General features: G+C 36.9%; 3 protein-coding genes across 5 annotated transcripts in view; 2 read left to right on the top strand and 1 right to left on the bottom strand.

Moving 5' to 3' along the window:
* Positions 1-17657, bottom strand: part of lhfpl4a (LHFPL tetraspan subfamily member 4a) — a 27045-nt gene extending 9388 nt beyond the window's left edge. Inside the window, exon 1 of the mRNA XM_017411193.3 lies at positions 16394-17657. Coding sequence (XP_017266682.1) covers positions 16394-16805 — 412 coding nt within the window. The 5' untranslated portion in view covers positions 16806-17657. The remainder of the gene's footprint in view (positions 1-16393) is intronic.
* Positions 17658-28692: 11035 nt separating this feature from the next.
* Positions 28693-112185, top strand: cpne9 (copine family member IX). Its single transcript, XM_017411417.3, has 21 exons — positions 28693-28772; positions 31261-31301; positions 50301-50347; positions 58379-58482; positions 58642-58681; positions 58899-58901; positions 60869-60945; positions 78694-78757; positions 79839-79942; positions 81707-81811; positions 84872-84913; positions 85224-85299; positions 89007-89060; positions 89270-89331; positions 89749-89795; positions 91862-92043; positions 93975-94102; positions 99636-99738; positions 101156-101213; positions 102829-102902; positions 108366-112185. The coding sequence occupies exons 1-21, from the start codon at positions 28693-28695 to the stop codon at positions 108546-108548; spliced, it is 1674 nt and encodes a 557-aa protein (XP_017266906.1). The 3' UTR covers positions 108549-112185.
* Positions 112186-127214: 15029 nt separating this feature from the next.
* Positions 127215-139375, top strand: klf15 (Kruppel-like factor 15). Of its 3 annotated transcripts, none has more exons than XM_017411395.3 (3): positions 127215-127339; positions 128954-130548; positions 136849-137026. In XM_017411395.3, exons 2-3 carry the CDS (start codon positions 129029-129031, stop codon positions 137024-137026), a joined length of 1698 nt encoding a protein of 565 aa, XP_017266884.1. In that variant the 5' UTR covers positions 127215-127339; positions 128954-129028. The 3 variants fall into 3 exon arrangements, with proteins under 3 accessions (XP_017266884.1, XP_024860649.1, XP_037832946.1); XM_025004881.2 differs by lacking the exon at positions 127215-127339 and having other exon boundaries at positions 128954-129050; positions 129137-130548; positions 136849-139375; XM_037977018.1 differs by lacking the exon at positions 127215-127339 and having other exon boundaries at positions 129029-130548; positions 136849-139375.
* Positions 139376-144179: the final 4804 nt, after the last annotated feature.

Raw genomic sequence — 144179 nt, 5'->3', positions numbered from 1 at the left:
TCACCACCTCTCTGTGTAAACATGCAAACACAAGTCCTATTTTAGCTCGCGATGTGCACACTTTGAAAATGTGGCTGCTGCTCTGACAATATGATTGCTGGTATAATGAGAGAATGTAATGAGAGAATACAATGACGATAATGCGGTAAGTAATGAGAGAATCGGAGAGCAAAAGGAAGTAATCATCATGGGAAATCATCACGTTATTAGCTTCTTTTATGACCTTTATGCGAGATATTAGCCGTGATGAGAGATGATAAAATCATCACCTGAGTAATGAGCGTCAGGTAACGTGTTTTATGGGTTTTTGATGAATGTTTCCCCACTTGGCATCAAACTCATTCAAAGTTTATTGTGTGGGCTTTTGGAAAACATGGCAGCAGAACCACACAGAGAGTCCTAATGGGTGTAATATTTCAGCCTGATGGCAGCTCATCTACCAGTCATTTTCCTCTGTAGTAAATGTTATTTATGGCATTCAATTGGTCTCAAAAGCTGCACATATTAAAATTACGCTCCTACATGTGATTTCAGCAAACAGAACACTGTCTCTCCATCCCAACTTCAAGTCCAAACTAACCCAGTTAATGTTTAATCACACCCACTTTGGAAATTCAGACCAATCAAGTTACAATAAAAATGCTTTGAAATAAACTGTTTTGCAGATATCAGTCAAATTAGGTTTAGTTTCATTGCCATGTTCATTTAGAAGATGGTGTAAATGTAATTTTTGAGCTGATTTAGGTTTTAATTCAGTTACTTTGTTGTAGCTGTAAAATTACATTTCTCCTCGTCAGATGAAGCGCAAGAAGAACACAAAGACAGTCTGAGGTCTTAAAAGTACTGATTGTAAACTATGAAATCAAACATAAACACGATTATCCAGAACTACATTAAATGGTGCAGTTTGAATGAGTTGACTTCAGAAGTTTTCCAGCTATATTGATATGCAATTCTGAAACACAGGCACTCACACAATGTAAACAAAGCATTTTCTGCATACTTAACTCAATATATCTATGTAAAAATACATCAAAATAGTTGGACGTCTCAGTCCCAAACAGCTCTTCAGAAGATGTCTCTAATTTTCTTAGTCACTTTGGGTTTCTGTAGATAAAAAAAATGCACGTGGAAGCTGACAGCCATTCACAAATTTTGCTTACAATTTTTAAATTTTAGGACAAATTAACCATTGATAAGAGAAAAAAATAGAGAAGGATGAACATCTGCAACCCATTAATTTTTTGAGTTAGCCTAAGTCAAAATGGCCGCCACAGTTAATTGACATTAGCCAACTTAAAAATGTCTCTACCTCTGTCAGTTTTACAGATATTTTGCTAAAAATTGAATTTGATAGTAGCTGAGAGTGACTCAGAACACACACTCTGAATGTGACATTTTGACTAATTGTTTTTTTTACAACGTAAGCCAAAACATCTGAAACTCTGTCATTTCTCAAAATACGATGGTCTTTGACTAAAACGCTTGCATGAACAGCACTGGGCAATATGTGTTCCTTTTAGGGATGCTAGGCCTTTAATTGATTAATTTATGTCTGTTTGTTCAGAGGGATCTCTGCCTCTGACAGAATAAATGATGCATGAAGGTATTAACTTATAGTGTTCACCTAATTAAAACAAACAGTTAGTTTTATGCCTTAATTTACCAAATTATATTTTTGTCTGTATAAAATGATCTATTAAACATTATATTAATTCCTGAAATATAAATAATTTAACGTGGGAGTCGGAGGGGGGTGTCTTTATTTGCTGCGTGACAGAGTAACAGTCGTGACCATGTGATGTGGCCTGCTCCTGTTCCGTTCTCTTTTTCTATTCTCCATCTTCATCTCAAGCATTCAAGTGGGCACCGCCAGGCTAAAAATAACCTCCACCTTCCCACAACCCGAGAAAAGCCCCTTTGAAGCTTCCGGAGGGGGGTTTGAAGGGGGTTTTCCTCCCCCCTTTCAAGACACTGCAGTTTGAATTTAAAGGGGAGGAACTTAAACGACGGTTAGCAGAGAAGCTGAACAGAAACGGAAACGGATGAAATAATTGTTTTTTTTTCTTCTTCATCTTCATGTGATTTTTGTTTTTTAGCGCAGTCTTCAAGCTCATCTATCAGGTGTCAGAGAAGACAAAATCAATGAAAACATTTTGGTATTCTGGGTTTGATCTCAAGTTAAAATAACTGAGTTTATTTATTTATAGCAGCTCATTGATATTTATAGCCTTGTTACATAAAAGTTTTTGCCAGTCTGTTTCATCGACGTGTCTTCACACATCCCTCTTTTCATTAGACAAAAAAAACGCCACAAATATTATGTAATGGTTCTAAAAATACCATCAGTGTTCTATATGTGTGTGTGTGAAGAGCAGCATGATCCTGTGTAGGCTCCTTACGCGGCCATGACGCCATCCGGCAGCGTCTTGTGGTCTGACTAAGTTATGCCAGCTTTAGCCTATATTAGATGTTTTTTTTCTGAGATGGTCACTGTGTCAGATAAAGTGAGAAATGAATCCAGATTTGACTGCATCGGTTGCAGCCGTACGATTCCATCTGTCACAGTCTAAACAGCGTCCTCAGGAACGAGGCGCGAAGTAGCATCCATCAAGGAGCAGAATATAAATGAGCACCGATGTTCCAAATGTGTAAACTGGCTGTTGTGTTGTGGGGAAACTTTACACAAACTCACCTGAACAAAGATGACAATGAGTTCTCTAATGTCAATTTAAAAGTCAAATTTATTTCCATAACATATTAAAAACAGCAAAAGCTGACTAAAGTGTTATACTTTTCAGTCAAACCTAAAACAATGACGTGTCTTTACTGTTTTATTATTCAGCTAGCTTGGCCTTAACTCTGCTCGTTATACTTTAGCTGAATTTAGATAAGTAAATAGTTTATTTGTGATGTTTTCTGAGTACAGCACACACAAAGAAATGCACAAAGTATAAATAATTGCACTTTTTATTCTCAAATGCTTCTAATTAGTGTTCGAGTTATCTGGCAAAATGTAATGCTTCCCTTAAAAGCCAGAATAAGCAGATCACTAATCAGTTCACTACTTCTGAAACATGTAAATTAACTTATTTATGATGCTGACAATATTTTAAATAGAGATTGTAGCAGGTTTTTGTGACACAATTTGTGACCAGCTTGTCTTAAAATTTAGCAATTTTCTCTCCACTGAACCTGTTGCAGTTATTGTGTATATATATATATATATATATATATATATATATATATATATATATATAAAATACTACTGCCATTCTGAAGCAAACCCAGAAAGGAATAAATTAAGAAGCATTTAAGAAGAAAAAGAAGGCCATGACATGCACATTGCAGTTTTGCTTTTCTTTTAACTTTAGTAGCTGTCATTTCCCGCACTTTCCTGTATTCTTGGCAGTCACTGTAGATAAATGCAGCCTTTCAAACTCAGCTCTTACTTCCACTTTAATGCCAGTAACGCTGGATTTTTTTGTATCTCGGAAGTGAGATGTTGGAACTGCTAATTATCTCATCACCTTGAACTTCACTTTACAAAATGCTGAGTTTACCTTTCTCAGACAGACTTTTTTGAGAATTACTGACTAGAAAAATCAAACTTTTTGTGACATTTTCCTATAATTTCTTTTTTCTCCTAGCTGAAGACTGAAATTTACGGCTGACACCGAATGCAGCTGAGGTTTGGGTGGTGATGTGAATCCAGGGGTGCAGGCAAGAAGGCAACAGGTAGATATAAATCAGTTTAAAGCCAAAAAATAAAAAAATAAAAAGACAAGCAGCCACGTGACAGAAATTACAACCATGATAAAATAAACACATGAGGATCTGACTGCAAATCAGCAAGACAGATGGGCTTATATACACTGGGATGGACTGGTGAGTGAGAACAGGTGAATTCATGAGCAGACGAACAACAGGTGCACTGGGGAACTTTGGTAACAATGATGTGGAACGTGAAAATACAAAAACTCGAATGAACTGGTAACAGAAAACACACTAAAAAACAAGGGAATCCAAACAGACCAAACTACAATAAACCACAGCAACATGTGACAAAAGGTCAGTCATACAAAGATATAAAATAAACTGAGAAACCCACTTAAAAACCAGTTAAAACATATCTGTAAACATCACAGTAAAAACAGTCTTCTGGTGAAGTTTAGGCAAGTCTTTGAACCCATATAAACCTAAAAAGTCATGTTTTTGCCAAATGCTAATCTTAAAGAAAAGCGATGTTCTTTTTTAACATGCCTGCATGATTTTCTGAGCTCTAAATGAAATGATTGTTCCCTGCTTTGCTGAAATTGCAACAAGATTACAGTAAAACTCCTTTTTTACTCTGCCCTTTTTCTTGCAGATGGTTTCGAGGTGGGGAGACTTAGAAACTTGACATCACTCCTTCCTTATCCTCTACAAGATGAGCATTTTTTGAGACGGTAAACACAAGCTTTATTTAATAACCTTTAAAGCCTAAAATACCAAATGTGACAAGAATGCACGTAGCAACCCATACACAGACTAACACTGAGCAAACTGATAAAAAAACTGGAAGTTTTATTTTTAGGCACCTAAGTTTCTCTTGTTAGCAGCTTGATATTATACGGAAGGGAAGGATTCACAATTTAAACACAATCTTATTGCTAGCTTAGTTCTACTGATACACATTTTTAAAGCATTAACTTTGCTTATGGCTGGTTTGAGCGAGTTGGACAAAAATAGACTGTTGCCATTTTAAAACAAGCCTCAAAAATGTCCCAGCAGTTTATGTTGAAGCTGTTTAACAAACATGTGCATGCCATCAATATTGTATAAACGCTTACTTACATGGAATTAATTAAGAATAATTAGCAAAATTAATGACAGTATAGTAATAGCCCACTTATAACCAACAAATCTGTGATTTTTTACAACATTTTTTTAGATGTTATTATTTTTTTTAAAGGAAATGACTTTTTAAAATCAGGATGCTGGATTTCTTCAGCTTTGAGCTGGTTGTGTGACACGTTTCTGCATGTTTGAATGCAATGTCTTCAGTATTTCAACAATAACGTTTAGAAAATGGAGTTTTATCCTTGTTTGTGTTCCAGGAGTAACACTTAATTTTGTGTTCAACAAATTTTTTTTTTTTTTAAATCATGCTAGAATTCACAGATAAATAATGCCTTGTGAATATTACCATTAGATCAAAAGCATGTTCTACAGAGTAAATTTTTATTGATGTCTTTTCTGACTTAAGCCAAAGAGTGCATCCTAAATATTTTAACTGAACAGGTAATTGGGTTCATGTTTATATGGCCTGTGTTGCTTTGAGGAATGGGTTGTGTGTTGTTGATAGATTAAAGGCTCTGGATCATCAAAAGGTCTGCTTGCTTGCCATTCTCAGCTAATTTGTGCTGCTCCTGGTAGACTGGCTTGGTCATTATTTGAGTGAGCTTGTTGTTCTCATAGACCAGGGGAAATTCTGGAATCTCACTCACTGAACATGCTCCTTTTTGTTGTTGTTTTATTTGCAATCACATTTTCCAAGTAAAGTCAAGCTACAGGTCTACCAGTAACATACAACATGGTTGGAAAGCTTTCTGGCACCCGTATTTCCTTGGAGGTAATCTAAGTCATGGGTTCTCAATTTTTTTAGTCCAACATGCAAATCTGATGTTGTTGTCAGATGGAGTAACTGACTTGTTACTCCATCTGTGATAAAACACATTGTTCTTTGTTTCTGATAATGACACCAACAAAAACCAAAACTGCAAACTGCCTTAGCTGCCAAAGTGGGTACAGAACATGGTGGGTACAATATTTTGGCAACAAAATAATGTGCATGACCAAGAATATTTTTTGCAAGCCTGGCACACAAAATTATTCAAATAAATGGCCGCACTGAAAAGGCTCAACGATCACTTGGTTGCAAACACTTAAAATTTAGTGAGACTGCAATGAAGAATGTACCTAATTTCTTACAATTCTGAGTTGCTACCTTGTCTCTAACAGTCACAGCTCAGTGAGCTACTACCTATACAGACACAGGCTCGCTCCCTTCTTCGCTTTCCCTGTCCACTCTCTCTCTCTCTCTCTGCGCACTCTTAAAGGAGACGCACCACTCTTTGTTGTATTGTATGAATGCATTGAAGTGCAATGTAATATAACATGCAGGCTGGGTTCAGATCTAGACCACAATCTTAATCTTGACTTTGAGAGTCACTGATCTAGACGATAGTTGTGTCCTTCAGACACACTGTGGCACATGCCAGAAAGTTTCAGAGGCTCCTTGGTTCTCATTCTACTAAAAATACACACTTGGTCAAGTTTTGATGGGAGTCACAACAGTAAATACCAGCCATAAAGTTGGAAACAAAAACAAACAGGGAAGTGCTATAAAAAATTTGATCAGTCTTTGAAATAATGCAACCAGTGTAAGCTCTTGATTACAGAAATGCAAGGATGTGAGTTGTGGCATGAGACCATAAATCAAGAAGTTGATTGAATTAACTATGAATAGAAAGATCTGCATTTAAAAAAACTGAGCTGTGACACTATTTTTAAAATGTACAACGGCATGAATGCGTTTAATGATCAGATTCGTCAATGAGTGTAAAATACTGTAACTGCAGGGGACTAAGTGATTAGATGCAACAATACGTGGTTTTTGCCCAACGGAGATCCTGGAAGAATAAAAGCTAACAAAAATGTTGAACCTTGCTAATTACTAGTTCAAACCCTCACCCTCCTTGTGGAATCACTCTCCTGCAGTTTGAAATCCAACACAGAGCTTGCTCTCGAGTACAAAGGTGTGAACATGACTGCATTAAGAAAAGTCATGTCCTGTCCATAATGCAATAAAGCTGTCTGAGGTCTGCCCTTCTCTCTGCCTCCATGTTGAACCTTGGCCTGATGCCCATCTATCTAATGGTCGTCCTCCTTGCTGATATATAGAGCTTTTATTGTGGTTAAGATCAAGCTCAGTGTGTGTGTGGGTGAGTGTGTGTGTGAGAGACAAATTGTGGATTGCTGATGGGGCACTTTACAAGATGATTTTGCTGCCAGGGTTCACTGGCCCACTTGGCATTCAGCTTTCTGTCTCTCATTCTGTCTTTACACTCTTTCACTCCTACTCATTGTTTGTATATTCTTCCTCTCTTTACTGTTAACCTATTTATTATTTGTCAGATATATTTGGGGATTGTCAGTGAAACATTACACTTCACTAGACTCAGAAATTAGTATTTGCTTAAAAGTGTGCATTGGTTTATGACGTCCTACCATCCCTAGGAACAATGTTTACAATAGTTTTCCTTTTTCATTTTTCTAAACAATTGTTTTGCAATATAACTACTTTTGCATACTTTGTGCTCTTTTAGCTGTTCATATATCAAAACTTTCAACTCATTGAGGATATTGATACTAGGATTTTTGGGTTTTATAACTTTATTTGCTAAAAACTTCCCCATTAAATGCATCAAGATCTCTTAAAGTACTTAAAAATGTTGTTCTCTTTGAATTCAGTTTTAACATTCTACTTTTGTCTTCTTTTGGTCCTTTTAGATTTGAGCAACAATTTTGCTAATTTTAGCTTTTAGTTATGGTTTTGCTGTTTACCAATTCATTCATCATTTCTCACTTAGAATTTAGACTACATTTTCAGAGAAAATGCTAATATTTGTAGTTCGACAGCATATTTTAATATCAAATTCTGGAAATAAAATCATAATATAATGTACCCATGGCTTATGTCAAACAATACCACAGGACAAAGCTTTTTTCTAATCTTTTTATTGCTCATGTTTTGAAACTGTAGTTTCATCCCTCTTCCTGCCTTCTTACCCCTTTAGATTATGTAGTCTTAAAAGAAAATCTATCATTTGTCTTTGTGTGAACAATTTCTGCGTCACTTCAAAAAAAAAAGATGGTGCAACAAAGCACAAGTTAAAAAATAGTAAAAGCCCCCTGTGACCGGTTTGATCCCAACAGAAGTAAATGTGCCTATCAACCTCCAGCTGTCCTTTCATTGTGTCCCAGATCAGCTCCACACGTGCTGAAAGTCATTGCATGCTAATTTGAATGTACTTAAAAGTGCATATTTAGAGAGTGAATTAGGTCTCAATTGGTCAAAAGGCACCAAAATTGAGCAAAAATACACTTTATAGCTAAAAATGAAATGAAACTAGCATTCCTGGGATAAAATCACATCACCTTCCTAATTGGATGCCAAAGTTTAAAGTTTTGTTATCTGTTTTTCCTCAAAGTATGGGTTGAGGATGACTACCACACCATATTTTAACCTAAAATCTTTAAATTTGACTTAATTTTAACCATTCATGTTCTTGCTAAGATTAATTAATTAATAACTAAGTTGACACCAAAGGTTAATCAATTGTAGATATTGTAGATGTAGCCAGTGCTTGCTTTCTGAGAGTTTCATTAAAATCTGTCCACTGGTTCTTGAGTTTTTGCAAACACACAAAGCAAACACACAACAATGACATTATCGCACATGTTTGGTGGCAGCGGGAGATAATAAAGGAGTGAACAACAGAAGAAGACTGCAAACCATGTTCACAAAGAACCTCCTGACACACTGAGGGAGAATGGAAGTCTAATTTAGATGCTATTTATTAAAGACCATTTTTAAATGATAAACACTGATAATCAACAAGTTTCTTTTTTATCTTAATATCCACGCAGAGACAAGCACATTCAGACAAAGTGACAATAAAGAGACGGGTCAGAGAAATCTATTATTTAGCTGTCAGGATATTTTTAGAAACACCCCAGTGACTTTGGAATTATTTATTAACTGTCTGATGATTAAAACATGTACGTTTGGTTGAGAAGAGCCGACAGAAATCTCAGAGAGCGCAAGCAGGAGGCAGGGATGTGGGGGAGCCCCCCGAGGGAAACTCTTCTCTCTGCATCTTTCTGTATTTCTACTTGACCACTGCAGCATTGATTTAACTGAATAACTGAAACTGCTCAAAGCCCATATCAAAGATAAGCACATTTATCTACCATATGAAAACACAAACACATGCACAATCCTAGTATATTTACAGGACCAGAAAAAAATTATATTTGCTCTAAAGAACAAAAACAACAACAACAAACAAAAAAATCACCTTGTTTATAATTCCACTCTCATCATGTATGTGTTCACCCTCTGACTCACATGAGTGCACAGATTCACGCACACATTTGGTTTTATGTTATAATTGTGTGAATGTTGATTCAGCATTCACGTTATTGTTTCCGTTTTTTGTTTTTGCACATTTTTTTGCAATCTAATTATTTCTGCATACTTTATTCAAGCCATTGAAATATCAAAATGTTCAGCTCATCCAGCAGAAAAGTGCTTTGACTTCTATACTTTTCAAAAGAGTTGACTTCTTTTAGAAAGTTTAACTCCCTAGAATTACACCAAAATGTCTTTATTTCTTTAAAACCACTGTTCTTTCTGAAAATTGCTTTAGTATACTTGCTATGTTTTTGTTTTCTTAAGCTACTTTTATCTATCAACTTTTAGTTAGTGTTTTGCTTCTTTTAACTTTTTAATTGTGTTGTCCTCCCAAAACCATTGTTTTCTTTTAAATCTGCTTCACTATACTTGCTCTATTTTTGTCTTAGGCTACGTTTAACTTCTAACTAGCCTTTCGGTACATTTAGCTAGCCTTTTGCTATATTTAGCTTATAGATAGTCTTTTGATACTTTCAGATAGCAAAATCATAGAAAGAAAGGTTGATGAACTCCAATCTTCAGGGCGCTAATCAGGATAGGAGAGAAAATCTGGGTTTGCCCAAATCTTGTGTGAGAGAATCCTGGTTTAACTGTTCTTCACAAACAAACTGAGAAGGCACAAAGAAGTCAGTCGTCTTTACTTCTGCAGTGTTACAAGCTAAGCCTATTATCTATAAACCTACCAAGCATTTCTATGAGCCACACTGTTTAAATAACTACATTAGCTGTCACTGTAACTATAGCAATAATTTTAATTATAGCACTGAAGATGATCACACTTAAAGTACAAAAGAAATTTCAGTTTTTGGCTCCTGTTATAGTATTTTGATGCTAGGTAATAAACATATCATATACTAAATTAAACATGGATTTGGTAGTTTAGATAATTGTGGAAACACATTTTGAATTAGGGTTAATCTTGAATGAGCAATGAAAAATCAAAATGTCAGCTGGAATGTGAGTTAACCTTTGGACTGACTAGATGTGGACATACTCGTACCGACACCAGCCTACCGGGACAGTGATCCCTTTCCGGCTTCAACTTCTGGGATCTCATATATGGTCCAGTATTATAATATATGCTGAATGCTTATACTAGTGCCTAAGCTAATGCTAATGGCTCTTCCTGTTATTTTTTTTTTTACCTTAATTTTGTCTCAGATCTGCTTTTGCCTTCATAACCTGATCCATTTGACAAATTTTAAATCTTGAGAATTTTCAAATTCCTAAGTTGGGTTTACCTCATTCTGCTCCCTGAGCTAACCAAAACAGCCACAAGGACAATGCTAACTTACCCACAAAATAAATCCCTCCTAAATCCACAACCATGCACTAAACACTAGTTTTTTCACTCTCAGTCTTTCCTTCCAGCTTCTAAGTTTTTTTTTTCCATATTTTGCCTTTCCCTCTAAGACAAGGAGGCAAAAAAGTGAACAGTCGCTGACAGGTCGTTTCTCCCAAGACAGCTACTCTCCTGCGTCGTAGCTCATGTTCTGCTTAGTTCTGCTTAATATTGCAGCAGACAGGGTCAAACATGAAGGATGGAAGCATGAACTGATGGAAAGGATGAGAAAGAAAGAAGCAATGAAGCTGAAATGCTTAGGAGGTTACTGAGCTTTCCTGTACTGTTTCAGTTATGTTGGAAAGACTGAAGGAAAGAATTTGAAGAGGACAGAAGAAGATGGAGCATGAGACCTCTTCAGTTCTGAAGGGATTACAAAAACCAGGCCTTGCTTAGGTTTTCTCAAAAATCTTTGCATGAAATTCATCTTTGTACAAAACCAAGGTGAGTTTAAACTAAACCAGTGCTTTCCCCAGGAGGATCTGCCTCTGAATTAATCAAAATCCAAACAAAGGTGAGAGCAGTGAGGTTCTTCACAGGCCTAAAGGGCTTTTGGGAAATCCAGCCCCCCTCTTGCTTCTTTTGGGCGAGTAAAAAAACATGCAGCTTAGTCCAGTTTCTAAGTGTAAAATGACCCCATTATTCACTTTCCCATTGAGGCATGACTTAACTGGGAAAAGACTAGAAGAGAGCCACCCATTTTCAGGGAGCTGTTAACTCTTTAATGGCTCCAAGTGAATCCACTTTTAGTTTTTAAGCATTTTAGGTTTTCTGACCTTCTAAATATCTTTGATTTACTAGTTAAGCTTGTATTTGTCCACTCAGCATCCACAAAATGCAAATTTCTCTAGTTCACATTTCTGTTCTTGTTGAACTACAGCGTTCACAGCAGAGTTTCAATAAACAGTAAACAGTTTTCCAGATCAGTACTGGTATATATATTCACAACATATAGCCAGAGTTGTGCATGCCATCCTTAAGTCATTTTCAAGTGCTTTAACCTCATTCACATTTGGTCAGTTCATTTCACATAGAGCTTGAATTTGGCCTGTTCCCAGCTAATAGATGCCAAGAAACACTGTGTCAATCTGCCCTGGCAACAGTCCTGCACCCCGGTGTTTTGGCCCAGGTTCCAGTTTGTCCTCATCTTTTATTCAACCTTTACTAGACCAATAAGTCTCATTAATCTCTTCAGTATGATGTACAACTCAGCCAGAATCTTGAAGGAAGGGGCGCCAAGAAACCACGGTTCTGCACTGATGCTGCACCTTCTTTTACAGTCACCACTGACATGAAGATGAGTTAGTGGAAGCTAAAGTTTCAGCCGTAAACAGTTAACATTTCACTTGGACATTTGATCTTTTCCTTCCTGCACCATACACAACACAACCAGTGCAGTTAAGATCCTAATGATTCCCTAACTGATGCTCTCAATCCATTTAGCCTCGACTTAGGCCACTGAGAGTTCAGGCTGGCCCGTGCGGTATTTGCTGCGTTACTTTGTCACTCTGCTGTGCCAGAAGACTGACTGCTTCACCCAGCGGGGTGAAGTGGATGATTAAACGTTCATCTTCAAAGTGTTAAACGGCATCAGGCTGTCTGGCAAACCTGTTTGACCGCTCACCTTCACCACACATCATATGGAGGAAAGACACCAAAACCCTCTGCAGTTTGAAAAACTTTACAATGTTCTTGCAAATTGGAAGCTATGGAAGTGCATTTTTTATTCTGAGAAAAAAATACTTCCTTAATTAATTGCCTAGCATTCCTTGAAAGAATCCATATCGCCCTTCTCCTTTCATTCCAGTTTTAGACTAAGATCATCTTATGTTGAGAAGAGACCAGTTGTAAGTTACAATATGTAAATGCATGATCTCATGTACCACTGCAAAACCTCGAGTGATCTGTTCACCCTTGAATTATAGTCGTTTACATATGTGTTGGTTAAGGTGGTGAATGATGGTGGGAATGTGAGGTTGTTCACATGTTTAGACTTAGATTATCTACAGGGACGTCTGTTGAGCTTTGCAACTTTCCTCAACACATACTGAATGCTTCATCTTCACCAGCATTTATATTTTTGTATCTGTATTTGTTTGAGAAAGAAAGCATAGTTGAGCGGGTATAAAACTGTGGGCTTTCCCAGAGTTACATTCCTTTTCATTAGGGGTTGTCAACAAATATGACCTGATTCGATGTTTTACTTCAGGGGCAGCTGGATTTCAGGATGAGATGTCAGCTGCAAATCAGTGGTTTGATTTTCAGTCCTACTGGGTACAAAACTGAACACCAGTTTTTCTACACATTTATTGATATGTGTGAATGTTAAAGCATTAATCACCCTGTAGGAAGCGCTGTCCAAATGAGAGAATGTAGCAAAAAAGTGCTTTGACTGTTCAACAAGCACCAAATAAATCAATTTTTGCCACTGCCGTGCTATTTCTCAAACTTTTGTTTGAGAAATAGTTCATTGACCCAGCAAGTTGTTTAAAATTTCTGACATTAATTATTTGAAGTGAACTCTGACTGTCCAACTGTCTGTTGGCAAAATATCTCATGAACAACTCAACAGATTTTAATGGAACTTTCAGGAAATATTCAGTACATATGCGTCTGCAACTGAATAACTTTTAAAATCAATCCAATTTAAGACGGCTGCAACACCCATTTCACCTTAAAAAGCACAGAAATGTATGTTTTCAGTGTTTTTTTCCTGATATTGAGCTAAGAATTTATGTATTTGTAGATGACAGTCATTTGGAACAAATACAACAAATAGTGTTACTCATTATAAAAGATCTTTGTTCAAAACTTTACACAATAACTGTTAGAGTCCACAGTGTTTGTCTATTAGCAAAAGATCTCATAAATCAGTGGTTGGTTTTTAATGAAACTTTCAGAAACAAATCATGAGGTTTTATCTGATTAACATTTGGAGTCAACCCAGTTCAAAATGTCCTCCTCAGCTAATCAACAGAAGCCATCACAAAAATGGCTACAGTCTCAGACGATGTAAGCCTTAAAGGAATGCTTGGCCTTTAATTGAATTAAAAACCATAAATAAGTCCATCCATCCATTTTCTTTACCCACTTTTCCATTCCGGGTCGCAGGGAGCTGGTGCCTATCCCCAGCAGTCACTGTGCGAGAGGCGGGGGACACCCTGGACAGGTCGCAAGTCCATCACAGGGCCACATATAGACAAACGAGACAAACAACCATTCACACTCTCACTCAAACCTGGGGACAATTTTAGAGTCATCAATTAACCTAACATGCATGTTTTGGGTCTGTGGGAGGAAACCGGAGTCCATAAATAAGTCACCAAACATATCTTTAACTTTAGATGATTGCTCTACATAATTTAAGGGTTTTTAATAAGTGCTTCAGTAAGTGCCATCTTGTCTATTTCCCATTGTTTTTGTCCTCAAATAACAGTTAGTAAAGACACAGAAGTTTACTTCCCGTAAAGTCATGAACTAAAGAGAGCATAGAGTACACCTCTGCTGTTCTGTCTGATTTGTGCTGATCGCAGATCAACAAAGCCTTTCACCACACTCGGCAGAACAGAGGACAGAGTGGGCAGAGTAGGATGAGGAAAAGAACAATACAGAAGGAAAATAAAAAGTGCTGATCTCTCTCCCTCCCTCTCATTCAGGATGCTGACTGTTTCTGTACAGAAAACTGACTCCCACGCTTTTCTGCCTGCATGGCCTATTTATCACTCTGATCAGCTCAGGAAGATACACACAGGAGGCTTGCTGGAGACGAGCAGCTCAGAAGGTTCAGGATTTATTATCGCCCGCCGCTGAAGGCAAAGGCGGAGCAACATTGTTTCTGTGTGTGTTTATTTTCTGTACCATTAGTAAAATATTGCATAGACCGTTAAATGGATTTTAATGAAACGTTTAAAGAAATCATTGGATGAACATCTACAACTGATTAACATTTGAATTCAATCCCATTTGAATGAATGCCACAGTTAAGCAAGATCTATTTCTAAAACACTGGCATATAAAGTGGTGGGCGATGTGCATTTTTTCAAGAAATTATGCTTTATTTAAATCAAAATGTGTCAGAATAAATCAGTTGTCTGTAGGTTTGATTTGACAGTTTATGACTTTTCACAAAGCCATCATTCAGATTGTAAAAACTTGCCTGCACATAGTTTTTATTTGTTTGGGAAATTCAGTATACTAGATTTAGGGCTCACAACAGCATCCTACATTTCCAAAAGCTTTCAAAAGGATCAAAAGGATTCCTTTCATGGTCACAATTTCAAAAGGATCTTCCTGTGGATTCTGTGGACACAGAAACATCCAAATGTTTACATATAGATGTAACATTAACCTTTTCCCCCTCACATTCATTGAAAGCAGTGCTGTTCAGCATGTCCTGCATGTGTTCAGGAAGCCACACTTTGTCCTCAATAATCTCTACACACTGTAATCTTTACCCACAGGAGCGTGAGACAAAACCTCACCTCCCTGAAAACAGTAATCCAATCGACCTGGAATCATCCTCAAAACAGCAGCCGCGATCGCAGGAATCACATCTCCCCGAAGCGTTCACATCACATCTCCCTGCATTGCATGCTGTACAAATGGACTGATGAATGAATGAATTTGCATTTCATCAGCACAGAGCAACGATCCCACTGCTGCTGCTGCTGCTTTGGAGATGCAGTGGTGAATCCTCAGAATATCAATGTTAAAAAGGGAGGAAGCTCCAGCTCTGTTATTGTCATCAGCGTGTTTCAGTAAAATGCCTCAGTCCTGATTCATAATGAATCAGTGCAACACTCCTGAGTGAAACAGGGCATAAGTATGATCAAGGCTACAGCGCATTAATCCAAAGACAATAAAACTGCTGCACAAAGACTATTCATCTTGTTTTCTACCCATGCAGATAAGATATCCCATGATGTTTGAGTGAATCAGACATACAGATCTTAAATGATTAATATTGGTTTATGGTAAGATTTGTCTATATATTCAGAGGCAATGAAAAACATCACTTTTGATGTTTAACCTGGAAAATCAGAACTTGGTTGCTCACTGGACACAGATGCATGCTATGAGTGGAGTTTGGTGGATTGCTTTTAGTTTAATTCTGTGGTTATTGTGTGGATGCTGAGTCAGCAACACACTATTGTTTTCCTGATTATATTTTCTTCCAAATGTTGTTTTGCAATCAAACTACTTTGGCGTACTGTAGTTTTTTTTAACCATTCATATTTTTAATTGTTCAACTCAGTCAGAAATAGTTTGCAATGACTTTTGTCTTTTGTAACTTTTATACTTTTCAAAATATTTACTTTGATTTAAGATACATTTTCCCACAAACATACATTGAAATTTCTTCTCTTTAAGATCTGGTTCTACTCTATTTTGTTTTTTTATGCTACTTTTAGCTTAAAGCTACTGTTTTGTCATTTTTAGCTACTGTTGTGTTCTTTTTTAGCCGTTAGCTTTTAGTTTTGCTCATTACAGAGGTTTGTCAAATTTTACCTTCAGCTGCTGTTTTACAGTTCTGCACATTTTAACTTGTCAATGTGTTGCTGGTTTTAGTATGTGTTCTGCTCTTTTTAAATTCTGCTTTGCTTGTTTTAACTTTAACAGTTTTTCACCAATTCATCTTCTTCAACAAATCACCAAATTTAAGTCATTCAGCGCTTAGTATCCCCACAGCATTTTTGCAGGAAAATGCAAATTTCTCTCATTGAATTCAATATTTATTGTGTCTGAGATCTGAAATATATCAGTCACACTCTTTAAGCTCCTGGAGATAAACATATAAGACAACAACTTACCGCACAGCAGCTGCATCCAGGCACAGGTCTTGTAAACGGTGGAGGTGTTGCAGAAGAAGAAGAGCGCCATGCAGGCGATGCAGCTGAGGATCAGCACCATGGACAGCAACACGAAGACCGAGGCCGCCTTGAAGGCTCCGGACGGGATGGAGCTGAAGTCGGAGAAGCTGCCGGCGCAGTACAGCTCCCGGCTGCCGGTCCCCGGCTCCTTGCTCACGCAGTAGTGGAAGAGGCCGAAGTAGCCGGTCTGCGTCGTCTTGACGCTGTCGCCGATCCAGTAGGGCTGGATGAAGACCACCACGTTGACGATGGCGAAGCAGATGGTGAAGATGGCCCACAGCACCCCGATGGCTCGGGAGTTGCGCATATAATTGTCATGGTAGATCTTGGAGGCTTCTTGGGAAGGCAACATGTTTGGTCTATTTTTTATCTATTCTTATAGCTATATTTTACACCCCTGTTCCAACCCTCTGTACTCCAATAGGATAAATAATATTTAAAAAAATCTCACACAGCTTGACACACCTCAATATCCAGATATGTCCCCCTGCGCTAAGATCCCCCCGCTTTGGATGTGTCTTCTGTTAAAGGCTATTAAATGGGCCTAAAAACATCAAACGATAAACCTGAAAATGTGTATGTGACCTCAAAAGACGAAACATTATAAAAATGAATTAGTAGGGAATGCTACATTAAAGCAATATAAAATCATAGCCTACTTCTACCTCTGATGAATAATTTACCAACACCAGTGATTCAACATTGCTGTCTTAGGCTGCTTTCCTTGGGGCTACACCATAAATGATGAAGAAAAATCCATCAAAACCAGGATTTCTTTCTTCCTTTCACAGTCGTCAGGTGGAGGGGGGCTAAAGCTTTTTTTCGTCCTCATCCATCAGCTCAAAGTTTGATGTCCTTTATTCCCATCCGTGAAATGAAATGTTGCCAGTAGCGCCAGCGGTAGACCCCGTTTTTACCTTCCGAGGCATCCGTGGGGTGCTCCTCTTCCTCTGCTCGCCTTTAATGTCCACGCAGCACGAGACGCAGCGAGGTGAGGGGTGGGAGGGAAAGAAAATGGAGAGCGGCTTTCCAAACACGAGTCCTTGTGTCAGATTTCAACAGTCCTTCCCCGCGAATCCGACATCCTCCTCCGCCTGGACTCCATCATCATCATCATGGTTTTATGGTCGTAAAGCCTTTATCCAGTATGTCTCCTCTTCCTCTTAGTCCTCCTCCTCCCGTTTCTCTGCGCGCGCCCCCCGGAAGATGCTGATGTTGTACTGATGACAGCGATGGAAGCGCGCTCACGGCCGCGCGGGAACAGCGGCAGCAGCATCAGTGCGCGTGTACGCCTTTGTTCACCTTGAATATGAAGTTAGAAAACTCCCATTTCCTGATTTTTGACGACCAGGCAGCTTTTTCGTGATACGGATCATGAGTTATAATTTATATCTTTAAAATCTTCCTTATATTTAAAGGCCTAGCACTACAGGAAGGAATGCATATCGCTCGCCCCCCTTCATGTCAGAGATTTAAACTAAAATCAAATTATGATGAGAAGGATCTATGCATGATATCAGGAGCTATTGGAAGATGTTAGCACTCAAAGAACATCATAAGGAATGACTCTCAGGTACTACCACATCAATTGTTTGCCTTGTTAATTAGCTGTGGAGGCGATCTTAATATGGCTGACTCTAAAAGTTGTAAATTAAATGATTACTTTCTGAGAGTTTCATTGTGATCCGGCCAGAGTGTCATCAAACACAAGGTTGATGTCAAGTTATTACCAAAAAATATTGCACAGTGTGTAGTTCTTGGAGTACGTGTCAGGACGATGCTCCGCTCAATATCTGCAAAACTAGCCTAGTTGTAGCCATTTTTGTGTTTCCTAATATCTCTTGGCTGAGGCGACCATTTTTAATTGAGTTGACTTCAAAGTTATCAGTATTTTCACCCATGATTACTTTCTGAGATTTCCATTAAAACCAATTCAATGGTTCACAAGATATTTTCCAAACAGACAAACCCAGTTGATTCCAGTGATCAGTGGGAAAGTTTTAAAAACAAATCTTGTGTGAGAAGTTAGTGCTTGGATTGCATGAGGGGAATCTTAGCTAGCTTTGGCAGCCATCTTGAATGTGGTTGACTGCAAACGTGAATGAGTTGTAGATGTACATCCAGTAATTGTGTTTTAAGAGATTCATTAAAATCTGTCCACTGGTTATGAGATATTTTGCTAACGCTAAAGACAGACAGTAGTATATCATGGGTTAACAATACCCAACATGTCAGAATGAGAAGTATGAAATTACTTCTCTGCAGCAGAGAGTGTTAGCATTCCCTTCCTGTATCTTTTATTCAACAGTGTTGTTTTCTGATGTTGCCTTAACTACTGAGGCTTCATTCTCTGTCCATTAAAAGCTGTGTTACTCACTCAGGGGAGAGAGACATCTGCCCTCAGGCTAACATATTCATGCAGAACTAGGCCAATACTAGTCTGGGAGAGGGTGGACTGTGGCGAAGACTGCTAATTACAAATTTGGTCTTCCTGGAAATCATAACATGAAATAATCCTACTTATATAAAACCTGGGGAAACAGAACTCCACACAGAAGCAATCTGATTAACAGAGAACTCCCTTTATTGTGTGAATATTGATTCAGGATTCACACTATAGTGATCCTATTTCTTTTATTCTTTGTTCCCCTAAAAATTTATAAAATAAAAAACCTAAAATTCTATTGTTTAGTTGAAGACATTTTGCTTCCCATCCAGGGAGCTTTCTAAATTCAAAAATGTATTTTTTATCTTTAGTAACTTTTTATTTTATTTATTTATTTTTTACTTGTAGTCAGTTCTGTATGTCAGGTTTGGAGGTAAGTCAGACCCAAAATGCAGGTGCTTCAAGAAAATAAATACTTTCAATAAATAAAAAACAAAGGCTGACGTGTCAGCAAACTTACAAAACTCAGGACAAAAAACTTGAGATAATTACAAGGAGCCACAAGAACAACCGGCCAGCACATACAGTGGTGTGAAAAATTGTTTGCCCCCTTCCTTATTTCCTGATTTTTTGGATGTTTGTCACACTTAAATGTTTCGGTATGTCAAACCAATTTAAATATTAGTCAAAGACAGCACAGGTAAACACAAAATGCTATTTTAAATGGAGGTGTTTATTATTAAGGGAGGAAAAAAATCCAAACCTACATGGCCTTGTGTGAAAAAGTGATTGCCCCCTAAACCTAATAGCTGGTCGGGCCACCCTTAGCAGCAAGAACTGCAACCAAGCGTTTGCGATAACTTGCAATTAGTCTTTTACAGCGTTGTGGAGGAATTTTGGCCCACTCATCTTTGCAGAATTGTTGTAATTCAGCCACATTGGAAGGTTTTAGAGCATGAACGGCCTTTTTAAGGTCATGCCACAGCATCTTAGTAGGATTCAGGTCTGGACTTTGACTAGGCCACTCCAAAGTCTTCACTTTGTTTTACTTCAGCCATTCAGAGGTGGACTTGCTTGTGTGTTTTGGATCATTGTCCTGCTGCGGAACCCAAGTTCGTTTCAGCTTGAAGTCACGAACAGATGGTCGGACATTGTCCTTCAGGATCTTTTGGTAGACAGCAGAATTCATAGTTCCATTTATCACAGCAAGTCTTCCAGGTCCTGACGCAGCAAAACAGCCACAGACCATCACACTACCACCACCATATTTTACTGTTGGTATAATGTTCTTTTTCTGGAATGCAGTGTTTCTTTTACGCCAGATGTACTGGGACACACACCTTCCAAAGTGTTCAACTTTTGTCTTATCGGTCCATAGCAGGTTTTCCCAAAAGTCTTGGGGATCATCAAGATGTGTTCTGGCAAAATTGAGACGGGCTTTAATGTTCCTTTTGCTCAGCAGTGCTTTTCGTCTGGGAACTCTGCCATGCAGGCCATTTTTGCCCAGTCTCTTTCTGATGGTGGAGGCATGAACACTGACCTTAACTGAGGCAAGTGAGGCCTGCAGTTCTTTGGATGTTGTTCTGGGGTCTTTCACAACCTCTTGGATGAGTTGTTGCTGTGCTCTTGCAGTAATTTTGGTCGGCCGGCCACTCCTGGCAAGGTTCACCACTGTTCCATGTCTTCACCATTTGTGGATAATGGCTCTCACTGTGGTTCACTAGATTCCCAAAGCTTTGGAAATGGCTTTATAACCCTTTCCAGACTGATAGATCTCAATTACCTTCTTTCTCATTTGTTCCTAAATTTCTTTGGATTTCGGCATGATGTGTAGCTTTTAAGGATCTTTTGGTGGACTACACTTTGCCAGGCAGGTCCTATTTAAGTGATGTCTTGATTGAGAACAGGTGTGGCAATAATCAGGCCTGGGTGTGTCTAGAGACAGTGTACTCAGTTGTGGCAAACCACAATTAAGTTATGTTTTAACAAGGGGGGAATCACTTTTTCACACAGGGCCATGTAAGTTTGGATTTTTTCCTCCCTTAATAATAAACACCTTCATTTAAAAATAGCATTTTGTGTTTACCTGTGTTGTCTTTGACTAATATTTAAATTGGTTTGATGTTCCGAAACATTTAAGTGTGACAAACATGCACAAATCAGGAAATCAGGAAGGGGGCAAGCAATTTTTCACACCACTGTAACTACAACAATAATTCATTGATGGGAAAATGACCACAGACTGAAAATAAAGGCTGAGCTGATGAGGAAGTGGGAACAGGTGAGTGATTACAAACTGGAGACAGGTGTAGATGGGAGCAGCAGGCTGACATGGAAAATCACTGAGGAACAAACTGAGGGCAACATGGAAATGACACAGAGGGCTAAAGATCTAAACTGATGATAAAACGCAAGTAACAGAAGAGATCTCAAAAGAAAACATAACAATCAAGAAAAAAAAACAGATCCAAAACCTAAACTCAAAGAGCCACCAAAACACAATCAAGATGGTTGAAAAAAAAAAAAACCCAAAACAAATCCAACCAGAAAAAAACATGAAAACAATAAACAATAGTACCCCAATCCTCATATTGCATACTATTCAACTGTCAAAACTTTCAGCTCCTTCAGGACATTCCAGACTTTTGCTACCTTTATCCACAAATGTTTGTTTTTTCCATATAAATACATGGAGATATCTGCTTGAGCAGACTGGCTTTGTTTTGGTTTTGTTATGCTACTTTTAGCTTTTAGCTAGTGTTTTGGTATGGGAAGCTAGCCTTTTGGTACTTCGGCATTCAATGTGTTTTGGTACTTTTAGCTTTAATTGAGAGTTCTGCTACTCTCAACATTTAGCTGAGGTTACTCTCTTTTTAGTCTTGCATCAGAATCATTCAGTGCTCTTCTTTCACAATAATTGTCACAGAAAATTCAATTCCTCTGGTTCTCTCTGGCTCTTTTTCTGCTTCCTCAGAACACACATGGCACATCTGGATGCTGTCTAAACAAACATGTATTTTTGCCTTCTGCTTCCAAAGCGCTCTGACTTTCTTCCTTGATCCTCAGGCCTCCTGTCATCTGTTAGCAGCAGCAGGGGAGTTGACAAGCTGTGTGTGTGTGTTTTGTGTGTGTGCTCCATGTGAGAACATGTATCCCCTGTGTGCGTATTTGTGCTAAATTTGGCAGAGTGAGAGCAAAAGGTGCTGTGTAGCTGCTGAAGTGAGAACATGTCAGTGGAAGAAAACAGACCTGTGCACAGCTCGGGAATGCCTCTTGAGGAACAGAAGGTTTTGTCATTAAGGGGAACAGAAGGGTTTGTGAAGGTTTTTGTGAAAACATCTGCATAGAGACATCTGTCTGTTTTAAAAAATAATTCAGGACAAAGGAGCTGGCTGGTTTGCAGCCAGCGTGATGTCAGTTGTGTGTTGCTTTTAAAGCACAATTTTCTTCTAGGAGTTTTTTTTTTCCTCCTAATGTCATAAAAATGACTAATACATTTACAGTCTATAGCACATTTAGGACCTTATTGAGCAGAAAGCTTTTCCAAGCATCTTTCTATTTTACTGCACAGCACATGATGGTTATTCACATGTGCTTGTGTTAGGCTGCCATCTGTTGCATTGAGAACAAAACTGCAGCAGTGACAGACAATGTGTACTGAAGATGGACATGCTTTTGTTTAAATCAGCAGCAACTTCTATCAATAATCTAGAGGAATTCTATTGCATAAAAGGTTTACATATACAGTATGCCATTCATTTTTTTTCTAAGTACAGTAATTTTCTAAAACACTAGGCGACTGTAGTATTTAGTCTAAGTAAGGGCTATTTTCAGCTTGGATTGGTATACATCGGTGAGCCTTTCCATCAACAGGACAGTGTTTTCTCATCCACAGTTTAAATAAATGAAGAGTCTTTAAAAGTGCAGTTTCAGTTTTTCATTTTAAACACTCCAAATATTTAAATGTCTGAACAGCAAGACTTAAACAGATCTGAATTTTTCATTGACTTAAGCAAGCTGCAAAAGTTTTGGCCACCTGTGGGTAAAGTTAGTTGGTTTCAGCACTTAATGTGAGCTCAGATGCGTTCAAGGCAAATCACCCCCTTTCAATCTGTTTTATGGTTTAAATTTGTTTAATTTAATTTTACTTCATATTTGGTCAGGTTTAAAATATATTCTTCTCACTGTCGTAATCGTAGGGTGATGGTATTTGAGTGGTGAACATGCTTTATTCTGTCCATTGTGTTTTATTTGCCCACCTGTAAACATGAATGTAGGGCAAGCCTAGCTAAACCATCTGCTGCTTGAGCTCATCATGCAAGTTCTTTTCTCAGCAGCCTCAAGATTTTAAACCCCAGTTAAAAAGTTCCATGTCTAACCCACTTGGTTGCCGCCTATGAGTCAAGTCATTACAACATTTAGCCCATGTGTTAAAAATGGATGCAAAAGAGTATCATGCATTAATGTTTGATGACCAGTTGCCACTGATGAGTGTATGTGGGAACGGGAAGGTTTCATCTGCTCACTGAGCCCTTTAAAACACGTTTTCACTTAAATAACCTTCCCAGTCCTGCAGGAAGAATTTCAGACCAGATTTGACTGATTGTTGTTCATCATTAAGGTATTTTGTTTGCAACATACTGCTTTAATTTGAGTATATTTTATACTTGTGCAGATTTTATTTCCTGCACGTACACCCCCACCCCCCACATATGCACTCACTTCTGGAGTCAACCCCACTCAAGATGGCTGCCAAAGCTAAGCTGCCTTAGCTAACACAAATATGGCTATAACTCACTTTTACAGATACTGAGGTAAACTTTGATTTGAAGGTAGCTGAGAGTCATTACTATCACCTACTCTGAGTGTCAATTCAGACATCTTGATTAATTTTGGATTAACACATTTTATGCATAACATCATTTAAAAGGTTTGAACAAAATTCTTATAATGTCATCATTTCCCATCATAAGATGATCTTAGTTCTAAATTCTGACATGAAATTTTTTAATGGTTTTACGACCATCCAGTGTGGTGAGCTGCTGTTCCACTTGTCTCGTCTGCATTAGAGGGGTCCAGTGATCACAGGCTGCATGTTGGCAGTGACTTTACAGACTGAGAGACATCCAGGCACAAGACTTTCAAATCAAACATGCTGTCACATCATCAAAGGCACTTCAAAACTCTGCTTTCAGCTTGAAATGAGAGAACTTCATAAAATACATACAAAAACACAAACCAAGTTTCATTCATCTAACCAATTTAAAAGTCTTGAATAACAACACTGACATATTGCTTGAATATAGACATTTTTAGTTTCATTTTTTAAATCAAGCCGCATCATTTCAGTTCAGAATAAGTGACAGAGGCTTTTATTACGAGCAGCGACTTGTCTTGTTTTAATCAGCATCCTTGTCTGAATGTGTAGGTAGGTACTGTATGTTTGTTGCAATTATGAAACATCTCATTTGGCATCTTCTGACGCACTTATGTCTCGATTTGAAAGAATTTAGTCTTAAGAAGACAGCTTGTGATTTACAAGATTTCTAAGTGGTGCTCTGAAAAGCACTTCAGAGGATCAAATAAAAACTATTTAATCTGCTTTAAAAATAGACACCTCTTGTAACATTAAGCATTTCAAATATCTCTTGCATGATGCACAAAAATAAGAATCTGTTAAGATAAAAATGAAAGGCCAAGCATTCCTTGAAAAAATGCCTATCACCTGCCACCTTTTATGCTAGAGTTTTAAACTGAAATCATCCTCTGTTAATGAGGGGCAGATTTTAGTCAGTTTGGTCAAATCTCATAAATGACCTGATCTCATCCCTTATTGTGAAATCTCATGAGACGTGTTGGTGCTCAGAATATATCATGGGGATAACTCTCAGTTACTACCAGACCAAAATGTAGCTCAGTATTTGCAAAACTGACTGAGGTGTAGCCATTTTTTGTTGGCCAATGTCAATTAGCTGTGGTGACCATCTTGATTTGGGTTGTCTCCCAAAATATTAAGATGCACATTGAATTTCTATGAGTTTTTCTAAAATATATCCAGTGATTCAAGAGACAGTTTGCTAACAGACATTGTTGACACTAACAAAATGTTGCACAATGGGTGGTCCTTGAAGTAGACAGACTGTCAGCTGTAGCCATTTTTATGTTTTCTAAAGTCACGTGGCTGTCTTAATATGGGTTGACTCCAAAAGTTAATCAGTTGTAGGTATACATGTAATGATTACTTTCTAAGAGTTTTATTAAAATCTGTCCACTGATTCATAATATATTTTGTTAACAGTCCAAACAAATGAACACACACATCGCTCTGCTTTTATCTTTGACTGTGGCGATAATAATAAATAGGTTCCAGTGCCTATTTTCTTAGGATTCGGGGAATATCAGCCTAATCTTCATCCTGTTCCTCTCAGGAATAAAGCGTTCCAAAACATTTCAGAGCAGCATGACCTCAGACTAAATTTGAGATGAAATGATGAATCTTGACTAAGCAGGTAAAAATAGAGCATTGAAAATGAGAAACTAAAATTGAGTTGATATTAGTGCAGGAGAATTTTAGCATTTGTCAGACGTCTGCTTCCTGCTGAAATTGGACGTACTGTAAACAGGAAATCCCCGTCCTTGGATAATTAGCTGCCACTCCACACACTCCTACACACACCGTCTCTTTTATCATGGGATTACACATCCCGTTATGAATGATCCATAGACTGAAGAGGGGAAATTGGGTAAATAACAAGACTTGTGTGTGTGTGTCCTTCAGCTTTTCTCTTCATCCCTCTCCATTTTCCCTCTCTACCTCCCTTTCTCTCCAGCTCTCATGCCCCACTTTCCATTTTCTCTCCCTGCTGCTTCCCTCTGCCCATGAAAATTTTCAATTTCTGCCTGAACAGTTGCAAAATTGAATGGATGTGCAGTCACATAAGCAGACAGATAGAGACACATATGGATGTAGTGCTGATAGTAGCATCTATTTGTCATTATTGGTGAGCAACAAGGCCAGGCGGCTACATTTACTCTCCAATCCCTCTGAACCATCTTTCTACACATGAGTAGAGTAGATCAGGCTTCCCTTGACTCTTTACCGTTTTCCTTCACATCTCTTCAGTTTGGACTCTTATGGTACATGTCTTTTGGGAATAAATGTGAACTGCTTCTCTGTTTGCACTTTTTCATCCTTGTGTTTGTTTCTGTTCATTTGAGCAGATTTGCCAGGACTTTTGGCGAGCAACACCACAGTGGCTTTCAAAACATAAAATATTTCATAGCACAGCTTTGTTTTGCAGACGACGGGATGATGAGGCTGTCGTGGGAGGCGTTAAAGATGTTTCATGCTGCTTACAGGAGACCTGATTAATAGAAGATTACCACATAAAGTAGCCCGTCCAGATTTAGACGCGCAGACGTGTCATTAGAGGATGGCAGCTTGTTTTTTCACTGGAGCTAATTGACAGTGGGCATGGAGACCCAACTGTTTGATTACCTGCTCCAGGGGAAAGATAGCTACAGATGATATAACTGCCCCCCTTAATGGTAAAGGTGAGTAACATTGTGGTTTAAATTTCAGAGGCGAGAGAGGAAGGGAGAAGAGGGAACATAAATTAGAAAAGGATGTTTCCTGTTCAGGGTTGCATATGTCTCTAATAGTCTTTTTTTAAAGGTGAATGTGGACAATAATGTTTTTTCCAGTGCCTGCAAGTCTGTCGGTTAGCAAAATATCTCATTTACCACTGAACCAACTGTAATGAAACGTGCAAAACGTAATCACTGGATAGAAATCTACAACTGATTACCTTTTGACATCGACACAATTCAAGATGGCTGCCACAGCCAGCTGATATTAGAAAAAACAAAATGACAGTTTCACAGATATTGAACAAACGTTTAATGTGATGGTAGCTGAGAGTCATCTTCAACACGTCCCCTGAGTACTATTATATTTTGTGAGCTCTCACAGTATCTCATGAGATTGTGCAGAATGTCATTTACAAGGTTTGACCAAAAAGGCCGACCTGCATTCCTTCAAGGAATGCTACCTCTCAAATTAATTTCTATTCTTGACAAATCTGGTTACACTAGTTTCTGTCTTTATGGTGGTGAGTCTGCATTCGGCTCTGATTTCTCCGCATCTCATTAGCTGAACTTTACCAGCAGAGAATGATGAATAAAGTGTTGATTTGAGTTTTCAGATTTTTGTCCAAGTACTGCAGGCAGCACAGACTGTCCTGGTTTGTAAAGGTATGAGATGTTTACATGTCGAGCACAGAAACAGGAAACCGATGAGCATGTAAACAAAGAAGTGCAGTCTGAGTGAAACACTGTCAGCTTTAGTTATAATGTGAAAAACAGCAGACAGCACATTTTATATTGAGCAAGAAGAGTCAGTTATAATTACACAGCACTAGATTCCTCGACACAACTGCAGATGTTGTCTCTTTGTAGCCAAAAAATAAAAAAAGTCACTCAATCAAGTAAGAAGAAAACCTTGCAGGAGTGCAGAGGATGAATTAAAAGTCTGATGAAAGAAGCTGCTGTGAAATCTGCTGTTTGTTGTTTCTATTTTCTTCCAGATGGAAGCAGGAAGAACAGGCTGCTCGCTAACTCTGATGTTCTGGGCAGAATGTTACTGTTTTGGGAAATGCTCATCCTATGTGATGTTTCCAGTTAGGGCTGTATTTATCACAGCTCTGTATCACACAGGTTTTCATTAAAATTTCTGTTTGGGTGTTTATGAATTTCCTGTATCTGAGAGTATATGTAATGAAAAGAGGCCAAAGTGAAAAAACAAAATCATCAAATTAAAGGCCTATCATCCCTTGATGGAATGCATATCCCCCACTGCCTTTCACAACAGACTTTTAGACTAAGATCATCTGTGTTGAGAAATGATGTAGTCTTAGCTGTTTTGTTCAAACCTTGAAAATAACTCAGGCAGAAGCACACATCATAGGTAAAGGACTCTTAGCCACAACTACATCAAATTTGAGCTTAATAGCTGTAAAACTGTTTGAGTTACAGCCATTATTGTGCTGATTCAGGTTGATTAGCTGTAGTGTCATTTTGAATTGGATTGACTCCAAAAGTTAATGAGTAGTAGATGTATATTCAGTGATTACTTTTTGAAAGTTTCATCAAAATCTTTCCATTGGATCATGAAATATTTTGCTGACAGACAAGCAGGAATGACAAAGATCTTGCACAATGAGGAGTAATTGGAGTTGGTGTTGAGAATGACTGTCAGCTACAAATGTACCAAATTTTAGCTCGATGTCTGTAAAAAAAGACTGATAAATATCCATTTTTTGTATTAAAAGTTAATTAATGACAACTTTCTGCAAGTTTCATTAACATGTCTCGTGTAGTTCATTGTGCTAACAGACGGACGGTCACAAAAACGCACAAAAAAGGCGATATTTAAGAAAAGTGGTCCAAAGTAAGAAGCTGTTAACTATGTGAACAAATGAGGAGGACGCTCGGCGGCAGCCTGCTGTTTCCGGTGCCTCCGGCGGGGGGCGCTTTCCTCCTTCCTCCCCAGGACCGGACAGACACCGGGAGTGCACCGTGAGGCGCGTGAGAGACGCATGAACTTTAAATCTGCCTCCCAACTTTCACCGTCTCTCTCTCTCTCTCTCTCTCTCTCTCTCTCTCTCTCTCTCTCTCTCTCTCCGCCTGCCAGCCTCTTCCTCTCCCTCTCCGCCGGCAGAAACAAAAGCCCAGAATAAGATCCCTGCCATGGATTTACTGCCATCACGAGCCGGCTGTGACTGATCACATCTTTTCCATCTCCCTTCTTTCTGTTTTCTTTCCTCGCGGATGCTCGTTAGCGTCGTGAGGCGAGATGATGGCATCAATAGGGGAATTCGACCCTCTGAACACCAGAGTCCCTGCAACTAAAATAGAAGTTACAGTTTCCTGCAGGTAAGAGCACGAGCTACATGTTGATGGTTTTAACATCATTTTAAAAGTCTGTTTCTGCCACCTAATTGGCTTAAATTAGGACTGTGAAATTATTAGTGACAAACTTGATCATCTATCTATCTATCTATCTATCTATCTATCTATCTATCTATCTATCTATCTATCTATCTATCTATCTATCTATCTATCTATCTATCTATCTATCTATCTATCTATCTATCTATCTATCTATCTATCTATCTATCTATCTATCTATCTATCTATCTATCTATCTCATGATAAACAGGAATTAAAGTGATTAAAAATTCTTTAGATTCTTGATTTTTGCATGAAGACTGGCCACTTGCCAAACAGATTTCCACAGTCTGAATATCTTCTCACTGACAATATTAACAAATACGTCATCCGAATTTGACACATTTATGCACCTCGATTTGCATTTTACCTTAGTTGAACGATCTGCTCACTTAGTGAGTGACCGATCAGTAAAAACTCAGCTTCTCCCCTGCCTGCCTGCCTGCCCGGCGGTGAGCTGACTGTCTTTCCATTTTGCTCCTGAATTATGAATAGCTGTTGCTCCTGTGGAGATCCTCCAGAGATCACCTGGATTTTGAAGTTGACAGACCCCTGAGTTAGACAGCCCAAACCCGGGAATGAGTGCAAGCTGAGCTCAGATGAAGACATACAGATGTTTACATTTTGCTGTGTTCAACACTGGGGTTTCTCTGAAGTGTCACTGTCACACATGATATAGAAAAATGTGTCACACACCGACATAACGCTCACTCATAGAGGAACTACTGGAATGACAGAATGGCCTAACGAGGAGAAAGAAGCCACTGATATGACAAGACAGCTCCTCAACAATGAACAAAAGATTTCATCCCAAGTCCAGCACCCTGGGACCAATGGGAAGGAGTCCGGGGACTAGTTAAGTGTCAGAGTCACTGTACAGAACAAGACAACAAAGATACATCTGAGAGAAAGCTTTCAGTGATGACAAGAAGAACTAAATATGGGGGAGGAGGAACAGGAAGAAAAAAAAAAGCCACTCATCATGGCAGCACAAGAAGAATCGAGGCCCGGGTCTGTCACACCAAACAGGACGCAGGATGTGTGACGGTCAGCCATGTCCCTCAGACCGTCCAACACATGACCGGGTACACTGACTGTGGGCTGGAGGTCCCATAGAGCTGTTCATGCTTTCTGTGTCTGCTCTGCTGTGTCGCAGATTTCCTCATCTTTACCTGTCTAATAAGGACCGCCGTTCCCCTCAGGTACTGTAGTACATGCCCCTTCCGTCCAAACTGGACTATGAATCAAACCCTGTGCAGAAAAAGAAAACCAGCACGGATGCTTGTTTTGAGGAAATAAAAGGGAAAACTGTAGACTCCTGAGTGGAATGTTGTGGTGTAGCTGTACTGTGAAGAAGAGCACAGGTACACACAAACGGTTGCCTACACAGACACCGAAAAGCACAAACATCTATGTTTCCACCCTTCCAAGGGCTGAAAGAGGAAATTATGAAGTTATAGAAAATCAAGCCTTCAGTTGTGTTCATGGGCATTGGAGTACTAACAAATTGCATGAGATCTGTGTTTAAAATTTTGACATTACCTATTTGGAAACTATCTATTAGCAAAATATCTCACCAACCACTGAACAGATAATACTGAAACTTTTCTGGACATAATCATTGGATGTACATCTACAACTGAGTAACCTTTGGAGTCCGTCCAATTCAAGATGGCTGCCACAGTTGACCCGCATTTCTCAACATGAGATAAGCTTAGGCTTTAATTTAGACATGAAAAATGGCGGACGATATACATTCTTTCGAGGAATGCTGGGCCTTTAAGTAAATACTGTATATAAAAGATCAGTTTCTAGTCAGAGAGCTTTTTTAAAGGATAAACAGCCTTAATAAAATATAAGGATTAAAAAGTCCTTGTGTACAGCGTTTTTTAGCTTAGTAAACATTGTTTCATTGTGATGTATGTATTGCAAATACCATAATCGCCCTTTAGTTTTCTTAATAAAAAAACAAGTCTGCATGTTCAAATGCTTCCAAATTATGACATTTTGTTGGGTTAAAATGATATAAAAGTATTTTAAAACAGGCTGTGTACACTGAACGGACTACTTCCATCCACAGCACTGAAGGAACAAAGACAATTCATCTTCTTCTTCTGAATGTTGGTGGAATGTATTTTTATTCGAATCACCGTGGCTTTCATTTCATGGAAACGGTTTGCACAACATTTTCCGACGGTCCGCTTCACAGAATACATTGTGGAGGCATTTAAATCTGCCCATGACCCAACTTTGAGAGCTTAGCTGAGTCTCTTTGGAAACACCCAGGAAGGGGAAGGACAAAAGAAATGAAATGGAAATTTGAAAATGTGAATGAATGAACATTGTCTCGACACAATAAAAAGATTGCTAGGATCCTTTGTTACCTGTGATTTTGCTCTCTGTCTCTCTGCAGGAGCCTTCTGGATGTGGACACATTCTCCAAGTCCGATCCTGGTATGTATGAACCTTTTGAAAGGCTTGTTTTTTTTGTCTATGTTTGCAACTCTCATTTAAAACTACACACAGATGCATTAATTACATTTTCCTTTTGTAGAATATACATATTTTTTCCCTTATGGTAAAAAATAAGTTGGACATAATGAGCACTGCTTCTCTGCTCTTTGCTACTTGTAAACAACCTCGAAGGTCAGAGCTTTCAGAAAGTCACAAATGGCTGATCCAAAGTATGAGTGAAGAGGGTTAACAGAGAGCGTGGAGGAAAGTAAAGAAGGCTTGAAATTAGGTCAGGACTGAAAAAGGTCAGGATGTGAAGCTGGCTGCATGGCAGGCAGTACATTTATGACACGAACGGAAGGACAGAATGAGAGAAGTATCTTTTCACGCTGGGCTCTGGATCTGAAGATGTTAAACTCATATCAGGGATTTGAACCAATAATTAAACTGACTTTGCTGAATCTATCACCTGAAGCTAAAAACACAACCAGAAACAATTCTTAATAAGAACGAAAACTAATTAAAACAGCAGCAGACTTAGTGCTGCTGGAGTGCATCAGAATGACAATTTGCCCATTGTTTTATTCACCACATTAGAAAACAGAATATTCACTGTTTCATTATTCAAGTACCGAGCATTGGAGGATACAGTCATCACTGTGCAAGAAAGCTACTTTAAAGAAATTAAACGGTCATGGTTGATATTCGAGTTCAGCTTTCATGCAATAAAACAGCCCACCTTAAATGTCATTGGTAACTGCTGGTTGCCTTCAAGGTGGAAAAGTGATTTAAATCTTTTTATTCACTGAGCTGAATGTTAATGTAGAAAGTGTGACTTTTTTTTTCTTGCTTCTGGACTACTGCTAGAGTTGTGGGTTATCTGATGTATCGTGATGGACGGGGAGACAGGAATTTGTTGTCTTGCTAATGAGGATGGCTAAGGCTTTACTAGAAGCAGCCAAAAATGTCAAGCACTGAGGTTGTGTTATGTTAGATCGTGACCTAAAACTGTATGTTTCTAAATATGTAAATCATTGATGTAGACTCATAAAAATGCAGGAACCAAATTCTAGTTTTCTTTGATCCTGCATTTTTGAAATATACAAAAGTAGCATGGAAGTCTCTCTTTTTTAAAATGTTCCTGTTTGTTATTTTGTTTCTGTTGCCACATTGAGGATGACGAGACCATATTTAAACCATTTTTTTGCCATTGCTGCTTACAGTAAAGTGAGTTCTAGACATGTATTTGTTCTTGGGTGCTCTATTCAGTACAAAGTCAGAGACACTCAGAATCCATTCATTTGTAATTTTCTGTCCAAATTAATTTCTACCAAATAGGATAGAATTTTTTTTTGAGAAGATGCATTTGTGTTAAACCACTTCTTTTTACACAATTCCTAAAATTATGTTCTGAGAAGCATTGGTGGAGAATATGTGTTAAGGAATGAATCTTTACAATGATTCCTCAAATTGCCATCAATGTTGGAAGCTGTACATTTTTAGGCTGGTGTTCTAGTTTTGCAAGAATTAAAAAATTAAATCGGTTGTAACCTTGACAAGAGGGCAGCTTGGCCAGTTCTGCTTCAAATTCTCAAAGACCAAGCCGTGCCGGTATTTGTGGTCTCCACGTCATGGGTATACTGCTACCATTGTGCTTCCTTCTTCATCAAGACCCTCCAAAGACCATTCATGTTCTGCATGTCTTAGTGGCGTCCAATGTGAAGGGCGGGTTTAAAGATAGAGACATAAGTGGAAACGAGCAACAAGCCAGAGAAAGTGAGCCTAAAGGTATGGGCGTTCTCTGCACCTGTCAATCTAAAGTGCTCTATTACAAGTTTTATGTGTTTATCCGTTTTGCCCTCTTGACATCAAAGCTTTCTGCCAACTAAATCAACCCCTGCAGCTTCTCAACTGATAAGTAGTTTGGTGCATTTCAGAGCCCAAAGGCTAGAAAGTTTCTCAGAGAAATGATGCGCAGGAATTAGACAGTCAGGCTTTAAACAGGTTCCACAAATCGCAGCTGGAGAGCACAGCTGTCAAACCTCTGGTTTTGAGGCTTCAGTGATATTATGTGTGACTGATTGTAGACATTAGGGCGGCTGAAGGAGCTATGCATGCCAACCAGTACCGACAGGAAGAAGTGGTGCATGATCTTCGCCATCAGTGTAACTTCAGCAGACGTGAAGACAACGCTCTGCCTGCTGCCATATGTGCTGCAGCTCAAGTTGTTCAGATGGACACTTTTGCAAATTTTTACTTACACAGGCTTTACAAGCAGAAAGAAATGTTAAAATTCAAGATTTTATCCTTTTGTGTCCAGAAAATGTCTGGAAATTTTGAGTTGTCCTTAACAGAAAAAAGGGACTGAGAAAGTATTGAAAGCCTTTTATAAATATAAATTTCATTTTATACCTTTATTGTGCTGCAATAATGAATTTAAAGTCTAAGGTGAAAAGTGTTTGCATATATCTTGTGTGATGTTGCGGTGCATTGTCTAAATCACACTGTTAGATATATAAAAAAGGTTTATTTGCGTGCCTGGTGTTTGCTTGGAGTTTTAAAGTTTATCAGTAAAACTCTCAACTTAAATGTAGGCACATTTTCTTTTTGCTTCTTCACTCAAGCAATAGCAGTTTAATTACACATTTCATGAATGTGAACACAATCTGCCTTTGAATAAAACTAGAGAAACTTCATCCTCTGTAAAAAAAAAAACAGTGTGAATGCTGAGTGCTGAATGACTTTGGTGAAACTTGTGGAAGAAAAAATGATTATAATTTAAACAAGCAAAATAAAAAAAAGTGTAAGCAAACAGGGGCTAAACACTAAATGTAACAAAAAATTAGCTGAAATGAGCAAAATATTGTAAATATGGACTGAACAAAATGAAGATAAAGATGAATAATAGCAGAAATTAGGTGCAGATTTATTAAATAACATATTAACAAAGATGCAGATGACAACAATATAAACAAACAGCAACATGCATATCAGATTGCATTACACATTTCATTGCAGATGCACTCACAGTTCAGTAAAAAAATCCTTGGCCTGTGATGATGATGAGGGTCTGAGTTTAGCTGTAAAATACTCCTGGGTCAGCAGGCACTTTTTTCCAAAGACGAAGAACTGCAGTAACTGAAATCACCCTCGGCAGACTTGGATTTAATTTTGGGAACAGCCACAAGACCTGTAGTCCATTTGTTTGATTGGGTTATAAAAGAAAGAGCAATTCTGAAATGTACCAAGGGGGCTAAACTGTTAAAGGCTTTCTGGATTATTAGGAAGATTTTCAAGGTTGCCCTTTCTTAGACTGGGAGCAAGTGAATGGGAATTTTCACCTGAGATTAACTCAGAAACCAATTTCTAATGGTTTGGTTAAGTTAAATGTTTGCATTTCATGATTTATTTTGCTTCTGTTCTGACCAGTAAATGGTTAATAAACCTATCCTGTTTGAGATTAGTAATGCAGTTTTTAAAACAGAATTCAGAAATGCCATGATATTTTTGTCTCTAATGATCAGATTTATGAGTTTGTAATCGGAAATGAGTTTGCCAGAAAAAAGTGGAAAACAATGTATGATGGGTTTTTTTAATGGTAAATTATATTATATTTCCTGATGATAAAAAACAAGCAAAGTTTTTGAAAGTTATTGATATTTTTTTTATTATAGAAAAATGTGTTTTTCATCTATTTGTTGTCGTGTAATCAACAAACCACTGATGTCTGAGTTGAAGTCATCTTACATTGGCATGCACGTAGATTACTTTTTGTCCAAACTGTACAGCTTGTTTTTTTTTTTAAAGTGACTCACAACTTATTATCTACTTGGATGGAATATTTCTTAGCAATTATTTTTGCAGAACATCTAAAATTATCACTTTTAAATGGAGCAATACAGCAGTTAAAGAGATAAGTCTTTTATAAACATCTTTATTTGTCTGTACAGCTCTATGATCTCTAATGAAAGGACAGCAACTTTTAAAACACTATCTATATTACACACCAACAGAGCTCCCACCACACAGTTTATTAAGCGTGACGTTTTGGGCCACTGTCCATCTTCAGACTAGCAAACTGAACACAGAGTCGCCATCTTTAAATAGCCATAAATCGATCCAGTTCATGTTCAGAAATATATTAATAAATAATATGATACAGGACAATACAATACAATACAATATGATATGATATGATACAATACAGTTCAAAATTATCCAATATGCTTCAATATAAGACAATACAATACACTATGATACAATACGAGACAATACAATACAAAACTAAAAGAGACAGTATAAAATGAGACTATTTTACACACTGTGATGAAATACAACACACTACAATATGATACTATATGATATGATACGATACAATGTGACACCATAGGATAAGATACATAACAAGACAATCTGAGATAATATGAGACAATACAAGACAATATAATACAATACACAGTGATATTATATATGTTGATACTATATATTCTAATATTTACTTGATTAAATTAATTTTGGACTCTGTGCTCTTCCACCAATAAAGCATTAAAGCAATTTTACACAACACAAACATAATCCACTAGTAAGACACACTTGTAACATACTGAAAGCTATTTTTGAATGTGTTTTTAACAACACTTGTCCACAGGTGACTTCCTAAGTCAAACCGATTAACTGATTTGGTTCCCATTCACAGCAGCATCCCCACTGAGTGTGTGTGTGTGTGTGTGTGTGCTGAGCTTTTACAACTGCCAAGTCTCAGCCTGTTTGATATTTGGCAGCAAACGTACACAGGAGCAAATTCCATGGCAGTAATAACACAGCAGTGTCAGAGAGAAAGGAGGTAGATGAGAGGGGAGACAGCCCTCAACGCTCAGTTAGTTTTTTTTTTTTTCCCCTCCTCTCACATGAATGTTTTAATCAAAGTAGACACAGGTAATCAGAGGTACATCTGTGGCAGTGCTGCTGATTGAGGAAAAGCTATATATAGCAACTTTAATGGCTAGGGAGCAAAAATAACATTATGTAATCAGGTCAAAGAGACTGTCTTGCCATCACAAACCTGCAGATGATTTAATCACACTTAAGTTTATTCAGAGCTAATAGGTGGCCCTGAATAAATGGGTTAGCTGCTCCACAGAGGCATCCGAGGAGTCAGGAAGATATTTTTGATGTTATTTATGCGGTGCTATTTTCATGGCATGTCCTGAAATATAACAAATATTTTGATTAAGACAGGAGGTGGGACTAGTAATAGTTTGGCATAAGATGAAAGACAAACCTTGACGTGTCTGCCAAATCCAAAACCTGTCAAAATGCCACAATGGTAGAATACAAGTGTATAATAATTTGAGTTAGACAGGGGAATATGAAGGATTTCATATTTTTCTTTTCTGGCTTGTTTTTAATTTGTTCAAAGGTGCTTTTGTGTATTTCTTAACATTCTCTTAACTCAGTTAATGTCATGACTGTTTTATGGGGCATTAAAGCTGTATTGACTCGTTGTGGCTTGTTTGTATGAGAAAAGATGAGAGTTTAAAGAGACAGATGTTGCTACATAATTTATGCTTGTGAAGATTTTTCCACATTGTGTCATTTTACCACCAACTTTAAAGTAGTTTACTGCGATTTCATGCGATAGACCAATACAAAGTAATGCATAATTGTGAAGTGGAAGGAGAATGATACAGAGTTTTCAAATTAAAAAAAATACAAATTTGAAAAGTGTGGTGTGCTTTTGCATTTAGTCCCCCTTAGTCACTGCTTTTTAGAACCAACTTTTGCTGCAATTAGAGCTGCAAGCCTTTTGAGCTATGTCTCTACCAGCTTTGCACATCTAAAGACTGATTTTTTTTTGCCTATTCTTCTTTGTAAAATAGCTCAAGCTCAGTCAGATTGGATGGAGAATGCCTGTGAGCAGTCTTGCCACACGTTTTAGTTGTATTTAATTTTGGACTTTAACTGGTATCATTCTAACAGATGCTTATGGTTGAATCTAAATTGTTCCATTGTTGCTCTGGCTGGATATTTGGGTCGTCTTCCTGCTGGATGGTGAACCTCCACCCCAGTCTCAAGTTTTTTGCAGGCTTAAGCAGGTTTTCTTCCAGTATTGTCCTGTATTTAGCTCCATTAACTCTGACCAGCTTCCCTGTCCCTGCTGAAGAAAAGCATCCTCATAGCATGATGCTTCCACCACCATGTTTTACAGTGGGGATGGTGTGTTCAGTGTGGTGTGCAGTGTTATTTTTCTGCCACATATAGTGTTTTACATTTAAGCCAAATCTTCAGTTTTGGTCTCATCTGAGCAGAGCATTTTCTTCCACGTTTACTGTGTTAAACACATGGCTTTTGGCTGCAAACAGGACTTTTAATGGCTTTCTTCTCACCATTCTTTCATAAAGGCTAGATTTGTGAAGTGCACAGTGGTGCAGTGGTTAGTGCTGTTGCCTTACAGCAAGAAGGTTGCAGGTTGCCTCCCAGCTGGGGCCTTTCTGTGTGGAGTTTGCATGTTCTCCCTGTGCATTCATGGGTTTTGTCCAGGTACTCCGGTTTCCTCCCACAGACCAAAAACATTCCTGTTAGGTTAATTGGTAACTCTAACTTGTCTCTAGGTGTGAGTGAGAGTGTGATGGGTTGTCTAACTTCTTTGTCTCTATGTGTGGCCCTGTGTTGGACCTGTGGCTTGTGTAGGGTGTATACCGTTTCTCACACAATGACTGCTGGAGATAGGCACAAGCCACCCACTGCAACCAGAAAAAGAATAGCGGGTGAAGAAGATGGGTGGCTGGATGAACAACTGATAGTTGTTCTGTGGATAGATTCTCCCACCTGAACTGTGGATCACCTCAGCTACTCCAGAGTTATCATAGGCTTCTTGGCTGCTTCTTGAATAAATGCTCTTTTTGCCTGGTGTGACTTTGGAGGGTTTTGGGTTTTAGAGTAAAGGGGCTAAATACAAACGCATGTCAGACTTTTCAGATTTTTATTTTTTAATTTTCTGAAGCACATGTATCCCTTTTTTTTTACACTTCACAATTATTCACTATTTTGTGCTGGTCAATCACATAAAATCCCCCCCCCCAAAATATATGCCACATTTACACTATACAGAATAGTTTCAAGAACAGAGACTTTCTGCTGGACAGATTTTTTTAATACTGGAGATACATTAGAAAAACTGAACTCCAAAGATGTCTGCTAAATATTAATATGTACTGTAACGAGATCGCTGACACTGTACAGGAACCAAACAAAAGTTAACAGCTGAGAGATACCAAACACAAATTAGAGAACAAAGCCCAAACATTTTTAAAGCACTTCATGTTAAATTAAATGGGACTCTTGTCAGTCCATTAATATTGGCTCTTATTTCAGTGCTCACTCATATATTTACATTTTAGTTGACCATCATTGGATGTTTGTACAAATGCACTTCTTTTAATGTGTTTGCCATGTCAGAGTTCTATGTATCCTTGACAGCATGTTTGAAGCTGAAAGTGTGTGTGGGCTTGCTGTTTCACGAGCTTTGTATAAGAATGTGCCATGATGCCAAAGCAGGACTCATCTCTTAAAGCATCTCTCTTTATCAAATTTATTAATTTAGAGTTTGTCCTTGGGACTGTTGTGTCACGTTGCCTGGTCATTGTATGAATTAACTTTGAGTTTCTCTTACGCCATCATCAAATTCCCTCATGCTTCTGTTTATCTGCCCACGCATGGTGGAGGACGTACAGCTCAGCAGCGATAGATGAGTTCTTCTTTGTGAGGTGAAGAACTGATGAGATGACTGTCAAAAACCTTTTATTTCCTTTTAGCCTTGGATAAATAAAAGCACTCTGTCAGTCGCAGCATATTTAAAGACTTTTTTTCCAAATGATTATAAAAAAAATATAAAAAAAAGTTTTTTTTTTCAGTTTCTTTTACTTTCAGGCCTTTTTTACCTTTTAATGTTGTAAATCACATTTTTTTTTTCTTGTTGATCACAATTTCACAGATATTAGGTTACAATTTGGTTTGATAGTAGCTGAGACTTATTCACAATTGCACAATATTTTTTTACTTAGAACTTTAGCATTAACTGTTGGATTTTTACCCCATTTGTCTGTTAGCAAAATATTTCATGAACCACTGGATGGGAGTCAATCCTATTTAAGATGGCCATCACAGCTAACTGACAATAACAAACACAAAAACAGCTATAACTCAGTCAGTTTTACAGAAATTGAGCTCAGATTTGATGTTATTTGATGAGATTCACTCATAATACATTTTCTGAGCATACATTTTTTCCATATTACATCAGATTGCACATATTATTTTTTAAAGGTCTGATCAAAACGTTACGACTCTGTCCTTTCTCATGAAATGATCTTAGTCTTAAACCTTAGCATGAGTCAAGAAACACTAGGCCTTTGATTTTATATTTTCCCTGCATCGCTTGCCTGTGCTGTTTTTACGCTGCTTCCATTAAACACAATAAGAAACACTCACTTTGATGGGGCAGAAACTAAAAATAGTAATATGTCAAGAAAAAGAAGAAAATTAACTTCATATTGTGGCCATTAGGGATTATGCTCCTCCTGCTTTACTACACTGTTTTAATTTCAGTTTTTTCAGCTTTATTGCTGCCAACTAATAATTGACTACGAGGATGACCGTATTATAGGTCTAAGTGCTCCTTGATGAGATGACTGTGAACATTTTCACAAAGTGAAGGCAAGGTTAAGAGCAAAATCACAGAACAGAAACATAGAAAGCAACATCTGAGAGAGTAAAATGTAAAGAAGTAAAAAAGCATAAAGTTCAAATGAGTCAAGTTTTTTTTGTTTTTGTTTTTAAACAATAATGGTTGGCAGCAACATTTTAATCAACTCAGTCCTTGTGACTTAATCCCAGAAAGAGTTTTAAAACTGAACAAGTTTTATATTTAAATCTTCAAAATCAGTAATTCAGTTAAAGTTTACTAACTTCTATGCATATTTACTTTATTTTTGTTTCATTTTAAAGTGTGCAAAACATGTGACTTACACTTGAATGGAGCATGGGACCATCAGCACTATTGAAACTGTACATCTAAACAGATAAAACAGGACATTCCTCAGCAGTGACTCGGTTTCTGTTCAGACGGTTATGAACTGTATTTTGTAGTTATCATCATTTAATCACCAGCTTGTAACAGAACTCAGGTTTTTTTTAAACTTCTCTCTAACAAGGATTGTATCGAGTGACTGAAGTAAAATCTCTGGTAATTTCTTTATATGAACAATCATAAGACCCACTACAGAAATTTCATTTCTTGTGAAAATGCAGTGAGAATGTTGAGTGCTGAATGACTTTGCTGTAATTTACTGAAGAGGCTGAAACAGAAGTCAGCCATCCATTTCCTTAACCACTTTTCTGTTCGGGATCGCTGAGAGCCGGTGCCCCTCTCCAGCTGTCATTGAGTGAGAGGAAGGGTACACTCTGAACAGATCATCAGTCCGTCAAAAACTGAACTGTTAAAGCTAAAAAAATAAATAAACTGAACACTAACTACAAGCTAAAAGAAGCAGAACTCTGACTAATAGCCGAAAGCAGCACAGCACTAGTTAAAAGTTGCAAAACATTAGGTAAAAGTAGCAAAATGTTAGTTAAAAATAGCAAAAGGCAGCTAAAAGTAGCAGTTAATACAGTAAAGGGTAGCTAAAAGCTAAAAGTAGCATAAAAAGACATCAGAGCAGGAAGCAGATTTCAAAGAGAACAATGTTTTCAAAGGAACAAAAGAGATTTTATGTATTTATTTGGGGGAAATGCTTGCTAATAAAGTTAAATGTTTAAAAAAGTATAATAGTTTCAAAAACCAAAAGTCATAGCACCCGTCTCCTTAATAAGCTGAATGTTTTGCTTTGTGAATGGTTAAAATAACACAAAGTACACAGAAGCAAAAACAATACACAATAAATAGAAAACAAAAACAACAACAAACAGGACAGTAATGTGATCGCTGACTCAGTATTTACACAATTACTGTAAGAAAAATATCTTTCATTCGTTTTAATGAAGTCATAAAAACCAGTTTGATTTAGAACAAATAACATAATAATCCCATCAATATCAATAAAACTGGAGTCATAAACATCATTTTTGAAAGCATCCATGCATGCGGTTTGCCAATTTACACCCCCAATCAACGCTTCAGAGGATGTCTTTCTGAAATAATGATGGATGTTTCATTGTGAAACAAAACTCCTTTATTTATGATGCTCTGCCTTGCTGTTATTAAGTTCGAGACACATGTTGACCCTCAGAACATTCTTATCCAGTCCAGCCCTGATTGGATTTTTAACATATTCCAGGCATGTGTGACCTCAGCCTCATCGACACCGTCCTTGGAGAGATGCAAACAGCTTCCATGCATTTTTTTTTTTTTTTTTTTTCTGAGCAAGTAAAATCCTCCTGCTTTGTTCAACAGAGGCTGAGTGGAACTGAAATCTCTGAGGAGATTGTGGGCTTGAAGAAATAATAGAAAGTTCTATCATTTGGTCAGAGAGACAAATATAGCCAGTGTGATACATTCTTTTGGAGAGAGATAGAAGAAAAAAAAGAAGTAGTGAATTTCATGAGATATCTTGTACTTCTTACCTCCTTAAATTTAGCACAGCTTTTCTATGACAGAAGTGACCTTTTAACTCGTCAAAGGAACAGTTTTATTATTGCCTGCTATATAAGGCAAAGGTGGAGTGGTCGTGTTTTTGCCTGTTTTTGTCTTTGTCTGTATTGTTAGTAAAATATCTTGTGAATTAATGAACAAATTTTAAAGAAACCTTGAGACCTTTTCAAACACCAACATGTCCATAACTCAGCCAGTTAAACAGATATAGAGCTAAAATGTAGTGTGGTGATTGCTGACACACAGCACATATTCCAAGAGCTAACAAATCTTGTAAGATATTGTATGATATTACACAGTCTTCATTTAAAACAGCTACAACGTCGCCGTTTGTCAATGTAAGATAATCTTTGTCTAAAACTGTCAAGAAAGGGGACACGCGATGTGCAGTCCTTCAAGGAAAACTGTGACTTTAATTCTCTTTTCTTAGAAAATTGTTTCAGTTTCTATGCACGTTATTACATTTTTGAAAGTAAAATAATGGATTTAAAAAGAGGGCATTTTAAAAAAGAACAAAAGATTCTGTACTCTGATTGTGCTGCTCTTGGAGCTAAGATTCTGCCTGCTCTTTTATTTCTATACATAAACTGCTTTCAAACATCCCACTTATCTTATGTAACATAATTTTCTGGGGGAATACTGGAAGTTTGCATCCTCATGCATGGGTGTTTAAAATCTATAAGCGAGATGAGCTCTCTGCCCCCAGCGGTCCAGGAGCAGTGAAAGATAAAATCAATGATGATGAAGCAGTGAACTACAGTTTGAGTGCTCGTCGTGGTCTCTCTCTGCCCATTAGTGACTCACGTTTATTATATACAATGTGATATTTCCTGCATATTCATCTTGTTGTAACTGCTAAAGAACCGTGACTCATCAACAGGTAGGAGTTATTGTTTTGTTAGAGCTCAGCAGATGAGCCAAGCAGACTAGGTCCTGTTCTCAGGATCTACATGCTGAATAATAAAGGATATAAATAATATGATGAGAAGACAAGTTTTTTTTTATTCATTTCTAATTTTTTTTTTTCTTTTTATTGACTGCAATCATAAGGTGAAAAATAATGTTTTTGACCGTGTGTGTGTGTATATATGTGTATCTTGTGAACTACTGGATGTTTTTCAATTAAACTTGCAGGAAATAATTGATGGATGTATATCTACAAGTGATTAACTTTTGGAGTCAACCTAAGTCAAGATGGCTGCCACAGCCAACTCACCTTAAAGAACACAGAAATGGCTGAAACTGAATCAGCTTTAAATACATTAAGCTAAGGTTTCTGTGGTAGCTGAGAGTCATTTACTGAGCAAAATATTTGCCTAAAACTTGTGTTTGTTTTTTGGAATCAATCCTGTTTATCTGTTAGCAAAATATCTCATGGACCACTGGACGAATTGTATTAAATTTTCAAGAAATTATTATTGGATGTACACCCCCAGTTTATTGGGTGGTATGCATTCCTTCAAGGAAATTCAGGCCTTTAACTTTTTATATTATGTGTTACTGCTGTGAATTGTGTGACTTTACTTTTTGCAAATGAAGAAATAATGTTTTATTTTCCTAATCGACTGTACAAACATTTTATTAATAACTTCCACTTCCAGCTGGTCAAACATAATTTAATAAAAGCAGGACCTGAGTCATACCTTCTAAATAAAGGTCACTGGTCTCTAATTACCTTTGAGGTCGCCTAATGAGACCTGATCAAAGCGTGAGCATCCTCTGGTTGATTCAGAGACTCGTGGTCCTTCATCCTACGCCCACATCTGGTAATAACCATGGCAACTCAAAAAAAAAGAAGATTTTTTTTCTTTTAAAAGGAATGTGTAGATCAGTGGATGAAGTGATGGCAGGAATATGTGGCTGTTATATGTTTAGCTTCTTGCTCCTCTGTGAGCTGGACTACTGTTTATGAATAGTTAAAATAAAGCCCAAAATACATCTGTCCATCACTTTTCTACACCTGCTTTATCCCGTTCAGGAATGCCGGGAGCTGTTGGCTGTCCATCACAGGGCCACACAGAGATGAACGAGTGCTTACATTGACACCTAGGACAATTAGGAGTGGCCAATTAATCTATGATGCAGGTTTTTGGACTGAAGAAGGCTCTGTAGCCATGTAGCAGCAGTTCGAACCAACTGTTTCACCTCCAAAGTAAAAAAGAAAAAAAAAGCTAACATTGACAAAAATGGTTCAAGCCTGTCTCTGTTGTTGTTGCAGATACATTCATTTGTTTCTACAAATATAGAGAATAAATTGTTTTCCAAGGGTAAAGCCATAAGTGCTAACTAATGGCTGTGCAGAGTGTCCTTAAAAATCTCTGGAGGATCATTTATTATTATTAAGTTGAAGTTACAAATTGATTTAGTATTTTATTTTCTGCTGTCTGGATTTTAAGAACATCTGCCGACATTGCAGGATTGTCTCTTCTATCTACAGCACTATTGTCAGAAAAGCAAAAGTATGTTTAGCAATTAAAGTTTTCATTTTTTATTTGTGCTTTGTGTTTTGGCATGTTAATTAATAAACTTTGTAAGTGAAATTGCATGCATATTTTCTAAAGCCAGCAAGAACCAAAGCATTTTATCTGTCTTTTTGGTCATTATGTGAAGCTCAGCTAATCACCTCACAGCCAAACTTTGGTGCTAAACTTAATTCTCACATAAATACACTTCTCTGTTACTCATATTAAGAAAACAACACCAATTTAGTTGTTCAAATTAGACATCAGAATGATAACTCTTTCTAATTTTCACACAGATATTTGAAGCAAAAATACCCCATTACTTTATATGCCTATTAGCTATTTAACATCACATTTAAAGATGTTTGTGTCTATGTGATTGTAAAGAAAAAAATAATTAGAGGGACAATAATTAGGTACATACAATGTTCCTTTGATTTAACTCATGATCCTCCTGCAAAATATAAACAGCTGAAGATGTACACCCAATGATTACCATCTGCAAGTTCTATTAAACTCTCAGTGGTTCAGGAGATAGTTCGCTAACAGAAGTTGATTCCAACGATAGTTTCAAACATAGATCCTGCAATCAGAGTACAAGTTTGGGATTAGTCTTGGGTTCTACTACACCAAATTTTAGTTTAATATCTGTAAAATTGTTTTAGACATTTTTGTGTTTGCTAAGAGTTCTGCAGTGGCCATCTCGAATTGCTTGATTCCAAAAGGTAACCAGATGTAAATGTCAACCTAGTCATTATTTTTTGAAGTTTCTTTAAAATGTGTTCAGTGATTATGGAGGTCTTTTGCTAACAGTACAGATAAACCAACACACGCACACACACAGACATGGAAAAGCAATATCACTCTGGCTTCCCCTGACTTTAAAGCTCCCTCTGTTACAGCACAACTTTACAATTTAATCTTTAAAACTTGATTAGATTTACAGGTAAATTCTCCTGTTTGGAGCGCAATATCTCCCTTGATTTGATATGCCAGCCTTGTCCTAGCCTTTCCGCTGAGGTTCAAAAAGTAGGTTTCTGCTCTCTCTGTTGCCCTATTTCTGTTTTGACAGCTGCTCTCTATATTAGGTGAAATATGTGACCAGCCTCCCTAATGTAATTTCTGCCTGAGAGGTGTGTTTGCGAAGGATTCCTGACAGTCAGTGCCCTAAAGCTACAATCCTCAGCTGAAATATTCAACCATGTGACAATTTAAAATTCCACTATGCTTCTTTTTGCATAAGACTCATCTAGTTATTTCTTCTGAGCACCTTCATTGCCTGCTTTCTTTGACCGCTTTATTTCACACTCGAGCTCTGTATTATTCTCTTTCCACCGTCTCTCCCTGTTCACTCTTTTTCACATTCCTATTATCTTGCATCAGTTGTCCCCCCCCTCCGGTCACCACTCTGTTTCACCTCCAGCGAGCAGATTGTGCCCTCGGCCTGTAGGAACACGTGTGGCATTTTGTTCGTGGCGGAATGCCTTCTGATTGGGTTTCCCTGCAGCATGACTTCTGGAGGCAGAGAGCACGAAATATCCGTCAAAATGTTATTGGAATAAATAACAAAATTTAAAACAAAAATAAAATTTTAAGTCCAAGTGTTCTTTGAAGGAATGCATATCACCCGTCACTTACCAGAGGTTAAACTAAGATCATCTTATGACAAATGGAGTTGAAGCTGTTTTGCTCAAACCTTGAAAAAAGATTACGTGCGATCTCATACAATTTCACCAGCTGTCACACAGAGAATGTGTTGTGAATGACTGACAGCTACTATCACACCAAACTTTTGCTCAGTATCTGTAAAACGGACAGAGTTTGACACATTTTTGTTTTCGCAGCGATTGCTTAGTCTTATCAGCCCTCGCCTGTGGCAGCAGGTGATAAAATGGAGCGGTATACTGTAGGTATCCAGATGAGTCCAAATGTTTACTCCAATACTTTTTATTAAGGCTAACTAAATATTTTTAACAGGCTAACACATGAAGCATTGACCCCAAGTTGAGTTAGATGTGAAAAATGTCCACTGAAGTAAGACAAGTTAGATGCTTTTACATAATTCATATTGTTTGTCTATTTAGACCATTCAATATCCACATCCTAATTATTACAGTATATAGGAAACGTGGCACATGTAATAATAGTCTACTGGCAAATGTGACCTATTTTCTGACCTTTTCTGTTCAGGAGTCTTAACACACATCTACACCACTGCTGACATTTTTTCTCCCTTGATGTTAAAGTTGGTTAAGTAAAAAAAAAATAAAAAAAATCTCTTTTATTGCTTTCTGAAAATCACACTCTAACTGTTATTAGTTCTTCTCTGGTAGTTTTTGAAAAATGTTGACTACAAGATTTAAAAATCCATGTGTTTTTCTTGCCATGACGGTATAAAGACAGTCGACTACAACTTCTCTTCAGTTAATTCCTCACTGAAGTAACTACTGCTGATTATTCTCCAGCCAATTATAGATAATTCACCAGTAGCAATAATGTCCGGTGACTCAGTGTCCACACAGTAAAACTACTTTAAAAACCTTGTATCGCCTTGTGACAGACAAGCTGAAGTATTCAGTTAATTGGCTGCACATTTTAGTGCCACTTAAAGCCAAAAATGAGACGTTCATGTCACAGTGAAGGAAATTTGAGTTGAAGTGACAGAAGTAGCACATGGAGCGCAACACTATTAACAAAGATTAAAGATAACCTGATTTTAATAACTTGTGAAATTAGCATGACCACTGAAACTGTGCATGATGCTGACCTGTAATGGGGTTTTTCTTTATAAGAATCTACTTGCAAAGATAATTAGTAGCTTTAGTGGGGTAAAAATGTATTGCTCAGCTGTACCAAAGACAGCTAAAACCCATGCATTAGATTCAAGAGGAGATGGTTCTGAAGTGGCACCAAAGCAGCGACTGTCCTCAGAGCAACTTTTACTTTCATTTTCAGTCCATTTTTGGCTGTTTGAGGCAAGTTTTGACTTTAGCTTTAGTTAGGACTGGACTAGTTTTAGATCAAAAACAAACAAATAGACAAATGAATGAACAACAACAATAAAAAAAGACTAAAGATAAGAAAAAATAGTTCTGTTGGTAGATGATTCATGTAACATCTTTTTGATGTTGTTCCCTTTAAGGCTAATCATCTGCCCTTTCATCACCTAGTAGTAAGATGTAATTTGATCCAAACAGTACTTCAGTTTTTTCAAAAACATTGTTTTGTCTGAAATCTGCTTCAGCATATATGTTCTATATTTTCTTCTTATGCTTCTTTTAACTTTAGGCGACCATTCTGCAACCTTTGGTAGCTTTTGACCACTTTTAGCTTTTAGATAGAATTCTGCTACTTTTGCTTTCTATTTAGCATTTTGTTACTTTATCTTTGAGCCAGCCACTTGCTTCGTTTAGCTTGTGTTTTGGAAACAGCAAATGAAAGTATTTCTCAATTCTCAAGCTGCACACATTCTTTTTTATTTTAATTTTAGAATAAAGTATAAACTTGAATTCATAGGATTTTATGAGATAAAAGTGTTGCATTTTAATCAAGTTCAATTTATTCTGTGTATATAGCACAGCAATGTTCAATGCACAATCAATGTTCACTGAAGTTTTCTGCTTTGACTAATGGCTTCTGTAAGTCTGCAGAAAGCATTGGATCTTTATAACGAATATGCAGTTTATTTTAAAAAAATCAAGCCCCTTAAAATATGCCTGCATGCCCCAGTTTTGTGTTTCATTCTCCTACTGAAGAACTCCTTTACTGCTAAGCTGTGGATGTCCATTACAGCTTAATATGATTTGTGCTCCATTCCAAATCATTCATGTTCCCTCCGAGCCCGCGCTGCAGCCAGACTATTTTCAGATGCTATAGCTGGGACTCGGTTTCAGAGGGACGCAGGATTGCTTTGTCATTTAGCTGCTACGTGGCTGACCAGATGTGCTCCTTCCTTTTTATGTCACTTTCCATAAAATAGGCAATCTGTCAGGTTCTTTGGACTCTGCTGATGCTCATGTAACTTAAACGCAGATTAGTCCGAGTCCTCTGTCGGCCTCTGCTGCCCAGACTCTGAAAACCTGACGCTCTTGTGCATCGATATCTTTCTTGAAAATACTTCTTCAATTGGACAGTATGAGTTAAACCTAACAGACCTTGTCTTCATTCAACTTCACTTTTTTTCTTCTCTAGTCAAATAAAGGCTAACATGCAAGTCACGAACTGATTAGCTTGTTCTAATCAGATTTACAAAACCAATTTAGGCAGCACTGTATTCTGTTTTCTGCATGGTTAACGATGTGACAAAGAAAAGATTGTTTTCTTCTAAACACAGTGCCCAAAAGATTCGCTGCCTGCTGCGCTTTCTCTCTTATCTCCCCTCTATTAATTGCTCATTAGGAGGGAAAATTTGGTTTTAATCATTTGCCAGTTTAGACAATCTGAAGTTCATTTGGAGCATTAGGGCTGGGGCTGTCGTAACACAGATAGCATTACCTGAGCAGAAAATACAGTATGAGCTTGGTGAGTTTTCTTTGTTTTCTTAAGCACAAACACGTTTTTTTTACTCAGAAATACACGTTTGGGTTATAAATATGCTTAATTGGAGCTATTTATAACCTTGTGCTACTGTACTCAAAGTAACATTTGCTAATATGAGAATTTTGAAAACTCAAACTTTCTAACTAATACCCTTTGAGCAGTCATAGGACACACATAAATCGTTTTTAAAATGTGAATATGGACACTGGGTAGGGGTAGACATTTAAAAAATCTTCTGTCTTGAATAGACCTCCACTATCTGTGCTGTTGATTCTTTGGAAATTGATATGTCAAAACAATATTTGGTCTCAAAAAGGAGGATATTTTGTTTTGTTGGAATGTCAGAATTGTTGACCTTGCCTTTTCCTAAAGACAAGGTGGTAGTAATGTTTTAGCCAATGTTTGAGTGTGCGTGTGCTTGTGTGTGACCTTATTAGACACAGAAATGCTCATTACTGTTATAATGATATTGGGATCAAATATGGTGTGGATAGAAGCTGAGACTCATTCCCAACACATACGCTGAGACTGACTGAGCGAGATACGGATGTCAACTATGTTTGTCTGCTTTCAAAATATCTCATCAGCCATTTGATGGATTTCATTGAAACTCTCTGAAAGTAATCATTTTGCACACATCTACACCTAATTCACTTTTGGAGTCAACCCAATCTAAGATGGCCACCACAGCTAATCAACATTAACTAACTTAAAATGACTATAGCTCAACCAGTTTTACAGATATTGAGATAATATTTGATGCGGTAGTAGCTGACATCACATACTCTGAGTGCACATCTCCCAAGATGTTTTAATACTCGGACGGCTGTGGTGGCCATCTTGAATTTAAATTCTGTCATTAAAGTTAGTGGACGGTTTGCATGCTTTCAAAGAATGCTGGGCTTTTGGTTAATCACAGTTTACGTTACAGTCATACACACTGACACTCATAAGCCAACTGTACTTTATTGGAAAAAATCAAAAAATCAAAAGTCACTTCTAATGCAGAAGAGTGTCTCAAAGGCTTAATTTTTTGTCATCATCTTTCAGTTTATTTATTCCACTTTATTTAGAGTGAATGTATTTGTTATTAACTGTAAAAAACAAAAAATAATTGTATTAATTTATCTTTTTCTTAAGGGGTCCATAAAAAATTTCAATAAGAAATTGTTTACTTGCCTCTAGCAGCACTAGATGTAATAAAATTGGACGTGGATCCGAGTGTTTTAATATCTGTCATGTCCTGCAGGTGCCAGCATGTAGAAAACCATACAGGCAATACAAAGAAGTAAAAAGTATTTTCTTTGTTCCCCTTTTTTCACACTTTTCTCCTTTTTCTTCCCTTACCAGTGGTTGTGTTATATGTGCAAGCTGTCGGAACCAAAGAGTGGAGAGAGGTAAGTTGAGCAAAACTTCTTTTTTTTGTGCAGTATTATTAATATTCTAACAATTTCTAAAACAATTTTCAACATATTACTTATTTTAAAAGTGCTAAGAAGGATGAAATCCCAGTAGAAACTTATAGTCAGACTCCTTGCTTGCTGTTTAAACATGGCCTTGGCTTTAAATAAATAAAAAAAAGGTCAAAATTCTTGACTGAAACTGATGAAATAAAAGCATGGGGTAAAGCATAAATGATTGAAATTGACCTTATAATTTGATAGTCTTGGATGAAATGACTTAGGGCAGCTTTTTGACAACCTTCTCAAAACTGCTTTCTTTGACTGTTTCTGTCCTCTTACGCTCTTTTTAAATTGAGGTCATGTTTGGGTTTTCTTTTCACGGCTCATGGTGTGTGTTCTGACACACAGACTTATTTTTATGTCTCATGTCTTAGCTTTAATTTTACCCTGTTCACAGTGATGGCATGCTGAAGTTACTCACCTTGTTCCGAGTTAAAATTCAAAGTCAACCCTGATTTGTCATTATGAGCTTTGTTACTGCTGATCTGCTCCCTTCAAGACGCAGCACACCTTTCTGTTCCATGTAGGAAAGTCCTAATCAAAAACACGACATGATCTGAGCTTCAATTAGTGGAGTAAACAACTTACCGCCCACCAAACATTTTGACACCTGAGCATATAATTGTGCTGGTATGGAAACATGGAAAATGATTTATTCGCCATTGACTTTTTGTTTTACGCAATGTGAATATTTACAGTGTGTTAGTACACATGGGGAGAGATTGTGCCAAAATCAGTGAAAAAAATCATAACAATGATGAAGCCTGCACTCACTGGCAGTTATAGGATGAATGTCACACTTGCACACACACTCACAAACACACTCTACCTGTCAGCTGCAATGGACACACTTCAACTGCAAATACCAGACCCTGAACATGAATAGGAAGAAAAGACATCATTTGTCCTTGGAGAACATTTCTGATTTGTGAAACACTGACTGTGGAAGGGAAGTCTGTCATTCTGGATATCAGAAATGTTCATTTTGACATGGAAGAATTAAATTATAAATTCAATGGAAACATGTTTAGTCTGACTATTAAATCATAAAAATTCTATTCAAACTTTTTAAGGCTTCTTAGGTAAATTTAAATTTAGTTTTTTACCAGTACATTTAGAATAGTAGATAACTTATTTTTTATATATTAGCCTACAAATGTGATTGCAGACATTTTTAATTTAATTATTGGTATTGTGGCCAGAAGAAAAACAGTTATTGATACTTAAAGTATTAATTAGAGAGAGGGGAGTGATTTGATTATATGGTAAAGTGGTCTGCCGTACAAATGTTCCTGCAACTGACTTTCTTTTAGAGTCAGCTTGATTTAAAATGCCTACCACAGCCAACTGACCTTAAAAAAACCCACAATAATGGCATTACCTCAGGCAGTTTTGCAGATATTAGCTGAAGGTGTCGTAGCAGCTGAGACTGATCCGCAACACGTTCTGAGCTCTAACAGATTTTGCAAGATCTTTGTTTGAAATTGTACCAATAACTGTTTGGAGTCAACTCTAATTTTACTGAAACTTTCAAGAGATAATTATTGGATATATCTCTACCGCTGATTATCTTTTGAAGATGACTTAGAAAACACTAACATATAATACTGACAGAACTGGACACCTTTGAGATGAGTTGTCAGCATGTCAGATAAACAGAAATGTTTTACTTTTGCATCTTTAGACAAACTTTGAATATAATGTATTCATTGTTTTTCTTTAAATAAGAATAGTTTCATAAACAAGTACTTTTAGTGCCTAAACTTAACCAATAAAAACTGAGACCATAAGTAAAAGGCAACAAAAACATTGAAAGAACTAATATATTTGTATCAGTCTGGTTCCTTCTCTCTTTTCTGTCCAGAAACAATGTGGCTTGTTTGTTAGTTAACAATCAAGAATGGTGTTTTCTGCATTTCTGCTTGTGCATCAACAAACTGACACCGAAACTTCTGTCTCAGAGATGCAATTGACTTTAACCAAAGAGAAGTGTTTGACATGCATGGAATGAGAATTGGTCATTTATTTTTCCAGCCTTCACTGAGCTCATTTTAAAATATGTTGTTAGTTTTTGCTCACTTGCAGAGGTGGAAGCCATACAGCCTTATTTCCCTCCTAACTAAAAGGTTTCCACTCTGCTGCAGCCGTTTCTGTCCTTGTGGCCAACAGTTCAAAATGCTACAGCTAAAGATCACCATGATCTTCCTCCAGACTAACTTCTTCTGCAAGGAATCCTGCAGGAATTAAGTCCCTCCACCCCTGAAATGCTGCTTTATGCTGCTTCGCCGTACTTTTCTCACCGGCACTGAGAAGTTCCCAACAGGCAGGTGACTGTCTGTCCTATCTATGCGCCTCAATTTCATCAGTTTTTCTTTCTTTTTTCTGTAATTTTCTAAAAATATTTAAGGAATGGAGTTACACTCAGAGCTGGGGGTGATGTGATGTTTTTTACCTGATTCAAATCTGATGCAACATTTGCCTCCCTTAATCTTTCAAGCTTGATTTGATGTGAAATCTTGTGGAAAGTGTTGAATGTCACATTAACAATTTACAACACATTGTTTATTTTTTTTAAATAAAATGCTCTTTAAAACATGGATAACCATTGGCAGAATGCCCTTTAAGCTGATGGTTTCACCTCTTAAATATGTCTTTTTTATGCTAGTTTTTCTGCGTTTTTAGAGCTTTAAAAGGTCAGGTGAACAGTTATAAAAATCTTTTTATCTGAAGCCCTACATATGTGGGCTTCATGTTACATAAGTATTTGTAGCTTACATGATTTATCACCTTAGGATATGATTCACAACAAATAATTGTTTGCTCAAACACATATTGAACTAATTGACCAGCAGTTGTTCCGTTCACAAGCAAATAACTTTAGTAACTTGTGTCAGTTAGGAAGACGGCCAATTCAGAAAAGGTAATAATTTGTATTCAATAAAACCATTTACAATTCTTAAACCGATATTCAGTAACAGGGTAAACAAGTACAGGCCTGTTGTAGCCACTCCTTTTATTGTCTTTATCTCCTTCTCGTTAACAGACGCTGTTTAGACCTGGTTTTTCAAATCGTCTTTATTGGATTGCAATTGGATAGTACTAAATACAGATCTGAACAGCCTCAGTGAGAAATGAAAAGGTTTTCCCTCAGGCCACAATCAGAGGTGGTCTGAACCATTTTTATCCGCATACATTTGGTAGTCTGAACAGAATTCATCCTGATCTTTGATGTAAGACTTCCTGCTGAACTGCTGCGACCCCACACAAGCAGTAAAGCTATTACCTGGACTTTTAGAAAAAATAAAAGGTCTGCTCTGCCGCCGGCTGATTAAAGATGACTAAACAGCCATCCTTGTGAATATTCTGAAGATATGGCTTTTTTGTTATTTTGTTTTGTTTATCAGAACCCTTCTCAATAACAATGTTTGTTTTGTCAGGATTTTTTTTATTATTTAGAGTGGATTTCAGGACTTTGCATGTGTAAAGTTCTTTTTGTTTTGATTGTTTTCAGACCTGATTGGACCCGCTGTGGTCACTACATGCTATAATGTGCTGAGTCAATCATAAGACTGAGCAGCATTACGTCTCATTATATTCGCCCATTTAAACCAAGCACAGATGTCACTTTCTCAGTGGAGCCGTATAAAACAACAGCTGATGGCCGACAGCTGTCAACGCGCTGTGGAGTTTTATGGGTTAAAATTTTCCATCTTTTGCTCTGACACAGGTAATTAGGCTTAAGGGATAACGCAACAAAAATGCAACTTAAACGGCTCTGAACCTTGTTAATGTCAAAATACCGTCATTCAGATGTCTGAAAGTATGTATTTGTTACAGAAACATCAGCGGACCTGCTGTCACACCGAGCTGCCAGCTCACTGTGTGATGCAGCTGCATATGTCTCCATACAGAGCTAGTAGCTGACCATCTCAAAAACGTTTGGGGGTACACATTTACCTGGCAGGTGTGAACGCTCTCAATCAGAGCTGACCACTCTCAGTCGAATCATCCACGGTGGATATTTATCATCAGGTCTGAACAGCATCAGAGATCATAAAGTGGCTCCTGTAAAACATTACCAAATGGTACCCAGTCACACAATGTGCACAATCACTATTACTGTCAATTAATGTAATAGTAGATAAAAACAACAACAACAACAAAAACAAACTTATTTCTATCCCGTTCATAGGAACAAGGAAGCTGATCATTTTTACTGTGTGTTTTCCATCAAATAGACTAAAAAGGATTATAATGTTTGTGTTTATTTTAGATAAAATCCCCAAACTGTGCTGAACATTCAGTTATCTTAGGTCAAAAATCTTTTTCTGCACATCTACAACTCAACAACTCTCATGCTTTAATGTTTTTTTTCAGTTTTTGCAGATACAGCCACAGTGAAACAAGCAAACGGAAAATACAGACACACCCAAAGGGCTAAATAGAGCTTTATGGGTTACTGTGACTAAAAAGTGACTTAATCATCATGACCCAGCTTGTTAGCAGAGTTAGTCCACGTCAGCAATAAGTTATGAGAATGTTTATTCCCAAACTTTTTTTGTTTCTTTGTTTGTTTTTCCCCAAAATCATCTACCTGTCACGATTCACCCCCCTCCCCTCCCCACAAAAAACAAACTTCCGATTTTGTAATTACATTACATTTTGACAAATGTCGCCAGGGCATTCTCAGCTCGGCTTGCTTGTTTGGTTGTTTGTAAGAAAAGACACGGAAATGTGATTTTTCAATCACCCTCTTTCCATGCAGCCCAGGCTGCTAAATAAACATGATTTTTTTTTTCCCCATGTAAGACTGTTTTAATTTATTTTATTGAACAATTTGGGATGCTTGTTAATTACTTTTCTCTCTAAGACAGGTGGTGAGTCAGTTCTCCCACAAAACAGGATTTAGCAATTAAAAAAAAAATAAAATTGAAACATTATTTATTAGATTGCTGAGGCCACTGTTCATCAAATGTGATCGATTCCCTCAAACTCCTGAAGTTTACTCACTCTACAACAACATGAACTGTAAACAAGCACATCCATTTGATGTAATGAGATCATCTTTATTTACATATATAAATATATTAGTTAGTGTTAACAAAAGGCAACAGAAAAATCCTTATCATATTAAGCAGCTAAAATGATAATGTATTATTTATTACTCAAATTAAAAGACTCAACAGAACAAACTTCCTCCAAAACACATTTTACTGTAAAATGTTTACTTAATTTATATTTTCTATACACAACTATATATGTTCAAATGTACACATACAGTTTATGCTTTACAAGTTCATTGTTTTTGTTGTACTTATTAAAAAATATAGTACTGGTCTAAATAATACTTTATTTTAATGTTTTAAAGTGGTTTTATCAATATTTACACAGGTTTTCTGCTTTTTCAAAGATTTATTTAGACATTGACTTCTTTTTCACTGACGATTTCCAGAAAATTGTTTTTGCTTATTATGTCACTTAATTATCACTTAATTATGACATTTTTCAGGTATAAAAAGGCTCCTAATGGAGGAACGAGTGTTTTTGTTACACAAGAGAAAACTTTGCAAACAACCAAACTCAGATTAAATCTTCAGGTACTTTGGTACCAGCAGCTGGCCACGAAGAGACAGTTTGCTCCCATTTCTTTAGTTGAATCTAAAAAATACCAACAATAACACAGTTTGACAGGCAGTAAATAGTATTTTAGCTCCAACAAGATGATTTCCAAAGAGCTGTTAGCTGAAACTTGGCATAAGGTAAAGAATCACCTGAAGGATGACACATCGCTCAGGTCCTGTGTTGAGTTTTTGCTGTTTTTTTCCCCCTATTTTTTAAAAGCAGGATTTTCAGATACTGTTTGTTTTGTGAAGATTTTATTTTATTTTGTTTGACACTTCTTTCATCCTCCACTTGTCCAGTTTCTCTGAATCTTCGAAGCACAAACTGCACAATAAGCTGTCATGTTCAGGTAAAAGGACTGCACAGAAAATAACAAAAGTCACAAGAAAAACTTTTAAAATGTTTTTAGATGCCTGGCAAACATTTCAAGACCACTTTTAGAGATTGCAAGTTTGGCTTCTTGAACGCAAAGTACAAATAAAAAAACAAAAAATCATTCAAAAATAATTCATTCTTTAGTCCTATGTTCGTATTTCATGATAAAAACTAAATAAAAATGTTTTTCCAATTGATCTACATCCCCTACAGCAGGGGTCCCCATATGACGGACTGAGGTCCAGATCTGGACCCAAATAAAGTCTTGTTTGGACACAAACCAGTTGTTAAATTTCAGAAGAATTAAATTGTTGTTATAGTTTGTTTAAAATATACACACATATATTTTTACTTGCACATGCTTTCCCATATTTATGCAAATTATTTTAGGGTAGTGCAGCTTCTCCCACGTTCACAATAATTTATTTCAGGACGCCAAGCTTTTCTAGCAGTTATGATAATTCATTTTACCCGTTTGCAGCTTTTCAACAATTTATGGTAATTTACCATTGGTAATTCATTTTAGACAGCACAGCCTTTTGAGAATTTACAGTAATTCCTTTTAGGTGGTGCAACTTTTTTACTTATAATTTATTTTAGGAAGTTCAGGGGTTTTGCACTTTTACTGTAATTCATTTTAGGCAGCACAGTTTTTACTAGCATTTACAGTAATTCTTACATCTGGCCAGCGGTTTCATTCTGAAGAGAGAAACTATATATATACTCTCTATCCTCTCCATTATAATTGAAGACCATGACCAGCAGTAATAAAGCTATTCCCTGATCTACACACCCTACTGCCTGTTAAACCATCATGTCTTTAAAATAACTAAACAAAGACCTTAAATGCCAAAAATAAGGAAAAAAAACAAAACAAAACTGGGATGTTTCTGTCGGGTCGATACAGCAGGTAGTTCTGGAGCCCAGTACGCTAGGCCTTGGTAATGGATAGGCTGGGGATGCAGTTGATAGCATGGATTATGTGCGCTGGCCTCTGAAGACACGAGTCACGGTATTGAGGTGGCAGTGAGGCAGTGCCAAAATCAATAGCTCATTACATGGTACTGTCAGGGCGCACCACCAAGGCGAGGCCAGCAGTTCACTGGGGGGATTACTGGTGTGATTGTCAGGGTGATAGAGAAGCGCTCTGACTCTGGAGAGGAGATCGGTCCGGGCAATGCTGGGGACACACGGGAGGAAGATGATGGCTCTAATGTACCAATCTAATTTCTCTCAGGACCCAGGATTTAACGCATAAACTTCAATATAATGAAGTGGGATCACATTTTAAAAAAAAAAAAAAAAAAATCATATTCATGGATTTTATAATTTGAGTATAATATTGTAAGGGTTTTTTTTTTTTAACCATTTTTCTTTCTTTTACTCTTTTATGAGTTTATTACCATCCAATAATTGAAAGCCTAGCATTCCTTGAAGGAATGGATGTTTCCCACTCCTTTCCATGTCAGAGTTTTAGCCCAAAATCATCTTATGATGAGAAATGACAGAGCTGTTTTGGTAAACCTTGAAAATAATGTTATGCACAACCTAATGCAAAGATCTTACAAGGTTGTTGTTGTTGCAGACGACTTTCAGCGACCACTACACCAAATTTAGCTTAATATTTGTAAAACTGACTGAGTTATAGCCATTTTTGTGTTGGCACATTTTGATTAGCTATGGCAGCCATTTTGAATTAGCTTGACTCCAAAAGCTAAGAAATAGCCATTGGGTGAAGGTGCACATCCAATTATTATTTTATGAAAGTTTCATTAAAATCCATTCAGTGGTTCATGAGGTATTTTGTTAACAGACAGACAGAGTTGACTACAAATAGTTATTGGCTCATTGACACACATAAACACGTGCAAAAACTTTATCGTTAATCTTTGCCTTTCAGACAATAACTATGCATTATGTGTGATTTTAACTAACATAAATATTTTTTTGTTTTTCCTGTTTTTATAGTTTGGCCGGACAGAGGTCATCGATAACACTCGAAATCCAGACTTTGTCAGGAAATTTGTGCTGGACTTCTTCTTTGAAGAGAAACAAAATTTAAGGTTTGACGTGTGAGTAGTCTGGCTTCACTTTTTCTAAGTCTGTGTTTCAATTGTTCAGTTTAAATTGACTATAGTTCATGTTTATTACAGTATAATGAGAATAAAATAACAATAATAAAAAAACAGATTCATAAATGTTTTTCCTTTTGACTGATTTTATTGCCACAGATACAATGTGGACTCTCGAAGCTGTAACATATCCAAACACGTAAGTATAGTTTGAAATGACAACTTTTATCAATGCCAAATGTATCATTTTATGGTGATAAAATGATCAAATAGAATAGAATAGAACACCTTAATGTCAAGGCTTATTTATAGTAAATAAGTAAAAGAACTAATATTAATTCACTAAAAAGAAATCTTTCCAGTAATGGTGTTTCTTTCTTTGTTTCCTGCCAAAAAAAAAATACTTTGGAGAGCAGAAGGTGAGTGTTTTTACTAGCAGATATATTATTATCTGTCATGAGTCATAGTGTTATTTTTTGTTTGTTTCACTGTTCATTTAGTAGCATCCCTAGATGAAACTTGTAATTTTGTGATGTGATTCATTCACTGTTTTCATTGTATTTTCTCCCATTCTTTCATCTTATTTATCCAATCACGGACAAGCACCAACACCTGGAAAGCTTCCCCACTCTGTGTTGTACCACATTTTGTCTGTCTGCATTTTCTCATTGCCTCAGGTAAAAATAATAATAAAAAAAAAAACTTTCAGAATTCCACTTCAAAGCAGAGGCAGCTTTTGTTGTTTTGAGACAATATTCTGCATGTCAGGTCACTTACAGAGGCCACACACACACACACATATTCAGTTTACGGGACACACACCTACAGCCGACCTGCAGCCCACACACCAGAAGCATCATCATTTATTGATGTGCTTTCTGTTTTATCATTCTACGTCAAGTCTGCTTTTTATGTTGCCACATGCTTTTCTTTGTGATGTTTGGTGAGGTTATCTAATGATATTTGTTTTTATATCAGCTCGGTCTGTTTAAAAATGATAAATCACCTAATGAGCAGTTAAATCATACAGCTCTTTATAAAACTTGACCTCGTTGGGTTAATATATGCGTATACATCTAAAATGTGGAATTAAATCGTAAAGTTAATGTTCGGTTTAAAATTGCCATTCAGTGAGATGAGATTGAACTTTAATGACTTTAATATCTCCGACACAATTCCCATCAATCTTTACACTTGTTCATAATTGCCATCTGGCATATTATCTCCAGTATTACCACAGGGGTGGTACTGGGTGGATTCTATTTGTTGCTTACTCATCAGCTCTTAAGGCGGGCTCACGCTGTGCAATTTTAAAAATTGTAAAGGACTTGTACTTGTCACACTGCGTGATCTTGATATTATAAACTCTTGATGTTAGGTTTAATAGATGCCATATTGTAGGATTTGTTTTTTTGCTGCAGCAGAATCACATATGTCATAAAAAAAACCTCTCAGCTACACAGCTGCAGTTACACCACAAGATTTTCCCAGAAGGTTTCTGACACAGCTTGATATTTGTCATAGGTTGTTTTTTGGTCACGAAAAAGCTAAACCAGCTGCCGTGAATCCTGTGACACTAACCGACCAGAGATCAGCAGTTCAAGCACAGGACAAAATATTTTCTTACAATTCTTTAACAATAATAAAAAAATCTATCTATAACAGCCAGAAATCACAGGGCGAGCTGACTTTATACTGTAAAACCTTTCAGGTGAGTTTACTGATAGCTTTTAAATTGACATAAAAGTGAAGTGGTTCATAGATGGTGTTGAAAAGACTCTTAACATGAACAGAAATGCTACACCACTGAGTCAGTGACTTTGTTGTCTGTGTCCCGGTTGCATAAAACAGGCATTGTTATATCACCAAAATGCAATATTGCCCATTGCCACCAAATGCAAAGAGCTACATTGTTGGTGATCATGTCTCTGACTGTGAATGTTCCTTTTTCTTTGTCTATTAGCAACATATTTCATGAACCAGTGGATGTATTTTGATAAAACTCTCAGAAAGTAATCATTGATCAAAGTAATCATCTACAGTTACAACGGTTCAATCTGGGAATCATCATATCTAATTGATCCTAGCAAACACAAAATGGCTGTAACTCATTCCGTTTTACAAATATTGAGCTTAAATTTGGTGTGGTAGTAGCAACGAGTCATTCTCAACACGTACTCTGAGAGCTAACAGATCGTGCAAGATTTTACAATTCTGCATGTAACAGTGTTTTCCAGGTTTTTCAACAGAGGTTTCAAACTCTGTCATGAAAAGCAGGAGGCGATGCGCATTACTATAAGGAATGCTAGGCCTTAAATTACAGTATGTTTCTGTTCATCGCTCAGCCTTATCACACAAATAATTCTTCTGCCTTCATACCTGCTAGGACTTTCTGGGCCAGACCTTCTGTACACTTGGAGAGATAATTGGCTCAACAGGAGGACGGCTAGAGAGGACCTTATCGTAAGTCCCTAACATCCTTTGTATTGTCCCAGTGTGAAAATTCTGTCTCTCTCCTTTTTTGTTTCATCGTTTTGGCCTTTTTTTTATTTTATTTTATTTTTTTATTTTTGTTGTTGTTCATTTATCTAAATAGAAATTATGCACATAAATAATTTCTCCAGCCAAGCAGAATGAAATGAATCCTCCTTCTGTCTTTTGTTCTATATTTATTGTAGGCTGCTGTGGAAAACAACATTATAAAAACCATTTAACTAAAGCCGCAAGTGTAGACTCACCAAGTTTAAATAGCCCCATCTATTATATTGTTAGATCAGAGTAAGGGAGCCCATACGGGCTGGCTGCATCACAACAAACTGAACTGGTTTCTCTCACACACTGTGGAGCAAAATGTGAAAAGACATTTCTATTATTGTAGACGGGTAGGTTCAGTGTACCTGTATATTATGTTTTTGGGGATAAGTTATTAGTAGCAACCAAAGGACCTTTGTTTTTCAGATATGAAAACGAAGAAAAAGTATGCATTCTTCGTGAGACCAAACCTGTTCTGTCAACATATTTTTGCAGTGTTTGATATCATCCTCTAATTTCAGTAAATAAATACTGGGACATCGAGTCAGGAAGATCACAAGGTGCATTTGAAAATATTTCTTTATCAGAAAAGGCTTTCAGGCTTTGTTTGTTTGTACACTGGAGTACTGAAGCAGCATCTTTATTAAAAGTTGAAAACTATTGGCTTAACAAGTGTAGCTGTCTCAGTTTTGCCTGAATGGCAAAATCCTTTTTTAAAAATAATTCATTAAGTGATGTATGTATCTATATTGGTGTAGCAAATAAAACTTTATCTATACTGGAGAAATTTTTTTTTTGCAAGAATGCTGAGTGCTGAATGGCTGCTGAAATTTGTTGAAGAATAAATTAGTAACTGAACTGTTAAAGGTAGAACAAGCAGAACAAAAAATAAATAAATCTGCAAAACTGTAACTAAAAACTAAAACTAGCAAAACTGTTGCTAAGAGCTAGAATAATAATAAAAAAATGTAGCTAAAAGCTAAAAGTAGCATAACAAGAATGCAATAGAGCAAGTAGATTTTAGAGAACAATGTTTGGATGGATTTGAAGAGATGTCAGTGTATTTATGTGGGGAAACTATTTTTAAATAAGGGTTAATAATTCAAAAAGTATAATAGTTACAAATACTGTCTTTATTATTCTTTGAGTCAGACGTTTTAATATATCCTAACAGACAAATAGAAGAAACTCTAAACTGGAAAACAATAGTGTGAATACTAAATTCATCCACATTTCTAAAAGAAACAAACAAAATATGTTGTTAGTCTGTCATCTTAGATCCTCGTTTGGGAATGACCAGTCTGATAAAGAAGATCAAGAAAGAAGTGAGAACAGATGTATTATTTTATGTCTGAGGCTTTGTGGGCAGACTAATGCACTTGTCTGTTTACCTTGACTGTCTGAGGTGCAGCTATGCTGTCCTCTGAAGTGTCCCAGGAGGTGCTGAAATGTGCTGCCAGGTGGTCATCACCACCTGTGATGGCGGTAAGCTAGTTTCAGCTGGAAATATCCCACAAAGTATCTGACATTTTCAACCTGTCAGCCAGAATACAACATGTTTCATTTTGTGGTTTCTGCTGCAGCTTTAAAACATGCATTTTTTAGTGATTTACTGGAGACATTTGTTTTTTATTCAGATTTAGTTTTATTGTGTGAATGCTGCATTCACGCTGTTGTTTTCCAGTTTTTATTTTCAGTATGTTTCTTGCAACCTAACTACTTCTGCATACGTTGTGCTAGCTTAGGTATTTGTATATAAAAAGTTTCGCTCATTCAGGGGATTGGTGCTGTAATCTTTGGGTTTTTTAAACTTTTATACTTTTGAAAATAGTTAACCTTATTTATAAATATGTTCCCTATAGAAATGCATTGAGATTTCTTCAGTTACTTCAAAACATTCTTTTTAAAATTTGCTTTAGATTCTGCTTCCATTTTTGTCTTTTTGTGTAACTATTTGTTTTTAGCTTATGTTCTGTTCTTTTTAGCTTTCATTCTGCTACTTTTAGCTTTTAGCTGGCCTTTGCTACTTTTAGCTTCTAACCAGCTAATTAATAGTTCAGCTTTTAGCTAACCTTTTCCTACTTTTAACTAGCCTTTTGAAACATTTAGCTCTTAGCTCTTGTTTTGCTAGCATTTTGCCAGTTTTGCGTTTTATTTTTTTTTAGTTTTTAGCTAATGTTTATTAACTATTTTACATTGTTCACTATTAGCCCACCTGTTATAGTTCATTTTGTAAAATTTACCTCACAAATTATGGAGCAGTAAGTCGTGAAAAGTGGACCTGAAAACAGCCATTAAAACCCAACAACAACCTAAAGTAACTTTTTGTTTTTCCTGCCTTTGGTGTGTCTTCCTCATGCAAACACACCAACGCTGCCCCGCCCTTCCCTGATGGTAACAATTACTCACATTCATCACAAACCTCCTATAATTTACAAGTGATTAATTATTTTTTTTCATTCTGAGTATTCATTAATGGGATTCACCTTGAGGCCCATAATTAGAATAGTGTCATCAGTTAGAGGTTGCTTACGCTAAGACTCTGTTTGATTTTTAGAATGATTGATTTGTAATTAACGATGGAGAACAAAACTTGAGGACAACATCTAGTTTGTTTTTTCCCAGGCTGATCCAACTTTAATAAAGTTAGAACTGAAGAAAAAAACAAGGCACTAATTTTGATTCTAAAAGTAACTTTGACTTGTGCTTTCTGTCACTGTGGCTAAAATTATACTTAAAACACATTTGATGTTTGTTGCAGTAAACAATCTCTAAATTTGTTAATTAAACGCACCAAAAAGTGACAACTAAGTGGTTTCCCTTTGTTATGGTTATTGCACAACCTGCTGAAGAGCCACAGTGCATTAATATCATCTTAGGCGTGTCGTTTCAAGTATTGTTCAGGGGTCTCAGATGGAGGTGTTTGTGTTGTTGTACGTCAGCTGCGTCATAATACCACTGCCCCTAAAGAGTTGTGGCAGAACTGTGCCAGGGTCTCTGCTGTCTGTAAATATTTTAAAATGAAAAATGACAGCAGTCCGCGGCCCCTTGGTTAATGCCTGTCTGCAGTTGGAACATTTTGTTGCAGTGGCGGTGTCATTTCAATTACCTGCACTCTGAATAGGCACCTAAAGTCTTGTATTAGGTTCTTGTGTAACATTCTTTAATGTAATATCCTTTGTCTCGTGGCAAAAGAAGTATTTTATTGCCTCCAGAATTTTCCCCGTCGATATTGAGGTGGGATTTGAAAAGCTACAAGCTGACATTTTCTTAGAGCAAAGGTCTCATCATATAAAAGAGTGAACCACACACACAGTATTATCCAGATGATCAGTAAGAGTCTTTTTAAAAAGTGCCTTGGTTTTTGTGAACAAAGTTAAAATAAAAGTTTATTATTTAAAGCCTTAAAAGCCAACATGATGCAACATTAGCATTTATAAGCGTTAATTTAGTTTTTGTTCACCCATGAATCTAACTATGACTCTAACTGTAGCTTCTTTTTAGTCTTTTTCAACCTTCCTTTAATTAGGGATGCATTCAGTGCTTTTATTTCAACGTTGTATTCTGCTCAAAAAACATTGATATGGATCTTCTTGTTGCTACCTGCCACCTATAAAAACATGGTTGCTGACCAATATCATCCCCTGTTTGGTACCAACTCTCCACTGTATTTTTAGAAGCCTTTAGGAGGACAGCACTTGGTTAAGAATGACATTCACTCAGCCTAAAAACTTCCAAAAAACAATCTGACAGGATTTGGTGGCATCTGGGGAGAAAAAAAACCTGAAGTTCTCTGCTAATGTCTTGGTACTAGAAACCTCAGTACAGCCCTTCCTCCCATGCCTGTCCAAGTTATTTTGGTGGCAAAAAGGAGAAGCTAATCAGCGTTAGGCATGCAGTCTTAATTTTGGGGGTTGATTGGCATTTATACAAATGCAACAAGCATATTTAGCCATTTGGCTGTGAATAACAAAGTAACAAAGCAAGCCAGAACTTTCAACATTTTTTATTTTTTAATGTTTGATTTTTTTAAAAAATAGTTTTTAAGATTTGAAAAAAAAGTTATTCCTGTGTTGTAGACAACTATTGGATATATGTTACTGTAAAATAAAACGTTTAAAATCTAAGCCTTCTTTTTTACATCCCATAATCTCACCAGTTAATTTCTTTCAAATTTTGTTTGTTTTAATTTGTGCTACTGTCTGTCTTGCTAGGGGCACTGAATTTTAATCTCAGTGAGTTTTTGTCCTGGATAGATAAAGCTAAAACAAACAAAAATGATCACTTCCTGTTGAAGGCTGTCCTTGTCTGTACATCTTTGTTTTCGGGTGTTGTGTCAGTAAAATATTTCATGAACCACTGAATGGATTGTAACAAAACAAAAGCATGAAATCTTACAATATCACACAAGATTGCACATAATATTATTTCCAAGATTTCACCAAAAATGACTACAACTTCATCATTTCTCAACCTAAGTTAATCTTAGTCTAAAACTCTTGCAAGAAAAGTGATAGGTGACATGCATTTCTTCAAGGTTTTTTATCACAATAATTTTTTTTGGCCCGTATTTTAATATAATCTAAACATATCTTGGAAAAATATTCCTTGGGGCTTCAATCTCTTCATCTTGCAAATATAAGAATCATTCGTTTTTAAGCAAAACAATAGTGTCAAAAAATTACACAACTGTCAGGTTGTTACCTAATGACATCCTGTTGCAACCCTTGACAATAGCTTTACAGTAAATAAATAAATAAACAAAATCCTCCTCTTACACATCACTGCCACCTTCCAACAACAGGCCAATCAGTTTGATTTGTGACAGCCTGAGAAAAGTAAGCATGGATAGAAATAAACTGAGCCAAAGGGGTTGGTTATACAAGAAGTGTTTTTAGAAGACGGCTAAAAATGAAAAGAGAAACAATAAGAGACCAGCAGAGCTCAATCACTGTTCGTCCCATATGGTCAGTGTCTCTGATGGCTGCCTGCAGGGAATAGACAGCTGTCTTCAGCTGGTGATAGATCAGACACAGAGAAAACCCACAGGAGAAAGAAGGGGGTGATCGGGGGGATAGAAAGGGAAAGGGAGGTGTTGGATTGTGACAGCCAGATCAGGGACGAGGGAGGGATGGGGAGGGAAGAAATATCTCAAGTGAAATAAAAGGTTGAGCTTGAGGAGTTGATGCAATAGAAGAGAGGAAGACATGCATGGAAGGACAACTTTCCTGCAACATGTGGAGGGAGACAGAGAGAGACAGCTTTCTGTTTACTTTTCTCTGTGGGTGCTGTCATTCAAAGGAACGGCTTCATTTATGGAGCAAGCTGTGAGAGACCAAACACATGTCAACCTGTTTATTTGTCTGTATAGCTCATGAATCACTCAGCAGATTTTAATAAAACTGGATGAACCTCTACGACTTTTGGAGTCAATCCAATTCAATATGGGCACCACATCTAACTGACATTAGCCAGCACAAAAATGGCTATAACTCAAAATATTCGGTGTGGTAGAAGCTAAAATTGATACCCAACTAATACTCTGAACATTAGGTGATTTAAAATCTTGGTGTACTATTGGAGTCTGTTAGGAAAATATCTCTCAAACCACTGGGTGGATTTTAAACAAACTTTCAAAAAATATTCATTGGATAAATCTCTACAACTAATTACCTTTTAGACCTAATCCATTTCAAGATATAACATAATAATTCACTCAGATATTGAGCTAAAGTTTGATGTGGTAGTTGCTGAAAATTGTTTACAACATATACCTCCAGTGCTTTTTGTCTAAAGTCAGCCCTATTTGTCTGCTATCAAAAATGTTATGAACCACTAAATGGATTTTTTAAACTCTCAGAAAGTAATGACACATTTTACCTCTATTGTACAAGTGATCAACTTTTGTAGTCAATCCAATTCAAGATGGCCACCATAGGTAATGGACATTAACTAACACAATATTGGCTATAACTTAGTCAGATTTACATATACTGAGCTAAACTTTGATGTGGTCATAGCTGCAATCATTCAAAACACATATTTTGAGGGCAACATCTCACATTATTGCAATCCATTGCACTATTTTTAAGGTTGGACCAAAACAACTCCATTTCTCAACATTGGCACGAAAGGCAGCGAGCAATATGTACTCCTTTAAGAAATGCAAGGCCTTTTAATTTATTTTTCTGTATTTGCTGTTGTTGAGCATTGAACACAAGTTCAGAACATGTGCGACTCTTTTAGCTTCCTCATGTTGGTGGTTGTTCAGTTTTTATAGGTCAACAGTTTTAGAAACGGGCTTCGTGCTACATGGCAAACTAAGCACTTCTTTCCACTTACCTGTGTGTTTCTATGGTAACCGAGGGGGGCTATTAGCAGAGGCGGTAAAAGTATAACAATGATCTAAAATACACCCTTTTGGAAAATAAATAAATAAATAAACTAAAATGGAGCTGAGTGGTATGTGTTATACAGTATCGACTACCTACCAGAGGTATTTTTGAACTGGAACTGATGTTTGTCTAAAGAAGCCTAACCTGTAAAACATAAACACACCCACATGCACAATATGAGCATTACATCTGTATAGAAACCAGAGCGGCTCTGAGCATGAGCTAAAAACTCTGAATGTCCCACCTTATCATTATCACTTACAGCTGACAAGTGTGGAAAAAAAGCCGACAAATCATCCATTTCTTAATGTAATCAGAAAAAAAATGAGGCTTATCCATTAACAATCCCACATGCTGCCAATTTCCTAAATGTAGATTGATGAGGTGGATGGTGGACTAAATAAGCTGTCCGCGAGGATGCATTTTGCCTGTTTTGGGATAGTAAAACAACCCGTCTCGTGAAATTGCACCTTGTCTGAGTTTCAACTGCGAGACAGTGGTCAATATGTTGGTGCAGGGTGTCAGGGGGCAGATGGTGTAATTGGAGGCAGTTAGTGGGATGCCTTCTGCTCACTGGCTTATGTAATAGACAAAGACCAACACACAAATATAGAGCATCAACTTTTGAAAAAAAAGAGTAAATTGTCAGCTGGATAAAATAACTTTTTCTGCTCTACGAGGAGGATTGCAACAGATGACAGACTGCAGGGAGTATTATGTTACTGTGACTGACTTGCAGAGTTTGCCTCGCAACAGTGGAATAAAAGGTGACAGTTTTTATCAGAACTCCTTAACAATCTAATCTAAACAAGATTTTTTTTTCATCATATACTACTTTGTGCTTGACGTTTAATGTTATGTTGTGACTTTTCGTAAATTATCCCTTTAATGCCTCTTTGAAGCATCTCTGAAAGATATGTTAGCAGTTTTATAAATCAACCACAGAACTGTGCTTTTAACGAATTTTTAACAATTTGTAAAATGTCAGGCACCACTTTGACAAACAATCTTTGTCAGTTACATTAGGATTTGCCCCGAAATGACAGACAGTCCCCTGACAGTCAATCTTCTCTCCACCACCAGGCCAGCGCGGCATAAATTCTTCTGACCCAGTTTGCAAAGGGTCCTCTGGGTTTGCTTGAGTCCAAACGCCTCTAACCCAATGTGACCATAAAGACTGTGAGCTTTGACCTGGATTGCTTTCACAGTTGCATTATATAAATTGGTGCATTGCATAATTAGATTCTTTTAATTAAATATCTTTATTTTAGAGAACTCAAAGTAAATTAGAGTGTCAAACCTCTTCCAATAATCTTATTTACTGTAGAAATAATTTGGCAAATTTGTCGACCTCCTGATGTCACACATCCTTCTCTCTTCATTAGTTTGATGTCCACTTTTATTTCGTATTAGATTTCTCAGATATCTGTTGAAAAAGTTGGCCTAAAACTACAAATTTTAATAAAACTCGAATTAAAGCTGCTTCTCATCTCAAACACATGCACACATCTGCGTGTCCTCATCTGTCCCCTGTGGTCTTCATCCTCCACCACTGTCACCTGCCATCTGTCCTGCTGGTTCACGACTCATCCGGTCTGCTCTGCTGTGACGAGCACGAAGACAAAACACCTCTGCTGCTTTTCTTCTGAGGGGAACGCCGAACCTCTGACCTGATATCAAACATGTGAAATTTAATCATGACCCTGCTACAACACGTAACTCAAAAAGTCCAGTTATCCACGTCGTGTCACAGAAGAGTGCTTCTGACTTCAGGCTGAGCAATTCTGATCCTTCATGCTGCTTCTGCAACTGTGCAGAGGAAATTTATATAAAAAGAACACAATTTTTGATGGATCTGTAATGGTTCCAATTTCCTGTTGAAACATCAACCCTCGCCATTAGATGAATCAGCAGCGTGTATCTTCCAAGTGTTACTTTGCAAACAAATGGTGTGTTTGTAAAGTGTAGGTTTAGTTTCCTTTGCAGACATTTTGGCAGATAATCTGACAATATTTTTCTCTAACAAACACAAACAGACAGTATTTCTAATCTGTGACCAGGAACACGTTTAAAAAAGCAAATAATTCATGGTGAACCAAAAATTCTTGGGACCGAAGCACTGAATATTATTTGTAAAAAGATACAAATCAAACACATTTGTCAGTCATATCTAAATTTATTCACAAACATGGGCTTTTTTATGTTTGTAGGATTTTCAAATTACTTTTTGTTTATTTTTTTCCTTTAGCTAATCTGCCACTCATAACCACATGGATTTTTTTTTCATAATGAAAGCATTTAGCCAACTAAAACTACATAAAAGTTATGACTAAATACCCTATATTTTCACAAAGTTAACTAAAAAACAGCAGCAAGATATGAGACTGCAATATATGAAGATACAACAACAAAGTAAGCCCAACATCAGCTTTAAGGCTCAGTAGATATCAATTATTGTAATCAGATTTCTGTAATTTATTACACTGGTTTACATAACTTTCATCCTCTACATCTGTTTCAGTAAATGTTGAAAACAGATGTTGTGCAGGAGCCAAGTTGACTGAAGGGAGTCACAGATATTTCAGAAAGAAATTGTGTCAACTTGTGGGGGAAAAAATGGCAAAAATACAATATTTAAAAAATGGGCCTTGTCTTGTCATAAATTTTTAAGAAGGGTCTAAATAATTGACAGGGACAAAAATATGTGGGAATCAGTCTAATACAGTAACATTGTAACTTATAGCAACAAATGCTTTTTTTTTTTTTTTGTGGTTATCTTGCTATGCTTGCACGTGCACTGATGCCTGCTGCAAAAGAAGTCTTTGATCTATCCATCCATCCATCCATAAATTTTACCCACTTTTCCCGTTTTGGTTCACGGGGGACTTGAGCCTATCTTAGCTGTCATGAAGCGAGAGGAGGGATACACCGCAGACTGGCTGCATATAAATAACTTCTGCACTTAAAATGTTCGGTTTGCAGCAAATTTCTCAGCTTTTAGAGAAGAAAATCCCTTTAGGAAAAAGGTTTTTGGTGCAGAATTTCTCTTCCTTTTGTACTGGCAGTTATCATTTTAGGGCAGGGGTGGGCAACCCTGGTCCTCGAAGGCCACTATCCTGTATGTTTTACTTGTTTCTCTGCTCCAACACAGCTGATTTAAATTAATGGATAATTAACAGACTTCTGCAGAACATGAAGAGGTGATTTAACCACTGAATCAGGTGTGTTGGAGCAGGGAAACAAGGAAAACATGCAGGATGGTGGACCTCCAGGACCATGGATTACCCACCCGTTTTAGGTAAATGGTAACTGAAAACAGTGCTTTGCAAAGTGGAGTGGACAGGAGAATTTACTATGAACTGGACATACCTTCATTGTAAATGAATCCATAAAAGGTAATCTTTAAAAGCTTTGAAAAAAGTATAATGTTATTTTTCTCACTTAATATTTAAAAAATGAAACAATTTTGTCTACTTTGTTATTTGTTTGTTCTTAGTAAACCTTGCAACCATGTTTTTAATATCATTGATTCCAATCATTTTTTAGTTGTAGATGTACATCCAGTAATTACTTTCTGAATGTTTCATTCAAATCTGTCCAGTGGTTTGTGAATTATTCTGCTAATAGACAAACAGGGTTGTCTCATAAAAGTTAAAACCAAAGTATCATTAAAACAACCTTTGCATTTAGTAGCACTTGGAGTATCTTTTGTTATTGAAATTCAGCTACTACCACACCAATTTTAGCTCAACATTTGTAAAATCATCTGAGTTATAGGTTTAAAATTTTGTTTGTTGTTGTTTATTTAGTCATGGCAGCCAACTTGAATTGGGTTGACTCCCCAAGTAACTTACTTGATTACTTTCTCTAAGTTTCATTAAGATCTGCTCAGTGTTTCATCAGATAGTTTGCTAACAGACAAACACGCAAACACATTCACACAGACATGGGCCAAACTATTGCCCACCTTTTGCTGGCATAAAAGCAGTTGAGTAATATTTTAAATGGATCGGTACAGCTGTGGAAACCATCAGTTTTACTCAGTTTTATTCAACAGCCATAATTGGATGCAAAGACCCTCTACCTCCTGCAGCAGTGAAAGCAAACTGCTGCCATTAGCTCCAACTTTGACAGTCAGCCACACACAGGTGCACACTTAGCCTGATTTGTTTCCGCTGTCCCTCCTTTCCCAAATAGCAGTAATGATTTTAGTAGCACTAATGACAGAAGCAGTACTAATACAGCAGCAGTGGAGAAATTCTGGAGTTTGTCGGCCAAACATTGTGTGAGCGCTGGAGAAGGATCTGCCTGCACTGGGGTGGGATTTTTGGGAGGAGATCACTCCTTTTGGATATGATCTTGAATAGAAGCCCTGAAAAATACAACAGGTGCACAATTAATTGGAATGTGATTTTTTTTAACCTAATTATTTCCATGCTCCTCATTTTAAAGATATAAAATGGAAAGAGTCTGACAGCAACCAAAACTGGGATAATATTGAGAATAGTAGGATTTGTTGGGTTTCATGGCAAAGATTGAATTGTTATGGTTCCAAACGATGGTTGCTATTTTATTTCTGTTTGGTTTTGCATGATCAGAGGTTTGTGAAGCCATTTAGTTTGAGAAATACCTATTGATTATTTATTTTAAAAAATTGCCATGAAAAGAATCAATTTACTGGTTGGTTGGTTGGTTGGTTGATTGGATGGATGGATGGATGGATGGATGGATGGATGGATGGATGGATGGATGGATGGATGGATGTTGGTTCTGACAGTTCCTTACAGAAGGATTCAGCTATTAGGTTTTGTGGGGGAAAAATATAAAAAGACAAACCTATCACTGTCTTTCTCTTTGATTTACCTATTTTTTTCAGATTTCTTTTGTTTTGTTTGTTTGTTTTACAAAATTCTGATTAGATGTATCATTTTGATTAGAGTTTATTTAGAACGCTCTACAGAGCACATTTTGATTAGTGCGTCTTTAAAATTTGACCTTATTTGGGATAATAAGACATTGTTATTTACATGGTGGTTTGCTGCTCAGAGAATAGTGTTAATCAGAGTAAAATTGTAATAATAATGCCTTCTTGACAATATTTGCTTTATTAAAATGATGGACCGTATCACAACATCTTTTGATTGCATGCTTGTTTTTTTCTATTGAATAAAAATATATTAACAGAATGATAAAACAAAAATAAATTAACCAAAAACTGAAACTTGAGATGCTGTTATGCAATCAGCTTTTGATTTTAGATTTTACATCAGACTTGTAGACAGATTATCTTTAAAAAAAAAAGCTCTATTTAATGGTTTATTACATTCATTTATTTAATCATATTTCAGATGTTTTTCTCCACAGATTTTTAGGTTTGAACTGAACTGAACTGTAGTACTGATTTTTTTCCCAAAATGTTAGTAACCTGTGACTGAACATTTTAAAAGGAGTACTAACATACAACACTTTGAGCACCTTTGGCTGTAGCTAGTTTTTGAATTTCTTTTTTTATTCTGATTGAAGAGAAAGGAAACGGTGAACCACCTTGAACTGTTTCAAATTATGCCCACCATTTACGGAGATAGAAGTCCTCTATTTTTCCTTTTATAATCTCAGTGCACAACTCCTGTTGCCAGTCTTCCCTCAATAAACTAGATAATAAGCCTTTCAAAACGTGGTGAATATTGTCAAACTGAGATGCACCACTTTTATTTTTCAAATCAGGCTTTGGTAAATAGAATATGTTATACCTGCCAGCCTCCATCCTCTGTGTTTACAGCCTGTGTGCGGGTCATTTTTTTAACAACAAAGGTGAAAAATAACTGAATCAAACTCCAGATTCAAACTTCTCAAAACAATATTACTTCCTGAAGGTTTCCTGTTTGAGAATTATATTTGGCATTATAACTAAAGCTGCTGGATTAATGGGTAATTTTTGCCTTTGATAATGACGAGTAGACGATCGAGTAATTGTGTGTGTTTCTGTGTGGGTGAATGCTGTTTGTTTTTCTCTTTGTCTGTTAGCAAAATATCTCAAGAACTAATCAACAAATTTTAATGAAACTCTTAGAACATATACACTGATTAACTGGCCACCATAGCTAATAGACATTAGCAATCATAAAAATAGCTAAGTTCAGTCAATTTTATAGATATGGAGCTAAAATTAGGTAATGTAGGCAGCTGAGAGTAATCACAGATACATAACCTGAGCACCAACATCATATGAGATGTTTGTTTTGAATACAAGTCGGTGGGCAATATAAAAGGTTAGATGTGATGGTTTACAAGTGAAATGTAAACCACAAGTACCTTGCATGTTCAATCATTATGTAAAATGTAAATAAAAACTGAATGCACTGATTTGTAAATCTCAAAAGCTCATAGGTTTTTTTTTTTACAATGAAACATATTTATAGTGTCATAGTACTATATAGCCTTTTTTGTACCCCCCAAAAAAATCACTTTTATAAACCTAAAATAAGGATTTTGTTTCAGAACACAGTCTGAAACCATTGTGTTTCTCATGCCAACAGCAAATAGCAGCTTTGGTTTAGTGTTTCTCTTTTACTGTTTGCTGGTACTATCATGGTTTATTGCATAGTTGTTATGAAAGACTTAGCAGAAGTTCCCAATCAGGTGTAATAAGCAGAGTTCTTTTAAACTAATCAAATAACTCAAGCTCAGAGCAATATAAGCGCTGACATCTAACAAGTCTCTGTGGCCTTAAATGCAGCTCATGATGAGAAAAATGCTTGTAAAGTCTGTCAGAATAACAGCAAGCCATTATTATTCTGCAGTTATGGAGCAGTAAGGGCTCGGGCAGATACTCCAGAGTCCAGGCGCTCTGGGTTTCCGGTGGCCTAGCTCGCGGGTGTGCAGCTGGTAACACTGTGTAGGTAAATTCATAAATAATTCTCTCACTGTTGCTGCCTGCTACAGCTGGGGAGCCAGCGTGAGCGAGAGAATCCATCGATTTGAAAAGTACGTCATGCAAGGCTGTGGATTTAAGAGACGAGGCGTGAATGACTAACACGCTTCTCTCCCTCTTTTCGCCACGTCCTTAAGTCAGTTTTGTTTTGCAAGGAAATTCTTTTTCCCTTTTTCTTTCATCTTCTGTCAGTTCTGTCTAGCTGAGTTTTTTTTAATCTTTTAATATCAAAGCACAATAAGTCTGTGTCAGTGGTGTTTTGATGAGGCTGTTATTTTGCATTCTTTTTATTGTAAAACCAAACTGGATCAAAGCTGAAGTATTCACTAACAGTGGTCAGAAACTCTGCCTTCTAGATTTGTTTCAGATTCCCTTTTTCCAGAACTTGGACTTCAGAAAGCTGTCAAGCAAAACAAGCCAGGATACGAAAGTCTGAAAATAAGCCCCTCCCCTACAATGGCCAATGGATAAAAAAGAAAGAAAGAAAAGCAAAGAAAACACAAAGGAACATTCTAATAAATTTAGATGAACATTGTAGATCGTGTAAGTTTAAGTCTGACTTTACCATTTTAAAATCTGACCAGAACTGAATTTCTGTTCATTTTGGCATTGACTTCTAGTTATAGCCCACTGTCAAAAGCAAAGGGGGCATTACATTTTTGCCTGTGTGTATCTGTTAGCAAAATGTCTCTTAAACTAGTAGACAGGTTTTAATAAAACATACACAAATCAATCAGTTCAATCAATCAAACATACAACGTACAACTGATTAAACTTTGGAGTCAACTTGATTCAAGATGACTACCACAGGTTTTATTTTTAATTTTAGCCAACACAGAAAAGCCTATAACTTAGTCAGGTTTACAGATTTTGAGCTAAATTCAGTGTGGTAGGAGTTTAGCGTCGTTCTCAACATATATATTGAGTGTTAACAGATCACATGAGACTAAAATGGCTATAACTAGACCTTTCATATTACACAAGTGTGTTTTTTGTTTGTTTGTTTGTTTTTTTGTGTGTGTGTTTGGACTGCAGGCAAGCCAGTTCATCACCCAGACACCTTGATAATGGAATCATGCTGTTGTAATGCAAATGTTGGTATTGTTTAGGAGAAATAATGATGCCTTCCCTGAATGAAAGATAATATAGTTTGCTTTGTATGGACTGTAGCTTCAAAGCCTGCGTTACTGATGGAAATGATGGCTCCTGTGTGAGATCCAGATCATTTGCTCAGCTCACCAACAAGAGCCAACTCTTGGCTCCTAAACAGCTCTTCACTTGGTACCAACAACCCATTTGGTCTGGCAAACTAAACAATCTAGAGAAACTCAGAAACCTCTTTTGCACAACTTTTGCTTCTCTAAGAAGCATCTAGGACTGTATAACACATTCAGCCTTGTAGCAGATAGGTGGAATTTGGGTTTGTAAATTCAACACCCATATGGACAATGTGGCTTCCTTTCGCAAAGTGTTTTGTGGTACACATGATTAACTTTTAGACAACTGTGCATTTGAACTATATGCTTTGGCAAATTTCAAGTGACAAAGCTAACAGCACTAATCAACATAAGTACTTCCTTCCAAATTGGATGTCAAAATAAAGCACTGTGTTTTATAATTTTGCACCCATATACAGTCACAGTTCTGGTTTATGTGAACCACCAGATTTACAAAAATCTGTAGGAATTTAAACAATTGCAGCACTGATGAAACACATTTTTATTTATTTGTTTTTCTTTCATTCTTTGTATATTTTAACATGCATTTCCTCTGGCATCCACCAGCAGTTGCTGGTACACCCTTTGCACCCCCTACCTTGCTTTGCCAAGAGGAGAAATCCAAGGCTGCTGTGGGCACTGGCTCACCAAATTTTGGCGGAGGAACTGTGAGCAAACAGTGTTTGGTCTGATGGCTCCTGGTTTCTGCCGATGCAGAACAGTACAACTCTGGAACCCAACCTGCTTTGGGTCTATCTTCCAAGATGCTGCTGGTGGAGAACTGGTGTGTTCTTAGCACTTGGAAATACCACATTACAACAGAGCAAGTTTCTGTTTCTTTCCATCGTAATGTGAAAACAAGTAGATACAATTTACACAAGATGTGGTGCAAAGAAATCTATCCAAATATTTTATTAGGATTTTCAAGTTTATTCAGATGTGTCTTATTTTTGGTTTCATGTTGGCTACATGCTAAAATAATTACTGTTGTCTTTCTTCATCTTGTCATTGCTTTTTACTCTGTCACATGTCTTTTCTTTCTTTTGCAATAAAGCTGACAGCAATCCCCTACACATATTCTGAGTGCTAATAGATTGCACAAGAGTATTGTTTGAAATTTTTCCATTTACTATTTGAATTTAACTCTGTCTGCTGTTAGCAAAATATCTCATGAATCACTGGACTGATTTTAAAGAAACTTTGAGAAAATAATCATTGAATATAGCCTACCGCTATAGGGGATGAACTTTTGGATCCAACCCAAATGAAGATGCTCCCCATTGCTGTATGACTTTAGAAAACAAAACAATGGCTATAATTCAGTCAATTTCACAGGTAATGAGCTAAAATCTGGTGTGGTTGCAGCTGAAAGTCATCAAGAACATATCTACTTACTACATGAGATCTTTGCTTTAATATTTTCTTTTATTTTTCAAAAACACAGTGATTGCAGTGATTTAAAAATGTTGCATTTAATTTCTAACAGAAATTAAAATCCATTCAAATAATTTCAGCAAAAATCTAATTGTTACCTTAATCTGTCATTTTGTGTCATTAAAACCACCCCGTGGAGGTTTTGACCACTAATAGCACAGGGGATCAGTCATCAGCTAATGATGTTTTGTATGATGGGATTCATGGGGATAAACCCCTTCAAACCAATGGCACCATGAATACGAGTCTACTTTTTACAGCATTTTCCTTTGTCACAATCTGAAAAGCACAGTTGTCACCCACAGTATTACCCATTTGCTGCTTTTTTATGCATCACATCAAGTATGTTTATTAGCCACTTATTGTGCCTGAATGGAACACAAAATTAAAAAAAGAAAAGTTGATAAATAAAACTCAATAAATGCTACAGAAATATGGTAAATTATCAAAAGATGGAACTTTAGGCACAGCAAATTAAAGTCCCTCCTTGCATAAATCAGTGAGAAATCTCATATGCAGCATATAATTTGATTAAATTATCTGCTGCAGACCTTCATTAATATTTACATTCTGAAAAATAATTATGTATTCCTGAAACATGACTTCTCTGCCTTTCTTTTTTGTACCAAACTATTGGTCTAACCTGACACCAGTTTGACAGTTACCGTTTTAATTATGTGTTTTTGCCATGTGTTGGTGCCAAACTATGTCTAAAAACAATTGCAAATTAGTATTTTGAAACAAAAAAAAAATTGGAAATAAGTCTTGCTTGACTAAAACATACCCTTAAATAATAATGTAGTTTTTCCTCAGTGCAAGAAACAAGTATGGGAGTTGAGTGTCCTATATGACATTATAGTGTTTTTGATTTTGTTAACTGTGTCTGTGCAGCTGTCTAACGTTGCAGCTTTGTAATGTCCAGTAAAAAGCATATTCTACAATTCTCAACTCCAACTTCAAATAGACTGGCAATATATGTGTCAATTCTGATTCAGCAGTCACAATTTTGTTTTCTTGTTTTTATTTTTCTATATGTTTTTTTTTGCAATCTTATCTCTTCTTATTTTTCAGCATATCAGCACTCATCGTTCACTCTGTATTTTTGAAGAAAATACAATTTCTCCAGTTATTTTTAAAATGTGTAAACAAATGTGTCCAAAATGAAAACCTCAGAGCTGGTCACTTCCTGGAATACAAATGTTTTGAGAATAATGGTAGGAAAACACAACAGGAATGAACAGGTTGAATAAAATATGCAGTATTTTTCACTGTAAAAAAAACTACTGGGACATAAACTGACATAAACAGTCCCTGGAAACAAACACTAACCGTTTCTCATCTCTGTCACCACATCTGACATATTTCTACATTCCCACAGTAATGATGTTTGACAAGTCCGCCTGAACGTGCATACAGGAAATGCTTTTTTACCGCTGTACTTAGTCTGACAGCTAACACAGTGTCGGTAACATTAGCTAATTTCCACTTGTAGTCCATTTTTAGAAATGGCTTGCCCATTAGAGGGCGAGTGCAGGGCCCTGCGTGAGTTTCACTTGGAGACAAGTGAGTGCGTGCAGGGCTGTCTGCTGGCACAATAACAGCTTATAGCTCTGAATGACATCTGCTTTCCACTTTTATTATTCATGCCTCGATACAGTTACCACGTCTGTCTCTCTCTCTCTCTTTCTCTTTACCATCTCAGCGGGATTCCAGGGAAGAAGTGTGGAGTCATAATCTTGACTGCTGAGGAGCTCAGTAACTGCAGGGTCAGTACACACAAATACACACGCAAATATGCACACAACCTAAATTTAGATAGAAAATTATCTTCTGCAATGGTTTTCTAGCAGTTCACACACAGTCCACACACAGAAACAAATCCCTGAACATGCACACATTGGCAGAAAAAATGAAAGTATTTGATGACTGAAAGAGATAATCAGTGTTTGCATCATCCCATCAACTCTCTATCCCCCCTGTAAGGTTAAGCACATGATATTTGGTTTGTCAGACCTCTCCATGCTGCTTTAAATGGGTTTAAAACTAACTGTTTGCTTGGATTTCTGCTATGAAGCAATTTTCTTCTCCGGTTTTGCAGTTTTTTAAACACATTCACATATTAACAGCAGCCAGCCAGCCAGCCAGAAACGTCCGGATTCTCCTCTCTGTTTCTCTGTGTGTGTGTGTCCATGTGCGCTCCAGAGACCATTATATGAACAGGCTTATCTTAGTTGTGTTTACCATTGCTACTCTGGGAGGTTTTGCTCCTAACAAGATCCAAATGCTGTCAATGGCAAGCTTAGGGTTTCCCATGATGCTCTCCCTCAGGAGAAATTGACTAAGAGGTCTAATTATTCATCAGTCTATATAGTCTTCCTTATTTCCTTCCTTTGTCTGTTGTCCTAGGCAGCTCGACACAGTAGCAGGAAAAGCACAGTTCCTCATTAACTGCTGCAGCCAGTCATACATATGTATGAAGCATTCCCCTCTGCCTCTGTCTTTATTTCAGACATCCCCTAATAAGATTTATTTTCCCCGCTATAAAAATGTGTAATTTATATGAAACAATCCATAACCAAGGCTCTAACATACATGGAACCCTTATTAAAGTGTTCCGATTGCTGCTGGTTGGGGTTCTGGTCTATATTAACATCAACATTATGCATGATTTCTTTTTTTGTTTTTTTGTTTTTTTACACATCTTATTCAAAGAGATTTGAAGTTTCAGAACAGTTGCAACAAAGTCCTGCTCTGACTTTTGTTGAGAAGAAATGAATTTCTAAAGAGAAGAGGCTCCAGAGATGGCATTGCATCACTGTACTGAAATCTGCTTGTCTTCTTTGACAGGATATTGCTACAATGCAGTTGTGTGCCAACAAGCTGGATAAGAAAGACTTCTTTGGAAAGTCTGACCCCTTCCTGGTTTTCTACCGGAGTAACGAGGACGGAACGTAAGTGTGGCCAGTCGAGGTGAGCTTCAGGGTTCACCTGTGTTTTTAGCACAAATTCACTGAAGAAGGCTGTTTCGAGCTTAAACTATATGTTCTAGATATTCAATGATTCTGCCTGTTAGCAAACCTTGTTAGCAAAATATGTCATAAACTGCTGGACAGGTTTTATTAACACCTATAAAAGTAATCATTGAATGTACATCTACAACTGATTAACTTTTGAAATCAACCCAGTTCGAGATGGCTGCCACAAACAAAACCAGAAAAATTGTGACAACTATTTCAATTTTACAAATATTGACCTAAAATATGGTGTGGCAGTAGCTGAGACTGAACCCCAACACACATAAACAGATTGCACAGTCTTTGTTTGAAATTTTGTCATTGAATATTTGGAGTCAAGTTTTGTTTGTCTGTTAGCAAAGTGTTTAATGAACAACTGCACATATTTTACTGAAACATTCAGAAAATATGCATTAAATGTACGTCTAAATTGATTAAACTTTGGAGCTAGTCTAACTGAAGATGCCTGACACAGCCAACTGAACTTAGACTACACAAAAATCACTATAACTCAGTCAATTTTATACATATTGTGCTATAATTTGATGTGGTAGGAGCTGAGTGTCATTCACAAAGCATACTCAAAGTGTTATTCATTGTCCAAGACTGTTGTTTAAAACTTTAGCATTAACTGTTGGAGTCACTGGTTATCTGTTAGTCAAAGATGGCCATCACAGCTAATCAATCTTAGCCCACACAAAAATGGCTACAACTCAGTCAGTTTTACAGATACTGAACTAAAATTTGGTATGGTAGTAGCTGAGAGTCATTTATAACACATCCTCTTACTGTATCATCTCACAATTCTGAATGAGAGTGCACATAACGTTACTTTCAAGGTTTGACTAAAATGTTTTCTCAACATAAGATGATTTTAGTCTAAATTTCTGGCGTGACAGGCAGCAGGTGATTCGCATTCCTTTACAAAGTGCTAGACCTTTAATATGTTGTATGTTTTCAAGTATCTATGAAAAATAGAAATCAACTGACAGAATTAAAAACAGTTATACATTATACTTTTAACTCATGAGTCCAAAAAACATTTAAAATGTGCATGCACAGTAATATAAGCATGGCAGCAATAATATTGATGAATTTTTGTTCAGGATTCCTTGACATAGCTGCTGCATCAACCATTAGATCAAATGATGTAAAAAAGGTAACAGAGGCTTGTTTAGCTTTTAAGGGTCACAGGATCTGGCTGCCGCTAAAAACCACTTCAGGCAATTATCCCAAAGTGCCACCATTACTAACAGCAAATCCTGATCAAGCACCCTCGGAAAATCCATTGGTGTTACATAGTGTAAAGCTAAAAAACAAGGTGGCACTGAAAAAAGAGGCTTGTACTTACAGTATATCCAACCAATCATACCAATTATCCCATCTTGTTTGCAGCCCAGTCTTTTTCATAAATCAACTCAGCTGCCTGTGGCCTTTTTATTCAGCTTGTAGAACAAACCAGAGCTCATCTTTTTTCAGCACTTTGCTTTTCTCCACAGATGTGCATCTCTGAGCTGTCTGTAACAATAACAGTTTATCTGAAATTATTTTCTCTCCTAGATATGTTTAAGTGGTTACATACAACTTTGAAAGCTTTATGTAGAATTGCAGATGATGATTATCTCTACAGGTTTGATGAGAGCAATATGAATGCGCTCTCCCTTTTGGGGGAGGCCTCACATCTGTTTTTTTTCCCGGCAGGTTTACCATCTGCCATAAGACAGAGGTGATCAAGAACACGCTGAACCCAGTGTGGCAGCCCTTCACCATCCCCGTTAGAGCTCTCTGTAATGGTGACTATGACAGGTCAGAAAAAACTACTAAACCGTATTCAAAACTCTGTTTATAATTTAACATTAGATAGTTGTTCTTGAGTTGTAAGGTGACCGGTTTTCTCTGATTAAATGAGAATAAAGAACACTTCAGTGTCAACAAGGTACAGGCAGCCCAGTGGATGACATCACCTGTTACTGGGGCGGTCAGAATAATGCCAGCAGTCGGTCATGGTGTCCCAAGGACCAGCACTGGTGTTATTGAGACTGACTCAGTTTTCACGCTGCATCATGTCATACATACAGAATCAGGCTAGACTGTGCTTAGTGTTCATAATAGGTGCAGACACTATTTACAATACCGTATGTGTAAGATGCAAGGCTTTAAATAGAAGTGGAAGTGCAAATCCTATAACAACTGTAATTCAAAAATTTGGGCTTTGCATTAGTTGTGATGAATGAAAGTTGTGGCTATGGATTCTAACTTACATCGATTGTGCAAATAGCTCACAGAACCACACAAGTATTTTTCCATCTTACAAACAGCATACAGATTATTGAATATATTTAGAACCCCATTTGAGTGAAAATCAAGCCACATCAGAGCTGCTTTCAACTCAGAATGAGAGGAAAATGATCTCACATAAACTGATACAAACAGATAAGACCCATATCAGCCCTGCATCACTACTTTCCTATCATGTATTTGGGAAGAGAGAGAGAGAGAGAGAGAAAGGATAGCTGTTAACCATCCACTCTAAAATAAAAGGGATAGTTCAGTTTTTTTTAAGTGGGATTGTTTGAAATAGAAGTCAGTGTCCTACCAGTCAGAGGAACTTCAGTTAAGAGAATCAGAGAGAAGCACTCCAGGTGGCATGATGCTAACAGCTAACCAGATATCAGATATTCAAAAGAGAATTTCAGCTTTCCAAAACAACTAAAACTTCAAAAATGTCATAGCAGATCAAGTGAATGTCTTATTGTAATTTGTTACACTGTACCACTTTTGCATCAAATGGTTATTTACACTGATGAGTCCCACCTGGAACACAGACTGTGGGTCTGTTGCAAGCATAGACTGCATATATCTAGACTGGTGACATTTAGTCTGTAATATATACAGTCTATGTTTGCAACATGTGTTGCTGCACAGTAGACAGTGTTAAGCATTCACAATTAAGGAACTTTCAAATGCAAAAATGATCAAGTGTAAAAAACTAAAACATAATGTCTGTTACTGTGATCGACTGGCAACCTGTACAGGGTGTACACCTTTTTTTGCCTGTTGACTGCTGGAGAAGGGCACCAGCTGCTCATGACAGTAACAAGGATTTAGAGAGTATTAAAAATGGATGGATTTGATAGATAGTGATAACTTTTGCTTGAATTGAAATTGAAAGTTGAAATTCTTTAAGATTACTGAAATTTTTACATTGGGTTGACCCTCTTATAGGTAGCTATTGGCTTAAAGGTAGTATCTGACTGGGCTGCGATGGGTCGGTGAATGGCATTCATGAAGAAGTCCTCAGAATGTCTTGCGACATTCGTAGTGGTTCTCAATTTGCTCACCTAACAGGTTTGCTCTCACAATAGATAATAAAAACATGCTGATGATAAATAAAAACTATTTAAAAACTGGTACAGATCTGCATAACTTAATTTTAAAAGTAAATTGCCTTGGATTCATTTCTAAACTTAATGGCAGCTGCTAAGATAGGTACAAAGTGGGCCGAGGTGTAAACAAATTTGGCAGAAGTGGACAAGAAATCTATGTGCACAGTCTAGAATACATTTTTGCAAGCCATGCAGACAAAAATAGACTGTAATTCTCAAGAACAGGACATTTAAAACCACAAGGCTCACTTGTCGCTTAGTCCTAAATAGTTAGAAGTAAATAGTCAGTGAAACTGCAACAAAAAACAAATATATTTTTTAACTTGCAATTTTCCTGCAACTTTGAGTCACTAGATAAACTCCTACAGTCGCTGCCCTGTAAGATACTACCTTAACTGTCCCCCAATACAATTTCAACTTGATTCCCCAAACTGAAATCATTTTGATTGCTGTGTGCTGCAGGGAAGATATTGCCTACTCTTAACTATTCTACACAGCCCCACTTCAGATCTTCTAAACTGCCCCTTAAGTGTTGTGAAATCAGACCATCCCCCATCTCTATACACACAGTCAGTTTTACATAAGGCCTAATGCTCAGTCTCCAGACTAAAGTCATACAAACTTGAAGTACAAGGTTTCAGAACTCTAAATTCTGCAAAATAAAACCTTTAACAGCATCAGAATTTATTAAGCCCTAAATCATAGACATTAGACTGACTAATATATGCACAGTCAGTGTTTTTGTTCTCGGTAAAGAAGCTGCATAAACTGCCTGGCAGACCATTTCACATTTATAATGACAAATTGTCTTAGCACACCCTTGCAGGTCCAAAAGATGCAAAGTTCACCTTTTTTATTGGTCATTTCGAAGCCAGAAATTATGTTTGTGTTTGCAAATGTTGGAAAACTAGCAATGAACAACTTTTTTTCCCCCCCAAAAGAACACAACATAAAGCCGTGTCTTTTATCCTACAATATTGTGGACAGTCTTTTTTTGGTCTCACAGATGATACAAAGAGCTTTACATGAAGAGCTTTGTGTAAAACCAATTCCCTGCTTGGTATGCTAATGACTTTCAATAACCTGAAACGCTTTAGCCAAAAGATGTGTCGTTCATATCAGCTCAACAGCACACCTTATATCGGACTGTTGGCATGGTAATACATGCAAACTCGAGATCTTTTATTCATCACTCTCTCCTCCATGTGAAATTCTTGGTACGTTCTCACCGGATGGAAACTGGTTTGAGCACGGAGTTCAGATAATAACCTGCACCCACTGCGCCAACAATCCACTTCAGTCTGCTTTATTATTTATTCAGTGAATATGTAATTGTTCCATCTGCTCCTGGTGAGGTGGAGAGAAAAGATTTTTTTTTTTTTAACAGAACTTGCTGTTCTCATATTGACAGAAGATGATGTGGTAAAGAGCAGAGGCACAGAAAGAAGTTTCACCCTCTCCTTTTTATTTTATCTTTTAGGACCGTGAAAGTCGACGTTTATGATTGGGATCGAGATGGAAGGTAAAAGCATTTGCGTGTAACCATTTGCTATACCCTTATTATTCACACTAATTTTCCAAAATGTCAAAAAGAATTAAATGCCATGCATACATTTTGTAGGTAAAATTGTGAAGACTGTTGAAAGTGTGCCATTTTATAGAACTTAACATTCAGGGAAGGAGAAAAACTGTGCAGAATTGAAGTATTTGTAAGACCTGAGATGGAAAAAGAAACGTTGATAGAAAGTCAGAGCAATTTCTCTCAGATTGTGAAATTTGTTTTCATGCTTGCTTGTCTGTGTGGGTGTTTTATGTTTTTTTTCTGTCTGCAGCCACGACTTCATTGGAGAGTTCACCACCAGCTACAGAGAGCTGTCTCGGGGGCAGAATCAGTTTAATGTCTATGAGGTAAAACACATCATGTTTTGTTGTTTCTCATTGGTGTTGCCCTTGTTAGCCCCGTTTAGCTGATTATGATAAGTTGAACTTTTTCCTTTATACTCTACAAAAGCACAGAAAATTCTATAACCCTCAGTTTAAACATATAACATATCTAACATCACAACTTTTCTTCAAAAAGTGTTCAAAATGTTTTGTTTTTTTTTGTAATTCTGGTGTTTTAAAAGCTGTGACATAATGAATTACCAGACCTCAATGTAATACAGTCAAAGGCTCATTATAAGGGATCACAAAATATTAAACTGTAATAACCTAATGCAGCAAATTAGCTTTTGTTCAAGCCTGAAATTATGCTCATACCAATTCAACAATTTGAAATAAAATAAAACTTAAAAGAAAGTCAATAAATCTGTGGGCAATATAACTTGTTTCTTCTAAGGCTGAAAGTAGTATCTCACTGGGCTGTGACATGTTGGAGACGAGTTGGCAACTCAAAATTGGAGAAAATAAACAAACTTTCTGTGGCAGTCACAAAATTTTGAATGTTTGTGGTCAGAGAGCCGGTTTGTCTGCGTCGTCTTTTAATTGACCAGTTTTTAGGTAATCACAGCGTATGTGCGTGGCTTGTGTTGCTAAATATTGTAACTGATTAATGGTAATAAGACCTAGGTTCTGAGGAGTAAATAAAGTAAACTGACAGATTTATTGCTATAACACAGAACAACATATATACATTTGGTATCACTATTGCAGAGACAAAAATACAAAAACACAGATCCCTAAACAAAATAGAGCTCTTTTTTGCCAAAAAGAAAACAAACCAAACCAAAAAAATGAAATATAAAATAAAATACTGAGGGAATAAATTGCTTCTAAACCCTTGTTTCTGTCAGGTGTGGTGAAGAGTGAGGTGAACCCAGTGCGCAGACTCATGATGTGAGCTAACTAATTTATTCAAAATTAAAAAAACGAAATAAAAGCTGACGTGGCAGAAAAAATGAAACAAAATCCAAACCTGAATGAAATACGAGAGGCAAGACATGAAGGGATCCAGACAGCGCATGAAGCGACATGCAGCTTCTGCAGCATGTGGCCGAGTCTTACAATAACCATGAGAACAAGATAATGCATATTGAGTTGTGGCAAAAAATACAATTTCAAAACAACTAGTCAAAACAAACAAACAAAAAAAATGCTTTGCACATTAGACACCAAAGAAAAATGATCTAAGAAAACAACAAAACTCTGCCTGGGTGCACCAAAATATGTTTTAGGAACGCCACAACGGATAGAAACTTACTTAACGACACAAAACACAAACAAAGCCAGGTGAAAAAAAACCCCATCTGCAACGGGACCAAAACAAAAGTTCAGCTTATGTCATAGTTGCTCTTCCAAGGTTTCCAGCAGGTATAGTCATCTAACAAATATGTAACATTGAGCTTGCAGGCTTGTAGCTGCCCTTTCTCCTTTTGTTTCTTTTCATATTTCTTTTTTTGTTTTTCTATGTTTTTTTTCTCATGATGTCTGCTGTGTGCAGGTTGCTAAATGTTTAGAATGTCTTTAATTATCATCATCTAACATATTACATATATTCTCTGATACTTTTCAGTTCAATCCAGTTAAAAGTCCACTGGTCATTTAAAAACTTAATTTTTAAATATGCAAATTAGTTATTGCAAATTACTGTTATAAGGATTTCTTCAGTTTTGACACTTAGAAATAGAATTCAATTTGAGTTATTGTTTCTTTTTTGTTTTAATTGCCATTCTGTTTGGTTTAGACCTTTTCAAACTGTTACATTTTGGTAAGGGTTTAAAAAATATAATTTTTTGACTTTAACTAGGTTCACACATCTAAAACAAGTCACACATTTATTTCTGACTTTCAGATGGAAAAAGAGTTGTTGCACCAGTGCACTTTTTTACAGATGTTTTACCCTAAAACCAAGTTGCAATATTCCCACAGCCATATTACGCATGCATTAAGAAACAATTTTCATTAAATTAAACCAGTTCTTTAGGCTCCCCTGTATAATGGTGAGCTTCAGAGTTAAATTAGAATATGTTGGAACAAAAAAAAATGAAGAAGCAGAATTATTTATGAAGAACAAGTTCTTATCTATTTACTAGGATACACACACACACACATACACACATATGCTCAACAATTAGCTATTACACTTTTGAACTGCTAACTCCATTAAAGCCCACAGCTCATTAAATTCCGCTCAAAAGACGAAAGCTTGGAAGTTAAAAAAAACCATTAGGACACCAGCAACGAAATAAGTCCCTAATGGTTATCTGATCTAAAAGAGAGAAGAAAGTTTACTAGATGGATGGATGGATGGATGGATGGATGGATGGATGGATGGATGGATGGATGGATGGATGGATGGATGGATGGATGGATTTCTACACACAGTCTGTATATGGCCTGGTCTGACTTGGATGGCATGAACCCCAAAATGATGATTTTATTCTACCAGGCCGTTCTAGAGCACTGGTTCTCAAAGAAGAGGTCGAGGACCCAATGAAGCATGAAGTGGAGGGCACTTTATTTCTGGATAATCTCCAAAAATGACATTAACATTTAAAAATGACATGCATGTGTCATATTTATACCTATGTCATATTTTCACCATATAAATACAAACAAAGATTGTTTGTACTCCCCTTATGTCCTTGTTTTTTTTTTTTGTTTGTTTTTAGGAAAGTTTATGCATTTAAACCAACAAGAGATGGGGTCACAAGCCTCTGTACCTGTCCTTTGTGGGTTGAAACATTACAAGTTTGAAAACCACTGTTCTAGAGAGTTTAATATGATCCAGGAAGTCAGTATGGTATGGAAAATCAACTGTACAACTAAAAACTAAACTTGTCTGATTAACACAGCCATCATGGTAATAGGGAGAACTGAATTCCAGCACTTTCAGTCGATATATGAGCAGTATGTTCTTAGGCGAGCTCAGATAATAGCGACCAATCCATCACACATCCTCCACATGAAGAATACGAGCTTTTGCCCTCCAGCAGACGGTTTAGAGTCCCCCGCTGCAAACTAAACCGCTTTAAAAACTCATTTATGTCCTCCTCCATCAGACTTTTAAACAGTGTCATTCGAGGCAATAGAATTGTACAAGATAGGATGGGAGTGAGTGTGGGCAATATATGTTATGAGCAATGTTTATTATATATAATTTCTCTTTTCTGTAGGTTAGCTATGTGTGTAGTATTGCAGTGTATTGTGATGACCAGCACAGCTGGTACTTTCCTGTGCATAGTTTACTAAACAGCAAACACATATGATAACATTTTTGATCCTAAAAATTACAGAATTGGCTATATCTAAGTCAATTTTACAGATATTGAGCTACAATTTGGTTTGGTAGAGGTTCAGTCATTCACATTTTTAAGTTTTGACCAAAATGGCTACAACAAAGCATTACATAAGATGATCTTAGTTTAAAACGCCCTATGAAAGCTGATAGTTAATTTTTAAAGGAATGCTAGGCCTTTAATCCTTTTTATGTCACTAACTGTCACAGTACTTTGAGAGACAAGACAAAATTCTCCAGAGGAAAAGTTATAGTTGTATTGGATTGTCATGTATGTCTCTGTTATTTAGAATCTGCTGCATTATTCATGCAGTGTTTAAAGTATCATTTGAAGGTTTAAAATGGTTTTACAGTTAACTTTTTTTTTCTTTATCTGTAGGTTTTAAATCCCAAGAAGAAAGGCAAGAAGAAGAAATACATCAATTCTGGGACCGTAAGTGCTCTCACATCTGTTTCTAACTATTATCTCTCTTGTTTTCAACTTAATTATTTTGAAATAAAAGTATTATCACCTTTGCTCTCTTTGACTCTTGTGCCGTCTGGTTACCTGTTTGCTTTTCGCTCTCCTCTCGTTTTGGTCTCTATTTCATTGTCCTTCTCTGTTCATCACATCACGTGTGTGTTTGTGTTTGTGTTTGCCAGGTAACTCTGCTGTCCTTCAAAGTGGAGTCGGAGTATACCTTTGTGGATTTCATCCGAGGAGGGTGAGTGGAATAGTAATTAGCCCACACTCACAATTAAGTGTCAAAAGTCTCCGTGTCTGCGAGTGTTTGAGTCTGAGGACACTTGATGGAATTTCTCAAATGCTTAATATCAAATTTGCTCTGAGTGGTTGAAGTTTGGAGGAATGTTGTGTTGGTAAATACAACTTGTAAATACCTAATATATTCAGGTCCTTCACTTTGAATTGCTGGTTTCATTTGTTTGACCCAATTAAACATTCAAGGTGGTGAGGAGACGATTGTTATGCCATTCTAATCAGCTCCCAACCAGTCAACCAGAAAGCCGATTGAACAACAGTTATTTGTGCCGGTGTATCTGTGTGTTGGACATACGATGGTCCATGTCAAGAATACTAAGGTGTTTAATTCACTTTGTTGTTCTCACTTTCTTTGCAACAGGACTCAGCTGAATTTCACAGTGGCTATAGACTTCACGGCATCAAATGGTAGGTCAGCTTCTGGTTTATTTTTTAGATATGTAGCATTATTTTTCCTTTAGGTAAATTTAGATATTGTGATATTGTTTTTATTTTCTGCCTGTCTTGACTTACGTTAGTCTCACAAACCACTGGACAGATTTCAATGAAACTCTCAAAAAGTAATTATTGGATGACCATCTACAATTGATTAACTCTTGGAGTCAACCCCAAAATGAATCAGCCTTACCAAACAAATAATGGTCATAACTCAATCAGTTTTATAATTATTGAGATAAAATTTGATGTGGTAGTAGCTGAGAGTCATTCACAACACTCTGAGAACTCCCTGATTGCAAAAGATTTCACATAAAGCTACTTTCAAGATTCAACCAAAAAGCCCATAACTCCATCATTTCTCAACAATTTTTACCTTCAGGTAAAAATCTGGCTTGTAAGGAATGGGGTGATATGCATTCCTTTAAGAAATACTAGCCTTTAAATTAGACTAACATTGATGGCTTTTATTGACCTATAGCAAACTGAAGACAATTCTGTTGAGACGAAATTCACTGGAGTTTGTTGCATATCAAATACTTGGCTCAGCTTGTAAAATAATTGGATATAGCACGGGGACTAATTAGATTTTTTTGAAGCGTGATGCTTCTTATTCCTTTTTATTACCATGTGTTACATCTCTTTTTGAAACTTCAGAATTCTCTGAAACTAGCTGTAATTACAGATAGAAAAGAGATTATTTTTTAAATACATCCTTTCATGGTGAAAGGTGATCCTTCCTTTTGTTTGAGAATCAATGGAATTCTTTCTTTTACATTTTAGACACTCATTTGTGTCGTTCAGCATATCACTGCCTTGAATATGTCGCAACGTTCCGGTTCTTACTGATGAGACATGCACGGTGCACTGGAGACGGGGAAGGCGTTTGGTATTTATCGTGTCCAGAGGTGCAATGTGCACCTGTGGCGTAGAGGGAAGCTCAATTGGATTAGGGGGGAACACATTACAGTGTGTGTGTGTGTGTGTGTGCGTCTGAGTGTGGAATCCGCTGCAGCTTATCAGATCAATCCCATCCTTTCATCTCCTTTAAAAGCAGGTCACTCTTTTTAGAACAGAGGAGAGACTTCAGATCATCTTATCCAAGAGAGCGGGAGGAGGGAGCTGGCATTCATTTGCATTGGCACGTAATAATAAAATGTGTGCTATAATTATAACCCTGGCATATGCTTCAGCAAGGCTGTTATTAATAAAGTGATGTTTCTTTCTTATAATCCTCTTTATATGATTCTTTGATTTTGAAAGTGATAAAATTATGTTGTTTTCTTCCTGTTTTACTAACACAGCCTGTCTTCACGTAATTTATCTCATAACCAGTCTCTGTTAGGAGTGCTGCATGCTGCATGCTTCTTCTGGGACCCCCCAAAAGGAAAACAAAAACAATGAGGCTCACAATATTTTCTTGACATTGGATATTTTCCACCTGTGATCTGCTGATCCTACTGCCAGTCTAAGACAAGCTTTGAAACTACATGTAATACTCAAATGCTCAGCTGCTACCACACCCAGTTTTATATCTATTTTTGTATTTCCTAAGATTGCTTTGCTGTGGTGGCCATCTTGAATTAGATTGACTTCAAAAGTTAATTGGTTATAGTTGGTCATCCAATGATTTTTTTCTAAAAAGTTTATTTAAAATTAATTTCATTAATTATGAGTTATTTTACTAATGATGCAGACAAACAAACACACACACAAGCAAAATCATTATTACCCAGCCTTCTCCTTCAGTTGGTGATAGGATCTCTAATTCAGGGGACTGCATTTTAACCAACACTGAACATTAACGGACTCTATGCTTCATCATTTGATGTGCTTCTTTTTGTTTGAAAAGCACTAAACCTTCCAATTTTTGGACTTTTGTTGTTTTCAAAGTTACAAGAATCAACAACTGCAGCTCAAAAGTTCTGGACATGTGAAGTCTAAACAACCCCTCAAGGGTTTTATGTGTGGCTGCCATAATTAGGATAGCGATCTGCTGTTATTACCCGTGTTTTGTTCTTTTACGTATGTTTTCTAAGGTAACCCGTCCCAGCCCACTTCCCTCCACTATATGAGCCCCTACCAGATGAATGCATATGCCATGGCCCTGAAAGCAGTGGGAGAGATAATCCAGGACTACGACAGCGACAAGCTCTTTCCTGCCTATGGCTTCGGAGCTAAGCTGCCCCCCGATGGCAAAATCTCCCACGCGTTCCCCCTGGTAAGGCATCCTCGTGCACACAAACATATGAATTCATACTCGCAGGGCACGTTTACGCAGCTGATCTGACCAGGAGATGTGGTGACAATTCTGTAGAATTGTCTGAGTTGTAGCCATTTTTGTCTTGGCTAATGCTGTGGCGACCATCTTGAATTGGGTTGACTCCAAATGTTCATAAACTGTAGATGTACAGCCAGTGATTACTTTCTGAGAGTTTACTTAAAATTCATCCAGTGGTTTATGAGATATTTTGCTAACAGACAGACAAAACATTACCGTCTGTCTTTGCCTTTCAGCAGCAGACAATAACTAAATAAAGGCCTTTAATTTAAAATATGATAAATATTTAAAATGCTTGATATTTAATTTTTTAAACCCTCACACTTATAAAAAATACATATATTTTTTTAAATAAGACCTTATTGTTTTCTTTGTATAAATCTATTAACTTCCTCTGCCAACCATCGCATTATAAAAAATAAACATGTCTTCATGTTTATGACGTCTGTTTATCTAATTAAGCGACATTTTTCACATGCTCAAAGCAAACAACTGGATTTAGATCTTGTTAAATTTGACCTTCACTAATCAAATCTCATGGAAACTGAAGTTTTTCCTCTTTGCCTGGAAGCAGAAACTCTTTTGAAACAGCATAGCTGGAGCACAAAGAGTTCACAATAAAAACTCAACAAGAAAGAATGACAAGCTCCTCTGAAATTAGCATTTATTACAAAGTCTGAAATGTTAGATGTTTGTCAGGTACACATCTTTGTTCTCTGATGTCCTGGATACTGCAGTTTTAAAGTAAGACAATCTTATGTTGAGAATTTGTAGCTGTTTTTGTCAAACCTTGAAAATATGGTTATGCGCAATCATTTGCGATGTTGCAAGATGTCGCACTCAGAGTATATGTTGTGAACGGCTCTCAGCTACAATCACACCAAATTTCAACTCAATATCTGTGAAATTTACCAAGTTATTTAAATTTTTGTGTTGGCTAAAACTGATTTATGTTGGATTGGCTCCAACAGTTAATTCTGAAATCTTAAGCAAAAATGCCCTGCAATGATTAAAACTTGAGTTGTAAATGTATGTGTTATAAATGATGCCCCGCTACTACCAGACCAAACTTCAACACAATATCTGTAAAACTGACTGAATTTAGCTGTTTTTGTTTTTTTATAAGTTTAGTTTAAGGTGACAGTTATCTTGAACTAGATTGGCTCCAAACATCAGTCAGTTAGATGCACATTTAATGATTATATCCAGTAGTTCATGAGAAATGTTGCTAACAGACAAACACATGAAGATGCGCACAAGCATGAGCACAATTATTATTATTGTTTGTCTTCACCTTTCGGCCGCAGGAGGGAAATCGTTCTTGTCTGACTTTTTTGTGTGTTTTTCAATCTAGTGATCCATGGCTGTGTTCTTTAATCAATAACATGGGGTTTATTAGTGCAGCCAATTAGTGCAGTGCAAACAGTTTCACCGGATTGTATTATCTTTATATCTGACAGCCAATTATTGCAAACTTTAATATGATGTACTTCTGAAATAATTTTAAGGCATTTCTTTATACTCTCCAGAGGGTAGAGTTTTAAAGTTTAACATGTTTTAGTACCACTTGGGTTTATGTGTTTCAGCTCTGACTGCGTGTCTTTCTCCAAGTGATTTACTGTATATTTTCTTCCTATTTAAAGTCCTTACCATCTGTTGTTTAACACAGACCATATTTACTCAGACACAGTATATTGGATAAAAGCAGCCTAAATGTAGATGAATTAGACATCATGACCGATGGAAGCATATTGAAGTAACACACTGCTGTGTTCAAAATGTCTGCTGCTTTGATTTATTTGTATTTCACTGCAGTTTTTATTTCAGCATATTGTGCGTTTCATGAAAGTGCCACCTGCTTTCTGTTGCAGAATGGTGACGGTGATCATCCAAACTGTGTGGGCATAGATGGAGTTCTGGAGGCTTATTTCCAGAGCCTGAGGACGGTGCAGCTGTACGGACCAACCAACTTTGCACCTGTCATCAACAAAGTAGCAAAGTAAGCTTGAAAGATTGCTACTAAAATCTCCTTTAGAACATACGATTATTTCTTTTTAGATTTGATTACTCAAACCAATTATGGCTAATGTTTTCATCCTCAAAGAGTGAGCCAATTTGCCCAGTTTTAATTTAAATATGCAGTGTTTTACAGATCTCGTTTGTGACATGAATCAGAAAGTGCAGATTAGAGATTTAGAGATTTATTCATGAAACATTAGATAAAAAGTCAACGACTGAAGGATTAAGAAGCTTGCGGTTTGCTGTCAGCATCTGATAACATCCATTCTTTGCAAATTGTGGATAAAAAAGAAACATTTAATAAGTTATTTCAGGCAAAATGGTGTTCTCAGTTTGTTTGAATTAGAACCTTAAAAGTATCATTGAAGATTAAATGATTTCCTATCAAATAAAACTCTGTAAAAATATTTTTAAATGTCAACAAAATGTTTTCCATCCTTCCATCTGTGAGTTTAACTAAAAATAGTTTTAAGCCTTTTTCCTTATTTTCCTTACCAGATTACCACACAGAAATGAAGTCTAGTTGTGAGAACAATAAATAAAAAGTTAATTTGTTTTAATAAGAACTCACATGATTTTAGATCTTTACAGTCACTTTTTAATTGTCAAATTTACAGACATGTTGTACTTTGGAAGGATTTTTGGAGAAAAGGTAGAATTTCAATCATGTAAATAAAGTTCAAACAGGATAATAAAAGTTTTTAGAATTGTTTGGATGTGAATAAACAGGCAGCTGTATGATGCTGACAAGAAATTAATCATCTTTATTAGAAATGCAAAGTTTAAATAAAAACTACAAAACAGTCCACAGGTACCCTTATTATAAATAAAACATGGCTACTTCTGCATGCTTCTGTCCTGAGCCAAAGCCATTATAAATGATTAAAATATTTAGCTCTAATATATTATTTAGCAAAGGTACAACAGTTAGATTTTAGTTATTGCCCTTTCAAGCTTGAAAAGCTTTGATGGCGTTACTTTAAAATGGTTTGGGGCTTTATTTGCTCGAAATGAACCTGCTGTTGTTCTTCATATAATATGCTGCAGAGTATTTTATTTTTAATAAAATTTGGGGACTGAATATTTAAGGCTTTGTGATGGCGGGAAGTCATTTGTCTGAAGACGAGGATGTGTGCAGAGCTCTGCTGAGTTACTCTGGGGCAGACTGGTGTTATTTGCACAAAATTTAATGAAGGTAAACACACACAGAACATTTTTTATGTAATATATTGAGCTGGGATGAAGCTCTTCTCAAATCTGGAGTGTGTTCATTCACTGTGAACACTTATCAAAATGTTGACTTTATCAAGATTAATTCTGGTGCTGATTTAAACACGTTTACCTGCTGGGATTCTGGTGCACAATAAGTAAGTTAATTTACATTTTTTTACTTGTGTTTGAGCAATGGTGCTTCATTACACATACCAAAACAAACAGATTAACTTAAAAAAAAATCATGTTAAAAAGGAAGCTCAAGTTTTCTCTAAGATTAAAGTTAGTGGGAAAACGAAAGACTTTAATGATCACATTTGCAGACCTAAAACTAAATCTTGAGAAAAGTTTGATTAATTATCGCCCACTATCAGGAAGAAAAGGCAGATTATATTATTTTTGCCCATGTCTCTGTGTATGTATGTGCCTGCCTGTAAGTAAAATATCTAATTTTCCACCAGACAGATTTTATTGAAACTTTCAGGAAATAATCAGTGGATGTACAACTACAACTAGTTAGCTTTGTGAGTTAACCTCATTCAACATGGCTGTCACAGCCAACTGAACTTAAAGAACACAAAAATAGTAAATAATCAGATATTGAGCTAAGATTTGATGTATGCCCAACACATAATCTGAGCTCTAACAGATTAATTCCTAACAGATATTTGTTTAAAATTTAATAGGTAATTATTTGGATTAAACCTTGTCTGTTAGCAAAACATCTCATGAATTACTGGACACATTTTACTGAAATGGATATATGGTACCTCTACAGCTGATTAACCTTTGCAGCCAACATAACACAAGGTGAATAACAAATATTATGCTAAAAGTTGGTGTAGTAGTAGCTGAAAGTCATTCACACACTCCAAGGGCTTCTCATTGCTTGGAATCTTAATTTAAAACTTTAGCATTACCTTTTAAAGTCAACCATGTTTGTCTGTTAGTAAAATATCTTAAGAACATCCGGACAAATTTGATGGATGTACATCTAGCGGTTAAATTTTAGAGACAATCAGGTTTAAACATGGCTGCCACACAATCCAATCTGAAGCACGGTTCCTATAAATCAGTCAGTTTTACAGAACCTGAGCTAAAGTGTGATGTGGTAGTAACTGAGAATCATCCCCAATACTTCCACTGAGCATAACATCCTGTGATTTTGCTTAGGATTACATATAATATTATTTTCAAGGTTTGGCCAAAACAGCTAAAATGAAAATGGCAGGTGATATGCATTCCCTAAAGGAATGCTAGGCCAATTATTTTGCTGGTTTTGATTGGCTGTTGGGGGCATACAGCAAGTGTTTTTTGTTTTTTTTTGGTATTGTTTTGATAAATCCAAAAGATGTTTTGTAAAGTAAACTCTGGTAAACTCAGTTGTTTCCAGTAAATCCTCTGAGTCATGTTAGACTTTTTTCTCTGAGTACGTTCCAGTAGCACCAGCTCTCTCTGCAATGCAGTCTGTTTACTCCTGTTGGGAAATGGAGATCATTTCTTATCCCTGAATTTGCGGAAGGAGGCTGATCCGTGATTTACATTCACAAACTGTTGTGCTGTCTCCTAATCTAGATTCTTAGAGCAAGTGTGTCCTGCAGTCCTCCCCTTTTAGAGCTGGTTAGTTTGTTTCTGGACTTAGTTTTGTGTAGTAAACCTCCAGTATGGATATGTGAGTAAATAACCAATATTCCCTGCTACAACAGGTAATTCCATGTTTGGATTTAGAAAAGTCGAGATAGAAAAATCTTCATCTACACTCTCATAAACTCTAAAACACATTTGGTGCTGCAAAAAAAAAAAAAAATGTATATCAATATTGTTTTGAGTCACGTAGACCAGGTAAGTCTCTGGTGTGATATTCTACTTTCTTACAAAAAACACACAAACAGCCAATAAAGAACACACATTAAAATAAACACCCATGTGGGCACATAGGCTACGTGCTGAAACCCTCACTGCTTCGGTTTGGCCATGGTATATTCATTTGTTTTTCTTAGTAAAGCCCATGTGGTAAAAGGAAAAGGGATCAGTGGGAAAACATGGGCAGGGTTGCAGTATTTTATTTTCTTTTATGTCTGTGTTTTTACTGCTTTTAGTTTTAAGGGGATCATTTGAGCTTGAAGTTTTGGATTGTAGACTATGATTTGTTCTGTTCATCTTTGTCTGGTTTACTGAATTAAGGGTAGCCTTGTGCAGGTTTAGCTAACTTTACCCTTCATAAAGAGGCTGCAGCTGTTGGAGACTCAAAACCAAAACTCAAAACCACAGGAAATTTGTGAGAAGATGAGCTAGAAGGTGTCAAAATACAGCTCCAGTGCTCTTGAGACAGGTTAGAGGTGCCCACAACATGATGCAGGTGGGTTTGAGACACCTGCATTGACTGCATTGTCACACAAATATTTTATGTATGTTCAAAATTCAAGCAACAGAACTGCAAGCCTCCTCAACCACATAAGAAAACTGAGAACGTTGTGAGACTTTCTGGAGACTCCATCATCATCGGCATTCACCAACTCATCAGAAGCCAGTCAGATACTACCTGAATTTCCAGACCTCAAAGAAAGCAAGAGCATCAAAACCTAAAAACGCATTCAACTGCACAAAAACTGTTGTTTTACTTTATCCTAATGTAGCAAACAGATAAACCAAACAATACATTTTTAGCAATTACCTAACATGTAATCTTTTATATTTGGAAAAGAATATTTTAAATTATTTAAAGAGGGTGAATGGTTTATCAATCTGAAAGCACTGAAAGTGTGCACTTTCATAATTTACTGACTTGTAATTCAAAAGGCAGCCTGACCTGAAGCATAACCTGCTTCTCCATTATTTTGCTGGAAATGGGGAGTTAATTAAAATGAACAAGCTTTATTAGCCATCTATCTTTATCGTGGTGTCTATGATTTTTTTTTTTATTCAGAAAACATTAACATTCACTTATTTAGTGAGTAATTTTGGTTTTAATCTCTCTCCAAAGTTGTGCTTTTGATACAAAAAGAGGACTAACACTGTTCATGAAAAATTCTCTATGAAATGCAAGAGGATGAAATTATTAGGCTGCCTAATCCTTTCTCTATGTTCTGAAAAGAAGGATGTCCATGTTCATCAGTAATAAAGCGATTATCTTGCCGGCACATTAAAGTCGGTGGGAAATTTAATTAATACCTTCAGAAAAGCATCTGGAACATTATGAAATACTGGAATCAACTTGCCACATTTAAAATAAATTCAAATCAAACATCACAATAGATATTTTGTATGACCAGACATAAAAAGAGTTCATTTTACCATTTGTTTCCTAAATTGTTGAATGTCTTATTTGGATTTGGAGAATAGAAAACTTATGAAAGGAAGAGGATTAGCCTTTCTCCCGTCATGTGGGGGGAGCATTATTTCCAACAATAGCTGCTAACATGTGAATAGGACACAGTGTTTCAGCTGTAAGTATTTAATGAGTGCCCTAGTTCTTTCTCTGCTCCGTATACTGTTTGTTTGGAGATTGGCTTCTGCATCAGTTTGAAAAATTCTCCACTCCCTTGAGAAAACTCAGTGTTCTTCCTTTGTTTAACCAGCTTTAACTGGGTGTAGATAAAGCTTAAGAAGTCATGATGCTCATATCTGACAAAAAAAGAGAAGATTACAACGCAGCCCTTATAATAGAATTTATTTTTCCAGCCGGTCACATGGAGGGGTCTTTGTGAGAAACTCAAAACCAGTTGTTTATCATTGGAGCTGATTTGAACTGTAACCATGTGGAAAAAGTCCATCAATGTTTGATCATCTTTATAACTGTACCTGTGATCAAACAGCTTTACAAATTAAACAGAAATACAGACAAATCTGGACAAAATTAACCACATCTCCAAATCTAACCTATTAGATAAAATGCCAAGTATGAGACCCTCCTTAGAAGGTGCTCGGGTTCAAGTATTTCTCTGTAATTTGACAGCTCTCGTTCAAAGGTTCAGAGTAGATCAAATGTTTGCTCAAATGCGTCAAAAAATCCTGCAATTCCAAAGGAGTGTGCTATTTTTACTTCAGTGAAAGCAACAAAAGGTCATGCAAGTGTACGCAGGCAAAGAAAACCATACTTTCAATTTTGTTGATAGAATCTTTTTTGTGAAATTTCATACTTTTCTTGTAATGAGTTATAAAATGTTTTTAAAACTGGATTTAGCCTCATATGTCTTTGACCATAGGGCAGGCAGGTGTTCTTTGTTTTCTATGCTTTGGTAGAATGTTAGCTCCTAAACTGTGTGTGTGTGTGTGTGTGTGTGTGTTTGTGCATTCCCCAGCTGTGCAGCAGAGATTACAGATGGCTCTCAGTACTTTGTCCTGTTGATGATCACAGATGGAGTGATATCTGACATGGTCCAGACCAAAGAGGCTGTGGTTAATGTGAGTAAACAAAAACATATACTCCACACACACACACACACGTATAGGTCTATGCACATGTGTCAGATAAAACAGTCAGAAACTGATAGACAATAGTTGTTTTTCCTCAGTGACTGATACTGATGTGCATCTCAGCATCCTCTTCTCATGTCTCTGAGGCAATGAGGAGAAAGACAGAGCAGTTTATTTCCTGATAATAACGTTTTTATGTGATTTTTAGGACACAGCTAACTTGGTGCTCACCAGGTTTTAGGCAGCTCAAAGCAAAGCTCTTAGATAATTGCTTTTAACCCCCAAATGCTTCTGGAATAAAGGGAGTGTTGACATCCCATCAGCCCTTTGTTCTAAAAGGTTTTCAGGACGTTGCATCAGTTTGGAAGACTTGCCTAAAGTAAAGCTGCAGTACATGTTTTCCCACATGAACCGTATCTGTCCAAGATATTTTTCTGCATGTAAGAATGCAGATGTCCCCATGAAAGAGACGGGACATTGGGCCGACGTCACCCTTTCAGGTCCGTATGTTGCCTTCCACCCTTTTATCAAACTTTGTAGAAAGATATAAAGACCTCATGTAGCCGTCATTATGAAAAAGTTAATAGCCTTGTTTGCCATTCATGATGTAAGACTAAAAAAAAGGGGGAGCAAAAGATAATACAGCACGGTAGAGCAGCACCCCTTTATCTGGTACATAAGAGGGTGCCAAAAAATGAATAAATAAAAAGAACTGGGGATTATGAAATACGCTTTGTGCCTCACGTGCGTCCTGCTGGTTCGCTTTTATTACCTGGTTCGAGGTGAACGAACTAAATTGCGCAGAAGTTTCAATAGATGGTGATGAAGAGGTTTAATTATGAAAAGCTGTTTGTACAAAGAAGTAACCCCTAATTAAAACAAAACTGTTGGGACTAAGACAAACAAAAACAGTCCTGCTGAACATGCTGTGTAAAATAAAAATGGAGAGATATCTTCAAAAATCCTGTTTAAACTATGCATCTTTGTCAGGGATTATTAGCTGTTTTACAAAAGCAGAAATTCAGTTTGTTCAGACATGCGATCAGGCATCAGCTGGTGTTATACATAACTTGTTGTTGTTGTTTTGTTTTTGTTTGCTGGGGTGGGGTGGGGTGGGGTTGCAACACAACCTTTTGTTTCAAAAGAAGGAAAAACACAAGGCAAAGGAAAAAGATTCTTAATTGAGTAACTTTTTAAGAGGCTATTTCAAAATGAACACCAGACCAATGTGAGGTGGGATGAATCCTTCTGCACATTTTCAGAATTCCTGGGGAGGAAAAATGATTTCCTTCGAATCGACATCCAACTCCCAATAAAGTTCATAAAATCTAGCCTCTCAAAGTTTTAGCAGATTGGTTGAACTGAACAAGCATCATCAATGTTTTCTTTTTCTGTTTTTCCACAGGCAGCATCACTCCCTTTGTCCATTATCATTGTTGGTGTTGGACCTGCTGAGTTTGATGGTGAGCGGGGTGTATTTTACACCATGAAAAGAAAAAAGATAGATTAGTCATTAAAATAAAACGTTTTTTTTTTTTAGTTTTCCTGTCATCTGCGTCACAGTAACTGTATTTCTATTCTCTTTTGTCAAGAAGATTTTTAAATTGATAGTTAAGACATATATTATAACAAAACGTCCTAAAATTGAAAAAAGTATTTTGAATTTGGAATTCAAAATGAAAAATAAAGTTACAGTTAAAGAAGAGCTGAAGGCAGAGAACCGACAAGCAAGTGTTTAAAAAATCACTTTACATGCATTTTTGACCTGTGGAGAATCCTTTAACACGGACCTTGACTTTTAACTAACGGGAGACCACCACAGTGATGTCACATCCTGAGTTTTTTCTGTTCACCAGCACTCCTGCCCCTTCATGGAAGAATTACTCAGGAAAGTCAATGAAGTCAAGTGTGTGGGCATCTTACTGCCTGTAGATCAATGAATTACTTCTTAGTCGGGACTGTGTGTGTGTGTGTTACAGCTCAACAGGGTGGAACGACTTAACACTTTATTACTGTGTTAGGTAGCCATATTGTTTCAACTTGTTTAAGCAACCGAGTGGTGGATTTGCTGTGAAAGCACTGAGGTGTGTCTGAAGGTCTCAGGGTCAAAGTGAACTAACAGCACCTTAAAATGTGCATGGACTGATCATTATCACCCGCTGCCAAGGACTGCTGTAGCTTTAGCAAAGTATCTCATGAACATCTGGAAAGATTTTGATGAAACTCCCAGAAAGCAATCTTTGAATATGAAACTGCAACTTATTAAATTTTGGATTCAATGCAATTCAAGATGGTCACCATAGATAACCAACCTTTTCAAACAGAAATCTGTCTTTAACTCACATTCTCTGAACACTAACAGATTCTGCAAGATCTCACAGTATTGCATGAGATTGCAGTATTTACAAGTTTGAACCAAAATGGATCTGACTTTGTCCCTTCTCAGCATGAAATAATTGTAGTTTAAAACTCTGGCATGAACCACAGTGGGTGATGTGCATTTCTTTAAGAAATGTGAGACCTTTAATATCTTATATTAAAGGTATTTTCAAGCTCATTACATGCCACGTTTAAATATTTGTCCTCTTTTTTCGACTTTCTTTGAGCTGTTTTCTTTTTTCTTTTTTCTTTTTGCTAATTCAGACTCACTTTGTGCAAAACCATCTTTCCATGACAGCAGATTATTTAGTGCCTTTGACAGTTTCAGGATAAACATTGTTGTGCAGGTCCTTTTTTCTAAAACCTTTTGAGAGTGGCATCTCCAACCAGGTCCAATTTTTCTCTTTCTATATTTGGATGCTTTTGAACTGTCTGTCTGAAAGCTCTGCCACGACTGCAGTTTTTACCGATTGAATTTTCCCCATGAGTGGTCAGAAGTATTTTTATTTTCTGACATTTGATTTGTTTGAGAAATTGTTTTTTTGATGTACAAATGGTTATGACCATCCCCTCCTCGATCTGCATGCTGTGTTCTACTTTAGCAATTATGTCATGAACACGAAAAGATGTCTTGTAGCTCTTTCATATTCGCCCCCAGTGGTTCCAGTATTGAGTCATTTTCCCTTCCTGTCTTTTTAGCGATGGAGGAGCTGGATGGAGATGAGGTGCGAGTTTCCTCCAGAGGACGTCTAGCTGAGAGAGACATTGTTCAGGTACTCCTCATGATTCTATGTAAGTTTGCAGGTTAGATTCAAGCGCTTCTCCAGCGCAGGAGATACATCCCCAGAGAAGGATGGGTCACATTTCCACACACACACAAACACACACGGGAGACCTGTCATCCAAGAGAAAACAAACAAGCACACATTAGGGTTTACTTTTGCTCAGAGCCAGAACAACCAAGCTTTATAAAAAGTCAGCAGCTCAGTTGAGCTTGAGGTTTTTCACACATACAAACAAACACAAAAAACATCCCCCTGATACAGGAATATTAAACTCATAACTGAATGTGTTACATAGTATCTGGTTACCAACAAAAGTGGAAATGTGCAGTATATTTACTTTTTTATCATTTAGGCATCTGTTAAGTTACAAACTATAAGTATTACTTTCTTAAATTAAAATGAGTTGTTGTTCATTCTCTGTATTAAATGTATTTCTTGTTTTTCACAGTATGCAGGTAGGAAACTGCTGTATTTATTAGAACACATCAGCCAGACTTGACTTAATAAATGTAAAATATTCAAATTCAATTCAAAAATACTTTATTAAACCCAAAGGGAAATTAAATAAATATACTTCTGCTTGCAAATGTATCTGGTCTTCTGGACTCAGCTCGAGTCAATAACATGTTGAAGTTATTCTCAGGGTCTGTTCTAACAGTAACAGCACTCTTTTTTATATTCCACTTAAAAATGAGGTGTCTGTACAATAAAGGGATAATTCAGATATTTTTGAATTAGCGTTTTGTGGAAATATTTGACCTTTATTTGACCTTTATATTTGTGGTAATGTATTAATTGACTAACCAATTAATATCTGTTGTAGATAGCTTTTGATCTACCTTAATTTGGAGAAAAAAAAAAAGAGTTTTGACCAGACAAGCAAAGAGCAAGGCCAGACCAAAGTGGATTGCTCGCTTCTTAAAACGGCTCCATTCCAAACATTTCATAGATGGTCATGTGAACACCACCTCTAAAGCTTACAGGGCTCACATTCAGCAGGAATTTCCTAATGGTTCTGTCAAAATAATGGTATACTGCAAAACTGACTGTGCTGGGAAGGTTTATATATGATATTATAAAGTATAACGACTTTTACACAGAAACCCACTTCAAAATGATTGATCTATTCCTTTAATGGTTCATAACTTTTCTATAGAAGCCTACTTCAAAAGATCTGAACAGTCACTTTGAAGCTGCTACAGATCTATCTCCTCTTTCTTTCTAGCACATTCACCTTTGGCCCTCTAGTTTTCTATATATTATATAAATGTATTAATTAACGTTACAAATTAAATTGTTTTAGTTTTTATATTAAAAAAAAAACGAACAAAACTTAAAATCTTTCAGTTTAAGACTGTCAAGCTACAGTACATTTTAAAGATGCTGCATGAGCTATAGGGATTGCCACTTTTTTATTATTTATTTATTTTTTGTTATTTCTTCAAAGATTGTTCCAAACCCCATGTATTTTTTATAAACTAACAACAAAGTAGAAGCTCTTTGATTACTCCTTCCTCGGCTCGTAATGCATTATACATAAAATTATTCTCATAAACACTTGAAAGTACATTTTTATGCAAAAAGTAGAAAAGTTTTTTTAAGGGGTATCCGTAAATAAAAGGCTCTGAAAAGTGAGAAAATGTCCTCAGTGCGTTTCCACAGAAAGACACTTCTTTTATTATCAGTTTTGTACCCAACTCACAGAGCAGATCCGGTGAGTTTTATTGAGAGCCGAGCAGTAACCCTCGCAGTGATAAAACTACATCTGGCAGCAGTTGTTTTATAGAACCTTTTAGAGATATGAGGACATAAACAGGAAGCAAGTACAATAGTCTCTGATAACGATGTCGTGTTTAATATTCAGATGGAAGTGGGGAAGACTGGTCTGTCAGCTTGCAGCAGCTAGAGTACAATGATAAATGAGCCCTCGTAGTGATAAATGTTTGGTGTCTACATACTGAGAAGATTTCATATTTTAAACCATCACTTCATCAAACTTACACCGGATGGTTATTATAAGAACAAATATTCAGTTTTTATTTGACACTAACATCATTGTTTATGGCTCACTTTAAACAGGTTAATAGTTATTCAAATCATGCATTTCTGCTAAAGCTCTATTGATTTGGGTATCTTCTTTTCACAGTCCTGTCCATTAATTCTGTTTATTTAACAGAAGTAATCACATTTAATCCTTTGATTGTGTTTAACCCTGGGCGGGATTTCAAATGGGATGTTTACACAGAAAAGAATGCAATCACTCCACATGTCACGCTTCCTTTTTTTATTTTTTCATTGTCTCAGATTCAGTTTGATCGCTGGTTTTGTTGCAGCAGTATTGAATCTTTGGCGTCTCCTGTGTTATAACTTTGGCCTAAACTGATGAAATGCTGCCACGTTTCAGCCAGGAACATTATCTGAATGTAAAGATGCGGGTTCAGTTTTCTTTTTCAATTAGCTTGTTTTCTTGAAAGCAGACAATGCAAACAATGTAATTAACCATTTTAATAGTTATGATTGTCTCTTATTGAGAGCTAAGTGATTGGGTTCAGTATGGAATAATTTAATTTATACCTCTTTCAAACATGTCTCAATTTCTGCATAAGATAATCTTGTATTTAAATCTGTGATTCTGTTCTAATCAACTGAACATAAAGATAAAAGCGGCACAAATTAAAGGTCCAGTATTCCTTGAAGGAATGCATATCACCCACCACTTTTAATGCCAGAGTTTTAAATTAAGATCCTGTTATGATGAGAAGTGACAGAGTTGGAGCAGATTTGATCAAATCTTGAAAATAAATTTATGTATGGTTTCATTTGATTGTTGATCTGTTGGAGCTCAAACTATGTGGTGTAAATGACTCTCAGCTAAACTACAGCAACCTATATCTTATTATCTGTATATTTGACAAGGTTATAGCCATTTTTTCTGTTTGATATGATAAGAACTGTGCTGCTATGATACTTGTTTATGAGTATTTTTATTTGACTGTCTGTAGATAATCTTGCAAAGTCAGTTTGAAGACAAAGAAACTGACAACACAATGGACAAACTGAGATGAAATCAAATGTTTGACCATTTAAACAATTTTTTTAGATTTGTAAGCAGAATTTTGTTCAGGATACCTGATAGATGATGGAAGTTTATCCACTTTTAAAAAGAAAAAAAAACTTCATGCTCTTTGTCAGTTTGATACAAGATCTTAGAAAACTGAATAATTTGTGCTCTACATCTGAAGATGAGTGACAACTAAACATTTAAAAATGAACAAAAACTTCTCATCTCTGCTTGAAGCTGCATTAGCTCCTGCTAGCATAATATTCAAGCAATCACTGAGCGAACTGCAGGTGGTTGATTTGAATTTTGAATAAAGAGCGTGGCAGGTTTTGACAAGGACGAAAACCACATAAAAACTGACATCACTGTTTCAGCAGCATCAAGAGTACAAAGTTTTATAGATTTCAAGTGCAGTATTTAGGCATCATAGTCATCTTGTGTTTATTATTCCTAAAGGTTCTGATATGATTCAAGCCTGTCAAATAAACAAACTTGCAGTTTTTATTGCTGCTGCAGAAGGTGAAAGGTGACAATGTCTCTGTGAGTATTCATTGAATGTACATCTACAACTGATTAACATTTGGAGTCAACCCAGTTCATGATTGGGCCACAGCTAATTGACCTAAGATAACAGAAAAATGTCTAGACTTCAGTATTTTTTACAAATTTGGTGTGACTACCACACTAAAAACAGAAAAATGCAAGATCTCACAGTACTGAGACCAACCATAACATCAGTTACAAGGTTTGACCAGAACAGCTCTAACTCCATCCCTTCTCAGATGATTTTAGTTTGAAATGTTGTCATAAAAGGTGGTGGATGACATACATTTATTCAAGACCTTTAATTATTTCATCTTATTAAACTGGAAATTTGTAGATTTTGTTTGAAGTTCAGAAAATACACAATATTTGAAAAGGTCCACACTGACATCAATAAAGCTGATTTAAAATGAGCATTTATTCCTCACTATCCACCCAGCCACTACAGGCACAGCTGCCGTTCAATCAAACATCGCAGGCACTGACCAGAACATTTATACACCTGGCAATTCCACTAAGCATTTGCCAGATTATCTTTATTTTGTTTGTCATTACAGGCAGACATTTTGCAGGCACGGTACCAAAATGGGACTTTTTGGGGGGAGAATTTACTATTTGTGGTCTTATATTTTTTTGCACAAGAGTTGTTGCTGTCTGTTGCAATCAAGCAGTTTATCAATTATTCAAATATTATTCACCATTTTTCCACAGAAAAATAACTGAATGAACTAGAAATCAGCCCATCTCAAGCTTAAAAAATGCATAGTGGTATAATCAGGACAGCACTCTCCTTTTTTAGTGTGGTGCACTGTGGGACATTGAAATATGCAGATGAAATCATTATTTCAACAAAGCTGCTACTGATGAGAGCATTTCTGTGTGGATTAACAAGGAGAAGGGCAGAGTTTTCCTTCATCCTCCCGGTTGTCCTTAATTAAGTCTTTGGAGGCAAGGGCAGCTTCACAATCCATCACAAACACACCTTTCTTCCTTGGTATCATTATTTAACAACTCTGCTTACTGTCACACACCAGCTGCCCTTATCACCTGAAATGTTGACTTAATGCAAGTTGTATGTTTTTACCAGATAAAACAGTTGAGAATATATTGTGGAATTTTAAAGCAGTGGCACATAAAAGGTCAAATGCAGAAAAAATGAGCAAAATATAAGCAAACACAAAAATGGCTTTAACTCTGTCACTTTTACAGATATTGAGCTAAAATCTAATGTGGTAGTAGCTGACACTGATCCTCAACCTAGACTTTGAACATCAAGCAATCAGTCAGTTAAAACTTGTTTTGCTGTTAGTAAAATATTTCATAACCCACTGCACAGATTTTAATGAAATGTTCAGAAAATCCTCAGTAGATGTACATCTACAGCTGATTCAGTGTTAGAATTAATCCAATTAAAGATGCCAGCAGCAGCTAAATAAACCTAACCAACACAGAAATGGCCACAAGTCAGTCAATTATAACATATTGGTCTAAAATTTGGTGTGGTAGTAGCTGAAAGTCGTTCCCAGTTCATCCTCTGAGTGTTGTGAAAGCTCGCCTATGAAAGGTGGCGGGTGATATGCATTCTGTTAAGAAATTCTAGGTATTTTGTTAATATATATATTTAATTATTTACAGTGATTCACTAGTAAAAAAAATTTAAAAAGAAGAAAATTGTTTAATAACTTTGAAATACAAAGTATGACTAATACCATCTATTTATAGGAGCTGGTTAATATTAACAGAAACATGTCTGCTCAGAAATGTTCTGGCCTTTGATCAGATCATGTTGATGACACCTGATGTACATTAAACATGTACATTAATATTTGTCTCCTCCCCGCTCCTAGTTTGTGCCGTTCAGAGACTACATAGACAGATCTGGAAACCAGGTCCTCAGCATGGCCCGCTTGGCTAAAGATGTCCTCGCCGAAATTCCAGACCAGTTGCTGTCTTTTATGAAGAGCCGAGGGATCGAACCCCGACCGTCCATGTCCTCCTCCCCTCTACCGGCGCTGCACCGGCACATGTGACCCCTGACCCCTGACATCTTCTCCATCTCTTCACCCTGTCTCTCTGTTTCTCTCTTTCCCTTTTAAACAAATCTCCACTCAGCTCACTTAATTTATTTGTCACTTCAGAAGAAAACAAACCTGCTGCTTGTTCCACTCTTATCACTGGTGAGGTTAAACAGACACAAATCATCTCCACAGCAGGTGCTCATAACTGACTCACCCGCTGCTGCTGTAACTCATCTTCTCCTCTTGCTGTTATTACTTTTTGAAAACTGTACGAAAGCACGGTGAGGATAACCCATGACCCTGCCCTGCACGCTGACATTTAAACATTTTGAGGTGACTTTTTAAAATTTATCTGCTAATTCCCCTTAACAGGGTTTCACCAGACACGTTTTAAACAAATGGTCTGTACAATTACCCTCGGCCAGTTTTGGCATTTGTTACAATTTGTCCAATTACAGAGGTGGATAAATTTGTTGGTACCCTTACAGCTCATTAAATCAAGGCTTAAAAAAAGGAAAAAAGGATTAAGATAAAAGCAATTGTCTATTGTATATATGTAAGCCTTTAGTATGCGACAGAGTAAACAAATAAACGTGAAAAAATATGCTAAACTAGTTTGAACAGATTTTTAGATACCCTTAAAGAAAGTATTGATCCTTACATTGCAGTCATGTTTCAAACCAAGGGTTTGACTTTAGTTAGCATCACGGGAGCCATTTACCCTGTTAAAGGAGAGCAAACAGCCACTGGGTAGTTGTGTATGGTTGTGTGCACCACACTGAACATGGAGCAGAGAAAACAAAGGTGAGAGCTGTCTGAGGAGCTCAGAAAGAAGAATATAGATATCCAGGTTAAAGGTCAAGGCTAAAAGACTGTCTCTAAGCAGCTTCCTGTTCCCCTGACCACAGCTGCCAATATCATTAAAAAGTATAAGGTTCATGGGACTGTAGCCAACCTCCCAGGACCGGCACGCAAGAAGAAATTCAACCCCAGGCTGATCAGACAGATGATACAAAAAGAGCCAAAACCATTCAAGCTGGAATCCAAGGTCAAAACATACATCTAGATGTCCACAAAACTTTCTGCTTTTGACTAAATTTAGTCCAGTTTTAGCTTAGATGTCTTTGGACAGTTTATATGGTATTATTATAAGGATACATTATTATATGGATTAGATATCCATGTTAAAGGTAGAGGCTACAAAGCCTCTAGTCACATAGCTAGGGGGTTACTTTTTTTTTTAACATTGTGGAAGGGTACCAACACATTTATTTGCGACTGTAGGTACATGATCCTGAAACTAAATGAACTGAAACTTTATTGAGAAAAAGGGATCTCAAACATATGTGGTGCAAAGTTTGAACCTTAGTTCACCTTTACAACGTCATAGAGTGATTTATTCTCCCAAACAATCCCTTCAAAAGTTCTCATTTCAATGTCATGAAGGCCGGTCCAAAAACAAACAAAGAAACAAGAAAATAAATTAAAGTAAGAAACAAAATCTGCACACTTTTTTTTCTTATATCAATGGTTTCTGTGTCCTTAAATAAAGATTTGTAAGCAGAATTCGTGAATGGCTGTCAACTTCTACGTGTATTTGTTTATCTAAGAAACAACCAAAGTGACTGAAAATAGGTCAGCGATGGTGACAGTCATGGAAGAGCTGTGTGGGATTGAGAAGTCAGACAATTCTGATGTATTCGTACTCATTTATGGTCAAATTCGTTGAGTAAAGTATGCAGATAAAAGTGCTTTGTTTACATTGAGTGTGGACTTGCATTTCAGACATGCATATCACTATATCTGGAAAACTACTGGATTGAATTCATCCAAACTGCTCTGCTCCGTTTGATGTAGTTCAGGATAACATTTTTCATCTTTGATTGCATAGTTTATAACGAGCACCTTTAAACCCATTTGCAGTTGCTCTTTTTAAAAGTAATAAGCTAACACAGGCAGATGTAGTGTAAGCGATCAGGTCACATGCTATCAGATCAGTGCCAGACCCAGACACTCACACACACCTCTGTCTGCAGCTCCACACCCCACCCTCTCTCTGCCCAGCGTGGGGGACGAGGCTGGGTGCAGATTCCCCCCCCTGCTGTTAGAGAAATGCCAGTGTCTCCAACTGCCCTGCAGAGAGGAGGAGGGAGGGAGGGAAAGAGCCAGGGGGAGGGCGTAAAGGGAAGAAAGGAAGGGCAGGGGCAACAGAGTGGAGGAAAGAGACAGGGATGCACAAGGACACGGGGAGGAAGATTTGTTTTGTTTGATGCCAGAAGAGGCATCAGAGGAAACAGGTGGCAGCATAGAGCTAAGGTCACACATTAGTGCTGTTGTAGGTTAGTTTGAGAAGTCTTTGTATGCATTCTTTTAGTGTAAATGAATCTTAACGAGGGATTAATGCACATTCTATGAAAAGCAATATATCTGACTCCCAGTGTAATGTTTGCCCTATGCATGGACCTTCCTCTCCCCTGCCATTACTTGACATTTTGTTTCCAGTCCCGACTGGAGCTGCCTGTAAAGTAGGAAAAGGCTGCCACCTAGTGTTTACCCTTTGTATAACTGGGTATTTTTATTATGCATGACTACTGTGCTTTCCTATACTCTCAAACAGTACATGTGCATGACCACATTCAGGAAAGATGAATATCCAATCATGAGATGAATTAGGACAAAGAACTGTGTAAAACTAAGAGGACCTAGAAACATTTATGTGAAGTGTGTTGCTTGAACGTCAAGTTGGTTTAGAGGAGTGTTTTATGTGCCGTGTATTGACTTTTTCTGATCTTGTTTCATCATGTTTTTTTGCATGTTGAAGAATAAATCAGCTGCAGTGTTACAATAGATGCCATCTCCCACCTTAAAAAAAAGAGATAAACGTATATCTCAATATGCATTTTTTTCTCTGTCATTGTAAATTTTCATTTGTGTGTATCAGAACTAACTTGTCTGCTGTGTGACTTGCAGAATCCAGTAAACCAATATGTATTTTTGATATTTTGACAAAGTGATAAAATTGAAATGTAAACACTTACAGAATCAGAAAGATGACTGTGGACGCCTAAAGCCCTGCTGTGTTTTCTGTCCATCTTTTAACTATATAAACATTAAAAAAATAAAGATGTATACTATTTCAATATAAATACATAACATTGTGTGATAAAACAAATGTCTTTCTCACTCATTTGCTCTTACTGGAGATTGAAAAACAGTTTACATAGGTGATTCTAACAATATTTTTTTAATAAATGTCCAGGTTTTTAAGAATGTCTGATAAAAAGAATGTAGAAGTTATGAAAAAAAACTTTTGTTTTAACAAATATCTTGCTGTGTTTTGACATGAGGTTTAAATCCGTGTGTGTGTACTCCTTTTTCCTAAAGTTGATGAACTTATCAAACAGAAACAAGGCTCATAACTGACTTACAGCCCCAAACGATTCATCACAATCCCCTGTATCTGCTCGATCTTTTGTTGAAAATAACTGCTGACAACCAGCTGTGATATATAGAAGTGCTTACACCAAATATATAACTTCCATATTTTCAGTTTTTATGAAAAAAGTCGAGCTTTTATCCATCTGTCCTTGCAAGACCAACTATGCTGTTGGAAAAAGAATTGCACCATCTGTCATTGTAACAGTACAAAGCAGGAATAAAATGTTGTTTCTCTGCAGGCAGAGGTGCCACTCTTTTGTAACCTTTTGAATTTAAGGCTGCTTTTTTAAAATTTCTTATTTTTATATGAGAAAACAAAGCAAAAATATACAGCAGAACCTCTAATCTGAATTTAATCTGTACCAATAGATGATTTGTAAGATGAAAATTTGTATTTTGACACAAATATTTTAAATTCAAAACTCTAGAAACTAGAGAAATTGCATTTTCTGCAAAAATGCAATGTGAGTACTGAATGCTCAATGGCTTTTGTAAAATTTGTTGAAGAAGCTAAATTGTTAGAAGGTAAAAGATAAAAAAAAACAAGAACAAAAGCTAAAATGATCTAAACAAAAAGTAAAAACAACACGTTAGCAAAACAGTAGCTTGAATTTTAAACCAGCTAAACAGTTAAAAGCTAAAAATAAAGCAAGTATGCTGAAGTAGATCAAAGTTTATCAAGTTTTAAAAGTTCTTCTTTTATTCCAGTAAAAAAAATGTAAATAAAGTTAAATATTTCAAAAAGTATGAAAGTTACAAAACCCAAAAGTCAAAGCTGTAGTGTCCTAAATAAAATGTCTGAATGTTTTGATATATAATTGGTTAAATTAGTAGAAAGTAGAAGTTGAAACAATTTGGAATTTGGCGGACTGAACATCATTTGCAGTAAAAGAAAATTGTTAGAGGTGTTTGTGTTTACAAATTCCACTGCAGTGTCCAAAACAGTTCCACAGTCTGAGGAACAATGATAAATCACAACCTGATTTTCAAAATAAATTTAAGCAAGTTTTATCAATTTGTTTGTATCTCAACAATGCTCTTATTCATCTTACAGTAGTTATTATTGTGTTCTTTATCAGCATGGGTGGCTTCCTTACAACATGCAGAAAGGGACTTTTCACAGTAAAAACTTTAAAGATTCTGTGACAGCATTACATGTCTGTGGAAGTATTGTGAACAGACCCATTGGAGCCAATGAAGTGACTCTTTTTTCTTCGTCAGCACTCAAACCAACTACAAAGACATGCAGATATATTAGAAACTGCTCAAGATGACAACAAAATGGTACAAAATGACTCAAAGGAGGCACGCAGTGACTACAAAGACATGCTCAAACACAACAAAGAGATGCCAAACAGCAAAGGCAAAGATGTGAGATGACCACAACGACACTCAGAATAACCACACAGAGAAAAATGAGCATGAATAATAAAAAAAAAGCAAAAATATGCTAAATATTCCGCCTGAAAGAAACCAACATGGATATGATTGGATAATTTGAGTGGTGCAGAAACAGATGGGGATTCATATCAGCAAGTCAATTAAAACTTCAACAACCCATAGTTTTTTTGTTTTTTGTTTGTTTTTTTTATAACAGATGTTAAGACAACTTGAATCCTTTACAGGATACAGGATGGGATGGATATGTCTTGTTACAAGAACATCACAAAGACGTTTGACATACAACAAGATAAAGTAATATGCCACAATTAGAAACATATTTTTGTAAAATGAATATATATTAGGATAAAATAAAGGCCTATTTATTGATTGATAGATTGGCAGATCTAATCTCACCTGGCTCCAAAGGCAAAGACAAACATTAACGTTTTTGCCACGTGTATGTGTGTGTATGATTGTGTGTCTGTCTGTGACCGAAATATCTCAACACAGTCATTCACAACACATTCTCTGAGCGTGACATCTCATGATATCACATGGGATCAGGCATAAATTTATTTTCAAGGTTTCACTAAATTTGCAACATCTCTGTCATGTCTGAGCACAAGACGGTTTCAGTCTAAACTCCGTTGTGGAAGGGGATAGATAGGATTTCAAGGAATTCTGGGCCTTTAATTAATTAATTAATTGACTAATGGGTTTAATATTAATAAGCATTGTATTTAGTTTGTGTTTTTTAACATAATCTAGGTACTGCACATTTAAAAAAAAATTTTTTTATAGCTGATTAAGGAGCTTCCACTCATTTGAAACAATTTTGTGAGCTATAGCAAAGATTTATTTGCTCACTAGCAACAACAAGATGAGCTTTCATTAAAGAGAAGATACATAATATCTTGCAATGTGTGTGCAATAATACAAGTAAAGAGTTTACACCAAGTGGTAACAACTACAGCCTAAATATAAAGTCTGAGTACAAGTGCTGAACTGTTTGTTACAAAGTCCTGGGTTAAAAAAAAAAGCAAATGTAGACTACTTTACTCTTTTCCAAAAGCCTTGTTTGTTCAGAGAGCCTTCTGTCACACTGATGTGGTAATTAACAGCCTCATCCATTAAAGCTGTGAGTCTGCCTAAAATCACGAGCCTAAGAAAACAGAAACAATGATGCTGAAGTGTTTCTGGACGGCCACCACATGATCTACAGCAGCAATTAACACTGGAGTCATTCAGTTCTTTTCTCTGGTGCAAATTATTTTCCCAAACCCTGAAGAGCCACACAAACACCAGATGCTCCAAGAAGATCCTCCAGAGGCGGCGTTTCATGCACCGTCTTACAACCTCCCCTACCCAATCCAGTTCTGCACAGTAACAGCTGATAATAGGAGTGGTACCAGTTTACTTGGATCATCTAAACAATAGAAGGCAGAATTTTATACAAAATAAAGTTTATTACAACCAATATTGCTCCACCAGTTCTTATTTAGTTTACAGGATCGAAATCAAAAATCTTAGCAACTAACCCTTCATCTCTGTGGTTTGTCTCCTCTTCCTCACAGATTTCAGCAGACGGTGGGGATGGATGAGAAGCAGACATTGGTAACTCCATGCTATCCTTCACAAAGACAGTAATCATCCACTATGAAGGTGATATTTAAGGCATTTAGCAATTATTTGTCTCTATGTGAGCAGGTAGCGTCAACACAAAGGCATCAAAAGAGCCGGGAAATTTTAAATAAAACTTTACATGTTGATACATCAGTAAATAGTTAAAAGAATAAAGTGCTTTGGTATAAACACGTGTATCAATTACTAAAATGAACCACTGATCAAATTTTTATGAGACTTTCAGAAAGCAATCATTGGATATACATCTACAAGTGATAAACTTTTGGAGCCAATCTGATTCAAGATGGCTACCACAGCTAATTGACATTAAAAATAGAAAATGACTTTAATTCAGTCAATTCTGCAGATATTAAACTAATATTTGGTGGGGTTGTAGCTGAAATTGATCTCCAACACATACTCTGAGCACTAAGCACTAAGATCTCATAATTATTTGAAGTCAACTTTGTCTGTCTGTTAGCAAAATATCTCATGAACCACTGCACAGATTATAATGAACCTTTCAGGAAATAGTTATTGTATGTGCATCTACAGCTGATTTACATTCAGAGACAACCAATTTCAGATGGCTGCCACAGCTGAATGTCAAAACACCAAAAAGGCTATACTTCAGTCAGTTTTACAGATATTGAGGGAGATAAACCTTTTCCTGAAAACCCCTGAAACGGCTTAAAATGACTTTAACTGACACTTTAAAGAGCTTTTTCTAAGTAACATAAAGATAAAGTGAAGAAAAACTTGCAGCTGAATAATTCTGTTTGTTTCTAAACCTGCAGTAAAACACTGCTTTGCTCTTTCCACCAGAGGTGAGGATCTAAACTTACAAAAACAGTTTTGTTCAGACCCCGGTTGCCTGACGGCACCATTCCTCTTGTGATAACCAGCTCTAGACTCTGCAGTTGCACAGAGGAGCTGTTAGTCCTGAACAGGACGTGAAGTCCAATTAAACATAATGACTTAAAGAAGGCAGAGGAGCAGCTCTGCCTGGATGTAAACATGTTATTTAAGGAGGTGTTTTGAAGCAGAATCATGGAAGGAAGGAGCCCGCAGAGCTGAAGGTTGTAAAGTCTGAACAAAGAGCAATGTGGCACCAGAAAAACTGATAGAGTTTCACGTAGGTGCACTGACCCAAAGATGACTTCATTTCCAATAAGCCACCAGCGCCTCACTCTGCAGCAGCTCTGGACAGCAACAAGGAGATCCTGATGTCATGACAACACTCCTTCTCCCCCCCCCCCCTTCTAAACATAATTTTTTATGACTACGTGGAAAGAAACAAGGAACAACATCTGGCAAAAATGTGTGGTTTTTTTTAAGGGACTTGAACAAACCAGGTTTTGTGGAACTTTGGGTAATAGGTCAGGGAGGCTTAGCTCAGGGAAACTTTGGGCAAATATAAACGGGGCCTTCATGATGGAAAAGAAGGCAAGAAAGAGGGGGCACACCTGAGGTTTTCAGAGTACAGCTTTATAGAGTTGGACACACTACTGTAAGGTTGTAACACTCCAGAAAATTGTTTTAAGTACTTGCTGCAAACTGGAGCAATGAGATTTTCTAACTTGCGACTGAGTTTCCTCAAACATTAACCAGAGCCAGGTTGGAGCTTTATGACCACCTACAAAGAGTATAGAATGACTACTTTTAATTCAAAATGGCACATTCTGCTGTACATTAACACTGAGTAAATAATCAGGGAGCTGTAAGCTTGCTGGATTTTAAAAGACCCAGTAAAAGCACCGGTAGTGTTACCAACAACCACAATGTAGCCTTTCTGTTTTTCCACTTACCTCACCGACATGCTGCTTTCTGAAACAGCTTCTTGTTGTTATTATGCTGCGACAGCTGAGAGGTGCTGCAGACGAAGGTGAAGAGAAACACACCGACACAGACCCGGGCTTTGTAAACCTGGGTAATGTCTCTCCTGAGGCGATGACTCAGATACTTGTAAACAAACATGATGAACAATTATCAGATATGTTAATTGTGGTTTTGTTTTTTACTACATGAGAAAATAAGACAAAGTTTTACTCAGAGTCCCATCAATGTACAGTAAATATGAAACACATGCTGGCACTAAATTAGTAAAACAGAATGAAGATGGATAAGATGTTTGTTTGGTTTGTAAGTTTAAAATTATACAAATTAGGAAGCTAAGATCATTTCATGTTGAGAAATGACTAAGTTGCTGTTTTGGTGACACCTTGAAAATGTTATTTACAATCACATGTAATATCCCGAGATGTCACACTAAAACTATATGTTGGGGATGACTCTCAGCTACTACCACATTAAATTTTAGCTCAATATCTGTAAAAATAACAGAGTTTAATGCATTTAATGTTGACTAATGTGAATTATCTGTGGCAACCATCTTGAATAGGGTTGACTGCAGTTGTTAATTAGCTGTAGAGCTGTATATATGTAGTTTCATTAAAACTGCCCGATAGTTTGAGATATTTTGCTAACACAGACAACTAAAAACAAACACATTCACACGCAGCTGACAGTAAATAAGCAAAACTAAAGAAAGACAAAATGAGCTTGTTTGATTTGTACATCTCAAATACATTACATTTGCATGTTATTTATTTCTATAGAAACAAAACAAAAATAAAAACAGTACAACTTTAGGAAGTTGTTTTGTTTTATTTCAACACTACATGAATTTCTAATGATAGAGATGCAGGTAAGTGCTCTGATGTGAGCAAAGTGTTCACTGATTGTGTAATTTGCTTTGCTGTTTGTCAGGTTTTGGGGTTTTTCTTTGAGTTTTTCTTGTTTTTTGTTAGTTATCTTTGTTGGTTTCATTTTGCTTTCTCTGTTTCCAGTCATTTTTCATTCACTTCTCCTCAGTCTATCTGTTGTCTGCTTGCCACGCCCTTCTACACCTGCCTCAAGCCTTACAATCATCTCACCTGTGCCCACTTCCCCTGATTGCCTCCTGTCTTTAAAACCCGGTCATCTCCTCCCTTACTCGCTGGTTTGTTGTCTATTGTCACTTGGTCTACTTTTCCTGATGTCTGGTTCTGCTTGTCTCCCGCCCATGTCTGTTCAGTTTTTGTATTTACTTTGTTTTGGATTTAGTCTTCTTCTTGCTGCCAGGTCAGTTTTTTTTTTCTTTTATTTAAATAAATTACATTTATTTTTTCATCATGAGGCTGCACTCTGGGTTCGCCACCTTCACCCCACACCATGACACTGTTACTTTAAAGGTACTCATTGTCATGAAGACATTTATGAAAACATCCCAAATTAAGTATCAAAAGACACATTTTATTCTCCTGTTGATGTATCTTTAAATTAACAACTTCTAAGCAGAATTTGTGAATGGCTGTCAACTAACGTGTGTTTACTCTGCAAATGAGTCGTGATATACAAATATTTTAAACTGAAATTTGAGGACATTTAAGGCCAACGCTTGTTTGGCCTAAACCAATCAAGAAGGCTCATAAGATATCACTGACTGGAGATAAATTAGGATTTGAGTTATAAACAGTCTGAGTGTAGACTAGAGTTGGAAAAACCATTGAAATAACAGATTTACTGGTCTAGCAGAAGTTTGGCAAATACTACGTTTGAATGTTGATTTCTGTATTTATGGTGCTCCGCCGCCCTGATACCTGATATTTATTCTTAACATTTTTTCCAAGACTCCATCAAAGCTGGTTAAAATACAAAGACTACGGTCAGCCTGATGTAGATCAAACACGTGACTCAAGTTGGATTTCAGCAAAATCAGCTGAGTGCTTTGTTTACATTGAATGCATACCCGTATTTCAAAATTGCATTCAATATATCAGGAAAACTACTACAATAAATTCTTTCAAAGAGCATCATTTGGTATAGCTGTGGATAACCGTTTTTTGTCTGACTTTTTAGTTTGCAGTGAGTACCTTTAACAGCTCATGTAGATAAAAGTGCATAATTTTTCCTAGTTTTATTCATTTTGCTGAAATCTCTCGAGGTTCGATTATCTCAGTGTGAGTATAACACTGGCTACAGAGCTTCACAATGCTTTTCCTTCCTTAGAACACCATCTCTCAGTCTTTTCCTGCCACTGGAATCTGTGAATAGGCAAAGGCACATCATTTAAAGCCATTAAATCCGAACTTGGCTCCAACATATTGAAGCTCACCACTTTTTTTCGATTGAAACAGACAGAAGAGGAAGAGGGATATGTAATCTCCCTGGTTTTGGAGTTAAAATAAAGGCGATGCTTTGTTCTCTGTGTCTGTAAATGGTTTGGATTAGGACTACAGATGCAGGACTTGGAGGCATTAAATTCTCTGTGGAGCATGGCAAAAACCATGACAGCAGCTCTAAACACAGCAGCCTCTGTCCTGGTAAAACAGCAGTTTCTGGGACCCGAGGAGTTACGGGAAAAAATAATAATAATAATAATGGAAATGTCTTACTTTATTACTCGGTTTTACGACATTGTATTTCCCAGAAGTAAAAGGTTGAACTTTTTAAGGTATAGTCATTAAGATTTTCATGGTATCTTGCTTTATTTGTGACATGTGGTAACCATCAGCCTCTTATTGGATTCATGCTGCTGTTGTCTTGGTAACCAACATTATTTACAGGAGGTTAACTAGGAAAAGTTGAATTATGAAAAAAAAAAAAGGTTATCAAAATGTTATTAGGTGAGAAGAGACAGAGGACTGTGTAAGACTTTTATTTTTTGTAGATTTGACTACAGTAAGGGGAACTACTGGTAACGGTCCCTAAAAGTGCTATTTAAAATCAAAGGCCTAGTATTCCTTCAAAGAATGCATATTGTCTGCTAACTTTGACACCAGAGTTTTGGATTAGGATCATTTTATGTTTAGATTAGAAGTGACAAACTTCTAATTATTATTAATATCACTGAGCCCATTATTGCAAGATGCCATGCTCAAAATATTTTTTGTGCACAATCTTTACCTACAACCACATCACATTTTAGCTCAGTGTTTGTAACATTGGCAGACTTTTAGCCATTTTTGTGTTAGCTAACTGATTATCTACGGCAGTCAATTTAAATAACACAGGTTCATCCTTTAACTTTAGGAGCTTCTTTACACCTGAATGATTTGCAGATCAGAGCTAAGAGAATTGAGCTACTGTATATTGCACTGCCATATTTCCACAGAAAGCCAGAAAAAACACTAATTAAACACCAAGGATGTATCCATTTAGCAAATATCATGTTATGTAAAAGCTCAGAGTGAGGAGAAAAGATTTCATTTGATTGAAATTTGACATTGCACCAGTAGGTCCCCCCACATCCTACATGCTCGACCTTTAAAGCAGACACATGCACACTTAGTTCATGCCTGCACAGAAATATTGTTTATCTACTTTTCTCTGCATCGTTTACTTTTAGTTTTCCTTCATCACCAACTTTTTGTGATTCGAATGAAATTCTCAAAATTCTTGTACTGAACATTTAATGCACTTCTTGAAATGCTTTTTGAGGTTACACACATTTAAATCTGCAATGTTTTAATTTACTTATAGTTGCAATTATTTTTAACTTGTTCTAAGTAGTCTTTCCACTGCCTTATAAACTTATTTCAGAAATATTTACAAAATCCTACAAATATACCTGTGGTATGTTATATTCACACTTTAGCAATTTAATTTATTCTTGACAAGACTGCAAATACTTTTTCCACAAAATACCAATTTTTATATACTCTTTCAAATGTATTATACCAGTTTTATATGAAAATTCAGGATCAAAATCCTTATTTTTTAAGCAGGAAAACAATTTTACAGAGAGAATTGACAATGAGCCACCTGAACTACTTGTTTATCTCATACGCTCTTCTCTGATCCAAGAAAAGCAATCAACTGTCAGAAATGCAGTCTTTAGTGCACCTGATGGCTCCACACCAGTAGAAATCAGTAAGAGAAACAACTTTTTTTTTTTTTTTTTTGCATGTTATTGTGCCACTTATTATGTTTGTGTCTGAGTAAACAGATTTTTTTTTTCTTCGCATTAGCATCAGTTGTTTATCAAACCCCCGTTCACAGACAGAAATTACTCCAATTCTTTTCTCCAAACGCAATTTCCTGTTTCAGATTTTGGATTGAAACGTGATTCATGTTTAAATAGGACACTGCAAATAGACGCTACGATAATCCACAATCAAAGAAGCTTGTGACAGATTTGGAGATCAAAGAAAGAAAAATGGCATGAAAACAACGAAATGTGACAGATTTCAGAGAACTGCCTTATTTGAACAAGTGTAACATAAACACGCAGGTAACATTTTGATCCCTGAGGTTTGCTGACGACAGAACAGGTTGATGAACTTGTTTTTGTAGGTTAAACAAATGAAAAGAGAAACAGAACAAACAAGTGACAGATGTACAAACTCCTGCTGAGATGGAAAAGTTATATTTCTTTCTTCTTTGACCTTTGTCTTTGTATAGATAAACAGAGAAAATGCAGTATGGTGACAAATCTGCTTTTACATTGGATATAACAGGTTATTTTTCTGCTTGAGACACATTGATTTGCCATAACATTATGACCACTGATTGATCTTACTATTAATGGTCAAAAATACCCTGAGGTGTTTACCTGGCCTCTAAATACAAATCTGTCCAATTGGGATCTGTCTGCATTTTAGGGAAGTAAAGAATTCACAAAGAATTTGGGACCCATCTACACGACTCTGGATATATTTTTTAAACCATATATAGACACATGCACACACACATACAGTCCTCATTAACACCTTAATAAATTAAAAAAAAGAACATGCTTAGCTTGGCTAAAGATTATCCCAAAAAATTGTTTGTGTGTGTTTGTTATTAACCATTTCAGCATTCGATTAAAACGTAATGGAAACAGGATCAGGATGAAGTTAAACAGATAAATGAATAAAAAATAAATAAAATGGAAAACCGCTCTCATGTTATTTTTATTTCTAAAGCAAAACGTAACAGTGGGCATGTGTTTTTCAAAAAGCTTATCTGGAATCTACCAGGATCCACCAAAAATTCAGCTTGTTGGAAAGCAATTGCATTTTTAAGAAATCTCAGTTTTTTTCGACAAAATCTCCGTTTGTAGATAGGAGGTTCGAACACCACAGAAAATGTCAGTTTTGAAAAACAATATTTAGAATAGCGCCGATAAGGCCTCAGTCAGAAAATAAACAGGGCCAAAAGGAAATTTTAGAACCAGACACTTAAGAATACAATAAATTTGAATCATACAGACAAACATTACAGTTTAGATCCTAATTTAATGCAGCATTGTGAATATAATACAGTTCATGTGGGCAAAAGGCAAAGGCACTTAATCCATCAAATAGGATGAGACTTGCCAGCTAAGCTGTCTAGGAAGTGTATTAGAGGGAGGAGGGCTGTTTGTACGAGTGAAGTGTTTGTGTTAGTGGTACTGACTGGATGAGGGGTGGAAGGGTTAAAGTTCCTTATAGTTTATCATAAACCCATTGTGTAATTCTCTGAAGGAATCTCTGTTCCCAAAAACACTTTATGAAATCAGCACTTCATGTTCATGTCGGTGCTGTGAATGTCTCAGGAGAGTCTCAAAATAGAAGTCTGTGTGTGCTGGCTACATAAGAAAAACAGTAACTTTAGGTGAAGGGTTAGTGTTACACACACACACACACACACACACACACACACACACACAAAAACAACCCATCTTTTTTGTTAAAAAGCATTTATAATATCTGGTAGGTGCAAAACTAAACATGGCCTTAGCTGGATCAATGTTGCGTTTGCATCAACACCTAAAAAATTGATTTGTTTTTGTTTTTACACTAAGTGTGAGGTCAGTATCAGGTAACATGAGGGGGACGGAGTTGTTCTGATCATTCTGTGAACTTTTACAGCTTCCTGTTTACATCGTGAGGTTTAAAGCTACGTGGATCTGATGGTCAGCTGATGAGGCTTAAGCTGGTCATGAACGCTCAACCCAAGATTAAAGGCCTACTATTCCTTGAAGGAATGTATGTCGACCACCTTCCTTTCACGCCAGACGTTTAGACTAAGATCATCTTATGCTGAAAAAGGATAAAGTTGTAGCCATTTTGGTCAAACCTTAAAAATAACTTCATACACAATCTCATGCTCAGAGTACATGTTGTAAATGGCTCTACTACCACATCACATTTTAGCTTAATATGTGTAAAATTTTGTGTTGGCTAATGCTGATTAGCTGTAATGGCCATCTTAAATCAGGTTGACTCCAAAAGTTAATCAGTTTTAGAGGTAAATCCAATGGTTAGATTTTGCAAGTTTCAATAAAATTCATCCAGGGTTTATGAGATATTTTAGCATTTAGTAACAGACAGACACACAAACACACAGACAGCGACATGAACAGAAACATAATCACCCTTCCTCCCTTTGCCTTCTTGCTTGGGTCAATAAAACAGTAAAGGAGGAGTTGTTGGTTTATGGGTTTTTTACATGAAAGACCAAAACTTCTAGTGAATGTCAAAATAAAAAAGATCACATACTTGAAGGTGCACATATTTGAGTCAATTTTGTACCAATAAAAGTATTTTTATGTCATGTGTTGCTTTATTAGTGATCAAAAACAGTCAAAAGTTAATTTAGCTAAAAACCAGTAAAATCTCAAGCAGGGGCAAAGGAAGAGCCGAGAATCCTTTGGTACACATGCCAATTGTTTTCCTCAAAATTACAAGACAGCCCATTTAGCTTGATGTTAGCCTCTTACAGACTCCACAGTATTTATCATACCTCCCTAACAGAGCTTCTTCACTGAGACCTCCAGGTTTGTTGAAAGCTTTGTCTGTTACAGAAAAGGAACACATTTTCTCCATTTCACTTTTGGCATAAAACAAGCTTTACCAGAGGAAATAAATCATTTGGGTTCATTAAGTCCATCTGGGGGCTTATGTAATATGCATATGTGTAGGTGTTTGTGTGTTTGCATGCAGCAGCTGAAACCAATTAACTTGTTGGGCAACGAAAAGCCCCACTGTAGACTTCAGCCTGTGTTGGTGAATAATCACTTTAATCTCAGCTTCTTTTAAAACATAACATCAAATAAGAAGAAAAATATATCTTTATTGCCTGCTGCCATGAAAAGCGGCATGTTATATAATTACCTGTCTGTGTTCGTTTGTCTGTCTTTTAGCAAAATATCTCTTGAACCACTAGACATATTTTTAATGAAACACTCAGATAATAATCCTTCGAAATACACCTACAACTGATTAACTTTTGGACTTAACCCAATTCCACAGCCAATCAGCCTTAGCACACACAAAGCAACACAAAAGGGCAGAAAGGTTTACCTGCACAAATACAAAGGTTTCTGTTCTGTTGCCGTTTTACTCTTTGTTTCCCTGGGCTGCAAATAAAAAGACTTTAAAAGAGTCAAAACAGCTCTCCAAATACCCAAAGAAAAACTATGAAAGACTTTTAGAAAGCTTAAAGACCTATGACTCCAATCCAATTTAAAAATTTACAAGGATTTATTTCTTTTTGGAAGGAAGTAAAACTTTTGCACAGTAGCAGCCACACCAGCTGTCACAATAAAGTTATCAGCAAGTCAGTCAATTAGGAGCTTTAGCTGTAACAGAAATGGATGGATGGTTGGAGGCATAAATGTAATGCTGAACATCCCCTGCAGTGGAACGAGCAGGATTAGCAATAGTATAGAGGTTTTCTCAGGGAGCCCTGTGCATACGTCCCAGAGAGACACTCGATATCATTTTACATAACATAACAGCCCCCGACTCTGTGCTGCACACAAGACCACAGTGAAACATTCCTAATGTTTACAAGCAGCCTCACAGTGGATCATTTATCCAAACACAGTGAAAGGAATACATGGCTAAATGAATTTAGGCTGGAGCTGCTTAAGTTCCTGCAGTGGTGTTTATGTGAGCTCTGCTCAACTAGAGTGAAAGCAAAACTTCTATTTCTGATGTTATGAGGCAGAGTGTAAAAACTGAGTCATTGATTCACTTCAAGTCACTGAGGAACTTTTTCTGAAATGGGTTTCTGCAAATCGTTTGTCTTTAAATTTTAAATGTGTTTAAACATTTCCAGTAGAGTTTGAAAGAATGTTTAAAAGTCCTCTGTGAATTAAAGACCTAGCATTACTAGAAGGAATGGAGATTGCATGCTGCCTTTCCTGCCAGAGTTTCTACACAATCGTAGCTTAATATCCATAAAACAGACTAAGTTATAGCCATGTTTGTGTGTGCTAAGGCTGCTTAGCTGTGGCGACCATCTTGACTGGGGTTCACCCCAAATGTTTATCATTTGTGGATGTTTATCCAATCATTACTTTCTGAGAGTTTCATTAAAATCTGTCCAGTCAATAATGAGATATTTTGCCAAATCTATAGATATTCAAAAGAACAGAACTGAAAAGTTCCTTCAATACTTCCTCATGTTGCTATGCATGCATTAGAAGCATGCACACCACACTTCCTGCAAAGAGAATCAAGACCTTATTTACGTCTCCAAATGTAAGTGAAGCACAGCACAGTGCGAAAAATAACACCACCTATGAGCAGAACCCGTTTGCACACATCCTCCTTCCTTCTCTTGCTTCTTCCACCCACACCAAACCCCAGGTCCGCCTCACTTCACTGGGAGCCAATAGCGACGTGAAGAGCAGGCGAGCCTTCCTCAGTCAATCCTCTGATTTGACGGGTAGGTAGGCTATACCCAGCTTCGATCATGTGACTGTTAAAGCACTCACACACACACACACAGGGGGAGGGAGAGGGCGAGAGAAATAAGATAAACAAACTTCACCTCAAGGGACACACAAAACGCACATTAGGAGAAATAAAACAACAACAATAATAATAATAACTAAGAACCATAATGGAAAAAACAGCACACGAGGAAATGGAAGTAAAGAGGCTTAACCTCCAATTCCACTCAAGAAATGCAAAAACTACTCAAAATAGTTTTCAGTCCCAAAGGAGAGTCCCTCATTTAAGACCAGACACAAAATGTTTTTAAAACTCCATCCAGTGGAAAAACTATTCAGATTATTTCTCATCAAGAAAAAATCTAAATCGCTTTGCAAACAGGACTTGAGGATCCTCTTTAGCAGAACATCAATATCATTATTCTGCTCAATTGTATTTTTCCAGCTAACATAAATGTCGCAATGTAAAACATTTTTTTTAGACGAGTAAACAGATTTTAATTGGCAGCATTGTATAAAACAGTGTAATACTGTTTCTCTCAGCAAGCATAAAGGACATTCAGGGCCCACAGTAGGATTGATAGCAGACACCAATTCATTCACAGCTTCGGCTCTATGAAGAACTACATTGCAAATCTGCTACTCTTTTTGCGGTTGTGGCTTGTATTCAGGGCCGAACATCATTACTGAGATCAAAGTGAGACCTCCAAACAGTTTGAACTCTATTATTGAGCTTGTCTCTGTGTAAAATTTGAACAAACATTAACAAAAAACAAAAGCATGTAGGGTGTTCCATAGATATCGATGCTCAACTTGATTAAAAGTTTTTTTTTTGTGATCAAGAGACAAAATTTCTACATTTAGACCAAGCAGTTTGGTGGTCTCTACAGGGTCCCTGAGCACACAATAAGTCTGATCAGGATGAACCAGAACAAAGTTACTTCCAGTATCTGAAGGCTTTTTTCCTTCAAACTACAGGCATGTTGCACTCCTCATCCACATTTGTAACAGTGATTTTTTTTACTTTCTTGAACCAGGTCATTCTGTCTGCTGAGCCCAGCAGAAAGAGAGGAAGAGTTCTGAGGCTCAGACAAACAGGGGACTTCGGACAGAATCATCTTTTTACCCAAACTGACCAGCGGGACCACCTAAACAAATACTATCTACATTATCCACATAAATAAATAGACAAATAAAAAATTGAACACCATTGTTTATCTGCAATGTGACTTTCACACAAACTCCACTAGTTCTCAAACTGCTAAGGCACAGTTTTCAGCCAAGAAGTTGATGTTTAAACAAAGTTTGATACCATGGTGACGCGTGACCTTATCCAGCCCCGCGCCATGACACCGGACAGAGCCGGGGTCACAAACTCACCTTACAACTAACTAAAGTACCACACCAAAGTTAGCAAACAGAAACAACGTGAAAGGTAGAATAATAGACAGGAAAAAAAAAAGAAAAAAAACACTTTCACCCCGCTCCTGCCACCCGCTTTACGGACGCCCACGCATGCGCGCAAGAGAGAGAGAGAGCGAGAGAGAGAAGTAAGGGTATGCAGAGCTCGAGTCAGTCAGCCAGTGCGCACAGTTACGCACGACATCTACGTCCAGGATTGGAGCGCAGCGCGTAAAAGGAGCGGAATTTAGTTTCCTCGCTTTTACAGGTGAGAGAGAATGTTTTATATCTATGAATCGTCTCATTTTGGAGTGCAGCGGCTTCTGTGAGTGAAAGGAGACACATTTGACCTCGATTTAACAGCAAAGCTTTGATGTTTTATGGAGTAAGCGGCTGCACTGATAATAAAGACACTGGATCTATATCATAGCTTTTTTGCTTTTTCAACTGACGTGAAGCCAGTTGAGACGACTGTCTGACAGCCTGCAGCTTAAACATGCCATGAATACCGAGCAAAACTTCAGGTCAAATCCTGCGGCGCTCTGGGGAGCAAAGCATCGCGCTGTCAGAGCCGGCCGCGGGGTTACTACAGGACAAACAACTTCAGACCTGGTGTCTTCAAACTTTTTTTTTTCTTTCCGTGAGGTACTGCTGCAGCTGCAGAGCCCCAGCTCTTCCTTATCACATGATGCTGCTTCCAAATGTCACCATATCGGTCAAGATCTTAACTTATTAAAGACGTGAATCAAAGTACTGTCGCCTTTTGTGTTCGTATCTCAATTATTTAAATAATAAAAAAAATAATATCATTAAAAAGCAAATTTTTACTGGAGCCACCTGAACCCCTTTTATGATCCGCGGAGGTCTCTGCTGCGCTTGTTTTGCTGAGTCCTTCACCCAAGCTTACAGAAGAGGGCGCACCGTTATTTTAGATCCACACATGGACTTTTTTAGGCTTTAAAAGGGATTTCAGTCATATTTAATCATGAAGGCCTCTCATTTCCTCCAAAGCCGTTTGATGTTGTCTAGTATTTTTAATCCCTGTATAAATGCAGCCATGGATTGTTTGTGAGATGTTTGGTGCATGAAAATAGAGGATAAATCCCTCACTCGTCATGAAATATTACTTATCCTGCCCACATAAAAAGTGTGCCTCCCTGTATTCGGAGAAAAAGCTTTCAGATTGTGTCTTTTTTATGATCTCAGAGCCGAGCATTGCATCATTAATATTGTCACTCAGATTAAGATGAATTAAAAAACACCAGGGGGATCAATGGAAACACACCACTGACTGACCATGTGGCTTTAATCTTAGAAGTGGTGAGAAAAAGGAACGCCTGATTCCACATGGTCAGCTTGAAGTCTGAACCAGCAGCTGCAACGTCTACACACACACGCACCACCCCACACACACACTGCATTCACACAGCCTTCCACATTCCACGTCCCTCACATGTGGTTGACTTTTTCTTTTTAACAGCTATTAGTTTGCAGAGCTCTTGAACAAGCAGCAGGTAGTCAGTAGGGACCAAATATATATGTTAGTTTTCATTCTGTTGACTTACTCTGTCCTTATGGACACCTAAGGGACGATCATGTGAAATATTAAACTCTCAGTGAGGGTCAAACTGACCAAAGTCATTGTACCTACGATTAGACGATAACCCAAACCTAACAACAGTGGCCAAAGTCCAGCCCGCAGGCCCATCACGGCCCTCGGCCAAGTTCAAATTGCCCATAATTTTTTCCTTAAAATGAATTCGGAAAGCATCAATCTCTCTTTTCTTTTGACCACAAGGCTTTTATCACTTTGGGGTGTTTGATTATGGAAAATGTTTCAAGTAGAAAATTATTGTCAAACTAATTCATCTCTCTTTTACAGAAAGAGGAAGAAGCCTTCATTAAGAGCAAGATCTTCAGATCTCAGCAAAGTCAGCTGACATCAATCCGCACAGGAATGGTGGATCACCTGCCGCTTGGTGAGGAGACCTTCCTGTATTACTCTTGTTCTCCGGGGTCCGACTACAGCCGTGACTCTCACCGCACCAATGGTGGCATTTCACAGGGCATCATGGTAACTGACGCATGCACCTACCAGCATCACCCCTACCAAGGGGTGACACTCTCCTCCTCGCGTTGCCTTTCTGAGGACGACCTCAGCGACTCCTCTAGTCCTCGCTCCTCCCTCTGCTCCAGCCCTGAGTCCTCATCGCCAGCATCACGGAATGTCTTCTGTTCCGGCTACGAAAGCAGGAGTAGCTGGAGCAGTGGGTGCTCCAGCTCATCGGGAGGAGAGAGTCAGGAGAGCCTGTTGGACCTCCTGCTCTCACAGGTGTCCCACATCACCTCATTAACCAACATCAGCAGCAGCAGCTCTGTCTCCTCTCTTCCCTCGTCCTCGCTTTGTGTCACCTCCCCAGGCTCCTCTGCCTCCTCATCTCCCACAGCCCCATTTGTGCCCATGGGCCTGGCATGGGACACCAAGCGGGAGCAGCGGCTGAGTGTCCCGCTGCAGCAGGCCAAAGAGGACTGCTTTGAGTTCCCAGTCTTCCTTGATGAGCTGCAGGATCCTGAAGCACTCCTCTTTCAGCCGACTCTGGAAGAGATTGAGGAGTTCTTAGAAGAGAACATGGTGGTGGCAATGAAGAAAGAAGAGAATGGGACCGATGAGCCAATGTCACCTCCTATGTCAGCGTCAAATGAGACAGAGGGTTCAAGGACGCTAGCAGGGAACTTTAAATCAGAATCACAGAACTCAGATCAGACTGTGCCCGTAGCTCTTTCTCCACGTTCCTCCTATTCAGAGACCAAACATTCACCACAAGCATCAGACAGTGACAGCTCATCAATGATAGAGGATGCTGCTAGCAGTGTAACTACTTCCACTAACTGTCACGCTGATGAGATTAAACAGGAGGACTGTGGATCTTTGTCAGCTTTTTCAGAAAGTGCCACCATTTCCTCAAGCGTGCCTGTAATTCTTCAAATCCAGCCCATACAAGTCAAACAAGAACCAAACCCCAGTACCATATCAGATGCTGCCGCCCATCAGTCCCCAAACACCCATTCCCAACCAACTGAAGCTACATCACAGATAAAAATTGCCCACCTCCTGGTAAACATTCAGGGGCAGACCTTTGCATTGGTGCCTCAGTTGCTTTCACCTGCAGCAACAAACTTAAGCAAAACAGGAGGCACCCCTTCCTCCAAGTTTGTCCGAATCGCACCCGTGCCCATTGCAGCTAAACCCACAGGGCTTGGGGAAGGCGGTTTAGGTGGAGGAGCTTCAGCCGCAGGGGTCCTTGCTGGAGGTCAGCGGTACCAGAAGAGCACAGTGGCAGACCTGATCAAAATGCACAAGTGCTCTTTTCCTGGCTGCAACAAGATGTACACCAAGAGCAGTCACCTTAAAGCACATCTGAGGAGACACACAGGGGAGAAGCCGTTCGCCTGCACATGGCCTGGCTGTGGATGGAGGTGAGCAGAGCCAAGTGTTAAAATATTAGCTCAAATGGTCAGAGAAATTAGTGAACCACAAGAGATACCAGTCACGATAAATTAGAACTTTATCAGAACAGGCATTTTTGCTAAGTTATGTTAATTGCACCATCAGTACAGATACTTTTGTATGTTTATCTTCACCACAGAGATTACAGTAATCAGCGTTATCAACTTCCACTCCATCTGAGTCTGTACACTGAGGACAGATGTTGATAATGTGTTAAATGTAATGAACAAACAAAACAGCAGGACTCTTTATGGTGAGGATAATATAGATAAGGAGCAAAACCCTGGGATTTTCTTTCCCTGTCATCTTGTAGTCTTTTAAATTGTCTGGAAGTTCTATGTTAACAGATTTTTATCTTTTTTAAAGAATTATTAAGTGGTTGTAAGTTTTACAGCTATCCAAGTCTTTCATAGAACTTTTTGTTGGTGACAAAACAATTTTTACGAGTGCCAAACAGTGCATTAAAATGCATATAGAAAAACCAAGAATCCCAGTTTAGACAGAAGCTACACTCCAGACAGTTCAATATAGATACAATTTGTTCTTTTCCACAAGATGAATCTGTCTCTTCTATCTGTGTGTTTTTGAACCATGGTAAAGTTGCAGATTAGATAGGGCACCTTTTGAAGTCCTCTGTATGCAGACTTTGTCCCCTGTTAGTTATTGCACCTGTTTGCTTACTGTCTGCAACCACTGAACACACAACCATGCACCAAAAAGACACCGGATTACTGCAGAATTAAGTCTAATCTTTTTGCTTGGCATGCGTTTGCCTCTGTGATTCATTTTTTTCCCCCATTTGTTTTCTCAGTCACTGAATTAAAGCTTCCTTTACAGTAAATTGTAATCTTGAAACATAGGGTTCAAAACAGGATGTTGTGGACTTTGTGATTCAAAGTGCAAAAGTCAACTTTTGACCTGCTGGTCAATGAATTCCACTTCTATACTTTATGTACAGTTATTGCTCACGGGGCCACGCAGAGTCGTGTGTGTTCACATAAATATAGGTACAGTTAAGTTACGGTATTCTACTAATGAGAAGAAATTGAGTTAAATCTGGCAAAAAGACTTTACTGCACATGCTCAACATATTTAGGTCTCTTTTTGGCTGTGTTGAGATTGAAACAGGAGTTTATTTTTGATATGCTGGGAATTAATGTTTGTTTTTTTAACTGTTGTATTATTTCTTTGTATTTTGGGATAGCTGATGAGTACACTTGGAAACTTGTTTCTAGAGCATGGTTACAATCCATTATTATTGTTTTTATAAAAAAATCAAACAACTAAAATCTGTTTTTTATTTTTTATTGGCAGGCTTTAGACAGACTGGAAGGAAACGTTTGACTTCCGTCATTCCCAGTTTCAGTGTTTCACTAAGATAACCGGTATCATAATTCACACTTGTATCAGCCGTATTCTCTTATCTTAGTCAGACCAAAAGCACATGCAAATGAACCTCCTTCATAGGACTGCACACAATTAGAAAACCTTGCAATGTGTGATGTTGTTTAATATTGCAATGATAATATCAATTGAAATAAAGCCAAATTCTTCTCACTTATCTTCTGTCATCTAAACCAGTAAGAGTCCATTGGATTGACCAAAAGTATTATTTGCACGCAGAACATGAATTTATAGTATTTGAAATATAAAAGCCTATGATTTACTGTAGTCTAAGCTGTGTTTTGCAATATAGATGTGGTGCTCATTGACACTGCAATGACAATACATTTTTGATATATTGTGCAGCCCTGCTCATGGACCTTGAACTACTTTTGAAATGGGCAGCTTTTATCTTTTTCAGACCTAGCTTGCTGGAATATTTTTACTGTTGTAGTGTTTTAAAGGTCAGGCATGAAGAAATATAACAAATATTTTCCAGTCAGAATCATTTAATTACAGCTTCCAGAGCTTAATGTGAATAAATCTGTATTCACAGTTTGTTGTTGTCAACATATTTGATTATATAACAAAAATGTATAATCAGCATTCTAACTTATCAACAGGTAAAAAAAAAATCAACAACCACCTTGCAAATTAAGAAGAGAAAAATCCTCTTTTTGCAGTGATTCAGTGAGTTTAGTTATCACTGGATTACTTTCATCTGACAATATTGCAAACAAACAGTGTTAACCCTGATTACGCTGCTGCCTTGTTTTCCTCTGAGTGTGTCAGGGGAAAACAAGGGATTAACCTTCAGCAAATAGAATATAGTGTTCCAGGTACCTGATAAGAAATTTAATCTTTCATAAATCTAGACCCACAATGGCTGATCATGACTTATGGAGTCCTTTTGAATAGCATACACTTAAAAAAGGTATTATTGCAGTCAGCGCAACATCCTTAAAGAGGGAAAATTTCAGTTCTAATATGTATATATTGGGACACATTTGCCATTATAATCATACATTCAGGCAAAAGTGATAACAATTACAAAGTTAAGATGATTTGAGATTATTTTTGAGCACCTGCTAATGTATTTAGTGCAACTGAACTTGACAGCTTGACTTTTAAAATGTAGCATTGCTGCATTATTTTCATTCTGACTGATACATGATGACATGGACAGATCTCAGATAAAGGTCTTGCTGACTGTAGATGTATATTTGCGTTAGCAATGGAAGAATACAACAGAATAAGTCGTAATTACACCAAAATGACTATTTCAGAAAATAATTTATCAAGAGAATTATTGATTGGATAGATAAGATAATCCAATGCTGTTTTTTAAATAATTTTGTCACCTGAATATATGAGTTATCACATTCATTCAGATTTACCAGGTTTCTTTTTGTGTTCTGCAATGTGTGTGGAGTAATACAAACATATCCATAGATCAGCTGTAAATAGTCTAAAAACTATCATTACACCCTAAATCTGCACCATATCCTAAATATAAAGCATGCACAATAACACTTGGAAGGCTATATGCAGGATTTGAAGGATATTTGTGGTTTAGTTTACTTTGCTTTTTAACTTACTGTACTTTATTGTGTGCAAGAAACATATTCCAGTGCTTATGGAAGATATATTAGCTTTAAGAAAAAAAGTTGTATTTCTTCTCTTATGTAGGTGGTGCATTTATGTTTAGCATTTCTTTAAGGGACCTGCTCTTTAAAAGCGTCCCTTCCAGAGCGCTTTCATGACTTCAGCAATTTATTTACTTTATAATGAAGTTTCCTTTTCTGTGCCCATTTCCATCTGGAGCAGGAAATGCACATAAACTAGTGAGTCAGGCACCTCTTACGCTCTGTAACCTTAGAAGAGATCCATGTGTTGGCTCCTCTGAAGTAGAGAGAAGTGGTATTTCATTGGCTCGAATCCCACATGTATGTTAGTCAAAGCTGTATTTCTTCTTTTGCCAAACTTTTCTTTCTTTCCCTTTTAATGTTTTTGTATCGTTATCCCTTCCTTTTACTCTTGCTATTGTGTATGGTTTTGGTCATGTGCAGATTTGGATCCATTAGACAAAGTAAACACTGGATCACTTACAGGCACTGACATACACAAGCCTGCAGTATTTTCAGCTCTGAGGCTCTAAGGCTTTATTTCTTAGCAACTGGGCTTGAAACCAAAGTTTGCTGTAAAAACACAGCGGCATGTGTGTACTCGTCATCTGTCATCAGGGTTGTCTTTGTCAGCTGATTTATCCAACATTACAACACCACAATGTCAGGTGATGGCAGATCTGTCACAGTTTCATTTTGCAATAGATTTTCCCTTTTAGGTGGAAAAGCAAGAGGCAAAAAGGAGAAAGAAGGTGTACATATTTTTGAATGAATATGACGTTTAAATACAGTATGGGTGCAGTAGCTCGGTAACTGTAAATCTCTTAGCTTTGTAACTTACCTAGCTGCCACACCTTCCTTGGTGTTTTGATGTTCTGTCAGAAGCAGAGTTGGGTTTAAGGACAAGCTAGAACAAAGCCTGCATGTGTGTTTCCCACACTACCCACGCTAATATGTATACTATGTGTTGTGTGGCAGCCACGCCAAGCTGCCTCAAGGACTCAAAGCCGTAATCCGAAGTGAAAAAAACACATTAAAGGGATAAACAAAAGTGCCCTTTAAACTTGCAGTTACAAATTCACTGACTTTGGTCCTGATACCAGAAATGTGCAGATAAAAGCATAGATAATGGGGCAATAGGGAGAAAAGTATGTTGGAAAATACAAGTAAATAGATGAAAAAAAAAACATAATGAGATAAACAACTGGCACATAATCAGTTTAATAAAAACTACGCTTTTTTAAAGAACGTTTTTGGTGAAGTGTAATACAGTTAGGCTCAGGTCCAATTTGAAGAGCTGGACATGGTTTGAATCATGTCCCAGCATGTAGTTGAGCCTGCACAGCTCTATGTGTGCACATGTGTCAGCCGTAGCTTATAAAAACAAAACTACAACCATTTTAAGTACAGATACTGAAAAAGAGCTTCCTATTTTGATATTAAAAACAAAACAAACCAGTTGTAAGTTATGAAACTGTCAAATGAGCAGATGTGCGTTTAATGAATTCATTCTTATAAAATTATCAGCTAGCTTTGAGCTGTATGGCACCAGTCCTCCACCTTTTTTGCATCACAGACCAGTTTCTTACAGCGCATCTTTCTGACAGGCTATTAGAGTAAAAGAAGTGCTTCAACAAAGTTTTTTTTTTCTTTTTTAGCTCATTTTTGCTAAGGATATCTTGTAAGTTTGCAATTACGTGACAAATAACTGCAACTGAGTTGTTCGCAGGAAATGTGTGAATGGTCTTTTTCAAAATAAAAAACCCCTGAAGACTTGTGAATATAAAAAGTATTTATATAGACTTTTTAAGAAAGGTTTTTATGTTTTTTATGTGGCCCGGTTTCAACCAGTTCATGGACCGGTACAGGTCCTTGGCCTGGTGGTTGGGGACCCATGCTTTATAGAAAGTTCTAACAACTAGGAGTTGTTTTGATAGAGACTAAAAGTGTAGAACTGATTTTTTTTTTTTTTAAGATTAATATAAATGTCTGCAGGATGTAAAGCAGGCTCCATTTTCTATCAGTGTTCTCTAGCATGGGCACAGGAACATTGTTCAGGGTTGCAAGCATGAGAAACAGCTAAAACCTACTAGAGGAGTCACTTAATGTTCTTAGTTAAATTCATAGTGTTATAATGTTTTGGTTTGTATCAGACATTGCAGCATTTTTTTTTCTTAGCAGTTAAACAAAAAGCCTGTGCTGAGAGTTTGATGCACACTGATCGTATTTGCTCTCACACAATCAATGTCTTTCTAAAACATAAACTCACAGGTGTGGCTACAGTAAAAGCAGTTGTTTCTGCTGTGGAACAGAAAGAATTAACTTTTGGTTGGCATTATTGGTGATGGTTGGCCCCCATTTTTCTTATTTTTTGTCAGACAAATGTGCTTAGAAAGTGTTAAATAATTTGCTAAATCTGGTCACAAATTTGCTGTGTTTGGGCTGGCCTAAAACACAGCTTCACAAAGTTGCGGGCATTCCTGCAGACTGAACTTTGGCACATTAGTGACAGATTATCCATCTTACTGGGAGTATTATATGAGATTAGACATGGAATGTTGGTGGGAAACATAATTTCTAAAGTGATGCTTGTCTAAGTTTTTTTCTTCTTCTTTTGCTTGACTATATAAGTTACTTTATTTATTAACTCAAGTTTTACAAAGCTGATAGGGAATTTGTGAAGTGTGTTTGTGGAGTGAAAATGGTCGAACACAGCTGTGAGTAATATCTTTACTTCCGTGTGACTTATCACCTCCATGCTTACATCCTGCTGCTGTCACTGTGAAATCAATTAGTGTTACAGACGAATTTGATCTTAACAGCTTAACTAATGTATACAGATACACATCGAGGTGTAGAAGCACTGCTCTGTCATCCATTTAACCCTTTGCTGTCATGACGGTCAAAGCTGGCAGAAGCCCATAGTGACCACAGCAGATCAGGCCAGGAATAGATCGGGCTTGGATTTACAGTGCTCATGTGTTGAGCTAAATATGGAGTGACTCTTCAACTTCACAGAGAAGTTGCATGCAAAGCATCACACCTCTCAGATTACCCGTCTAAAAAACAACCTGGCACAGCTTTTATTTTATTTGGCAGCTTTAAGCATGACTCCATTTGTTATTTTTTATGTTTATAGGGCTCTGTACAAGACACATAGTGATTTATGTGGAGACCAATCAACAAGGCAGGGCTATCAGTGCACTCAGATTCCTGTGAAAAAAAGACTCTTAATTACTTCACGCGTTTCTTTTCCAACAGGTTTTCTCGATCCGATGAGCTATCCAGACACCGCCGCTCCCACTCCGGAGTGAAACCATACCAGTGCATCGTCTGCGAGAAGAAGTTTGCCCGCAGCGATCACCTGTCGAAACACCTCAAAGTCCACCGCTTTCCACGAAGCAGCAGGACAGGACGCTCTGCAAATGGACCCCTCTGACCCTATTCTGACCGAGTGACGCTAAGCACAGGACAGCAGTGGGAGGAGGTGTATGTTTGTGACGAAAGACAGGAGGACTGGAGGGGTGACAGTCCAAACACCCTTAAAAAGACTCTGTAAAGGGCTCTTTATTGCTTGTGTGTGTTTATGTTCAAGCGTGTGACGCACATTTATGGTACTGTGATAATTTATTGGGTGATGAGGAAAAGACTTTAAAAACTAAACTAAAACAGACATCTGTTACTTGATGCAGCAATCTCACAGGTGGAATAAGCTTTTTATATATTGCAACTTTGTTCTCAAATCTTTTAGCCAATCTATTTTGAAGACTCACTATTCAGAGTATTTTTACACTTTGAGGTGCATGTTATTAAAAGTTAAAGGCTTCATATCAATACATTTTATATCACTGTGGGATCTACGACTATTTTAAATGCGCTTTTTTACTTCTCTGGAGCCAATACTTTGTAAATGCTAGCAAAATTTCTGTTAAATTATTTAAATGTATTGCCCCACCCCCTCAAAAAACATCTTATTGGACATTTAGGAAGCAATAGGGACTAATTCTTTCTCCAGAGATGACAGAATAATAGATACATCAACATTCCTTAAGCTTTGAAAAAAGCTCTTTGATGCCTTTGAGTCTCATAAGTAAAAAAAAACCTGTAAACACAAGAATCCAGTTCAAGTTCCTATTGATTTACAGCTTTCCATTGTAGATCAGGATGCTGTGTAATTTGCACTGGCTCACATAAAATCTTTTGGTTGACTGCCCCTTCTGAGAGTTTAGAGTTTTTTGTGCTGCAGTCAGTCTTGGTTTTCATTTTGGTTCAGACTTTTTATCTGGGGGGAAAAAAGCCATATTTCAATAAAAACTGATTAAAGAGCAGCTCCAGCCATTTATGACTAAAACAATCTGTAAAGCTAAAGTTGAAAACTGTGTTTTCAGCTGGTTGTTCATCACAGTTTCTCTTTTATGAGTGTGTGATGTTGTCTTGTCATGTAAATTCTTACTTTACGTGATTTAATTTGCTCATCACTGCTGTCAAATATTGTAAATCACGTTGTTATGGTATTTTTTTGTTTGTTTTTTAACAAATCAGATGAAAAGATTTGAGTGTTTCTTTATCTGGGTAGCCCCTTGCAGGGACTGGAATTGTGTACTAAAAATATATAAAATACCAAAATGATGCTAGGTTGTCAAAATAAATGCACTAATTCAAACTGTAGTGTAACTGACAAAGAAAGGCTTTAAGAGCAAAACTATTTAAAGCTTCTTTTTTTAAAATAAGTGAATTAAATGGACTGTGTCCATGTTTTAAAGATAGATAAAGCCGCTTAGCTCAAAAATAGAAATGACTGGATTTTTGTCGTAATTTTACTGATTTGAGACTGGAATTTGTGTCAAAACATCAGATGGCAAATTCATAACTTGTCACAGCACATTTGTCAGTAGAAAAAAGTTGTCATTATGTTTCTAGAAATTTAAAAAGCAACCGAGAAAACAACATTATCTGTCCTTAATCTTGAATGCATCACAACTGCCTTCTTGTGATGCTTTTTGCCATACACATTTATCCTTACAGAAAGCTTTTTCTGTCACTCTGTGTCTAAGCTGAAATTAAATTAAATAAGTCATGGGAGAGACTGCAGAGGCTGCACAGCTAAGATGCAGAGTTCTGAGACAGAAATCTATTTATGTGCCATAAATTTAACATAAATTGAATAAATAGGATAGCTTAAAATTGAAGTTTTGTTTTTGGAAATGTTAATTTGCTTATCACTTGTTCAAATATTTTGAGTATTTGGTAAATTACCCTTGATGCTGTATGTAGAAAGTGTACTTACTCTGTCAGGCATTCCTTTCATGCAAACAGAAGAAACACTTTTCTGAATGTGTATTATATGTGATCCCAGGAATGTATGTAAATACTGTACATGCATCAGAAAGAAGAACAGAAATATTCTTATAGTGATATCTGTGATTGTGAGATTTTTGAAAATGTGTACATAAAAAAATATAATTTCACATATATACTGTAAAATATAGAAAAAAAATCAGGTGTTTACGGAACACATTAAATATTCTGATGAACTATTTCATAAACCCACATGATTCTATAAAAAGGTATGCTTGCCAAATCATTTCTGCAATAATTAATTTTTGTAAACTCATTTTAACAGGTGATAATATCAGTTGAGAACAATGTATCCTGAAACATGTGGTAAGTTATTTTAAATGTGGTCTGTAAACACTTTACTAATAAGAATTTGTTAAAATTCTTGTTTTTTTTTGCTTTGTTCTACTATGTAAAACACATTTACAATAAAATCCCAGAACTAAAGTTGTGTTTTAGTTGTTTTAAGCAAATTTCAATTTATCAGCTGTTTTCATGTATACTTTTACGTCAGTGATTAAGATATAATTCAAAAAAAGAAAAAAAAAACAGTTTTTTGAGTTTTTAAATTTGGAGTTTATGTAAAGAGAATGAAAACATGAGGGAAACAACAAAAGACCAACAGGTCACTAATTATTAGCTCAATTCAATCAATCAATCAATCAATCAATCAATCAATCAATCAATCAATCAATCAATCAATCAACCAATCAATCAATCAACCAACCAACCAATCAACCAATCAATCAATCAATTAACAAATCAACCAATCAATCAATCAATTAACAAATCAAACAACCAATCAATTAATCAGTCAATCAGTGTTTAGAAGTATAGTGCTTTTCAAGCTCAAGGCAACCCAAAGTGCTTTACAGAGATAAATAAATGTACATAAAAAGAAAGAGGAAAACAAACGGAAGTTAAAAACTTCTGTATGGCAGACAACACTCCCCCTCATCTACGTGATTCAACAGGACAATAATTCCAAACAGAGTAGGGTCCCAGTTTGCATCCAGAGCAGCTGTGACCCAAGAAAGACAACATTAAAGAGGATTGTGTTGCAAATTTAGAAATAGTTCCACTGGGCTTTGTAAATTGGGGCAGCTGTGGATCAGTGGTTACAGCAGTCATCCTAAATGAGACAGCTGGAGGTTCGATTCCACCATAATGTCCTTGAGCAAGACACTGAACCCCTCACTTCCTCCTATGTGTCCCCATCGGTGTATGAATGGGATCTAAAGCACTGATTAGACTCTGTTGAATGATTTATTTAGGTTAGCTTTGTAGAGATGTAGCAGAGTGCTGTATGAATGTGTGTGTGGATGGGTAAATGAGGGCACAGATTGTGTTGTAAAGCACTTGAGTGGCTAGAAAGGCACTATATTTTACCATCTTACCATTTAAATTGTGGGATGGGATCTTAGAGTGGTGTTTTGAGAGATTTACGCAATCTGAACACCTCAAACTAAATGGGCCAAAGTAAGAAACATTCATCTCTGCCATCTCGCCCAAACAACCAATATAATATTTCAAAAAACTGAGGATCAGTGTCAGGAGACTGGCTCTTTGGCATTACTGAAGCATGTAATTCACAAAATTTAGTATGTTTCTTCTGTGCAATCCTCTGTGACTCCCTGTGCAGAAGAGCTGTTCATTTGTTCAGGCTAAGATCATTCATCTGAGTCGGCAGTTGGGTGTGATCTACTTTTTGTCTTTAAACATTCCATAACACCTTATAACAACCACTTTATTAATGTACTAACCCTTTCTGGCATGCACGTTTAAGACCAAATAAAATCTTATAAGTATGGAAACACTTACCAAAGTGCAAACATCTAGTGACACACTGTAATTTCAAGAGCTATTTAAAAGGTAACCTATTCGAATAAATTTCCAATATGTTTTTTTTTTTTTTTAATCCATCTATATTTCAGAAGGAGAAACAAAAAGACCGTTTCTCGGAAAGTTACGTAAGAAAGAAATCTGGAACCCGTGAGCTCATGTCAGTATAAGATTTGTACCACATGGGCAAATTTGCGTGGAAATTATACCCCATTTTCGGCTCTTCCTTCATTTAGACGCTTTTCTTCACACCACTTACACCCCCTTTTCCCACAACACTTTGAAGAAAGGATGCAACAGTTTGTTGAGTCATTGTGTAAAAGCAAAGGGATGGCAGCGAGGAAAGAGGTAGCAACTAACAGCAAAAACAGGCTGGATCTGACTGTTCTGAAAGCAAATCATGTTGATTTATGAGCCTGTAATGCTATAGGAGCATTCTGAGCTGCAACAGGAGTTAATTCAGCACATCTGGACCTAAACTACACTCAGCACTGAATACAGAGGCTCTTCTTTTCTGATAATGTCCATGGATCTAAATTTTACTTAAAGGACAGAAATGAAGAGAAAAAAAGCGAAGTTTGCTTTAATTATTAAACACCAGATACCTAGCAGAAAACAGGGATTAAGTCTGATAAAACATGCAATTATAAATCTAAAAGTGTCTTTTGGAATTTATTTGTAATATAAGAAATGTATTTTAGCAGAAGATTAAAATTGGATGGTAAAATACAACATATAATAGTAGCAGCAAACTCTACTTTAACTCTACATCTTGGAACATTTCACCCACTTTAGAAATATTGTTCAGTTAACTTTATTACCCATGCACCACCAAAAAGCAAAAGAGCAAGTTATGTTTTTGCCTGTGTGTGTTCATTTGTCAACACTAGAAGGATTTACAGCTACTCAACCTTGCCTTGCAATATAACTTAGTAAATTTTACAAACATTTAACTAATATTAGGTGTGGTAGTAGCTGAGAACTATTTACAACACATACACTGAATGCTACACATTCAACAACATCTTTGATTAAAACTTTGACATTACCTTTAGAAGTCAACTGCTTTGTCTGTTAGCTCATAAAACATTTTTAATGAAACTCTTAGAAAGTAATCATGGAATGGATGCGTATCTACAACTTTTGGAGCCTGATTCACAATGGCAGCTACAGATTTCTATGCTATGTTTTTCTATGTTATGTTTTTTTTTTTTGCTACCCTTTGAGAGACTGGCAAACTGTCCAGGGTATACCTCGCCTCTCACCCAATGACTGAATGAAAATAAGCACCAACTTCCCACAACCCTGCACAGAAAAGTGGCTAAATAATATATGTAGGCCGGTTTGTGAATGTAAAACCCTATAAATAATAAAAGTAGTAAAAAGTGGGGGGATGAGCAGTAGATAAATGAGTTAGGATGACAAAAATAAGTTGTTCTTGGTTTGCTTAAATAACTCTTAACAGCGTATGTAAGTTTTATTTTTGTTTCGTATATCTATTTTATATTTATTGTATTTAGATTGTATTTTAAGTTATATTACTGGGATTACAAGAAAAAAAAAACTTTTCACTTCTAGTTGTTGCCAACACTGTGTGTCAATATGTTTCAGGGAGTCAGGGGAGTAGACACTGCACACAAATCTGAAGGTCAGAGGCAAGTTACCCCACAGCAGACTACGACAGCCCATGTGCTGATTTGACATGTGGGATCAGATGATGACTGTTGTGAAACTGCATAACAACTCTGAGCCAAGTTCAGACTCAGAGTATGGACTGAAGAGAATGCTCGAGGGACAAAAGAACACGTGTTAATAATATGTAGCAACAGACAGATCAGGCAACTGCACGTGCTTCGCCTTTATAGCCTCTCAGAACTGTATTTTTGGCTATTACATGTTAAACCAGCTGCCATTAAAAAAAAAAAAAATACTGTATTCAAGCTCTGTTCTCAGTCTGCTTATATAGCAATATAAAAATAGCATTATTTACATGAAACATGTACGCATTAAAAAAAAATCTTGACCAGTTTAGATACATGTATGTATTATGCTGCTTACTTATCTAGATATATTCTCCTTTATGAACTTTGCATGGGCAAAAAATAGTGTCTGGAAGACCAGTTTTGGGTTCTGTAAAATAAAGCCAGAATGAGAGCACGTGTACAGAAACTCTGAGCCCAACATTTCAGATTTGAAAAAGGTGACAGAGAACTGACGTTACATTGTAGAAAATGTGGTCAGGAACCAGTAATTTCTGCAAGGCACCACACATCTGGTGTTTTGCAATGATTGAATTAAATATTATAAAGCAGAGGTCTACCAATTAATTATGGCACACTATAATTTAAGGTCAGTTGCAATCTTATGTTCTGCCATTGCAATGGTGCAGGTGCTTACATCAACATTACACTGTGTTCGATGCAACCACACTACTCCAAATAATTTTGAGAGATTTTTTTTCCCCTTCTGATTGGGGGGAAATTTATATAATAATAATATTAATATAATAATAATAATCATCATTTTATTTAAATAGCGCCTTTCAGGACATCCAAGGACACTTTACAACAATGAAGAAATCAAAAAAAATAAATAAAAAAGCAGTGCAAAGAACAGGCATGAGTTAAAATATAAAATACATAAAACAAAGTTAGGAGGGGTAAGCTAGTCTGAAGAGATGAGTTTTAAGTTTAGTCCTGAACAGAGAAAGGGAGGTGGTGTTTCGTAGATCAGGAGGTAGAGCGTTCCAGAGGTGGAGGGCAGAGCAGGAGAAGGCCCTGCTCCCCATGGTGGAGAGGCGTTGCCCGCCTCTCCACCATGGGATTTCTGCATCAAAGATAGAGCCTTAAATTTGTGCACAGACTCAAAATCCAAAAATACTGCATGGTAGCACTAAAAAAAAAAACATTTTGTAAGAGTTTTTGACAACTGAAGTTAAAGAAGCTGCTTCATCGATCTTCATTAATGCTGATGAGTGGAAATGATTTTTTTAACAACCCTGGAATAGCTGGCAGGACATTACAATGGTCCACACATGCAGATGAAGTGTGTTATATCAAGGTAATGTTTTCTAAAGAAGTAGGAGTGTATATTATGTAAAAGTTCAACAATGAGAAGTTTAATACCAACTCCAAGAAGCAGTCTGTATTTTAATGCAACCTCCTCATGATGTTATGTAATAGCTGGACATAAAATATTTTTAATAGCATGAAATCACTGCAGCTGACCATAATCTGGTTTGATTAAAAGCCTTGCTCAAAGCACCACCACATGGTATTAAGAAATGAGCTAAAAGTAAAATCCAGCAGAGTGCAAGTCCTTTGTACTTTTCTCTCTTTTTTCTTTTTTTTACATAAAATCTCATGAAGAACAGATAAAGAATGCTTTGCACAGACATTAGATTATTCATACAG

The sequence above is a fragment of the Kryptolebias marmoratus genome, linkage group LG8, assembly GCF_001649575.2.
Source record: "Kryptolebias marmoratus isolate JLee-2015 linkage group LG8, ASM164957v2, whole genome shotgun sequence".
Lineage (NCBI taxonomy): Eukaryota > Metazoa > Chordata > Actinopteri > Cyprinodontiformes > Rivulidae > Kryptolebias > Kryptolebias marmoratus.
Note: the sequence above shows the minus strand (reverse complement) of the source record. Positions and strands in the feature narration are given on the sequence as shown.

What these genes read in the sequence shown, in the direction of transcription:
- klf15 (XM_037977018.1), top strand. Translation starts at nt 129,029, where the DNA reads ATGGTGGATCACCTGCCGCTTGGTGAGGAGACCTTCCTGTATTACTCT. An exon ending in TGGCCTGGCTGTGGATGGAG is followed by an intron (nt 130,549 to 136,848) that starts GTGAGCAGAGCC and finishes CTTTTCCAACAG; the next exon opens with GTTTTCTCGATCCGATGAGC.
- cpne9 (XM_017411417.3), top strand. Translation starts at nt 28,693, where the DNA reads ATGATGGCATCAATAGGGGAATTCGACCCTCTGAACACCAGAGTCCCT. An exon ending in CAAAATTTAAGGTTTGACGT is followed by an intron (nt 58,483 to 58,641) that starts GTGAGTAGTCTG and finishes TTATTGCCACAG; the next exon opens with ATACAATGTGGACTCTCGAA. An exon ending in CTGAGAGAGACATTGTTCAG is followed by an intron (nt 102,903 to 108,365) that starts GTACTCCTCATG and finishes CCCCGCTCCTAG; the next exon opens with TTTGTGCCGTTCAGAGACTA.